The 144,179-nt window shown below is 42.3% G+C and overlaps 13 non-coding genes across 13 annotated transcripts; 6 read left to right on the top strand and 7 right to left on the bottom strand.

The window, feature by feature from the left end:
- Nucleotides 1-36,488: 36,488 nt before the first annotated feature.
- On the top strand, nt 36,489-36,604 carry LOC140310804 (U5 spliceosomal RNA). The gene has a single exon (XR_011916840.1). It is a non-coding gene; the product is annotated as a U5 spliceosomal RNA (small nuclear RNA).
- A 14,191-nt stretch (nt 36,605-50,795) lies between these two features.
- On the top strand, nt 50,796-50,909 carry LOC140310717 (U5 spliceosomal RNA). Its single transcript, XR_011916761.1, has one exon. It is a non-coding gene; the product is annotated as a U5 spliceosomal RNA (small nuclear RNA).
- Nucleotides 50,910-51,217: 308 nt separating this feature from the next.
- On the top strand, nt 51,218-51,401 carry LOC140310848 (U2 spliceosomal RNA). Its single transcript, XR_011916880.1, has one exon. It is a non-coding gene; the product is annotated as a U2 spliceosomal RNA (small nuclear RNA).
- A 1,448-nt stretch (nt 51,402-52,849) lies between these two features.
- LOC140310802 (U5 spliceosomal RNA) lies at nt 52,850-52,965 on the bottom strand. The gene has a single exon (XR_011916839.1). It is a non-coding gene; the product is annotated as a U5 spliceosomal RNA (small nuclear RNA).
- A 19,367-nt stretch (nt 52,966-72,332) lies between these two features.
- LOC140310755 (U5 spliceosomal RNA) lies at nt 72,333-72,446 on the top strand. The gene has a single exon (XR_011916797.1). It is a non-coding gene; the product is annotated as a U5 spliceosomal RNA (small nuclear RNA).
- A 3,050-nt stretch (nt 72,447-75,496) lies between these two features.
- Nucleotides 75,497-75,680, bottom strand: LOC140310398 (U2 spliceosomal RNA). The gene has a single exon (XR_011916473.1). It is a non-coding gene; the product is annotated as a U2 spliceosomal RNA (small nuclear RNA).
- Nucleotides 75,681-75,988: 308 nt separating this feature from the next.
- On the bottom strand, nt 75,989-76,102 carry LOC140310546 (U5 spliceosomal RNA). The gene has a single exon (XR_011916605.1). It is a non-coding gene; the product is annotated as a U5 spliceosomal RNA (small nuclear RNA).
- A 15,182-nt stretch (nt 76,103-91,284) lies between these two features.
- Nucleotides 91,285-91,398, top strand: LOC140310620 (U5 spliceosomal RNA). Its single transcript, XR_011916673.1, has one exon. It is a non-coding gene; the product is annotated as a U5 spliceosomal RNA (small nuclear RNA).
- Nucleotides 91,399-94,659: 3,261 nt separating this feature from the next.
- On the bottom strand, nt 94,660-94,843 carry LOC140310478 (U2 spliceosomal RNA). Its single transcript, XR_011916545.1, has one exon. It is a non-coding gene; the product is annotated as a U2 spliceosomal RNA (small nuclear RNA).
- Nucleotides 94,844-95,151: 308 nt separating this feature from the next.
- On the bottom strand, nt 95,152-95,265 carry LOC140310545 (U5 spliceosomal RNA). Its single transcript, XR_011916604.1, has one exon. It is a non-coding gene; the product is annotated as a U5 spliceosomal RNA (small nuclear RNA).
- Nucleotides 95,266-117,193: 21,928 nt separating this feature from the next.
- On the top strand, nt 117,194-117,307 carry LOC140310527 (U5 spliceosomal RNA). Its single transcript, XR_011916587.1, has one exon. It is a non-coding gene; the product is annotated as a U5 spliceosomal RNA (small nuclear RNA).
- Nucleotides 117,308-120,578: 3,271 nt separating this feature from the next.
- Nucleotides 120,579-120,762, bottom strand: LOC140310397 (U2 spliceosomal RNA). Its single transcript, XR_011916472.1, has one exon. It is a non-coding gene; the product is annotated as a U2 spliceosomal RNA (small nuclear RNA).
- Nucleotides 120,763-121,070: 308 nt separating this feature from the next.
- On the bottom strand, nt 121,071-121,184 carry LOC140310544 (U5 spliceosomal RNA). The gene has a single exon (XR_011916603.1). It is a non-coding gene; the product is annotated as a U5 spliceosomal RNA (small nuclear RNA).
- Between the last annotated feature and the right edge of the window lie 22,995 nt (nt 121,185-144,179).

Raw genomic sequence — 144,179 nt, 5'->3', positions numbered from 1 at the left:
AAGCGGAAGCGGAGGTGTTCGGCTACAAGATATTGTGAACGTCCGACCAAAGTTTGTAAAAAGCAGTTAAGAAAAGGTTCGAATATCTAACCAAACATAATCAAAAGCGGGAGCAGAGCTGTTCGACTGGAAGTAGGTGTGAATGTCAGATTATAATTTGCAAAAAGCTGATGAGAAAGGGTGAGAATGCCCGACTATAAACCATCAAATGCGGTAGCGGAGTTGTTCGGCTGTGAGTAGGTGTGAATCTCCAACCATAATTGCTGAAAAATGTGTTAGAAAAGGTAAAAATGCCGGTCCATACATAATCAAAATTGGGAAAGGTGGTGTTCAGCTGCAAGAAGGTCTAAATGTCCATCAATAATTGCTAGAAAACATGAAAGAAAATTTTCGAAAATCAAACCGCACATGATCATAAGTGGGAGAGGAGGTGTTCAGCTGCAAGAAGGTGTGAATGTCCACCCATAATACCTGAAAAATGGGTAAAAAAAAGGTGCGAATGCCCAACCATACATCATCAAAAGCAGGAGTGCATGTGTTCGGCTACAAGAAGGTGTGAACGTCCAACCAAAGTTTGTAAAAAGCAGTTAAGAAAAGGTTCGAATATCCAACCATACATAATCAAAAGCGGGAGCAGAGCTGTTCGACTGCAAGTAGGTGTGAATGTCAGATCATAATTTGCAAAAAGCTGATGAGAAAGGGTGAGAATGCCCGACTATACACCATCAAATGCGGTAGCGGAGTTGTTCAGCTGTGAGTAGGTGTGAATCTCCAACCATAATTGCTGAAAAATGTGTTAGAAAAGGTAAAAATGCCGGTCCATACATCATCAAAATCGGGAGAGGTGGTGTTCAGCTGCAAGAAGGTCTAAATGTCCAACAATAATTGCTAGAAAACATGAAAGAAAATTTTCGAAAATCAAACCGCACATGATCATAAGTGGGAGAGGAGGTGTTCAGCTGCAAGAAGGTGTGAATGTCCACCCATAATACCTGAAAAATGGGTAAAAAAAAGCTGCGAATGCCCAACCATACATCATCAAAAGCAGGAGTGCATGTGTTCGGCTACAAGAAGGTGTGAACGTCCAACCAAAGTTTGTAAAAAGCAGTTAAGAAAAGGTTCGAATATCCAACCAAACATAATCAAAAGCGGGAGCAGAGCTGTTCGACTGCAAGTAGGTGTGAATGTCAGATCATAATTTGCAAAAAGCTGATGAGAAAGGGTGAGAATGCCCGACTATACACCATCAAATGCGGGAGCGGAGTTGTTCGGCTGTGAGTAGGTGTGAATCTCCGACCAAAATTGCTGAAAAATGTGTTAGAAAAGGTAAGAATGCCGGTCCATACATCATCAAAAGCGAGAGAGGTTGTGTTCGGCTGCAAGTAGGTGTGACTGTTCGACTAAAGTTTGTAAAAAGTGGGTAAGACAAGGTGCGAATGCCTGACAATGTATGATCAAAAGCGGGAGCGGAGGTGTTCAGCTGCAAGAATGTCTACATGTCCATCAATAAATGCTAGAAAACATGAAAGAAACTTTTCGAAAATCAAACCGCACATGATCATAAGTGGGATAGGAGGTGTTCAGCTGCAAGGTGTGAATGTCCACCCATAATTCCTGAAAAATGGGCAAAAAAAAGGTGTGAATGCCCAACCATACATCATCAAAAGCAGGAGTGGAAGTGTTCGGCTACAAGAAGGTGTGAACGTCCAACCAAAATATGTAAAAAGCAGTTAAGAAAAGGTTCGAATATCCAACCAAACATAATCAAAAGCGGGAGCAGAGCTTTTCGACTGCAAGTAGGTGTGAATGTCAGATCATAATTTGCAAAAAGCTGATGAGAAAGGGTGAGAATGCCCGACTATACACCATCAAATGCGGTAGCGGAGTTGTTCGGCTGTGAGTAGGTGTGAATCTCCAACCATAATTGCTGAAAAATGTCTTAGAAAAGGTAAAAATGCCGGTCCATACATAATCAAAATCAGGAGAGGTGGTGTTCAGCTGCAAGAAGGTCTAAATGTCCATCAATAATTGCTAGAAAACATGAAAGAAAATTTTCGAAAATCAAACCACACATGATCATAAGTGGGAGAGGAGGTGTTCAGCTGCAAGAAGGTGTGAATGTCCACCCATAATACCTGAAAAATGGGTAAAAAAAAAGGTGCGAATGCCCAACCATACATCATCAAAAGCAGGAGTGCATGTGTTCGGCTACAAGAAGGTGTGAACGTCCAACCAAAGTTTGTAAAAAGCAGTTAAGAAAAGGTTCGAATATCCAACCATACATAATCAAAAGTGGGAGCAGAGCTGTTCGGCTGCAAGTAGGTGTGAATGTCCAGCCATAATTACTCACAAACGGGTAAGAAAAGGTAGTATTGCCAGACCATATATGATCAAAACAGGGAGCGGAGGTGGTTCAGCTGCAAGAAGGTTTGAATGTCCGACTAAAGTTCAAATATATTAACAAAAGCGGGAGGAGAGGTCTTCGGATGAGAGTGGTTGAAAATTTCCAAACATAATGTATAAAATGCGGTGAAAAAAAGGTGTGATAGAACACTAAAAGGTGGAGCGGAAGTGTTCGGCTGCAAGAAGGTGTGAATGTCCGACTATATTTGGTGAAAAGCAGGTGAAGCAAGGTCTGAATGGCCAACCTTACATCATCAAAAGCGAGATCAGAGGTGTTTGGCTGCAAGAAGGCCATAGTTTGCCAAAAGCGGGTAAGGTGCGAATGTCCGACTAAATATCAACAAAATTTGGGGCGGAGGTCTTCGGATGCAAGTGGGTGTGAATGTCCGACTATATTTGGTGAAAAGCAGGTGAAGCAAGGTCTGAATGCCCAACCTTACATCATCAAAAGCGAGATCAGAGGTGTTTGGCTGCAAGAAGGCCATAGTTTGCCAAAAGCGGGTAAGGTGCGAATGACCGACTAAATATCAACAAAAGTGGAGGCGGAGGTCTTCGGAAGCAAGTGGGTGTGAATATCCCACCATACAAGTATGGTGGAGAGGAAGCTGTGAATGGCCGACCATAGTAAAAGGCGGGTGAGAGAAGGTGCGAATGTCAAACCATACATAATCAAAACAGGGAGCGGAGGTGTTCTGCTGTAAGAAGGTGTGAATGTCCAACCATAGTTGGTAAAAAGCGGGTAAGAAAAGGTTAAAATACCCGACTGTACACAATCAATAGCGGGAGCGGAGTTGTTCGGCTACTAAAAGGTGTGAAATCCGACCATGGTTTGTAAAAAGCGGGTAAGAAAAGGTGCGAATGCCCGACAATGTATGATCAAAAGAGGGAGTGGAGGTTTTCGGCTGCAAGAAGGTCTGAATGTCCAACCATAATTTGTAAAAACCGGGGTAGAAAAGGCTCGAAAGCCCGACTATACACCATCAAAAGTGGGAGCGGAGGTGTTCAGCTGCAAGACGGTCTGAATGTCCATCAATAATTGCTAGAAAACATGAAAGAAAATTTTCGAATATCAAACTGCACATGATCATAAGCGGGAGAGGAGGTGTTCAGCTGCAAGAAGGTGTGAATGTCTACCCATAATTACTGAAAAATGGGTAAGAAAAGGTGCGAATGACTAACCATACATCATCAAAAGAGGGAGCGGAGGTGTTCCGCTGTAAGACGGTGTGAATGTCCGACCATAGATGGTAAAAAGCGGGTAAGAAAAGGTTAAATTACCCGACTGTACACAATCAAAAGAGGGAGCGGAGTTGTTCAGCTAAGAGAAGGTGTGAAAGTCCGACCTTGGTTTGTAAAAAGCGGGTAAGAAAAGGTTCGTATGCCCGAATATACACCATCAAAAGCGGAAGCGGAGGTGTTCGGCTACAAGATATTGTGAACGTCCGACCAAAGTTTGTAAAAAGCAGTTAAGAAAAGGTTCGAATATCTAACCAAACATAATCAAAAGCGGGAGCAGAGCTGTTCGACTGGAAGTAGGTGTGAATGTCAGATTATAATTTGCAAAAAGCTGATGAGAAAGGGTGAGAATGCCCGACTATACACCATCAAATGCGGTAGCGGAGTTGTTCGGCTGTGAGTAGGTGTGAATCTCCAACCATAATTGCTGAAAAATGTGTTAGAAAAGGTAAAAATGCCGGTCCATACATAATCAAAATCGGGAAAGGTGGTGTTCAGCTGCAAGAAGGTCTAAATGTCCATCAATAATTGCGAGAAAACATGAAAGAAAATTTTCGAAAATCAAACCACACATGATCATAAGTGGGAGAGGAGGTGTTCAGCTGCAAGAAGGTGTGAATGTCCACCCATAATACCTGAAAAATGGGTAAAAAAAAGGTGCCAATGCCCAACCATACATCATCAAAAGCAGGAGTGCATGTGTTCGGCTACAAGAAGGTGTGAACGTCCAACCAAAGTTTGTAAAAAGCAGTTAAGAAAAGGTTCGAATATCCAACCATACATAATCAAAAGCGGGAATAGAGCTGTTCGACTGCAAGTAGGTGTGAATGTCAGATCATAATTTGCAAAAAGCTGATGAGAAAGGGTGAGAATGCCCGACTATACACCATCAAATGCGGTAGCGGAGTTGTTCGGCTGTGAGTAGGTGTGAATCTCCAACCATAATTGCTGAAAAATGTGTTAGAAAAGGTAAGAATGCCGGTCCATACATCATCAAAAGCGAGAGAGGTTGTGTTCGGCTGCAAGTAGGTGTGAATGTCCAGCCATAATTACTCACAAACGGGTAAGAAAAGGTAGTATTGCCAGACCATATATGATCAAAACAGGGAGCGGAGGTGGTTCAGCTGCAAGAAGGTTTGAATGTCCCACTAAAGTTCAAATATATTAAAGAAAGCGGGAGGAGAGGTCTTCGGATGAGAGTGGTTGAAAATTTGTGACCATAATGTATAAAATGCGGTGAAAAAAAGGTGTGATAGAACACTAAAAGGTGGAGCGGAAGTGTTCGGCTGCAAGAAGGTGTGAATGTCCGACTATATTTGGTGAAAAGCAGGTGAAGCAAGGTCTGAATGCCCAACCTTACATCATCAAAAGGGAGATCAGAGGTGTTTGGCTGCAAGAAGGCCATAGTTTGCCAAAAGCGGGTAAGGTGCGAATGTCCGACTAAATATCAACAAAATTTGGGGCAGAGGTCTTCGGATGCAAGTAGGTGTGAATATCCCACCATACAAGTATGGTGGAGAGGAAGCTGTGAATAGCCGACCATAGTTTGGAAAAAGCGGGTAAGAAAAGGTTAAAATACCCGACTGTACACAATCAATAGCGGGAGCGGATGTGTTCGGCTACAAGAAGGTGTGAAAGTCCGACCATGGTTTGTAAAAAGCGGGTAAGAAAAGGTGCGAATGTCCGACAATGTATGATCAAAAGAGAGAGCGGAGGTTTTCGGATACAAGAAGGTTTGAATGTCCCACCATAGTTTGTAAAAAGCGGGTAAGAAAAGGTTCGAATGCCCGACTATACACCATCAAAAGCGGGAGCAGAGGTGTTCCGCTGTAAGACGGTGTGAATGTCCGACCATAGTTGGTAAAAAGCGGGTAAGAAAAGTTAAAATACCCGACTGTACACAATCAATAGCGGGAGCGGAGTTGTTCGGCTACAAGAAGGTGTGAAAGTCCGACCATGGTTTGTAAAAACAGGGAAGAAAAGGCTCGAAAGCCCGACTATACACCATCAAAAAGAAGGTTTGAATGTCCATCAATAACTGCTTTAAAACAAAAAAGTAAATTTTCGAATATCAAACCGTACATGATCATAAGCGGGAGAGGAGGTGTTCCGCTGTAAGACGGTGTGAATGTCCGACCATAGTTGGTAAAAAGCGGGTAAGAAAAGGTTAAAATACCCGACTGTACACAATCAATAGCGGGAGCGGAGTTGTTCGGCTACTATAAGGTGTGAAAGTCCGACCCTGGTTTGTAAAAAGCGGGTAAGAAAAGGTTTGAATGCCCGAACATACACCATCAAAAGAGGGAGCGGAGGTGTTCCGCTGTAAGACGGTGTGAATGTCCGATCATAGTTGGTAAAAAGCGGGTAAGAAAAGGTTAAAATACCCGACTGTACACAATCAAAAGAATGAGCGGAGTTGTTCAGCTAAGAGAAGGTGTGAAAGTCCGACCATGGTTTGTAAAAAGCGGGTAAGAAAAGGTTCGTATGCCCGAATATACACTATCAAAACCGGAAGCGTAGGTGTTCGGCTACAAGAAGGTGTGAACGTCCGACCAAAGTTTGTAAAAAAGCAGTTAAGAAAAGGTTCGAATATCTAACCAAACATAATCAAAAGCGGGAGCAGAGCTGTTCGACTGCAAGTAGGTGTGAATGTCAGAGAATAATTTGCAAAAAGCTGATGAGAAAGGGTGAGAAATCCCGACTATACATCATCAAATGCGGTAGCGGAGTTGTTCGGCTGTGAGTAGGTGTGATTCTCCAACCATAATTGCTGAAAAATGTGTTAGAAAAGGTAAGAATGCCGGTCCATACATCATCAAAAGCGGGAGAGGTGGTGTTCGGCTGCAAGTAGGTGTGAATGTCCATTAATAATTGCTTTAAAACATAAAAGAAAATTTTCGAATATCAAACCTTACATGATCATTAGCGGGAGAGGAGGTGTTCAGCTGCAAGAAGATGTGAATATCCACCCATAATTACTGAAAAATGGGTAGGAAAAGATGCGAATGTCCAACCATAAATCATCAAAAGCGGAAGCGGGGGTGTTCGGCTGCAAGAAGGTGTGAACGTCCGACCAAAGTTTGTAAAAAGCAGTTAAGAAAAGGTTTGAATATCCAACCGAACATAATCAAAAGCGGGAGCAGAGCTGTTCGACTGCAAGTAGGTGTGAATGTCCAGCCATAATTACTCACAAACGGGGGAAGAAAAGGTAGTATTTCCAGACCACACATGATCAAAACAGGGAATGGAGGTGGTTCAGCTGCAAGGTGTGAATGTCTGACTAAAGTTTGTAAAAACCGTGTAAGACAAGGGGCGAATGCCCGACAATGTATGATCAAAAGAGGGAGCGGAGGTTTTCGGCTGCGAGGTCTGAATGTCCAACCACAATTTGTAAAAATCGGGGAAGAAAAGGCTCGAAAGCCCGACTATACACCATCAAAAGCGGGAGCAAAGGTGTTCAGGTGCAAGAAGGTCTGAATGTCCGACCAAAAATTACTGAAAAATGGGTAAGAAAAGGTGCGAATGCCAAATCATACATCATCAAAAGCAGGAGCGGATGTTTTCGGCTACAAGAAGGTTTGAATGTCCGACCATGGTTTGTAAAAAGCAGTTAAGAAAATGTTCGAATATCCAACCAAACATAATCAAAAGCGGGAGCAGAGCTGTTCGACTGCAAGTAGGTGTAAATATCAGATCATAATTTGCAAAAAGCTGTTGAGAAAGGGTGACAATGCCCGACTATACACTATCAAATGTGGGAGCGGAGGTGTTCGTCTGTGAGTAGGTGTGAATGTCCGACCATAATTGCAGAAAAATGTGTTAGAAAAGGTAAGAATGCCAGACCATATATGATCAAAACAGGGAGTGGAGGTGGTTCAGCTGCAAGAAGGTTTGAATGTCCGACTAAAGTTTGTAAAAAGCGGGTAAGACAAGGTGTGAATGTCCGACAATTTATGATCAAAAGAGGAGCGGAGGTTTTTGGCTGCAAGAAGGTCTGAATGTCCACCCATAATTACTGAAAAATGGGTAAGAAAAGGTGCGAAAGCCCAACCGCACATGATCATAAGTGGATGAGAAGGTGTTCGACTGCAAGTAGGTGTGAATGTAAGATCATAATTTGTAAAAAGCGGGTAAGAAAAGGTAAGAATGCCCAACCATAAATTATCAAAAGCGGCAGCAGAGTTTCGGCTGGTATTTATCAATGTCTAGATAGATTTCAACAAAAAAACAACGTTGTACTTTGCAGTAAAAGAAAGTGCAAATCAAAAGTTTTAGGAATCCGAGAATAAGGTTATTTTCATGAGTTCTGCACGATTTCGGATTTTATGTATAAAATGAATTCCTTCACGCAAACTAAGTTAACACTGCTTTGTCCTTCATATGTACCCATTTCTACATATATTTCAAGCATAAACTTCCTCATATTACCCTGAATGAGAAAGAGCCACACTTGTGATTAAGCCATACGCCCCTTTTGAGGAGTTCTGCATGGTTTGGGATTTTATCTATAAAATTAATTCCTTCACTCAAACTATGTTAAAACGGCTTTTACCTTCATATTTATCAATGTCTCGATAGATTTAAACAAAAAAACAACGTTGTACTTTGCAATAAAAGAAAGAGCAAATCAAAAGTTTTAGGATTCCGAGAATAAGCTTATTTTCATGAGTTCTGCACGATTTCGGATTTTATGTATAAAATGAATTCATTCACTCAAACCAAGTTAAAACTGCTTTTTCCTTCATATTTATCAATGTCTAGATCGACTTCAACAAAGAACAACATTGTATTTTGCAGTAGAAGAAAGAGCAAAACTGAAGGATCAGGAATCCGAGAATAAGCTTCTTTTCATACGTTCTGCATGATTTGGGATTTAATGTATAAAATGAATTCCTTCACTCAAACTAAGTTAACACTACTTTGTCCTTCATATGTACCCATTTATACATATATTTCAAGCATAAACTTCCTCATACTACCCTGAATGAGAAAGAGCCACACGTGATTAAGCCATACGCCCCTTTTGAGGAGTTCTGCATGATTTGGGATTTTATCTATAAAATCAATTCCTTCACTCAAACTATGTTAAAACGGCTTTTACCTTCATATTTATCAATGTCTCGATAGATTTAAACAAAAAAAACAACGTTGTACTTTGCAGTAAAAGAAAGAGCCAATCAAAAGTTTTAGGAATCTGAGAATAAGCTTATTTTCATGAGTTCTGCACGATTTCGGATTTTATGTATAAAATGAATTCATTCACTCAAACCAAGTTAAAACTGCTTTTTCATTCATATTTATCAATGTCTAGATCGACTTCAACAAAGAACAACATTGTATTTTGCAGTAGAAGAAAGAGCAAAACTGAAGGACCAGGAATCCGAGAATAAGCTTCTTTTCTTATGGGCAAGTGGGAACTGCTTTGTCCTTCATATTTATCAATGTGTAGATGGATTTCAACTTCTTCTACTGCAAAGTCCAATGTTTTTCTTTGTTGAAGTCGATCTAGACATTGATGAATATGGAAGGACAACGCAGTTTTAACTTGGTTTGAGCAAAGCAATTCATTTTATAGCAAAATCCGAAATCGTGCAGAACTCATGAAAGCAGGCTTATACTCGGATTCCTGAAACTTTAGATTTGCTCTTTCTTTTACTGCAAAGTACAACGTTGTTTTTTTGTTTAAATCTTTCTAGACATGGTAAATATGAAGGACAAATCAGTTTTAACATAGTTTGAGTGAAGTAATGCATTTTATAAGCAAAATCCCAAATCATGCAGAACTCACGAAAAGCATTTTCTCGCTTTTCACTGCTTTTTACAAACTTTGGTCGGACGTTCACACCTTCTTGCATCCGAACACCTCCGCTTCCGCTTTTGATGATGTATATTCGGGCATTCGAACCTTTTATTACCCGTTTTTTACAAACCATTGTCGGACTTTCACACCTTCTTGCAGCCGAACACCACCTCTCCCGCTTTTGATGATGTATGGTCCAGTATTCTTACCTTTTCTAACACATTTTTCAGCAATTATGGTCGGACATTCACACCTACTCACAGCTGGACACCTCCGCTCCCGCTTTTGATCATACAATGTCGGGACATCGCTCCTTGTCTTACCAGCTTTTTACAAACTTTAGTCGAACATTCACACCTTCTTGCAGCTGAACACCTCCGCTCCCGCTTTTGATGATGTATAGTCGGGCTTTCGAGCCTTTTCTTACCCGGTTTTTACAAATTATGGTTGGACATTCAGACCTTGCAGCCGAACACCTCCGCTCTCTCTTTTGATCATACATTGTCGGGCATTCGCACCTTGTCTTACCCGCTTTTTACAAACTATAGTCAGACATTCACACCTTGCAGCTGAACCTCCGCTCCCTGTTTTGATCATGTATGGTCTGGCAATACTACCTTTTCTTCCCCCGTTTGTGAGTAATTATGGCTGGACATTCACACATACTTGCAGTCGAACAGCTCTGCTCCCGCTTTTGATTATGTTTGGTTGGATATTCGAACCTTGTCTTAACTGCTTTTTACAAACCATGGTCGGACTTTCACACCTTTTTGTAGCCGAACAACTCCGCTCCCGCTATTGATTTTGTACAGTCGGGTATTTTAACCTTTTCTTACCCGCTTTTTACCAACTATGGTCGGACATTCACACCGTCTTACAGCGGAACACCTCCGCTCCCGCTTTTTATGGTGTATAATCGGGCATTCGAACCTTTTCTTACCCGCTATTTACAAACTATGGTCGGACATTCAAACTTTCGTGTATCCGAAAACCTCCGCTCTCTCTTTTGATCATACATTGTCGGACATTCGCACCTTTTCTTACCCGCTTTTTACAAACCATGGTCGGACTTTCACATCTTCTTGTAGCCGAACACATCCGCTCCCGCTATTGATTGTGTACAGTCGGGTATTTTAACCTTTTCTTACCCGCTTTTTACCAAGTATGGTCGGACATTCACACCTTCGTACAGCGGAACACCTCCGCTCCCTCTTTTGATCATACATTGTCGGACATTCGCACCTTTTCTTACCCGCTTTTTACAAACCATGGTCGGACTGTCACACCTTCTTGTAGCCGAACACATCCGCTCCCGCTATTGATTGTTTACAGTCGGGTATATTAACCTTTTCTTACCCACTTTTTACCAAGTATGGTTGGACATTCACACCTTCGTACAGCGGAACACCTCCGCTCCCTCTTTTGATGGTGTATGTTCGGGCATTCAAACCTTTTCTTACCCGCTTTTTCCAAACTATGGTCGGCTATTCACAGCTTCCTCTCCACCATACTTGCATGGTGGGATATTCACACCCACTTGCATCCGAAGACCTCCGCCCCAAATTTTGTTGATATTCGCACCTTACCCACTTTTGGCAAACTATGGCCTTCTTGCAGCCAAACACCTCTGATCTCGCTTTTGATGATGTAAGGTTGGGCATTCAGACCTTTCTTCACCTGCTTTTCACCAAATATAGTCGGACATTCACACCTTCTTGCAGCCGAACACTTCCGCTCCACCTTTTAGTGTTCTATCACACCTTTTTTTCACCGCATTTTATACATTATGGTTGGAAATTTTCAACCACTCTCATCCGAAGACCTCTCCTCCCGCTTTTGTTAATATATTTGAACTTTAGTCGGACATTCAAACCTTCTTGCAGCTGAACCACCTCCGCTCCCTGTTTTGATCATATATGGTCTGGCAATACTACCTTTTCTTACCCGTTTGTGAGTAATTATGGCTGGACATTCACACCTACTTGCAGCCGAACACAACCTCTCTCGCTTTTGATGATGTATGGACCGGCATTCTTACCTTTTCTAACACATTTTTCAGCAATTATGGTCGGAGATTCACACCTACTCACAGCCGAACAACTCCGCTCCCGCATTTGATGGTGTATAGTCGGGCATTCTCACCCTTTCTCATCAGCTTTTTGCAAATTTATGATCTGACATTCATACCTACTTGCAGTCGAACAGCTCTGCTCCCGCTTTTGATTATGTTTGGTTGGATATTCGAACCTTTTCTTAACTGCTTTTTACAAACTTTGGTCGGACGTTCACACCTTCTTGTAGCCAAAGACTTCCACTCCTGCTTTTGATGATGTATGGTTGGGCATTCACACCTTTTTTTTGCCCATTTTTCAGGAATTATGGGTGGACATTCACACCTTGCAGCTGAACACCTCCTATCCCACTTATGATCATGTGCGGTTTGATTTTCGAAAAGTTTCTTTCATGTTTTCTAGCAATTATTGATGGACATGTAGACCTTCTTGCAGCTGAACACCTCCGCTCCCGCTTTTGATCATACATTGTCAGGCATTCGCACCTTGTCTTACCCACTTTTTACAAACTTTAGTCGAACAGTCACACCTTTTTTAAGCCGAACACCACCTCTCCTGCTTTTGATGATGTATGGTCCAGCATTCTTACCTTTTCTAACACATTCTTCAGCAATTATGGTCGGACATTCACACCTACTCAGAGCCGAACACCTCCGCTCCCGCATTTGATGGTGTATAGTCGGGCATTCTCACCCTTTCTCATCAGCTTTTTACAAATTATGATCTGACATTCACACCTGCTTTTGATAATGTATTGTTAGGCATTCGCACCTTTTTTTTACCCATTTTTCATGAATTATGGGTGGACATTCACACCTTCTTGCAGCCGAACACCTCCTCTCCCGCTTATGATCATGTGCGGTTTGATATTCGAAAATTTACTTTCTTGTTTTAAAGCAATTATTGATGGACATTCAAACCTTCTTTTTGATGGTGTATAGTCGGGCTTTCAAGCCTTTTCTTCCCGGTTTTTACAAACCATGGTCGGACTTTCACACCTTCTTGTAGCCGAACAACTCCGCTCCCGCTATTGATTGTGTACAGTCGGGTATTTTAACCTTTTCTTACCCGCTTTTTACCAACTATGGTCGGACATTCACACCGTCTTACAGCGGAACACCTCTGCTCCCGCTTTTGATGGTGTATAGTCGGGCATTCGAACCTTTTCTTACCCGCTTTTTACAAACTATAGTGGGACATTCAAACCTTCTTGTATCCGAAAACCTCCGCTCTCTCTTTTGATCATACATTGTCGGACATTCGCACCTTTTCTTACCCGCTTTTTACAAACCATGGTCGGACTTTCACATCTTCTTGTATCCGAACACATCCGCTCCCGCTATTGATTGTGTACAGTCGGGTATTTTAACCTTTTCTTACCCGCTTTTTACCAAGTATGGTCGGACATTCACACCTTCGTACAGCGGAACACCTCCGCTCCCTCTTTTGATGGTGTATGTTCGGGCATTCAAACCTTTTCTTACCCGCTTTTTCCAAACTATGGTCGGCTATTCACAGCTTCCTCTCCACCATACTTGTATGGTGGGATATTCACACCCAATTGCATCCGAAAACCTCCGCCCCAAATTTTGTTGATATTTAGTCGGACATTCGCACCTTACCCGCTTTTGGCAAACTATGGTCTTCTTCCACCTTTTAGTGTTCTATCACACCTTTTTTTTCACCGCATTTTATACATTATGGTTGGAAATTTTCAACCACTTTCATCCGAAGACCTCTCCTCCCGCTTTTGTTAATATATTTGAACTTTAGTTTGACATTCAAACCTTCTTGCAGCTGAACCACCTCCGCTCCCTGTTTTGATCATATATGGTCTGGCAATACTACCTTTTCTTACCCGTTTGTGAGTAATTATGGCTGGACATTCACACCTACTTGCAGCCGAACACAACCTCTCTCGCTTTTGATGATGTATGGACCGGCATTTTTACCTTTTCTAACAAATTTTTCAGCAATCATGGTCGGAGATTCACACCTACTCACAGCCGAACAACTCCGCTCCCGCATTTAATGATGTATAGTCGGGCATTCTCACCCTTTCTCATCAGCTTTTTGCAAATTATGATCTGACATTCACACCTACTTGCAGTCGAACAGCTCTGCTCCCGCTTTTGATTATGTTTGGTTGGATATTCGAACCTTTTCTTAACTTCTTTTTACATATTTTTGTTGGACGTTCACACCTTCTTGCATCCGAACACCTCCGCTTCCGCTTTTGATGATGTATATTCGGGCATTCGAACCTTTTATTACCCGCTTTTTACAAACCATTGTCGGACTTTCACACCTTCTTGCAGCTGAACACCTCCTGTCCCGCTTTTGATGATGTATGGTCCAGTATTCTTACCTTTTCTAACACATTTTTCAGCAATTATGGTCGGACATTCACACCTACTCACAGCTGGACACCGCCGCTCCCGCTTTTGATCATACAATGTCGGGACATCGCTCCTTGTCTTAACAGCTTTTTACAAACTTTAGTCGAACATTCACACCTTCTTGCAGCTGAACACCTCCGCTCCCGCTTTTGATGATGTATAGTCGGGCTTTCGAGCCTTTTCTTACCCGGTTTTTACAAATTATGGTTGGACATTCAGACCTTGCAGCCGAACACCTCCGCTCTCTCTTTTGATCATACATTGTCGGGCATTCGCACCTTGTCTTACCCGCTTTTTACAAACTATAGTCAGACATTCACACCTTGCAGCTGAACCTCCGCTCCCTGTTTTGATCATGTATGGTCTGGCAATACTACCTTTTCTTCCCCCGTTTGTGAGTAATTATGGCTGGACATTCACACCTACTTGCAGTGGAACAGCTCTGCTCCCGCTTTTGATTATGTTTGGTTGGATATTCGAACCTTTTCTTAATTGCTTTTTACAAACCATGGTCGGACTTTCAGACCTTGTAGCCGAACAACTCCGCTCCCGCTATTGATTTTGTACAGTCGGGTATTTTAACCTTTTCTTACCCGCTTTTTACCAACTATGGTCGGACATTCACACCGTCTTACAGCGGAACACCTCCGCTCCCGCTTTTTATGGTGTATAGTCGGGCATTCGAACCTTTTCTTACCCGCTATTTACAAACTATGGTAGGACATTCAAACTTTCGTGTATCCGAAAACCTCCGCTCTCTCTTTTGATCATACATTGTCGGACATTCGCACCTTTTCTTACCCGCTTTTTACAAACCATGGTCGGACTGTCACACCTTCTTGTAGCCGAACACATCCGCTCCCGCTATTGATTGTGTACAGTCGGGTATATTAACCTTTTCTTACCCGCTTTTTACCAAGTATGGTTGGACATTCACACCTTCGTACAGCGGAACACCTCCGCTCCCTCTTTTGATGGTGTATGTTCGGGCATTCCAACCTTTTCTTACCCGCTTTTTCCAAACTATGGTCGGCTATTCACAGCTTCCTCTCCACCATACTTGTATGGTGGGATATTCACACCCACTTGCATCCGAAGACCTCCGCCCCAAATTTTGTTGATATTTAGTCGGACATTCGCACCTTACCCGCTTTTGGCAAACTATGGCCTTCTTGCAGCCAAACAACTCTGATCTAGCTTTTGATGATGTAAGGTTGGGCATTCAGACCTTGCTTCACCTGCTTTTCACCAAATATAGTCGGACATTCACACCTTCTTGCAGCCGAACACTTCCGCTCCACCTTTTAGTGTTCTATCACACCTTTTTTTCACCGCATTTTATACATTATGGTTGGAAATTTTCAACCACTCTCATCCGAAGACCTCTCCTGCCACTCTTGTTAATATATTTGAACTTTAGTTTGACATTCAAACCTTCTTGCAGCTGAACCACCTCCGCTCCCTGTTTTGATCATATATGGTCTGGCTACTACCTTTTCTTACCCGTTTGTGAGTAATTATGGCTGGACATTCACACCTACTTGCAGCCGAACACAACCTCTCTCGCCTTTGATGATGTATGGACCGGCATTTTTACCTTTTCTAACACATTTTTCAGCAATTATGGTCGGAGATTCACACCTACTCACAGCCGAACAACTCCGCTCCCGCATTTGATGATGTAGAGTCGGGCATTCTCACCCTTTCTCATCAGCTTTTTGCAAATTATGATCTGACATTCACACCTACTTGCAGTCGAACAGCTCTGCTCCCGCTTTTGATTATGTTTGGTTGGATATTCGAACCTTTTCTTAACTTCTTTTTACATATTTTGGTTGGACGTTCACACCTTCTTGTAGCCGAACACTTCAGCTCCTGCTTTTGATGATGTATGGTTGGGCATTCACACCTTTTTTTTGCCCATTTTTCAGGAATTATGGGTGGACATTCACACCTTGCAGCTGAACACCTCCTATCCCACTTATGCTCATGTGCGGTTTGATTTTCGAAAAGTTTCTTTCATGTTTTCTAGCAATTATTGATGGACATGTAGACCTTCTTGCAGCTGAACACCTCCGCTCCCGCTTTTGATCATACATTGTCAGGCATTCGCACCTTGTCTTACCCACTTTTTACAAACTTTAGTCGAACAGTCACACCTTTTTGCAGCCGAACACCACCTCTCCCGCTTTTGATGATGTATGGTCCAGCATTCTTACCTTTTCTAACACATTCTTCAGCAATTATGGTCGGACATTCACACCTACTCAGAGCCGAACACCTCCGCTCCCGCATTTGATGGTGTATAGTCGGGCATTCTCACCCTATCTCATCAGCTTTTTACAAATTATGATCTGACATTCACACCTGCTTTTGATAATGTATTGGTAGGCATTCGCACCTTTTTTTTTACCCATTTTTCATGAATTATGGGTGGACATTCACACCTTCTTGCAGCCGAACACCTCCTCTCCCGCTTATGATCATGTGCGGTTTGATATTCGAAAATTTACTTTCTTGTTTTAAAGCAATTATTGATGGACATTCAAACCTTCTTTTTGATGGTGTATAGTCGGGCTTTCGAGCCTTTTCTTTCCGGTTTTTACAAACCATGGTCGGACTTTCACACCTTCTTGTAGCCGAACAACTCCGCTCGCGCTATTGATTGTGTACAGTCGGGTATTTTAACCTTTTCTTACCCGCTTTTTACCAACTATGGTCGGACATTCACACCGTCTTACAGCGGAACACCTCTGCTCCCGCTTTTGATGGTGTATAGTCGGGCATTCGAACCTTTTCTTACCCGCTTTTTACAAACTATGGTGGGACATTCAAACCTTCTTGTATCCGAAAACCTCCGCTCTCTCTTTTGATCATACATTGTCGGACATTCGCACCTTTTCTTACCCGCTTTTTACAAACCATGGTCGGACTGTCACATCTTCTTGTAGCCGAACACATCCGCTCCCGCTATTGATTGTGTACAGTCGGGTATTTTAACCTTTTCTTACCCGCTTTTTACCAAGTATGGTCGGACATTCACACCTTCGTACAGCGGAACACCTCCGCTCCCTCTTTTGATAGTGTATGTTCGGGCATTCAAACCTTTTCTTACCCGCTTTTTCCAAACTATGGTCGGCTATTCACAGCTTCCTCTCCACCATACTTGTATGGTGGGATATTCACACCCAATTGCATCCGAAAACCTCCGCCCCAAATTTTGTTGATATTTAGTCGGACATTCGCACCTTACCCGCTTTTGGCAAACTATGGTCTTCTTCCACCTTTTAGTGTTCTATCACACCTTTTTTTTCACCGCATTTTATACATTATGGTTGGAAATTTTCAACCACTTTCATCCGAAGACCTCTCCTCCCGCTTTTGTTAATATATTTGAACTTTAGTTTGACATTCAAACCTTCTTGCAGCTGAACCACCTCCGCTCCCTGTTTTGATCATATATGGTCTGGCAATACTACCTTTTCTTACCCGTTTGTGAGTAATTATGGCTGGACATTCACACCTACTTGCAGCCGAACACAACCTCTCTCGCTTTTGATGATGTATGGACCGGCATTTTTACCTTTTCTAACAAATTTTTCAGCAATTATGGTCGGAGATTCACACCTACTCACAGCCGAACAACTCCGCTCCCGCATTTAATGATGTATAGTCGGGCATTCTCACCCTTTCTCATCAGCTTTTTGCAAATTATGATCTGACATTCACACCTACTTGCAGTCGAACAGCTCTGCTCCCGCTTTTGATTATGTTTGGTTGGATATTCGAACCTTTTCTTAACTTCTTTTTACATATTTTTGTTGGACGTTCACACCTTCTTGCATCCGAACACCTCCGCTTCCGCTTTTGATGATGTATATTCGGGCATTCGAACCTTTTATTACCCGCTTTTTACAAACCATTGTCGGACTTTCACACTTTCTTGCAGCTGAACACCACCTGTCCCGCTTTTGATGATGTATGGTCCAGTATTCTTACCTTTTCTAACACATTTTTCAGCAATTATGGTCGGACATTCACACCTACTCACAGCTGGACACCTCCGCTCCCGCTTTTGATCATACAATGTCGGGATATCGCTCCTTGTCTTAACAGCTTTTTACAAACTTTAGTCGAACATTCACACCTTCTTGCAGCTGAACACCTCCGCTCCCGCTTTTGATGATGTATAGTCGGGCTTTCGAGCCTTTTCTTACCCGGTTTTTACAAATTATGGTTGGACATTCAGACCTTGCAGCCGAACACCTCCGCTCTCTCTTTTGATCATACATTGTCGGGCATTCGCACCTTGTCTTACCCGCTTTTTACAAACTATAGTCAGACATTCACACCTTGCAGCTGAACCTCCGCTCCCTGTTTTGATCATGTATGGTCTGGCAATACTACCTTTTCTTCCCCCGTTTGTGAGTAATTATGGCTGGACATTCACACCTACTTGCAGTGGAACAGCTCTGCTCCCGCTTTTGATTATGTTTGGTTGGATATTCGAACCTTTTCTTAATTGCTTTTTACAAACCATGGTCGGACTTTCAGACCTTGTAGCCGAACAACTCCACTCCCGCTATTGATTTTGTACAGTCGGGTATTTTAACCTTTTCTTACCCGCTTTTTACCAACTATGGTCGGACATTCACACCGTCTTACAGCGGAACACCTCCGCTCCCGCTTTTTATGGTGTATAGTCGGGCATTCGAACCTTTTCTTACCCGCTATTTACAAACTATGGTAGGACATTCAAACTTTCGTGTATCCGAAAACCTCCGCTCTCTCTTTTGATCATACATTGTCGGACATTCGCACCTTTTCTTACCCGCTTTTTACAAACCATGGTCGGACTGTCACACCTTCTTGTAGCCGAACACATCCGCTCCCGCTATTGATTGTGTACAGTCGGGTATATTAACCTTTTCTTACCCGCTTTTTACCAAGTATGGTTGGACATTCACACCTTCGTACAGCGGAACACCTCCGCTCCCTCTTTTGATGGTGTATGTTCGGGCATTCCAACCTTTTCTTACCCGCTTTTTCCAAACTATGGTCGGCTATTCACAGCTTCCTCTCCACCATACTTGTATGGTGGGATATTCACACCCACTTGCATCCGAAGACCTCCGCCCCAAATTTTGTTGATATTTAGTCGGACATTCGCACCTTACCCGCTTTTGGCAAACTATGGCCTTCTTGCAGCCAAACAACTCTGATCTTGCTTTTGATGATGTAAGGTTGGGCATTCAGACCTTGCTTCACCTGCTTTTCACCAAATATAGTCGGACATTCACACCTTCTTGCAGCCGAACACTTCCGCTCCACCTTTTAGTGTTCTATCACACCTTTTTTTTCACCGCATTTTATACATTATGGTTGGAAATTTTCAACCACTCTCATCCGAAGACCTCTCCTCCCACTTTTGTTAATATATTTGAACTTTAGTTTGACATTCAAACCTTCTTGCAGCTGAACCACCTCCGCTCCCTGTTTTGATCATATATGGTCTGGCTACTACCTTTTCTTACCCGTTTGTGAGTAATTATGGCTGGACATTCACACCTACTTGCAGCCGAACACAACCTCTCTCGCCTTTGATGATGTATGGACCGGCATTTTTACCTTTTCTAACACATTTTTCAGCAATTATGGTCGGAGATTCACACCTACTCACAGCCGAACAACTCCGCTCCCGCATTAGAGAAATAAAAGGACACCTTTATTCAAACTCATTTTGACAGGTGACCTCTGACCTCTTATCGATCAATCAAATTAATATGACAGGTGACCTTTGTTTGACATCCGTTTGCTGACATCTGGGGATATGACTTTTGACCTCTTATCGATCGATCAAGCTATTTTGACGTGTGACCTCTGTTTGACATAGATTAGCCATCTGTTGAAGAGATCTAAGGAAGGAAGGGGGAGTTTATGGCTAGGGTTAAGAATTATTACAGCTAAAGTCAGGAGGTTGTGAGAAATATATTAGTTGAATGTTTAAATAAGAGAAAGGGTTAGGGTTAATAGAAAAGGTTAAGTTGTAGAAGCGGTCAGCATTTTAACAGCTTCAAAGACCGGTCCCTGTAAGGTAAAGATGGGAAAATAATTAGATGTGTGGGGTGGGGTCTGTTAACAGACATCTGGTTGTCTCTGGCTGCACCATACTGTGACACTGAACGGAGGATGGGTTGTTTATAGCAAATAGAGGTAGGTTTAAATTACATGAAAAAGGTTTCCCTCTTAGTTTGCATACATGTTGTATATGGTATCATGGGCTAATCTACAGAGAATTCACTAATAGAACAGGTTGCCCATAAAGTTTACATGTAGTTCTCGCTCTGACTGATACTATGAGAGCCAACTGCAGGGGGTCGTAAGAATGCATCATGCTGTGGCACTGAACAGTAAGGACAAATGGGTTCATTAAGAATGCAAAGTACAGTGTGGTAAACAGTATATGTCGTTGTCTTAGTTCGCAAGTAAACAAATGAACATATATGATGTTCACTAGGATGCACCATGCTGTGTGGGAATGAGACAACGTCTTACTTCACAAGTAAACAGAATCAATCTGTTACTAACCGTAGGGTGGATATAAACTAAGTGTGAAGAGCAAATGGGTTGAAATTAGCACTTCAAGAAATTTTTAAAACACTCCCTTATTTCTATGGAGGGGGGTAAGACTATATAAAATGGTTCAGGCATTTACGTCAGGGGCTCAACCGACAGGATAGGAACCATGGACACAGGTACGCAAAAAGTCTCCTTAAAACTTAAAAAAAAAAAAAAACAACAAAAAAAAACCAAAAAAAAAAAAACAACAACAAACAACTTTTTTAGGACGGAAAACAAGAGCTGACATCCATACACAGCCAACCGGCGGTTCTTTGGCACTCTTAGGAGTATTCAACGGTAAGTAAAAAAGATCTGATGATAAACATATGAATGCGTGTATAATTATATTACCACACCATGACAGAGTGTTAATTTCCAGAGTTGGACGCAGAGGATTTGGATGACTTCATATTGACGCAAGCCGATTATGGTAATGTTACTTTAACTTTAATAACCTTTAACAAGTGAAATGTTTCAATGAAATAACAACAGATGTAATTGTTCACAGATTTACTAAACAGTGTGGAGCAAGGCCGAAAAAAGAAGAACCCAGCCGTGTTCGAAGGTGAATTGACTTTAAACGCGCCGGGAGGGGGAAACGGACTTTCCCTGAATAAATCCCGGCTACGACGAAGACTGCTCCCTGTACAACACAACCAGTTTTCAACTGAGTGTCCGAGTGTTAGTACAGAGGACGGACGGCAGGAAACATCTGTTCTACACACACCACCGAGTATACCTTACAGCCCACGAGAAACCCAACGACCCGAGTCGCCTGTGAGCGGCTACCATACCGACACGGCTGCAGGGGCTGAAGGGGCTGTCGGTTTACTAGGCTGCATAACGGCGCAGCTATTAGAGGCGCCAAGCGTTGCTCACGGGGAGGAGGGACCCCTCGCTAAACAGCCTGATCAGCGGGGTAAGTTTTTAAAAAAAACTCATCACTCATTGTTTTTGTTTTCTCACGTGAGCGCGTAAGCGTCATACGTCATCAACACGGATGTGACGCATAGGGAGAGCGTGAAGGGTGAGAGGGGTTAAAAGAGCGCAGCCTTTTTTTTTCCAGTAGAACTCATGTCTGGTGCCTGTAAAACAAGCCAGTTGATATATTATTACTGCTCTGTCCACTTATCCGTGCTGCATTCAACGGGAGCATTACATGGTAACATCTATGCAAATTTCACATAGTGTATACTTAAGCAAGGTTTTTTTTTTTTTAAATTTATTTATTTATCTATTTTACGCTATTAAACTGTGTTTCAATTTGACAGAATCTGATGTTATAGCTCCCGTGAGGTCCGTGGTGTAGAATCGGCGGTGCAATAGAGTGCGCAACAGACTGTCGCTTGTCGAAGGGCTAATGAAAGGTACAGCCTATTATTATTATTATTATTATTATTATTATTATTATTATTATTATTATTTTTTTTTTTATATATAATTTCTTTAATTTTTTTCATTTATTTTAATTTAAATTTTTAATTTTTAATTTAAATTTTTTTTTTTTTTAAACTTTAATTAAAATTTTTAATTCTTAATTTTTTTTTATTTATTTATTTTTTTTATTTATTTATTTTTTTTAAATTCACAATCACTGAACCAGGTATATTCAAAATACTTTTATGGTTATTTCTCCATCAACCACAGAGGCCGATCTGTCAATAGAACGGATAAATCCTCCAAGCCGGCCCGACCCTCGTCTGTGGAGGAAAAGAAACGCTACCATCCGACGTGAAAGATCAAGAGCTCGGGCATTCATGAGAAGTAGCGAGATTCTTATACAGAGAATTAACCGTGACTTGGCCGTGATTTCGAAGTAAAGTAAATGTGTGTATATATATATAAGTAGATATCTTAACCCCTCTTAGCCATTCTCAATTCTGTGTAAAGATGGATAATCAAGCAGGCAGAGCTGTGCCGGCTGTAATATCCGAGGCTGTGGGAAATTTGGAAAACATACCCATACCGGTTCATGTGTGGGATTACTTTACACCACTGGAGTATGCGCTCCTTAATATCGATTATCAATCATCTCCTATGAATATTGAAGAAGATGAAAATGGTCAAATTGATGTGTTACATGAATTAGAATCATCAGTCCTGAATTTAAACGGGCCTCCGCCACCCGGCCCGAGTTTACAAAATGAGTCATCAAAACCAGCTCCTTGTGTCACATCACTAGAGACAGCCTCAGCGATTAGTGCTTCTCAATCTTCAGCATCAGACACAGCCTCATCAAATCTGAATTCTTTACCTTCTCCAGCTGCAGCAGAGCAAACTCTGCAGCATGGTAGGGGGGTGAATCAGGAGAACGTAGCCGTCCCTGAATTAGAATCGTCAGTCCTGAATTTAAACGGGCCTCCGCCACCCGGCCCGAGTTTACAAAATGAGTCATCAAATCCAGCTCCTTGTGTCACATCACTAGAGACAGCCTCAGCGATTAGTGCTTCTCAATCTTCAGCATCAGACACAGCCTCATCAAATCTGAATTCTTTACCTTCTCCAGCTGCAGCAGAACAAACTCTGCAGCATGGTAGGGGGGTGAATCAGGAGAACGTAGCCGTCCCTGAAACGAGTCGGAGAGCTACACCTCAACCGATTGAGCGGGAACGCTACAATTGTCTTGAAATAAGACGTCCCGTCACAATACCGCGTCCGTGCCCTGATAGAATGCCCAACATCGCTGAGTTCACTTCAGCTGTTATGAGCAATCTTATTGAAGTGGCAGAAACAGCGCGATCACACGCCAGATGTAATGATGTCGTCCAGCTAGAATTAGTAGGTGAGAGTATTTCTCAACATATTACCGTTTCTGTCACAAATGAGTCTGATGTAATCCTGAAAGCCTTTCTGGACTTTTTAGACGAGTTAACTCAATCGAACGCAGAGATTGCCTCTGATACTAACATGGAGTTAGTCCTCCAGGTAGTAAGAAACCCTACAGGGGGCGCCAAACGGAAGGCTTCAAAAACCTTAGAATGCGAATTAATCCATAAGAAAAAACGTCACTTGTACATTACAGATAACTGTGACAATCAGCTCTGTTTCGCCATCAGTCTCGCGCACGTCTCCGGTTCTAAATTTACCGATAGTCAGGCTTCGGCCCAGGCGAGAGAGTGGCAGCGTCAGGCAGGGCTGACTGATCAGACGCCTGTGTCTTTCGGTGATGTTGGAAAATTCGAAAAAATCCTAAACAGAAAAATTGTGGTGTTTCACAGAACCAAGGGTGATCGAGCTCTGTGTAAATTTGAGACTGATTTCAGAGATCGATCAAGCCCTCTCTTTCTGTTATTACTCCAAAACCATTACTATGGAATAAAAAACCTCAAAGGATTTTTAGGGTCGAAGTACATTTGCGAGCACTGCTACACCAGTTACAATGAGCCACACTCACACTACTGTCCTGGTTACTGTCCTGTGTGTTGCGACTCGTCATGTACAAATCAAGAGCTCAGTCCTGTATTTTGTGGCGATTGCAACAGAAGCTGTCGTAACTCGTCGTGCTTCAACAGACACAAAGAACCTCGTGAGAGACCCCAAGCCAGAATGCAAGTGAGTCATTGTGATCTGATTAAAAGGTGTCCGACGTGTAAGAGATTTTATCGCGTTGCGATGACTAAGGTAAAAACCCCCCACGTGTGTGAAGGTTTAAAATGTAAAATCTGTGGTGAGAAACTGACCCTCGGTTCTACACCAACTCTCGGTGGATATCAGTGTTACATTCAGCCTACCAGCACCGACAAACGGCTTGACGAAAAACTGATCTTTTATGATTTTGAATCCTTAGTCGGTCAGAACGATGTGCATGTCCCCTTTCTGGTCTGTGCAAAAACGCTGAAAGGTGTGGAGTGGTCTGCCTACGGGTTGGATTGTGTCAAGAAATTCCTCCTCCGTTTCAGGAGACCACGCTACCGTGGATACACGTTTATTGCTCACAACGGACGAGGTTATGATAGTTATCTAATCCTTAACGTCATGGTGCAACTAGGTATGAAGCCCTCTCTCATCACACAGGGGAGTAAAATTCTCTGTTTTACAGACTGTGATTATGGTTTGAGATTCATCGATAGTCTGTCCTTCCTGGCTATGAAACTGAGTATGATGCCGAAAGCGTTAGGTTTCAGTGATCATACCAAAGGTTTCTTTCCCCACAGATTCTCTTCAGAGCAGAATTTGAAATATGTGGGGCCTTTTCCTTCACCGAGTTACTACTCTGTAGAACTCATGAGCCCCAGTGAGCAGGGAGAGTTCTACAGATGGTACGATGGAGTTTGTAAAGGCACCTTTAACTTTCGTGAACAGAGCATGCTTTACTGCAAAAATGATGTAGATATACTGTTCAAGGGGTGTGTCAAATTCCGCGAGCAATTCTTTAACGAGACGCGCGTGGACCCCCTGAAATGCATCACGATCGCGTCGGCCTGTATGAAGGTTTTTACCGCCAACTTTCTGCAGCCTAAAACCCTGGCCATACCTTCACCCGTTGATTACAGTCAGCAGAGTAAGACCTTCTCAAACGCATCCATCCAGTGGCTGGAGTGGTTAGCGTTTAGCAGAGGGATTGAGATTAGCCATGCGTTAAACACAGGGGAAAAAGGAATCGGTCCTTATCACGTAGATGGGTATGCGGAAATTGATGGTGTGAGGGTAGCTTTTGAGTTTTACGGCTGTTTCTTTCACGGCTGCCCCATCTGCTATCAGCCTCAAGACACATGTCCGCTGAGGAAGGAGCCGTTTGAAAAGTTCTATGCAGAGACCCATGAGAGAGAGAGAGAACTTCAGTCAGTGTACGGTCTTCGTCTGCATATCATGTGGGAGCACGAGTGGACTGAGATGAAAAAGTCCCATCCGGAGGTGATTGAATTTCTCAAGAGCTTTAACGCCCCTGAACCTCTCTCTCCAAGACAGGCACTGTACGGTGGTCGGACCTGCGCACTCAGGTTGAGGTACAGTGCGGGGGTAGATGAAACTGTGCACTACGCTGACTTTACATCTCTTTACCCCTATGTAAATTGCAGCTTTCCTTACCCTCTCGGCCATCCCAGAATCATCTGCAGAGATTTTGATGACCCTGACAGCTACTTTGGTTTCATAAGAGCTGTTGTTTATCCTCCGCGTGGGCTGTTTTTCCCAGTTTTACCTTACAAGTCATCTCACGGAAAACTTGTATTCACTCTCTGTCGCACCTGTGCTGAAATGAATAACCAGGCAGGTGCGTGCAGCCACAGCGATGAGGAGAGAGCACTAACAGGTGTGTGGGTGAGTGTGGAGTTTAGCAAGGCGTTAAAGCTTGGTTATCGCCTTGCTAAAATCACTGAGGTGTGGCACTTTGACAGGACCAGTAGCTCAATCTTTGTAGACTACATACACACATTTCTTAAGGGTAAACAAGAGGCTTCAGGATATCCCGCAGACGCAGTTGATGAGGAGAGTAAGCAGAGGTACGTCAGAGATTACAAACTCCATCAAGGTATTCAGTTGGATACCAGCAAAATAGAGGTGAACCCTGCTAAAAGACAGGTGGCTAAACTGTGTCTGAACAGTTTCTGGGGGAAATTTGCGCAGAGAAGCGACCTCCATCAGACCACCATCGTCACAGACCCGAATGAATTTTTTAATTTCATGTTCTCGGGTAAATACAAGATAGCCTACTTCCACTTTCTAAACCCTGACATGTGCATGTTGCAGTGGACTTACAACAAACGGTGCATCGCTCCACCCAACAAGGTAAACAATGTATTCATTGCAGCATTTACCACCGCATATGCACGTTTAAAACTGTACAGCTGTCTGGAAGTAATGCAGGACAAAATTCTCTACATAGACACAGACAGTCTGATCTATGTGGTGAAAAAAGGTGAGACTCCACTGAAACTGGGAAACTATCTGGGGGATTTGACCGACGAGCTGGGAGGTGACACAATTCAGGAATTTGTTGCAGCAGGACCCAAGAGTTACGCCTACCAGACCAGAAATCAGAAAAAAGTATCGATGCGCGTTAAAGGCATCACTAAGACGCATGAATGCAGCGAGAAGGTCAACTTTGACAGCGTCAAAGAGTTAGTGGAGGGATACTTGGCTGACTCCAGAGAAACAGTGATCGAGACCCCTCAGCGTACCATCAGAAGAGATAAAAAGGGGTTTCTGTTAAAAAATGTGACATTCCAGAAAAAGTTCCGGGTGGTGTATGACAAGAGACGCCTTTTTCCTGACGGTACAACTCTGCCTTTCGGTTATTAAGGTATTAAGGTGGTTAAGAGAGGGAAAAAAAAAATAAATAAAAATGCCGCAATTTTCTGATATGAAGGAGATTGATTTTGACCCCAGACTAAAGACTCCTTTTTCATGTCTGATTGTGGGGCCCAGCGGATGTGGAAAATCATTTTTTGTTAAAAGTGTTTTAAAAAAGTGTAACCATGTGATGGATGTTGTACCGGATAATATTGTTTGGATTTATACCTCTTTCCAACCACTGTATGCTGAACTGCAGCGGTTGAATAAAAACATCAAATTTGTGGAAGGATTGCCTCATTCTTTTGAAGATGAAAATCTGTTCCCTCCTGATCGTAAGCACTTGGTTATTCTGGACGATGTCATTTTTCAGGCTTCAGACCATCCTGAAGTGGTAAAAATTTTCACTCAGTACAGACATCACAGAAATATGAGTGTCATGATGTTGACTCAAAATGTATTTCATCAAGGGAAATACAGTCGCACCATCAGCCTGAACAGTAACTACCTGGTGCTGTTTAAGAATCCCAGAGATAGATTGCAGGTGAATATACTAGCCCGTCAAATCTTCCCCTCAGAGAAAGCTATTTTTCTGGAGAGCTTTGAGGACGCCACCAGAGAGCCGCACGGGTATTTAATCGTCGACCTGACCCACTCATGCCCAGAACAATACAGACTGAGAACGGGTTTACTTCCTAGTCAGTGGCCAGTTGTCTATGTTCCGAAAGCATAGTAATTTATCATGTCAGCCCGTATAAAAAGGAATGCTCCGTTACTCCGAGCTCTGTACCACGCCACACCTCAGAAACGTAAGGACATTCTCGGCCATTGTTCACCCGACTTTCTTAAAGCTTTGTGTGAGATTGCTCTGAATATTTTAAAGGGTAACATTAAGCTATCCCCTCCCCAGTATCGGAGTTTGAAAAAGCAAAAGAAAGTTATCAGACTGCTGGCTGATAAGAGAACCGGTTTAAAACGTAAGCAGCTGGCTCTCAAAAGTCAAGGAGGAGGGTTTATTCTCCCCATCCTAACGGCTCTTGCACCCGTAATTGGGGATCTAGTGGCCGGAATCGTTAGAAGATAAGATGTCGCTCAGGACAGCACAAAAGATGTTTCTCATCTCACCTCATCAGTTCAAACACTTGAGTCAGTCAGAGACTTCTATCAGACAGACGGCGGAGGATGATTTGGATAGTAAAATGAGAGCGATACTCGACGAGTCAGGAATGACCTCTTATGAAAAAATTAAGAAATACGACGCCCTGCTGCAAAGATACCTCACCCTAATCAAGCAAGGTCAGATGGAGGAGCCGCGGATGACTGTGACTCTTCAGCGAAACAATCTTAATGATCCAATACCTGAATCAGATTCCCGTGAGACGGATCGTGTTCACGAGCCCGATCAGCTAGAATTGGATGCAACGGCGAGTGAGGTATTAAAAATCCTTCCAAAGCGCGATCGCAGAAATGGTGAATACATCTTGAGGAAATTATCTGAGAGAAATGGCTGGACCACCAGAGGAGAATTTGTTTATCAGGGGCAGGTTGTGAGAGGATCACATTTGGTTGATTTACTTAAAAACCTTCTGCTCCCTTTTAAAAGAAAAGCCCAAACCATGCAACCAGCAGGCTGGACAAGTTTTCTCAATGTTCTGAATGAACTGAACATACCTTTATCCTCTGTGAATAATCCGCAAGCCCGTGAACAATATCGTCGTCTCAAAACAGAGTCGAGCGGAATAGAGAAAATACCATCTGTAAAACCGAAGAAGAAGATAACCCTCTCCCCACATTTTTTAAGATCTGGACATGGTGAGCGAGACGAGGCTGTAGATGAACATAGTCTGCATAAAAAGATAAAACCTCCGCGCTGGGTTACCTTTTCACCATAAATTTCTGTAAGAAATGAATAAAATGATACCGTCATTTGTTCTCAATAAAAAATTTTTATTGATTCCAATTTTCAGAGTCTACAGAGTCATCACTTTCATGCATTCACAATTTATAGCACTCTTTGAACATCTGTAAAGAACAGGCTCCGTGATGAAATGAGGTAGCACTGTGCTTTCTGATGCATCTCTGATATTTTTTCACAAAGTTAGATACCATCACATCATTTTTAAGAACATCGTCACTGTAGGAGGATAATACTTGCTGCAGAGACATTCCGCACGCCCGGTGGCAGAGGTAATAAACGCACTGCTGACCGCACACGGTGGACAAGGTGTTCTGAAGTTGGCGATTATGGTACGTTATCTTCAGGGATCGGTCTTTCAGAAATGACACAATGTCTGAGGGGTAGTGAGAAAAATCTGGCGGTAGCCCGTAAGAGTCGAAAAAGGTGGCTTGACCGTTCTCCTCCAGAGTCAGAGCTAGCCAATGCTCCCCAGGCATGTGAGAAGGATGTGTGTTCACAATGAAGTAAGCCGGCTTTGTAAACGTTTGTGTGAGCAAGGGGAGTTGGTCACTAGCCCACACGCCACAAAATAGGTCACCCAGTAGATGGTGCAACAGGCTCTCCAGTTGGTGGTTATTCATGCTTACTCTTTTAATAATAGTCCACCAGCACCTGTCTTCTTGAGTTGATCTCCAAAATGGAATCGTAACATGCGTAGACAATGAGGGTTGTGGTGTGAGGTAGCGGAACTCTAAACCTCGCCTCCAGTCTTAAATTCCCATTAGAAACAGGTGACAAGGCGTCGCTATCCTCACCAGGATTGAGATTAAAGATAAACAGCGAGTAACCGTTGTTAAATTCTTCACGTGTGATACTCAGAGGGAGATCTTTTAAATGACGACCTGTCGCTGTGAACAAATTGTAAAATTCCCGGACTGAAATGCCTTGGTTGAACTGAGGCTGGAACGCCTTGGCGGGAACTTGTTTACCATCCTGACAAAGAGCTAGATACTCTATATCCATATGTTTAAAGTTGAAGGGTGACAAGTCCCTTCTTCCCGTGAATGCCTCGTGGTGCACCATACCTAAAACAATATATTTAGGCATCGCTCCCAAAAAGAGATTCTCCTGATTGCATATCCTCGAATTTTCAGGGATGGAGTATGTTTTTACATTCACTCGTGACAGTGGGTAGAGAGCGTTTCCTCTCATTAAGGCCGATGTGTGGCCTAAACGAACAGCGGGGGAGACGAAAACTTTTTTGATAAAAAGAGAGGCTCCTAATATCATTAATCGGTAAGTCGAGTCTCTGGTTCCCATGAGATAGAAGGCCTCACTGGCTCTGGTTAGTTTAACTCTCATATCCACAGAGTTCAGCAGGAGCCTTTCGCAGAAAAAGATATCCCCATGGAGGGGGCCCAATAGGTGTACTTCTCTGGAATTAGCTGTACAGAGAGCCCTCTGGTTTAGCCCTCTGTTTGGCCCATTATTGGTTACTATAGAGTCTATGGCGCCGGCTGTGTCTTTACAATAAAGACCAGCGCTGAACTGACTCTTTAACGTGTCTTCAGAAAAGTTTAGCAGAGTCTCGATCATAGCTCTATATGGGTGGGTGGCACTAGACTGTGAAATTAATCTATCACCCAGAGTAACATCGCATTGACTGAATAGTGTATTGAGAGGATAATTGATGAGACCCACAGGTGCGTCGTTCGCCAAGTTTGTGCCGTCTGCATTGGTGATCTTCACGCGTAGATGTAACAAGGTATCGTTGAGATCCAGATACTTTTCACAATCTCCCGGTATAAAAAACTCAATCGGACCATTCTCAGTAATAGCGGATAGAGGCATAATTTCCGTGTAGATCTTATCCTCGATAGAAAGCTGGGTCATAGGGACTGAAAATAAGTCCAGTTCTGCCAGGGTGCACTCAGGGGATTTGTGATGCAAAAGAGCCATGTTTCACTCTCTTTCTCTCTCTATTTATGATTCAGTGGAATATATCCCTGCTCCGTGCAGACTTCCTCCCTTTAGGCTTGATCCTTCCAACTGACTTCTTTCTTTTGAGCGGCCTCACTATTTGTGACCTCCTCACACGTTCACCCGGCGGCCGCTTTCTTGGTCTTCGTGACAGAACCATGATACCCGATCCTTCTTGTCCTCCCGTCTCTGCAGGACCAGAGATCCTTCTCATGGTTTTGCCTATGACATCTGAGGCAATGTTTGTAGCTGCTGTTTTCAGATGAGGCTTAGCTATAGCAAAACCTTTTTTAACAAGGGGGGCTACGAAGCGAAATAATTTTGAAAATATAGAACCTATTCCACGACCATACATTACAGGTGCTCCATAAAAACCAGGCAGGGTACCTCCGACCTGGTTCTGGTAATAGTTTACAAAGCGGTGAGGATCATCCCTCATGTTTATCTGAACCATGTTGCTTTGTTTTGTCGTCCTCCTCCTGACACAGACACAGACACTGAGGTGACCTCTGACTGAACGTTTGTTTGATAGTGACTAATGAGTCTGTGATCAACCCGTTTTCATATATATATATATATTACCTCTTACTCTCTCTGTGATATTAGAGTGAATGACCATCATTTCATTACGCGTTGTGATATCACGGGTCGGAAGTGTAGTCTCACAACGGTTTTCCCATAAGTAAAATTTACCGGAGTGTTTTGATCCGTTTTAATCTCTATGTGGATGTTTTCAATATGCCTCTTTGCTACAGGTAGATAGTTGACCGGGTTAAAAGTATGCGTAATTATATCGCCAAACTTACCCTCTACTCTAGCTGTTCGCAAGAGCGGGGCATAAGCATCGCCGACTATCTGAGGAGCAACCACATCGCTGTAACAGTAAAGCTGGTAGAAACCTGCTTTTAAATCCATCGGGTAAGGGGCACTCCTTTTATCAAACACGATCCATTTGCCAGGCTCCACACCTAGCATGTAGCTCAGTGGTGGATAAAAACGCAGGTGGTACTGGCCACCTGCCTGATACACGAGTCTATTTTCCACCGTGTTCACGACTAAATAAATATCAGAACCTATTTTTCTAAGGTGACCCTCAATCTCGGCTTTGAGCTGATTCAAATCCTTGAAATGTCCCCATCCTATATTGTGGCGGTAGAAATTTTCCAGCCCCGCTTTCCTCCATTCAAAAAAAGCCTGGTCCTTGGGGGCGTTATGCCATGTGTACGGATAAGAAATCTCCGTCAAGGCAACCTGCCACGAACCTTCCAAATCGATATGCTGGGCTAAATCCACGCGGAAACTGGAACTGGTATTATTCTTAAAGACGTTGAGACTAGCGTTGGAGGGCAGGGTGATATAAAACCCCTCATCCTCCACCGTTCGGTTCATGGTGTAATGTAGCGGGCTAGGAGTAGCGATGGCCCCCTTTATACCTCGTGAAGGTCACTGGCTCTGACCCAGCTGTTGAATTTCTCAGGCCAGTTTTTCCAAAGGACAAAAACCTGTTTTACACCCCTGATGTTGCGTCGTTTTAATATCTTCTCCACTTGATACATCTTGTCTTTATTCAGTTTAACTTTTTGAATCTCCTCCGCGTAAAATGAACCTTCAATAGCTTCTCCATCAAAATCTTTGAGTTTGTACACAGGGGGAGATCGTGCAAGCTGCTCGGTCACTGTAAACACTTCGTCTGTAAAACTTTGTTCATATTTCTTGTCAAACACACCTCGCAGTTTAGATATTCTTACAAGATCTCCTTTTTTAAACTTTATCCTTGAGTCCTTGCAGCATCGATCGCGTGCAGAGCCGTACAGGTTCTGAAAAACTTTAAAGGTGTTTTCTAGAGTCACTTCTACAGGCTTCATTTTGATGCTCGTGTGGTAACTGTGGTTGTAACTTTCCACGAGATCCTGCAGGACGTCGACGTATCGACGTGTGTTATTAGCAGTAAAATATCTCCACATCCTGGTTTTTAACGTGCGGTTAAACCTCTCAATCACAGATGCCTTTACCTCGCTCGGAGTAGCAAAATGCACAACTCTGTGGTTCTCTAATAATGCCTTAAATTTTTTGTTAAAAAATTCTTTCCCGGCATCAGTTTGAAGTTTTTTAGGGGTCTCGCTTTCTCTAAAAACAGATTCAAAAGCCTTTACGACCTCTGCGGCTGTTTTTCTCTTCATAGTGCGAACGTAAGCCTTTTTTGAAAACACGTCAATGACGGTTAATAGATAATTATACCCGTCATTGTACTCAGCCAAGGCCTGCATGTCGCAGAGATCTGCTTGGAATTGTTTTAAGGGGCTGGTGACAAAAACTCTGTTTCTCGGAAAATGTATTCTTGCAGGTTTATGTAGAGTATATGCATCTTGCTCTGATAAGAAGTCTTGCACTTTTTCGCACGCGACTTTCTTACCCGTTTCGTCCTGTACAGCTTTACGCAACCTCTCTACTCCCCCAAAACTACCAGGGTGGATAGGATCGTAGAAAACCTTTTTCATTAATCTCGTTTCAGCCATCTCACCTTATACAAACTCTGGCTTGTAATGACAGAAAACACAAAACGCAAGTATATTTCAACCTTTTATTTTTTCTCTAATGTGTAATAATACACACACACACACACACACATACAAATGATCACAAAAAGCAGGAATGCTAGTAATATAGGATTTAAGAAAAGTTAAATGTTATAAAAACATCACACGAATACAATATTAGTCTAAACACATCCGGCTGATGGAAAGAAGGAATGTAACACCCCTCTTTTAACCCTCCCAGAACTTTGTCATGGTTTGAAGCTGCTGCAATTTCTTTACATCATCTCCAATCAACTGCTCGTACATATCGTGTATAGAAGTGTTGATTTGTTTCACCAGAGTTAGTTCGTACAAGTAAGCTTCTGCCACAGCCCTGACTCTGGCATCATCTTCACAAATGTTACGCGCAGTTAGAAGATGTTGAATGGAAGCAACGAATCGTTGATTATAAAGTCTCCGCATCAGAGTGTAGTAATGGTCATGAAAAAAGTCGTCCTCGAGGACATCCTTGCACTGATGTTGGCCTAAACTAGGGTGATCGACACTACACCCGTAGCATGATTCAATCATAAATTTTTTGATGGTCTCGTTCAAGAGGTGTATCACTGCAGTTTTCACAACTTTGATGAAACCTGAGGGGACCCATCCATCAAACTCGTCCTCACCCTCTCCTCCGGCATCCTGAGTGTGTGCAGGGGACCCCTGGCCTGGTGGAAGCTGAGAGTCCTCCATTTCGTTAGATTTAGCTTCCTCCGTTGTTACGGCCACGGTGGATCCTATCGGGTAGAGCGTTAAGCAGCGGTCATCAGGCGCCGAGTTTGAGAACTCGATCTCGAGAGAAGAGGAGGAGTTGGAGGAGAAGAAAGACTCAGACGAAGTCGCTGGTGAAGGAGGGTGATACGGCTCCAGGTAGTATCTGTCGCTGTCTGGTGATCCAAACTGCGGTGATGTGGATGTTGAAGAAGGACTCCCTGTATGTCTTCTGGACGCTAGTTCTCATCCTGTTCCTCGTGTTGATCGGTGTATGACCTGTGCTGGAGTGTGTCCTTATAAACCTGAAGGGGGTGTGGTTATTGAGGTTGAGGAGGAGGGTTCTCAGCGGAGGGAGGTCTACACAGCCAGGGTTTTCTTGACTGCTAGAATCTCACCCCAGTTCTGGCAACTGCGGAACAGCGTGGAAACTCGATCCGCTATATCATTCATCTTCTCCACCCAGGCTGCATGAGGTATTGCTAACAGCGTCCTAAACACACCACAGTCAGAGTTATAGCACTCAAGAACAAAAAGATCCCCGTCTTCATTCTCATTAGATTTCCGGTGGCTTGCACGGAAGAACCAACGGCCTGTAACGCCTGTTTTCGATTGCCACACAGCAGTGAAAACCATCCTTGTTTTGGCCAGCTCAGCATCATCCAGAGGATTCCTCAGTCTCGGACTCTCCAGTCTCGGCCGTTTGGCTGCAGACGTTGCCGGGATTTCTTCGGGTTCTTCTTTCACTGTTAACACCTCCTCAGCCGAGCCCATGCCTCCTTCTCTATGACGCGGTATCGCTAGTTTCAACACTCCCCAGTCGTTGGAAGTTAGCATACCCACAGTGGTCAGAGGTCCCGGCTTCTCACCACCCTCGTCAAGCTGATACAGACAGAGGTCACCTGTTTCATACATGAACACATAGCCCCATCTTCCCCGCAGTCCATAAGGCTCCAGTGACCATTCTTCCCGTAGAGACACGGGCGGCGGTTGCTGCGTTCTGCACAGAAACACCATCCTTTTCTTGGGAGCATTAGGTACCAAGGGCTGATCTTCAATTATCGTTACCGGAGTCTCACAAATGAGAGACCGCAGAGCACACGTCCTCTCCGGGGCCTGCGTAGATTTATCCTCTACACTCACTCTGCTTCTTGTCCTCGGCATCTTGAATCAGCTATATTTCACCCCAAAGTCGTTCTCTACACACTGACTGTCTCAGGGTTTTTATCCTTTACTCGAAACACCTCCCCTGTCCACCCATTGGCCCTCAAACCTGGGGGTCGAACAATACCCCACCCCACACATCTAATTATTTTCCCATCTTTACCTTACAGGGACCGGTCTTTGAAGCTGTTAAAATGCTGACCGCTTCTACAACTTAACCTTTTCTATTAACCCTAACCCTTTCTCTTATTTAAACATAAGTTTGGCAGTATTGCTCTGCCGTCAGCAATCATACACCCATTTTATTTTCGTGAGACGTGCAGGCACCTGTTCATCTACTGTTCTATCACTATGAATTAGTTTATCTATTATCAATAAGGATACTTCTACAACTACTATCAAAGTATGTCCAGACTTCTTATGTTGTCAGTTGCTATATATGAATAAGTGGGTAGCTACTGACAAGCATTAAGCATGTCACACAGCCCAAACATATAACATTTCAGGACACACCACACAGTTAACAACCACAGTGAAGTGTCAAAGCCCAAACATTCAACAGGACACTTACACAACACATTCAAATCAAACAGTCAGACAACATACAAGAACATATACCCCAGCCGGCATTGCTCCCTGCCTATTTTCCTACAGCTCACTATGTGTGCGCACACCTTTATTCACAAACTCTTCAACTTATACTCTTTTACCGAAGCTGCTACAGCTCGATTGGCCGAATACCCTTAGATCCTATTTCGGTGAATTTGACATCTGCCTTACATGTAACAGATTAGCGGTTTAGCAGTTTTAATTTAGTTTGAGTGAAGGAATTCATTTTATAGCAAAATCCGAAATCGTGAAGCACTCATGAAAGTAAGCTTATTCTCGGATTCCTGAAACTTTAGATTTGCTCTTTCTTTTACTGCAAAGTACAACGTTGTTTTTTTTGTTTAAATCTTTCTAGACATGGTAAATATGAACGACAAAGCAGTTTTAACATAGTTTGAGTGAAGGAATTCATTTTATAGATAAAATCCCAAGAGTCTGCAGAGAAAAGAGAGTGAATGCGAAGTAGACTTTAACACGGCTATGGGAGCGAGCCGAGTGTCGGCTAACCGGGAGAATTGCTTGAAAGAAACGCGACACCGAATGAGCGGTCAGAACAAAGCCTCAATACGGGATTCTCGTGGTGTTTTTGTTGCTGCCTTGTCTTTTGCATAGAGTAAAAGACAAGGCAGCCATCGAATAGGGCCCGATTGTTCCTACTTGGTCAGCCGAGGAGCAAGGGGGGGGGGGGGGGGGGGGGGGGGGCAAGCGTCTCAACCAAGCAAAGCTCACCATGGGGAAGGTGGCTATACCAACTAGCCTGATGCCCTGCTCCCGCAGTGACGGATAATCGTACTCTGGTTTCTCTTCATAACATACAAGTCTTTCGCCTTTTACTAAAGACTTCCGTGGAGAGCAGCACTAATGAGTTGTTTCTATTATATTACCGGGAGTTGTGTAAGTGTCCTGTTGAATGTTACATGTTTGGGCTTTGACACGCTTCACTGTGGTTGTTAACTGTGTGGTGTGTCCTGAAATGTTATATGTTTGGGCTGTGTGACATGCTTAATGCTTGTCAGTAGCTACCCACTTATTCATATATAGCAACTGACAACATAAGAAGTCCGGACATACTTTGATAGTAGTTGTAGAAGTATCCTTATTGATAATAGATCACTAATTCATAGTGATAGAACAGTAGATGAACAGGTGCTTGCACATGTCTCACGAAAATAAAATGGGTGTATGATTGCTGACGGCAGAGCAATACTGCCAAACTTATGAGTTCTTGTGGCAAACTTGATTCAGTGTCTTCACGTGTATACGCTGTTTCGCTGACTTGATTGTCACAAGAAACAAAGTGTGTTTGATAAGATCCGACCATTTTATTACGGGAGGATCAGCATGTATGGATTCTGATGTGACTGATAAACCCATTCGTATCTTAAGCATAATCTAATACGTGAGACAACGCCCTGGCACACGATAAAAAAAAAAAAAGAGAGAGAGCGGTTTTGTGCCATAATGTAGAAAAGAGAGAAAAAAGCCTTTCTGATTTGGTGTGTGTGCTCATAGTGCAGAGTGTAGAGAAAAGAAAGCCGTTTTGGTGTCACGGGTGTTGTGACTTACACACACACATTTCTAAATTGAGAAAGGAAATTATTTTAGAGGAAGCACTAGAGTTTAGATCCCACATTTGTTGATAGGCATTCATTTATTTCTTCACTTCTGATGAAGTTTCAACAACAAACTTTGTATTATGAGAAAGAACCAGACTCATTCTTCAGGAATCCGAAAATAAGCTCTATTTTATGAGTTATGCACGAATTCGGATTCTCCTATAAAACGAATTCATTAACTCAAACCAAGTTAAGACTGCTTTGTCCTTCATATTTATTCATGTCTAATCAAGTTTCAACGATAAACAACGTTGTACTTTGTAGAATGAGAAAGAACTTCTTCAGCAATAAGCATCTCTCGACATATGACGAAATACAGATTTTGCTATAAAATTAATTCCTTCTATCAGCCTGACTTAAAACTGTTTGTCCTCCTTATTTATCCACTTCAAATCAAGTTTCAACAATTAAAAAAAATTTGTAGTTTGAGAAAGAACAACTTAATCTTCAGCAATCAGTATAAAAAGAGGTGCAAATGCCAACCATACATACCTAAAAGGTGGAGCGGAAGTATTCAGCTGCAAGTAGGTGTGAATGTTCGACCATAATTTGTAAAAAGCGGATAAGAAAAGGTTCGAATGCCCGACTATATATTAACAAAAGCGGGAGGAGAGGTCTTCGGATGAGAGTGGGTGAGAATTTCCAACCATAATCTATAAAATACGGTGAAAAAAAATATGTGAATGCCTCATAGAACACTAAAAGCGGAAGTGTTCGGCTGCAAGAAGGTGTGAATGTCCGACTATATTTGGTGAAAAGCAGGTGAAGCAAGGTCTGAATGCCCAACCTTACATCATCAAAAGCGAGATCAGAGGTGTTTGGCAGCAAGAAGGCCATAGTTTGCCAAAAGCGGGTAAGGTGCGAATGACCGACTAAATATCAACAAAAGTGGGGGCGGAGGTCTTCGGATGCAAGTGGGTGTGAATATCCCACCATACAAGTATGGTGGAGAGGAAGCTGTGAATGGCCGACCATAGTAAAAGGCGGGTGAGAGAAGGTGCGAATGTCAAACCATACATAATCAAAACAGGGAGCGGAGGTGTTCTGCTGTAAGAAGGTGTGAATGTCCAACCATAGTTGGTAAAAAGCGGGTAAGAAAAGGTTAAAATACCCGACTGTACACAATCAATAGCGGGAGCGGAGTTGTTCGGCTACTAAAAGGTGTGAAAGTCCGACCATGGTTTGTAAAAAGCGGGTAAGAAAAGGTGCGAATGCCCGACAATGTATGATCAAAAGAGGGAGTGGAGGTTTTCGGCTGCAAGAAGGTCTGAATGTCCAACCATAATTTGTAAAAACCGGGGAAGAAAAGGCTCGAAAGCCCGACTATACACCATCAAAAGTGGGAGCGGAGGAGTTCAGCTGCAAGACGGTCTGAATGTCCATCAATAATTGCTAGAAAACATGAAAGAAAATTTTCGAATATCAAACTGCACATGATCATAAGCGGGAGAGGAGGTGTTCAGCTGCTGGAAGGTGTGAATGTCTACCCATAATTACTGAAAAATGGGTAAGAAAAGGTGCGAATGTCTAACCATACATCATCAAAAGAGGGAGCGGAGGTGTTCCGCTGTAAGACGGTGTGAATGTCCGACCATAGATGGTAAAAAGCGGGTAAGAAAAGGTTAAATTACCCGACTGTACACAATCAAAAGAGGGAGCGGAGTTGTTCAGCTAAGAGAAGGTGTGAAAGTCCGATCTTGGTTTGTAAAAAGCGGGTAAGAAAAGGTTCGTATGCCCGAATATACACCATCAAAAGCGGAAGCGGAGGTGTTCGGCTGCAAGATATTGTGAACGTCCGACCAAAGTTTGTAAAAAGCAGTTAAGAAAAGGTTCGAATATCTAACCAAATATAATCAAAAGCGGGAGCAGAGCTGTTCGACTGGAAGTAGGTGTGAATGTCAGATCATAATTTGCAAAAAGCTGATGAGAAAGGGTGAGAATGCCCGACTATACACCATCAAATGCGGTAGCGGAGTTATTCGGCTGTGAGTAGGTGTGAATCTCCAACCATAATTGCTGAAAAATGTGTTAGAAAAGGTAAAAATGCCGGTCCATACATCATCAAAATCGGGAGAGGTGGTGTTCAGCTGCAAGAAGGTCTAAATGTCCATCAATAATTGCTAGAAAACATGAAAGAAAATTTTCGAAAATCAAACCACACATGATCATAAGTGGGAGAGGAGGTTTTCAGCTGCAAGAAGGTGTGAATGTCCACCCATAATACCTGAAAAATGGGTAAAAAAAAGGTGCGAATGCCCAACCATACATCATCAAAAGAAGGAGTGCATGTGTTCGGCTACAAGAAGGTGTGAACGTCCAACCAAAGTTTGTAAAAAGCAGTTAAGAAAAGGTTCGAATATCCAACCATACATAATCAAAAGCGGGAGCAGAGCTGTTCGACTGCAAGTAGATGTGAATGTCAGATCATAATTTGCAAAAAGCTGATGAGAAAGGGTGAGAATGCCCGACTATACACCATCAAATGCGGGAGCGGAGTTGTTCGGCTGTGAGTAGGTGTGAATCTCCGACCATAATTGCTGAAAAATGTGTTAGAAAAGGTAAGAATGCCGGTCCATACATCATCAAATGCGAGAGAGGTTGTGTTCGGCTGCAAGTAGGTGTGAATGTCCAGCCATAATTACTCACAAACGGGTAAGAAAAGGTAGTATTGCCAGACCATATATGATCAAAACAGGGAGCGGAGGTGGTTCAGCTGCAAGAAGGTTTGAATGTCCGACTAAAGTTCAAATATATTAACAAAAGCGGGAGGAGAGGTCTTCGGATGAGAGTGGTTGAAAATTTCCAACCATAATGTATAAAATGCGGTGAAAAAAAGGTGTGATAGAACACTAAAAGGTGGAGCGGAAGTGTTCGGCTGCAAGAAGGTGTGAATGTCCGACTATATTTGGTGAAAAGCAGGTGAAGCAAGGTCTGAATGCCCAACCTTACATCATCAAAAGCGAGATCAGAGGTGTTTGGCTGCAAGAAGGCCATAGTTTGGCAAAAGCGGGTAAGGTGCGAATGTCCGACTAAATATCAACAAAATTTGGGGCGGAGGTCTTCGGATGCAAGTGGGTGTGAATGTCCGACTATATTTGGTGAAAAGCAGGTGAAGCAAGGTCTGAATGCCCAATTTTACATCATCAAAAGCGAGATCAGAGGTGTTTGGCTGCAAGAAGGCCATAGTTTGCCAAAAGCGGGTAAGGTGCGAATGACCGACTAAATATCAACAAAAGTGGGGGCGGAGGTCTTCGGATGCAAGTGGGTGTGAATATCCCACCATACAAGTATGGTGGAGAGGAAGCTGTGAATGGCCGACCATAGTAAAAGGCGGGTGAGAGAAGGTGCGAATGTCAAACCATACATAATCAAAACAGGGAGCGGAGGTGTTCTGCTGTAAGAAGGTGTGAATGTCCAACCATAGTTGGTAAAAAGCGGGTAAGAAAAGGTTAAAATACCCGACTGTACACAATCAATAGCGGGAGCGGAGTTGTTCGGCTACTAAAAGGTGTGAAAGTCCGACCATGGTTTGTAAAAAGCGGGTAAGAAAAGGTGCGAATGCCCGACAATGTATGATCAAAAGAGGGAGTGGAGGTTTTCGGCTGCAAGAAGGTCTGAATGTCCAACCATAATTTGTAAAAACCAGGGAAGAACAGGCTCGAAAGCCCGACTATACACCATCAAAAGTGGGAGCGGAGGTGTTCAGCTGCAAGACGGTCTGAATGTCCATCAATAATTGCTAGAAAACATGAAAGAAAATTTTCGAATATCAAACTGCACATGATCATAAGCGGGAGAGGAGGTGTTCAGCTGCAAGAAGGTGTGAATGTCTACCCATAATTACTGAAAAATGGGTAAGAAAAGGTGCGAATGCCTAACCATACATCATCAAAAGAGGGAGCGGAGGTGTTCCGCTGTAAGACGGTGTGAATGTCCGACCATAGATGGTAAAAAGCGGGTAAGAAAAGGTTAAATTACCCGACTGTACACAATCAAAAGAGGGAGCGGAGTTGTTCAGCTGAGAGAAGGTGTGAAAGTCCGACCTTGGTTTGTAAAAAGCGGGTAAGAAAAGGTTCGTATTTCCGAATATACACTATCAAAAGCGGAAGCGGAGGTGTTCGGCTGCAAGATATTGTGAACGTCCGACCAAAGTTTGTAAAAAGCAGTTAAGAAAAGGTTCGAATATCTAACCAAACATAATCAAAAGCGGGAGCGGAGGTGTTCGACTGGAAGTAGGTGTGAATGTCAGATCATAATTTGCAAAAAGCTGATGAGAAAGGGTGAGAATGCCCGACTATACACCATCAAATGCGGTAGCGGAGTTGTTCGGCTATGAGTAGGTGTGAATCTCCAACCATAATTTCTGAAAAATGTGTTAGAAAAGGTAAAAATGCCGGTCCATACATAATCAAAATCGGGAGAGGTGGTGTTCAGCTGCAAGAAGGTCTAAATGTCCATCAATAATTGCTAGAAAACATGAAAGAAAATTTTCGAAAATCAAACCACACATAATCATAAGTGGGAGAGGAGGTGTTCAGCTGCAAGAAGGTCTGAATGTCCGACCAATAATTACTGAAAAATGGGTAAGAAAAGGTGCGAATGCCAAATCATACATCATCAAAAGCAGGAGCGGATGTGTTCGGCTACAAGAAGGTTTGAATGTCCAACCATAGTAAGTAAAAGGTGGGTAAGAAAAGGCTCGAATGCCCGACTATATACCATCAAAAGCGGAAGCGGAGGTGTTCGGCTGCAAGACGGTGTGAACGTCCGACCAAAGTTTGTAAAAAGCATTAAGAAAATGTTCGAATATCCAACCAAACATAATCAAAAGCGGGAGCAGAGATGTTCGACTGCAAGTAGGTGTGAATATCAGATCATAATTTGCAAAAAGCTGATGAGAAAGGGTGAGAATGCCCGACTATACACTATCAAATGTGGGAGCGGAGGTGTTCGTCTGTGAGTAGGTGTGAATCTCCGACCATAATTGCTGAAAAATGTGTTAGAAAAGGTAAGAATGCCGGACCATATATCATCAAAAGCGGTAGAGGTTGTGTTCGGCTGCAAGAAGGTGTGAATGTCCAGCCATAATTACTCACAAACGGGTAAGAAAAGGTACTATTGCCAGACCATATATGATCAAAACAGGGAGCGGAGGTGTTTCAGCTGCAAGAAGGTTTGAATGTCCGACTAAAGTTTGTAAAAAGCGGGTAAGACAAGGTGTGAATGCCCGACAATGTATGATCAAAAGAGGAGCGGAGGTTTTCGGCTGCAAGAAGGTCTGAATGTCCACCCATAATTACTGAAAAATGGGTAAGAAAAGGTGCGAAAGCCCAACCGCACATGATCATAAGTGGATGAGAAGATGTTCGACTGCAAGTAGGTGTGAATGTAAGATCATAATTTGTAAAAAGCGGGTAAGAAAAGGTAAGAATGCCCAACCATAAATTATCAAAAGCGGCAGCAGAGTTTCGGCTGGTATTTATCAATGTCTAGATAGATTTCAACAAAAAACAACGTTGTACTTTGCAGTAAAAGAAAGTGCAAATCAAAAGTTTTAGGAATCCGAGAATAAGCTTATTTTCATGAGTACTGCACGATTTTGGATTTTATGTATAAAATGAATTTCTTCACGCAAACTAAGTTAACACTGCTTTGTCCTTCATATGTACCCATTTCTACATATATTTCAAGCATAAACTTCCTCATATTACCCTGAATGAGAAAGAGCCACACTTGTGATTAAGCCATACCTCCCTTTTGAGGAGTTCTGCATGATTTGGGATTTTATCTATAAAATTAATTCCTTCACTCAAACTATGTTAAAACGGCTTTTACCTTCATATTTATCAATGTCTTGATAGATTTAAACAAAAAAACAACGTTGTACTTTGCAATAAAAGAAAGAGCAAATCAAAAGTTTTAGGAATCCGAGAATAAGCTTATTTTCATGAGTTCTGCACGATTTCGGATTTTATGTATAAAATGAATTCATTCACTCAAACCAAGTTAAAACTGCTTTTTCCTTCATATTTATCAATGTCTAGATCAACTTCAACAAAGAACAACATTGTATTTTGCAGTAGAAGAAAGAGCAAAACTGAAGGATCAGGAATCCGAGAATAAGCTTCTTTTCATACGTTCTGCATGATTTGGGATTTTATGTATAAAATGAATTCCTTCACTCAAACTAAGTTAACACTGCTTTGTCCTTCATATGTACCCATTTCTACATATATTTCAAGCATAAACTTCCTCATATTACCCTGAATGAGAAAGAGCCACACTTGTGATTAAGCCATACCTCCCTTTTGAGGAGTTCTGCATGATTTGGGATTTTATCTATAAAATCAATTCCTTCACTCAAACTATGTTAAAACGGCTTTTACCTTCATATTTATCAATGTCTCGATAGATTTAAACAAAAAAACAACGTTGTACTTTGCAATAAAAGAAAGAGCAAATCAAAAGTTTTAGGAATCCGAGAATAAGCTTATTTTCATGAGTTCTGCACGATTTCGGATTTTATGTATAAAATGAATTCATTCACTCAAACCAAGTTAAAACTGCTTTTTCCTTCATATTTATCAATGTCTAGATCGACTTCAACAAAGAACAACATTGTATTTTGCAGTAGAAGAAAGAGCAACACTGAAGGATCAGGAATCCGAGAATAAGCTTCTTTTCTTATGGGCAAGTGGGAACTGCTTTGTCCTTCATATTTATCAATGTGTAGATGGATTTCAACTTCTTCTACTTCAAAGTCCAATGTTTTTCTTTGTTGAAGTCGATCTAGACATTGATGAATATGGAAGGACAAAGCAGTTCTAACTTGGTTTGAGCAAAGCAATTCATTTTATAGCAAAATCCGAAATCGTGCAGAACTCATGAAAGCAGGCTTATACTCGGATTCCTGAAACTTTAGATTTGATCTTTCTTTTACTGCAAAGTACAACGTTGTTTTTTTTTTTTAAATATTTCTAGACATGGTAAATATGAAGGACAAATCAGTTTTAACATAGTTTGAGTGAAGTAATGCATTTTATAAGCAAAATCCCAAATCATGCAGAACTCACGAAATGCTTTTTCTCGCTTTTCACTGCTTTTTACAAACTTTGGTCGGACGTTCACACCTTCTTGCATCCGAACACCTCCGCTTCCGCTTTTGATGATGTATATTCGGTCATTCGAACCTTTTTTTACCCGCTTTTTACAAACCATTGTTGGACTTTCACACCTTCTTGCAGCCGAACACCACCTCTCCCGCTTTTGATGATGTATGGTCCAGTATTCTTACCTTTTCTAACACATTTTTCAGCAATTATGGTCGGACATTCACACCTACTCACAGCTGGACACCTCCGCTCCCGCTTTTGATCATACAATGTCGGGACATCGCTCCTTGTCTTACCAGCTTTTTACAAACTATAGTCAGACATTCACACCTTGCAGCTGAACCTCCGCTCCCTGTTTTGATCATGTATGGTCTGGCAATACTACCTTTTCTTCCCCCGTTTGTGAGTAATTATGGCTGGACAGTCACACATACTTGCAGTCGAACAGCTCTGCTCCCGCTTTTGATTATGTTTGGTTGGATATTCGAACCTTTTCTTAACTGCTTTTTACAAACCATGGTCGGACTTTCACACCTTCTTGTAGCCGAACAACTCCGCTCCCGCTATTGATTGTGTACAGTCGGGTATTTTAACCTTTTCTTACCCGCTTTTTACCAACTATGGTCGGACATTCACACCGTCTTACAGCGGAACACCTCCGCTCCCGCTTTTTATGGTGTATAGTCGGGCATTCGAACCTTTTCTTACCCGCTATTTACAAACTATGGTAGGACATTCAAACCTTCGTGTATCCGAAAACCTCCGCTCTCTCTTTTGATCATACATTGTCGGACATTCGCACCTTTTCTTACCCGCTTTTTACAAACCATGGTCGGACTGTCACACCTTCTTGTAGCCGAACACATCCGCTCCCGCTATTGATTGTGTACAGTCGGGTATTTATCCTTTAATTACCCGCTTTTTACCAAGTATGGTCGGACATTCACACCTTCGTACAGCGGAACACCTCCGCTCCCTCTTTTGATGGTGTATGTTCGGGCATTCAAACCTTTTCTTACCCGCTTTTTCCAAACTATGGTCGGCCATTCACAGCTTCCTCACCACCATACTTGTATGGTGGGATATTCACACCCACTTGCATCCGAAAACCTCCGCCCCCACTTTTTTTGATATTTAGTCGGTCATTCGCAGCTTACCCGCTTTTGGCAAACTATGGCCTTCTTGCAGCCAAACACCTCTGATCTCGTTTTTGATGATGTAAGGTTGGGCATTCAGACCTTGCTTCACCTGCTTTTCACCAAATATAGTCGAACAGTCACACCTTCTTGCAGCCGAACACTTCTGCTCCACCTTTTAGTGTTCTATGGGGTATTCACACCTTTTTTTTCACCGCATTTTATTGATTATGGTTGGAAATTCTCACCCACTCATCCGAAGACCTCTCCTCCTGCTTTTGTTAATATATAGTCGGGCATTCAAACCTTTTCTTACCCGCTTTTTACAAATTATGGTTGTACATTCAGACCTTGCAGCCGAAAACCTCCGCTCCCTCATTTGATCATACATTGTCAGGCATTCGCACCTTGTCTTACCCGCTTTTTATAAACTTTAGTCAGACATTCAAACCTTGCAGCTGAACCACCTCCGCTCCCTGTTTTGATAATGTATGGTCTGGCAATACTACCTTTTCTTACCGGTTTGTGAGTAATTATGGCTGGACGTTCACACCTACTTGCAGCCGAACACCACTTTTCCCGCTTTTGATGATGTATGGTCCGGCATTCTAGTCTTTTCTAACACATTTTTCAGCAATTATGGTTTGACATTCACACCTACTCACAGCCGAACACTTCCGCTCCCGCATTTGATGGTGTATAGTCGGGCATTCTCACCCTTTCTCATCAGCTTTTTGCAAATTATGATCTGACATTCACACCTACTTGCAGTCGAACAGCTCTGCTCCCGCTTTTGATTATGTTTGGTTGGATATTCGAAACTTTTCTTCACTGCTTTTTACAAACTTTGGTCGGACGTTCACACCTTCTTGCAGCCGAACACCTCCGCTTCCGCTTTTGATGATGTATATTCGGGCATTCGAACCTTTTCTTACCCATTTTTCAGTAATTATGGGTAGACATTCACACCTTCTTGCAGCTGAACACCTCCTCTCCCGCTTATGATCATGTGCAGTTTGATATTCGAAAATTTTCTTTCATGTTTTCTAGCAATTATTGATGGACATTCAGACCTCCTTGCAGCTGAACACCTCCGCTTCCGCTTTTGATGATGTATAGTCGGGCTTTCGAGCCTTTTCTTCCCCGGTTTTTACAAAATTATGGTTGGACATTCAGACCTTCTTGCAGCCGAAAACCTCCGCTCCCTCTTTTGATCATACATTGTCGGGCATTCGCACCTTCTCTTACCCGCTTTTTACAAACCAGGGTCGGACTTTCACACCTTTTAGTAGCCGAACAACTCCGCTCCCGCTATTGATTGTGTACAGTCGGGTATTTTCACCTTTTCTTACCCGCTTTTTACCAACTATGGTCAGACATTCACACCTTCTTACAGTGGAACACCTCCGCTCCCTCTTTTGATGGTGTATGTTCGGGCTTTCGAACCTTTTCTTACCCGCTTTTTACAAACTATGGTCGGACATTAAAACCTTCTTGTAGCCGAACACATCCACTCCTGCTTTTGATGATGTATGGTTGGGCATTCGTACCTTTTCTTACCCATTTTGCAGTAATTATGGGTGGACATTCACACCTTTTTGCATTTTAACACCTCCTCTCCCGCTTATGATCATGTGCCGTTTGATATTCGAAAATTCTCTTCCATGTTTTCTAGCAATTATTGATGGACATTCAGACCTTCTTGCAGCTGAACACCTCCGCTCCAGCTGTTGATGGTGTATAGTCGGGCTTTCGAGCCTTTTCTTCCCCGATTTTTACAAATTATGGATGGACATTCAGACCTTCTTTCAGCCGAAAACCTCCGCTCCCTCTTTTGATCATACATTGTCGGGCATTCGCACCTTTTCTTACCCGCTTTTTACAATTCATGGTCGGACTTTCACACCTTTTAGTAGCGGAACAACTCTGCTCCCGCTATTGATTGTGTACAATAGGGTATTTTAACCTTTTCTTACCTGCTTTTTGCCAATTATGGTTGGACATTCACACCTTCTTACAGCGGAACACCTCCGCTCCCTCCTTTGATGGTGTATGTTCGGGCATTCGAACCTTTTCTTACCCGCTTTTTACAAACTATGATCAGACATTCAAACCTTCTTGTAGCCGAACACATCCACTCCTGCTTTTGATGATGGTTATTCAAACCTACTTGTTGCCCGCTTTTCATTAATTATGGGTGGACATACACACCTTGTCGCAGCCAAACACCTCCGCTCCCTGTTAGGATCATGTATGGTTGGGCATTCGTACCTTTTCTTACCCATTTTGCAGTAATTATGGGCGGACATTCACACCTTCTTGCATTTGAACACCTCCTCTCCCGCTTATGATCATGTGCGGTTTGATATTCGAAAATTCTCTTCCATGTTTTCTGGCAATTATTGATGGACATTCAGACCTTCTTGCAGTTGAACACATCCGCTCCAGCTGTTGATGGTGTATAGTCGGGCTTTCGAGCCTTTTCTTCCCAGATTTTTACAAAATATGGATGGACATTCAGACCTTGTTTCAGCCGAAAACCTCCGCTCCCTCTTTTGATCATACATTGTCGGGCATTCGCACCTTTTCTTACCCGCTTTTTACAAACCATGGTCGGACTTTCACACCTTTTAGTAGCGGAACAACTCTGCTCCCGCTATTGATTGTGTACAATCGGGTATTTTAACCTTTTCTTACCTGCTTTTTGCCAACTATGGTCGGACATTCACACCTTCTTACAGCGGAACACCTCCGCTCCCTCCTTTGATGGTGTATGTTCGGGCATTCGAACCTTTTCTTACCCGCTTTTTACAAACTATGGTCAGACATTCACACCTTCTTGCAGCCGAACACTTCCGCTCTACCTTTTAGTGTTCTATGGGGTATTCACACCTTTTTTTTCACCGCATTTTATAGATTATGGTTGTAAATTCTCACCCACTCTTATCCGAAGACCTCTCCTCCTGCTTTGGTTAATATATAGTCGGGCATTCGAACCTTTTCTTACCCGCTTTTTACAAATTGTGGTCGAACATTCACACCTACTTGCAGCCGAACACCTCCGCTCCCGCTTTTGATGGTGTATAGTCGGGCTTTCGAGCCTTTTCTTCCCCGGTTTTTACAAATTATGGTTGGACATTCAGACCTTGCAGCCGAAAACCTCCGCTCCCTCTTTTGATCATACATTGTCAGGCATTCGCACCTACTTGCAGCCGAATACTTCCGCTCCACCTTTTAGTGATGTATGGTTGGCATTTGGCACCTTTTCTTACCCTTTCTTACCCTACTGATTGCTTAAGATTAAGTTGTTTTTTCTCAAACTACAACATTTTTTTAATTGTTGAAACTTGATTTGAAGTGGATAAATAAGGAGGACAAACAGTTTTAAGTCAGGCTGATAGAAGGAATTAATTTTATAGCAAAATCTGTATTTCGTCATATGTCGAGAGATGCTTATTGCTGAAGAAGTTCTTTCTCATTCTACAAAGTACAACGTTGTTTATCGTTGAAACTTGATTAGACATGAATAAATATGAAGGACAAAGCAGTCTTAACTTGGTTAGAGTTAAGGAATTCGTTTTATAGGAGAATCCGAATTCGTGCATAACTCGTAAAATAGAGCTTATTTTCGGATTCCTGAAGAATGAGTCTGGTTCTTTCTCATAATACAAAGTTTGTTGTTTATTGTTGAAACTTCATCAGAAGTGAAGAAATAAATGAATGCGTATCAACAAATGTGGGATCTAAACTCTAGTGCTTCCTCTAAAATAATTTCCTTTCTCAATTCAGAAATGTGTGTGTGTAAGTCACAACACCCGTGACACCAAAATGGCTTTCTTTTCTCTCTTTTCTCTACACTCTGCACTGTGAGCACACACACCAAATCAGAAAGGCTTTTTTCTCTCTTTTCTACATTATGGACTGTGGGGACACAAAACCGCTCTCTCTTTTTTTTTTTGATTGTGTGCCAGGGCGTTGTCTCACGTATTAGATTATGCTTACGATACGAATGGGTTTATCAGTCACATCAGAATCCATACATACTGATCCTCCCGTAATAAAATGGTCGGATCTTATCAAACACACTTTGTTTCTTGTGACAATCAAGTCAGCGAAACAGCGTATACACGTCAAGACACTGAATCAAGTTTGCCACAAGAACTCATAAGTTTGGCAGTATTGCTCTGCCGTCAGCAATCATAAACCCATTTTATTTTCGTGAGACATGTGCAGGCACCTGTTCATCTACTGTTCTATCACTATGAATTAGTTTATCTATTATCAATAAGGATACTTCTACAACTACTATCAAAGTATGTCCAGACTTCTTATGTTGTCAGTTGTTATATATATGAATAAGTGGGTAGCTACTGACAAGCATTAAGCATGTCACACAGCCCAAACATATAACATTTCAGGACACACCACACAGTTAACAACCACAGTGAAGTGTCAAAGCCCAAACATGTAACATTCAACAGGACACTTACACAACACATTCAAATCAAACAGTCAGACAACATACAAGAACACATACCCCAGCCGGCATTGCTCCCTGCCTATTTTCCTACAGCTCACTATGTGTGCGCACACCTTTATTCACAAACTCTTCAACTTATACTCTTTTACCAAAGCTGCTACAGCTCGATTGGCCGAATACCCTTAGATCCTATTTCGGTGAATTTGACATCTGCCTTACATGTAACAGATTAGCGGTTTAGCAGTTTTAATTTAGTTCGAGTGAAGGAATTCATTTTATCGCAAAATCCGAAATTGTGAAGAACTCATGAAAGTAAGCTTATTCTCGGATTCCTGAAACTTTAGATTTGCTCTTTCTTTTACTGCAAAGTACAACGTTGTTTTTTTTTTGATTAAATCTTTCTAGACATGGTAAATATGAAGGACAAAGCAGTTTTAACATAGTTTGAGTGAAGGAATTCATTTTATAGATAAAATCCCAAGAGTCTGCTGAGAAAAGAGAGTGAATGCGAAGTAGACTTTAACACGGCTCTGGGAGCGAGCCGAGTGTGGGCTAACCGGGAGAATTGCTTGAAAGAAACGCGACACCGAATGAGCGGTCAGAACAAAGCCTCAATACGGTGTTCCCGTGGTGTTTTTGTTGCTGCCTTGTCGATTGCACAGGGGCAAGCGTTTCAACCAAGCAACGCTCACCATGGGGAAGGTGGCTATGGCAACTAGCCTGATGCCCTGCTCCCGCAGTGACGGATAATCGTACTCTGGTTTCTCTTCATAACATACAAGTCTTTCGCCTTTTACTAAAGACTTTCGTGGAGAGCAGCACTAATGAGTTGTTTCTATTTTTGGCAGGCTTTACCTTTGCGGGTGAAGCCCTTTCTGTCTGTGCAAAATAAATTTTGTTACTGTGCAGAGTTACTTCTCTGAGTAGAGTCGCCTTACTTGTTGCGATTGTGCCGATGTTCGAAGCTGGAGTGCAAAGTTGTTGCTTGAATGGTGCTTGCTGGAGCATGCGGGAGTGCAAAGTTATACCATTTAAAAGGGCTGAAGAGTGCTCAGTGCAGCGGGTGGGCGGAGGTGCAACGTGACACTCTGGCCACCTATGGCCATAAAAAGAACACTGCTACAAGTGCGCATTGTGCCAGCAAGGGCCCTCGGACCTGAAACAGTGGACAGTTATCGCTTCTCGGCCTTTTGGCTAAGATCAAGTGTAGTATCTGTTCTTATCAGTTTAATATGTCCTCTATACGAGGACTACATATTAAATGGATTTTTAAGAATAGGAGTTGAAAAAGAAGCTTGCTCCGTTCACTCCAAGCATCGACCCAGTACTGCAGTGCCGCTGGGAACGGTGCGCTCTTCTCTGCTCTTGTGAAAAAGCAAACAGCGATGCAGGATGGAAGTTTCAGGGAGCCCAAGATGAAACTTTCTTTTAATCTGCTGAGAAAAGAGAGTGAATGCGAAGTAGACTTTAACACAGCTCTGGGAGCGAGCTGAGTGTGGGCTAACCGGGAGAATTGCTTGAAAGAAACGCGACACCGAATGAGTGGTCAGAACAAAGCCTCAATACGGTGTTCCCGTGGTGTTTGTGGCTGCCTTGTCTTTTGCACAGAGTAAAAGACAAGGCAGCCATCGAATAGGGCCCGATTGTTCCTACTTGGTCAGCCGAGGAGCAAGGGGGGGGGAGCAAGCGTCTCAACCAAGCAAATCTCACCAAGTAGGAACAATCGGGCCCTATTCGATGGCTGCAACACCTGAAAGAGATATTGACGCGAGACCCGATCAAAAGCTTTTTCAAAGTCTAAATTTAAGATGACAAGCCGGGTGTTTCTGTCTCTAGCGTAATCAATGATGTCTCGAATCAGTACGAGGCTGTCGGTGAGTTGTCTCTCTGAGATGACACAAGCCTGGTCTGGGTGAATTACCTCCTCTAAAACAGAGGACATCCGTGTCGTTAAAACCTTGCTAAAAAGTTTACAGTCAAAGTTTAAAAGTGTGATGGGCCTCCAATTCTTTAGGTCAGTCTTATCATTTTTATCAGAAGTGAAGAAATAAATGAATGCCTATCAACAAATGTGGGATCTAAACTCTAGTGCTTCCTCTAAAATAATTTCCTTTCTCAATTTAGAAATGTGTGTGTGTAAGTCACAACACCCGTGACACCAAAACGGCTTTCTTTTCTCTACACTCTGCACTATGAGCACACACACCAAATCAGAAAGGCTTTTTTCTCTCTTTTCTACATTATGGACTGTGGGGACACAAAACCGCTCTCTCTTTTTTTTTTTATCGTGTGCCAGGGCGTTGTCTCACGTATTAGATTGTGCTTAAGATACGAATGGGTTTATCAGTCACATCAGAATCCATACATACTGATCATCCCGTAATAAAATGGTCGGATCTTATCAAACACACTTTGTTTCTTGTGACAATCAAGTCAGCGAAACAGCGTATACACGTCAAGACACTGAATCAAGTTTGCCAAAATAACTCATAAGTTTGGCAGTATTGCTCTGCGGTCAGCAATCATACATCCATTTTATTTTCGTGAGACATGTGCAGGCACCTGTTCATCTACTGTTCTATCACTATGAATTAGTTTATCTATTATCAATAAGGATACTTCTACAACTACTCTATCAAAGTATGTCCGGACTTCTTACGTAGTCAGTTGCTATATATGAATAAGTGGGTAGCTACTGACAAGCATTAAGCATGTCACACAGCCCAAACATATAACATTTCAGGACACACCACACAGTTAACAACCACAGTGAAGCGTGTCAAAGCCCAAACATGTAACATTCAACAGGACACTTACACAACTCCCGGTAATATAATAGAAACAACTCATTAGTGCTGCTCTCCACGGAAGTCTTTAGTAAAAGGCGAAAGACTTGTATGTTATGAAGAGAAACCAGAGTACGATTATCCGTCACTGCGGGAGCAGGGCATCAGGCTAGTTGGTATAGCCACCTTCCCCATGGTGAGCTTTGCTTGGTTGAGACGCTTGCCCCCCCCCCTTGCTCCTCGGCTGACCAAGTAGGAACAATCGGGCCCTATTCGATGGCTGCCTTTTCTTTTACTCTATGCAAAAGACAAGGCAGCAACAAAAACACCACGAGAATCCCGTATTGAGGCTTTGTTCTGACCGCTCATTCGGTGTCGCGTTTCTTTCAAGCAATTCTCCCGGTTAGCCGACACTCGGCCCGCTCCCATAGCCGTGTTAAAGTCTACTTCGCATTCACTCTCTTTTCTCTGCAGACTCTTGGGATTTTATCTATAAAATGAATTCCTTCACTCAAACTATGTCAAAACTGCTTTGTCGTTCATATTTACCATGTCTAGAAAGATTTAAACAAAAAAAACAACGTTGTACTTTGCAGTAAAAGAAAGAGCAAATCTAAAGTTTCAGGAATCCGAGAATAAGCTTACTTTCATGAGTGCTTCACGATTTCGGATTTTGCTATAAAATGAATTCCTTCACTCAAACTAAATTAAAACTGCTAAACCGCTAATCTGTTACATGTAAGGCAGATGTCAAATTCACCGAAATAGGATCTAAGGGTATTCGGCCAATCGAGCTGTAGCAGCTTTGGTAAAAGAGTATAAGTTGAAGAGTTTGTGAATAAAGGTGTGCGCACACATAGTGAGCTGTAGGAAAATAGGCAGGGAGCAATGCCGGCTGGGGTATATGTTCTTGTATGTTGTCTGACTGTTTGATTTGAATGTGTTGTGTAAGTGTCCTGTTGAATGTTTGGGCTTTGACACTTCACTGTGGTTGTTAACTGTGTGGTGTGTCCTGAAATGTTATATGTTTGGGCTGTGTGACATGCTTAATGCTTGTCAGTAGCTATCCACTTATTCATATATAGCAACTGACAACATAAGAAGTCTGGACATACTTTGATAGTAGTTGTAGAAGTATCCTTATTGATAATAGATAAACTAATTCATAGTGATAGAACAGTAGATGAACAGGTGCCTGCACGTCTCACGAAAATAAAATGGGTGTATGATTGCTGTCGGCAGAGCAATACTGCCAAACTTATGAGTTCTTGTGGCAAACTTGATTCAGTGTCTTGACGTGTATACGCTGTTTCGCTGACTTGATTGTCACAAGAAACAAAGTGTGTTTGATAAGATCCGACCATTTTATTACGGGAGGATCAGTATGTATGGATTCTGATGTGACTGATAAACCCATTCGTATCTTAAGCATAATCTAATACGTGAGACAACGCCCTGGCACACAATCAAAAAAAAAAAGAGAGAGCGGTTTTGTGTCCCCACTGTCCATAATGTAGAAAAGAGAGAAAAAAGCCTTTCTGATTTGGTGTGTGTGCTCATAGTGCAGAGTGTAGAGAAAAGAGAGAAAAGAAAGCCGTTTTGGTGTCACGGGTGTTGTGACTTACACACACACATTTCTGAATTGAGAAAAGAAATTATTTTAGAGGAAGCAGTAGAGTTTAGATCCCACATTTGTTGATAGGCATTCATTTATTTCTTCGCTTCTGATGAAGTTTCAACAATAAACAACAAACTTTGTATTATGAGAAAGAACCAGACTCATTCTTCAGGAATCCGAAAATAAGCACGAATTCGGATTCTCCTATAAAACGAATTAATTAACTCAAACCAAGTTAAGACTGCTTTGTCCTTCATATTTATTCATGTCTAATCAAGTTTCAACGATAAACAACGTACTTTGTAGAATGTGAAAGAACTTCTTCAGCAATAAGCATCTCTCGACATATGACGAAATACAGATTTTGTTATAAAATTAATTTCTTCTATCAGCGTGACTTAAAACTGTTTGTCCTCCTTATTTATCCACTTCAAATCAAGTTTCAACAATTAAAAAAAAATTGTAGTTTGAGAAAGAACAACTTAATCTTCAGCAATCAGTATAAAAAGAGGGTAACAAAAGGTGCAAATGCCAACTATACATCACTAAAAGGTGGAGCGGAAGTATTCAGCTGCAAGTAGGTGTGAATGTTCGACCATAATTTGTAAAAAGTGGGTAAGAAAAGGTTCGAATGCCCGACTAAATATTAACAAAAGCGGGAGGAGAGGTCTTCGGATGAGAGTGGGTGAGAATTTCCTACCATACAAGTATGGTGGAGAGGAAGCTGTGATTGGCCGACAATAGTAAAAAGCAGGTGAGAAAAGGTGCGAATGTCAAAACATACATGATCAAAACAGGGAGCGGAGGTGTTTGGCTGCGACAAGGTGTGAATGTCCACCCATAATTAATGAAAAACGGGCAACAAGTAGGTTCGAATGCCCAACCATACATCATCAAAAGCAGGAGTGGATGTGTTCGGCTTCAAGAAGGTATGAATGTCCATCAATAATTGCTATAAAACATGAAAGAAAATTTTCGAATATCAAACCGCACATAATCATAAGCGGGAGAGGAGGTGTTCCGCTGCAAGAAGGTGTGAATATCCACCCATAATTACTGAAAAATGGGTAAGAAAAGGTGCGAATGCCCAACCATACATCATCAAAAGCAGGAGTGGATGTGTTCGGCTACAAGAAGGTTTGAATGTCCGACCATAGTTTGTAAAAAGCGGGTAAGAACAGGTTTGTATGCCCGACTGTACACCATCAAATGCGGGAGCGGAGGTGTTCGGCTGTGAGTAGGTGTGAATCTCCAACCATAATTGCTGAAAAATGTGTTAGAAAAGGTAAAAATGCCGGTCCATACATCATCAAAAGCAGGAGAGGTGGTGTTCCGCTGTACGAAGGTGTGAATGGCCGACCACACTTGGTAAAAAGCGGGTAAGAAAAGGTTAAAATACCCGACTGTACACAATCAATAGCGGGAGCGGATGTGTTTGGCTACAAGAAGATGTGACAGTCCGACCATGGTTTGTAAAAAGCGGGAGCAGAGGTGTTCCGCTGTAAGACGGTGTGAATGTCCGACCATAGTTGGTAAAAAGCGGGTAAGAGAAGGTTAAAATACCCGACTGTACACAATCAATAGCGGGAGCGGAGTTGTTCGGCTCCAAGAAGGTGTGAAAGTCTGACCATAATTGCTGAAGAATGTGTTAGAAAAGGTAAGAATGCTGGACCATACATCATCAAAAGCGGGAGAGGTGTTGTTCGGCTGCAAAAAGGTGTGACTGTTCGACTAAAGTTTGTAAAAAGTGGGTAAGACAAGGTGCGAATGCCTGACAATGTATGATCAAAAGCGGGAGCGGAGGTGTTCAGCTGCAAGAAGGTCTACATGTCCATCAATAATTGCTAGAAAACATGAAAGAAACTTTTCGAAAATCAAACCGCACATGAGCATAAGTGGGATAGGAGGTGTTCAGCTGCAAGGTGTGAATGTCCACCCATAATTCCTGAAAAATGGGCAAAAAAAAGGTGTGAATGCCCAACCATACATCATCAAAAGCAGGAGTGGAAGTGTTCGGCTACAAGAAGGTGTGAACGTCCAACCAAAATATGTAAAAAGAAGTTAAGAAAAGGTTAGAATATCCAACCAAACATAATCAAAAGCGGGAGCAGAGCTGTTCGACTGCAAGTAGGTGTGAATGTCAGATCATAATTTGCAAAAAGCTGATGAGAAAGGGTGAGAATGCCCGACTATACATCATCAAATGCGGGAGCGGAGTTGTTCGGCTGTGAGTAGGTGTGAATCTCCGACCATAATTGCTGAAAAATGTGTTAGAAAAGGTAAAAATGCCGGTCCATACATCATCAAAGGCGAGAGAGGTTGTGTTCGGCTGCAAGTAGGTGTGAATGTCCAGCCATAATTACTCACAAACGGGTAAGAAAAGGTAGTAGCCAGACCATATATGATCAAAACAGGGAGCGGAGGTGGTTCAGCTGCAAGAAGGTTTGAATGTCAAACTAAAGTTCAAATATATTAACAAAAGTGGGAGGAGAGGTCTTCGGATGAGAGTGGTTGAAAATTTCCAACCATAATGTATAAAATGCGGTGAGAAAAAAGGTGTGATAGAACACTAAAAGGTGGAGCGGAAGTGTTCGGCTGCAAGAAGGTGTGAATGTCCGACTATATTTGGTGAAAAGCAGGTGAAGCAAGGTCTGAATGCCCAACCCTACATCATCAAAAGCAAGATCAGAGTTGTTTGGCTGCAAGAAGGCCATAGTTTGCCAAAAGCGGGTAAGGTGCGAATGTCCGACTAAATATCAACAAAATTTGGGGCGGAGGTCTTCGGATGCAAGTGGGTGTGAATATCCCACCATACAAGTATGGTGGAGAGGAAGCTGTGAATAGCCGACCATAGTTTGGAAAAAGCGGGTAAGAAAAGGTTGGAATGCCCGAACATACACCATCAAAAGAGGGAGCGGAGGTGTTCCGCTGTACGAAGGTGTGAATGTCCAACCATACTTGGTAAAAAGCGAGTAAGAAAAGGTTAATATACCCGACTGTACACAATCAATAGCGGGAGCGGATGTGTTCGGCTACAAGAAGGTGTGACAGTCCGACCATGGTTTGTAAAAAGCGGGTAAGAAAAGGTGCGAATGTCCGACAATGTATGATCAAAAGAGAGAGCAGAGGTTTTCGGATACACGAAAGTTTGAATGTCCTACCATAGTTTGTAAATAGCGGGTAAGAAAAGGTTCGAATGCCCGACTATACACCATAAAAAGCGGGAGTGGAGGTGTTCCGCTGTAAGACGGTGTGAATGTCCGACCATAGTTGGTAAAAAGCGGGTAAGAAAAGGTTAAAATACCCGACTGAACAAAATCAATAGCGGGAGCGGAGTTGTTCGGCTACAAGAAGGTCTGAAAGTCCGACCATGGTTTGTAAAAAGCAATTAAGAAAAGGTTCGAATATCCAACCAAACATATTCAAAAGCGGGAGCAGAGCTGTTCGACTGCAAGTAGGTGTGAATGTCCAGCCATAATTACTCACAAACGGGGGAAGAAAGGGTAGTATTGCCAGACCATACATGATCAAAACAGGGAGCGGAGGTTCAGCTGCAAGGTGTGAATGTCTGACTATAGTTTGTAAAAAGCGGGTAAGACAAGGTGCGAATGCCCGACAATGTATGATCAAAAGAGAGAGCGGAGGTGTTCGGCTGCAAGGTCTGAATGTCCAACCATCATTTGTAATAACCGGGTAAGAAAAGGCTCGAAAGCCCGACTATACATCATCAAAAGCGGGAGCGAAGGTGTTCAGCTGCAAGAAGGTGTGAATGTTCGACTAAAGTTTGTAAAAAGCTGGTAAGACAAGGAGCGATGTCCCGACATTGTATGATCAAAAGCGGGAGCGGAGGTGTCCAGCTGTGAGTAGGTGTGAATGTCCGACCATAATTGCTGAAAAATGTGTTAGAAAAGGTAAGAATACTGGACCATACATCATCAAAAGCGGGAGAGGTGGTGTTCAGCTGCAAGAAGGTGTGAAAGTCCGACAATGGTTTGTAAAAAGCGGGTAATAAAAGGTTCGAATGCCCGAATATACATCATCAAAAGCGGAAGCGGAGGTGTTCGGATGCAAGAAGGTGTGAACGTCCAACCAAAATATGTAAAAAGAAGTTAAGAAAAGGTTCGAATATCCAACCAAACATAATTAAAAGCGGGAGCAGAGCTCTTCGACTGCAAGTAGGTGTGAATGTCAGATAATAATTTGCAAAAAGCTGATGAGAAAGGGTGAGAATGCCCGACTATACATCATTAAATGCGGGAGCGGAGTTGTTCGGCTGTGAGTAGGTGTGAATCTCCGACCATAATTGCTGAAAAATGTGTTAGAAAAGGTAAAAATGCCGGTCCATACATCATCAAAAGCGAGAGAGGTTGTGTTCGGCTGCAAGTAGGTGTGAATGTCCAGCCATAATTACTCACAAACGGGTAAGAAAAGGTAGTATTGCCAGACCATATATGATCAAAACAGGGAGCGGAGGTGGTTCAGCTGCAAGAAGGTTTGAATGTCAAACTAAAGTTCAAATATATTAACAAAAGCGGGAGGAGAGGTCTTCGGATGAAAGTGGTTGAAAATTTCCAACCATAATGTATAAAATGCGGTGAAAAAAAAGGTGTGATAGAACACTAAAAGGTGGAGCGGAAGTGTTCGGCTGCAAGAAGGTGTGAATGTCCGACTATATTTGGTGAAAAGCAGGTGAAGCAAGGTCTGAATACCCAACCTTACATCATCAAAAGCAAGATCAGAGTTGTTTGGCTGCAAGAAGGCCATAGTTTGCCAAAAGCGGGTAAGGTGCGAATGTCCAACTAAATATCAACAAAATTTGGGGCGGAGGTTTTCGGATGCAAGTGGGTGTGAATATCCCACCATACAAGTATGGTGGAGAGGAAGCTGTGAATAGCCGACCATAGTTTGGAAAAAGCGGGTAAGAAAAGGTTTGAATGCCCGAACATACACCATCAAAAGAGGGAGCGGAGGTGTTCCGCTGTACGAAGGTGTGAATGTCCGACCATACTTGGTAAAAAGCGGGTAAGAAAAGGTTAAAATACCCGACTGTACACAATCAATAGCGGGAGTGGATGTGTTCGGCTACAAGAAGGTGTGACAGTCCGACCATGGTTTGTAAAAAGCGGGTAAGAAAAGGTGCGAATGTCCGACAATGTATGATCAAAAGAGAGAGCGGAGGTTTTCGGATACACGAAGGTTTGAATGTCCTACCATAGTTTGTAAATAGCGGGTAAGAAAAGGTTCGAATGCCCGACTATACACCATAAAAAGCGGGAGCGGAGGTGTTCCGCTGTAAGACGGTGTGAATGTCCGACCATATTTGGTAAAAAGCGGGTAAGAAAAGTTAAAATACCCGACTGTACACAATCAATAGCGGGAGCGGAGTTGTTCGGCTACAAGAAGGTGTGAAAGTCCGACCATGGTTTGTAAAAAGCGGGTAAGAAAAGGTATGAATGCCCGAACATACACCATCAAAAGAGGGAGCGGAGGTGTTCCGCTGTACGAAGGTGTGAATGTCCGACCATACTTGGTAAAAAGCGGGTAAGAAAAGGTTAAAATTCCCGACTGTACACAATCAATAGCGGGAGCGGATGTGTTCGGTTACAAGAAGGTGTGACAGTCCGACCATGGTTTGTAAAAAGCGGGTAAGAAAAGGTGCGAATGTCCGACAATGTATGATCAAAAGAGAGAGCGGAGATTTTGGATACACGAAGGTTTGAATGTCGTACCATAGTTTGTAAATAGCGGGTAAGAAAAGGTTCGAATGCCCGACTATACACCATAAAAAGCGGGAGTGGAGGTGTTCCGCTGTAAGACGGTGTGAATGTCCGACCATAGTTGGTAAAAAGCGGGTAAGAAAAGGTTAAAATACCCGACTGTACACAATCAAAAGCGGGAGCGGAGTTGTTCGGCTACAAGAAGGTGTGAAAGTCCGACCATGGTTTGTAAAAAGCAGTTAAGAAAAGGTTCGAATATCCAAACCAAACATAATCAAAAGCGGTAGCAGAGCAGTTCGACTGCAAGTAGGTGTGAATGTCCAGCCATAATTACTCACAAACGGGGGAAGAAAAGGTAGTATTGCCAGACCATACATGATCAAAACAGGGAGCGGAGGTTCAGCTGCAAGAAGGTTTGAATGTCCGACTAAAGTTTGTAAAAAGCGGGTAAGACAAGGTGCGAATGCCCAACAATGTATGATCAAAAGAGAGAGCGGAGGTGTTCGGCTGCAAGGTCTGAATGTCCAACCATAATTTGTAAAAACCGGGTAAGAAAAGGCTCGAAAGCCCGACTATACATCATCAAAAGCGGGAGCGGAGGTGTTCAGCTGCAAGAAGGTGTGAATGTTCGACTAAAGTTTGTAAAAAGCTGGTAAGACAAGGAGCGATGTCCCGACATTGTATGATCAAAAGTGGGAGCGGAGGTGTCCAGCTGTGAGTAGGTGTGATTGTCCGACCATAATTGCTGAAAAATGTGTTAGAAAAGGTAAGAATACTGGACCATACATCATCAAAAGCGGGAGAGGTGGTGTTCGGCTGCAAGAAGGTGTGAAAGTCCGACAATGGTTTGTAAAAAGCGGGTAATAAAAGATTCGAATAACCGAATATACATCATCAAAAGCGGAAGCGGAGGTGTTCGGATGCAAGAAGGTGTGAACGTCCAACCAAAGTTTGTAAAAAGCAGTGAAAAGCGAGAAAAAGCATTTCGTGAGTTCCGCATGATTTGGGATTTTGCTTATAAAATGCATTACTTCACTCAAACTATGTTAAAACTGATTTGTCCTTCATATTTACCATGTCTAGAAATATTTAAACAAAAAAACAACGTTGTACTTTGCAGTAAAAGAAAGAGCAAATCTAAAGTTTCAGGAATCCGAGTATAAGCTTCTTTTCATGAGTTCTGCACGATTTCGGATTTATGCTATAAAATGAATTCATTCACTCAAACCAAGTTAAAAACTGCTTTTTCCTTCCATATTTCATCAATGTCTAGATCGACTTCAACAAAGAACAACATTGTACTTTGCAGTAGAAGAAGAGCGAAGGATCCAGCGACTCAGGATCAGGAATACGAAGACATACAGTCCCTATTTTAGAAAATAAGCTTATTCTCGGATTCCTGATCCTGATTCCTGATCCTTCGCTCTTTCTTCTACTGCAAAATACAATGTTGTTCTTTGTTGAAGTCGATCTAGACATTGATAAATATGAAGGAAAAAGCAGTTTTAACTTGGTTTGAGTGAATGAATTCATTTTATACATAAAATCCGAAATCGTGCAGAACTCATGAAAATAAGCTTATTCTCGGATTCCTAAAACTTTTGATTGGCTCTTTCTTTTACTGCAAAGTACAACGTTGTTTTTTTGTTTAAATCTTTCGAGACATTGATAAATATGAAGGTAAAAGCCGTTTTAACATAGTTTGAGTGAAGGAATTGATTTTATAGATAAAATCCCAAATCATGCAGAACTCCTCAAAAGGGGCGTATGGCTTAATCACAAGTGTGGTTCTTTCTCATTCAGGGTAGTATGAGGAAGTTTATGCTTGAAATATATGTAGAAATGGGTACATATGAAGGACAAAGCAGTGTTAACTTAGAGTGAAGGAATTCATTTTATACATAAAATCCCAAATCATGCAGAACGTATGAAAAGAAGCTTATTCTCGGATTCCTGATCCTTCAGTTTTGCTCTTTCTTCTACTGCAAAATACAATGTTGTTCTTTGTTGAAGTCGATCTAGACATTGATAAATATGAAGGAAAAAGCAGTTTTAACTTGGTTTGAGTGAATGAATTCATTTTATACATAAAATCCGAAATCGTGCAGAACTCATGAAAATAAGCTTATTCTCGGATTCCTAAAACTTTTGATTTGCTCTTTCTTTTATTGCAAAGTACAACGTTGTTTTTTTGTTTAAATCTATCAAGACATTGATAAATATGAAGGTAAAAGCCGTTTTAACATAGTTTGAGTGAAGGAATTAATTTTATAGATAAAATCCCAAATCATGCAGAACTCCTCAAAAGGGAGGTATGGCTTAATCACAAGTGTGGCTCTTTCTCATTCAGGGTAATATGAGGAAGTTTATGCTTGAAATATATGTAGAAATGGGTACATATGAAGGACAAAGCAGTGTTAACTTAGTTTGCGTGAAGAAATTCATTTTATACATAAAATCCGAAATCGTGCAGAACTCATGAAAATAAGCTTATTCTCGGATTCCTAAAACTTTTGATTTGCACTTTCTTTTACTGCAAAGTACAACGTTGTTTTTTGTTGAAATCTATCTAGACATTGATAAATACCAGCCAAAACTCTGCTGCCGCTTTTGATAATTTATGGTTGGGCATTCTTACCTTTTCTTACCCGCTTTTTACAAATTATGATCTTACATTCACACCTACTTGCAGTCGAACACCTTCTCATCCACTTATGATCATGTGCGGTTGGGCTTTCGCACCTTTTCTTACCCATTTTTCAGTAATTATGGGTGGGCATTCAGACCTTCTTGCAGCCGAAAACCTCCGCTCCTCTTTTGATCATACATTGTTGGGCATTCACACCTTGTCTTACCCGCTTTTTACAAACTTTAGTCGGACATTCAAACCTTCTTGCAGCTGAACCACCTCCGCTCCCTGTTTTGATCATATATGGTCTGGCAATAGTACCTTTTCTTACCCATTTGTGAGTAATTATGGCTGGACATTCACACCTTCTTGCAGCTGAACACCTCCTCTCCTGCTAATGATCATGTAAGGTTTGATATTCGAAAATTTTCTTTCATGTTTTAAAGCAATTATTAATGGACATTCACACCTACTTGCAGCCGAACACCACCTCTCCCGCTTTTGATGATGTATGGACAGGCATTCTTACCTTTTCTAACACATTTTTCAGCAATTATGGTTGGAGAATCACACCTACTCACAGCAGAACAACTCCGCTACCGCATTTGATGGTGTATAGTCGGGATGTCTCACCCTTTCTCATCAGCTTTTTGCAAATTATTCTCTGACATTCACACCTACTTGCAGTCGAACACCTTCTCATCCGCTTTTGATTATGTTTGGTTAGATATTCGAACCTTTTCTTAACTGCTTTTTTACAAACTTTGGTCGGACGTTCACACCTTCTTGCAGCCGAACACCTACGCTTCCGGTTTTGATAGTGTATTTTCGGGCATACGAACCTTTTCTTACCCGCTTTTTACAAACCATGGTCGGACTTTCACACCTTCTCTTAGCTGAACAACTCCGCTCCCTCTTTTGATTGTGTACAGTCGGGTATTTTAACCTTTTCTTACCCGCTTTTTACAAACTATGATCGGACATTCACACCGTCTTACAGCCGAACACCTCCGCTCCCTCTTTTGATGGTGTATGTTCGGGCATTCGAACCTTTTCTTACCCGCTTTTTACAAACCAGGATCGGACTTTCACACCTTTTAGTAGCCGAAAAACTCCGCTCCCGCTATTGATTGTGTACAGTCGGGTATTTTAACCTTTTCTTACCGCTTTTTACCAACTATTGTCGGACATTCACACCGTCTTAGAGCGGAACACCTCCTCTCCCGCATATGATCATGTACGGTTTGATGTTCGAAAATTTACTTTCTTGTTTTAAAGCAATTATTGATGGACATTCAAACCTTCTTTTTGATGGTGTATAGTTGGGCTTTCAAGCCTTTTCTTCCCGGTTTTTACAAACCATGGTCGGACTTTCACACCTTCTTGTAGCCGAACAACTCCGCTCCCGCTATTGATTGTGTACAGTCGGGTATTTTAACCTTTTCTTACCCGCTTTTTACCAACTATGGTCGGACATTCACACCGTCTTACAGCGGAACACCTCCGCTCCCGCTTTTGATGGTGTATAGTCGGGCATTCGAACCTTTTCTTACCCGCTTTTTACAAACTATGGTGGGACATTCAAACCTTCTTATATCCGAAAACCTCCGCTCTCTCTTTTGATCATACATTGTCGGACATTCGCACCTTTTCTTACCCGCTTTTTACAAACCATGGTCGGACTTTCACACCTTCTTGTAGCCGAACACATCCGCTCCCGCTATTGATTGTGTACAGTCGGGTATTTTAACCTTTTCTTACCCGCTTCTTACCAACTATGGTCGGACATTCACACCTTCGTACAGCGGAACACCTCCGCTCCCTCTTTTGATGGTGTATGTTCGGGTATTCAAACCTTTTCTTACCCGCTTTTTCCAAACTATGGTCGGCTATTCACAGCTTCCTCTCCACCATACTTGTATGGTTGGATATTCACACCCACTTGCATCCGAAGACCTCTGCCCCAAATTTTGTTGATATTTAGTATGACATTCGCACCTTACCCGCTTTTGGCAAACTATGGCCTTCTTGCAGCCAAACACCTCTGATCTCGCTTTTGATGATGTAAGGTTGGGCATTCAGACCTTGCTTCACCTGCTTTTCACCAAATATAGTCGGACATTCACACCTTCTTGCAGCCGAACACTTCCGCTCCACCTTTTAGTGTTCTATCACACCTTTTTTTCACCGCATTTTATACATTATGGTCGGAAATTTTCAACCACTCTCATCCGAAGACCTCTCCTCCCGCTTTCTTTAATATATTTTAACTTTAGTCGGACATTCAAACCTTCTTGCAGCTGAACCACCTCCGCTCCCTGTTTTGATCATATATGGTCTGGCAATACTACCTTTTCTTACCCGTTTGTGAGTAATTATGGCTGGACATTCACACCTACTTGCAGCCGAACACAACCTCTCTCACTTTTGATGATGTATGGACCGGCATTTTTACCTTTTCTAACACATTTTTCAGCAATTATGGTCGGAGATTCACACCTAATCACAGCCGAACAACTCCGCTCCCGCCTTTGATGATGTATAGTCGGGCATTCTCACCCTTTCTCATCAGCTTTTTGCAAATTATGATCTGACATTCACACCTACTTGCAGTCGAAAAGCTCTGCTCCTGCTTTTGATTATGTATGGTTGGATATTCGAACCTTTTCTTAACTGCTTTTTACATATTTTGGTTGGACGTTCACACCTTCTTGTAGCCGAACACGTCCACTCCTGCTTTTGATGATGTATGGTTGGGCATTCACACCTTTTTTTTGCCCATTTTTCAGGAATTATGGGTGGACATTCACACCTTGCAGCTGAACACCTCCTATCCCACTTATGATCATGTGTGGTTTGATTTTCGAAAAGTTTCTTTCATGTTTTTTAGCAATTATTGATGGACATGTAGACCTTCTTGCAGCTGAACACCTCCGCTCCCGCTTATGATCATACATTGTCAGGCATTCGCACCTTGTCTTACCCACTTTTTACAAACTTTAGTCGAACAGTCACACCTACTTGCAGCCGAACACAACCTCTCTCGCTCAATGATGATGTATGGACCGGCATTCTTACCTTTTCTAACACATTTTTCAGCAATTATGGTCGGAGATTCACACCTACTCACAGCCGAACAACTCCGCTCCCGCATTTGATGGTGTATAGTCGGGCATTCTCACCCTATCTCATCAGCTTTTTGCAAATTATGATCTGATATTCACACCTACTTGCCGTCGAAAAGCTCTGCTCCCGCTTTTGATTATGTTTGGTTGGATATTCGAACCTTTTCTTAACTGCTTTTTACAAACTTTGGTTGGACGTTCACACCTTCTTGTAGCCGAACACATGCACTCCTGCTTTTGATGATGTATGGTTGGGCATTCGCACCTTTTTTTTACCCATTTTTCAGGTATTATGGGTGGACATTCACACCTTCTTGCAGCTGAACACCTCCTCTCCCACTTATGATCATGTGTGGTTTGATTTTCGAAAATTTTCTTTCATGTTTTCTAGCAATTATTGATGGACATTTAGACCTTCTTGCAGCTGAACACCACCTCTCCCGATTTTGATGATGTATGGACCGGCATTTTTACCTTTTCTAACACATTTTTCAGCAATTATGGTTGGAGATTCAGACCTACTCACAGCCAAATAACTCCGCTACCGCATTTGATGGTGTATAGTCGGGCATTCTCACCCTTTCTCATCAGCTTTTTGCAAATTATGATCTGACATTCACACCTACTTCCAGTCGAACTGCTCTGCTCCCGCTTTTGATTATGTTTGGTTAGATATTTGAACCTTTTCTTAACTGCTTTTTACAAACTTTGGTCGGACGTTCACAATATCTTGCAGCCGAACACCTCCGCTTCCGCTTTTGATGGTGTATATTCGGGCATACGAACCTTTTCTTACCCGCTTTTTACAAACCAAGGTCGGACTTTCACACCTTCTCTTTGCTGAACAACTCCGCTCCCTCTTTTGATTGTGTACAGTCGGGTAATTTAACCTTTTCTTACCCGCTTTTTACCATCTATGGTCGGACATTCACACCGTCTTACAGCGGAACACCTCCGCTCCCTCTTTTGATGATGTATGGTTAGGCATTCGCACCTTTTCTTACCCATTTTTCAGTAATTATGGGTAGACATTCACACCTTCTTGCAGCTGAACACCTCCTCACCCGCTTATGATCATGTGCAGTTTGATATTCAAAAATTTTCTTTCATGTTTTCTAGCAATTATTGATGGACATTCAGACCGTCTTGCAGCTGAACACCTCCGCTCCCACTTTTGATTGTGTATAGTCGGGCTTTCGAGCCTTTTCCTCCCCGGTTTTTACAAATTATGGTTGGACATTCAGACCTTCTTGCAGCCGAAAACCTCCACTCCCTCTTTTGATCATACATTGTCGGGCATTCGCACCTTTTCTTACCCGCTTTTTACAAACCATGGTCGGACTTTCACACCTTTTAGTAGCCGAACTAATCCGCTCCCGCTATTGATTGTGTACAGTCGGGTATTTTAACCTTTTCTTACCCGCTTTTTACCAACTATGGTTGGACATTCACACCTTCTTACAGCAGAACACCTCCGCTCCCTGTTTTGATTATGTAAGGTTTGACATTCGCACCTTCTCTCACTCGCCTTTTACTATGGTCGGCCATTCACAGCTTCCTCTCCACCATACTTGTATGGTGGGATATTCACACCCACCTGCATCCGAAGACCTCCGCCCCCACTTTTGTTGATATTTAGTCGGTCATTCGCACCTTACCCGCTTTTGGCAAACTATGGCCTTCTTGCAGCCAAACACCTCTGATCTCGCTTTTGATTATGTAAGGTTGGGCATTCAGACCTTGCTTCACCTGCTTTTCACCAAATATAGTCGGACATTCACACCCACTTGCATCCGAAGACCTCCGCCCCAAATTTTGTTGATATTTAGTCGGACATTCGCACCTTACCCGCTTTTGGCAAACTATGGCCTTCTTGCAGCCAAACACCTCTGATCTCGCTTTTGATGATGTAAGGTTGGGCATTCAGACCTTGCTTCACCTGCTTTTCACCAAATATAGTCGGACATTCACACCTTCTTGCAGCCGAACACTTCCGCTCCACCTTTTAGTGTTCTATCACACCTTTTTTTCACCGCATTTTATACATTATGGTTGGAAATTTTCAACCACTCTCATCCGAAGACCTCTCCTCCCGCTTTTGTTAATATATTTGAACTTTAGTCGGACATTCAAACCTTCTTGCAGCTGAACCACCTCCGCTCCCTGTTTTGATCATATATGGTCTGGCAATACTACCTTTTCTTACCCGTTTGTGAGTATTTATGGCTGGACATTCACACCTACTTGCAGCCGAACACAACCTCTCTCGCTTTTGATGATGTATGGACCGGCATTCTTACCTTTTCTAACACATTTTTCAGCAATTATGGTCGGAGATTCACACCTACTCACAGCCGAACAACTCCGCTCCCGCATTTGATGGTGTATAGTCGGGCATTCTCACCCTTTCTCATCAGCTTTTTCCAAATTATGATCTGACATTCACCCCTATTTGCAGTCGAACAGCTCTGCTCCCACTTTTGATTATGTATGGTTGGATATTCGAACCTTTTCTTAACTGCTTTTTACAAACTTTGGTTGGACGTTCACACCTTCTTGTAGCCGAACACATGCACTCCTGCTTTTGATGATGTATGGTTGGGCATTCGCACCTTTTTTTTACCCATTTTTCAGGTATTATGGGTGGACATTCACACCTTCTTGCAGCTGAACACCTCCTCTCCCACTTATGATCATGTGTGGTTTGATTTTCGAAAATTTTCTTTCATGTTTCTAGCAATTATTGATGGACATTTAGACCTTCTTGCAGCTGAACACCACCTCTCCCGATTTTGATTATGTATGGACCGGCATTTTTTTCTTTTCTAACACATTTTTCAGCAATTATGGTTGGAGATTCACACCTACTCACAGCCGAACAACTCCGCTACCGTATTTGATGGTGTATAGTCGGGCATTCTCACCCTTTCTCATCAGCTTTTTGCAAATTATGATCTGACATTCACACCTACTTCCAGTCGAACAGCTCTGCTCCCGCTTTTGATTATGTTTGGTTAGATATTCGAACCTTTTCTTAACTGCTTTTTACAAACTTTGGTCGGACGTTCACAATATCTTGCTTGCAGCCGAACACCTCCGCTTCCGCTTTTGATGGTGTATATTCGGGCATACGAACCTTTTCTTACCCGCTTTTTACAAACCAAGGTCGGACTTTCACACCTTCTCTTAGCTGAACAACTCCGCTCCCTCTTTTGATTGTGTACAGTCGGGTAATTTAACCTTTTCTTACCCGCTTTTTACCATCTATGGTCGGACATTCACACCGTCTTACAGCGGAACACCTCCGCTCCCTCTTTTGATGATGTATGGTTAGGCATTCGCACCTTTTCTTACCCATTTTTCAGTAATTATGGGTAGACATTCACACCTTCTTGCAGCTGAACACCTCCTCTCCCGCTTATGATCATGTGCAGTTTGATATTCGAAGATTTTCTTTCATGTTTTCTAGCAATTATTGATGGACATTCCGACCGTCTTGCAGCTGAACACCTCCGCTCCCACTTTTGATGGTGTATAGTCGGGCTTTCGAGCCTTTTCTTCCCCGGTTTTTACAAATTATGGTTGGACATTCAGACCTTCTTGCAGCCGAAAACCTCCACTCCCTCTTTTGATCATACATTGTCGGGCATTCGCACCTTTTCTTACCCGCTTTTTACAAACCATGGTCGGACTTTCACACCTTTTAGTAGCCGAACAACTCCGCTCCCGCTATTGATTGTGTACAGTCGGGTATTTTAACCTTTTCTTACCCGCTTTTTACCAACTATGGTTGGACATTCACACCTTCTTACAGCAGAACACCTCCGCTCCCTGTTTTGATTATGCATGGTTTGACATTCGCACCTTCTCTCACCCGCCTTTTACTATGGTCGGCCATTCACAGCTTCCTCTCCACCATACTTGTATGGTGGGATATTCACACCCACTTCCATCCGAAGACCTCCGCCCCCACTTTTGTTGATATTTAGTCGGTCATTCGCACCTTACCCGCTTTTGGCAAACTATGGCCTTCTTGCAGCCGAACACCTCTGATCTCGCTTTTGATGATGTAAGGTTGGGCATTCAGACCTTGCTTCACCTGCTTTTCACCAAATATAGTCGGACATTCACACCTTCTTGCAGCCAAACGCTTCCGCTTTTAGTGTTCTATGAGGCATTCACATATTTTTTTTCACCGTATTTTATAGATTATGGTTGGAAATTCTCACCCACTCTCATCCGAAGACCTCTCCTCCCGCTTTTGTTAATATATAGTCGGGCATTCGAACCTTTTCTTACCCGCTTTTTACAAATTATGGTCGAACATTCACTCCTACTTGCAGCTGAATACTTCCGCTCCACCTTTTAGGTATGTATGGTTGGCATTTGCACCTCTTTTTATACTGATTGCTGAAGATTAAGTTGTTCTTTCTCAAACTACAAATTTTTTTTAATTGTTGAAACTTGATTTGAAGTGGATAAATAAGGAGGACAAACAGTTTTAAGTCAGGCTGATAGAAGGAATTAATTTTATAGCAAAATCTGTATTTCGTCATATGTCGAGAGATGCTTATTGCTGAAGAAGTTCTTTCTCATTCTACAAAGTACAACGTTGTTTATCGTTGAAACTTGATTAGACATGAATAAATATGAAGGACAAAGCAGTCTTAACTTGGTTTGAGTTAATGAATTCGTTTTATAGGAGAATCCGAATTCGTGCATAACTCATAAAATAGAGCTTATTTTCGGATTCCTGAAGAATGAGTCTGGTTCTTTCTCATAATACAAAGTTTGTTGTTTATTGTTGAAACTTCATCAGAAGTGAAGAAATAAATGAATGCCTATCAACAAATGTGGGATCTAAACTCTAGTGCTTCCTCTAAAATAATTTCCTTTCTCAATTTAGAAATGTGTGTGTGTAAGTCACAACACCCGTGACACCAAAACGGCTTTCTTTTCTCTACACTCTGCACTATGAGCACACACACCAAATCAGAAAGGCTTTTTTCTCTCTTTTCTACATTATGGACTGTGGGGACACAAAACCGCTCTCTCTCTTTTTTTTTTTTTATCGTGTGCCAGGGCGTTGTCTCACGTATTAGATTATGCTTAAGATACGAATGGGTTTATCAGTCACATCAGAATCCATACATACTGATCCTCCCGTAATAAAATGGTCGGATCTTATCAAACACACTTTGTTTCGTGTGACAATCAAGTCAGCGAAACAGCGTATACACGTCAAGACACTGAATCAAGTTTGCCACAAGAACTCATAAGTTTGGCAGTATTGCTCTGCCGTCAGCAATCATACACCCATTTTATTTTCGTGAGACATGTGCAAGCACCTGTTCATCTACTGTTCTATCACTATGAATTAGTGATCTATTATCAATAAGGATACTTCTACAACTACTATCAAAGTATGTCCAGACTTCTTATGTTGTCAGTTGCTATATATGAATAAGTGGGTAGCTACTGACAAGCATTTCACAACCCTAACATATAACATTTCAGGACACACCACACAGTTAACAACCACAGTGAAGCGTGTCAAAGCCCAAACATGTAACATTCAACAGGACACTTACACAACACATTCAAATCAAACAGTCAGACAACATACAAGAACATATACCCCAGCCGGCATTGCTCCCTGCCTATTTTCGTACAGCACACTATGTGTGCGCACACCTTTATTCACAAACTCTTCAACTTATACTCTTTTACCGAAGCTGCTACAGCTCGATTGGCCGAATACCCTTTGATCCTATTTCGGTGAATTTGACATCTGCCTTACATATAACAGATTAGCGGTTTAGCAGTTTTAATTTAGTTTGAGTGAAGGAATTCATTTTATAGCAAAATCCGAAATCGTGAAGAACTCATGAAAGTAAGCTTATTCTCGGATTCCTGAAACTTTAGATTTTCTCTTTCTTTTACTGCAAAGTACAACGTTGTTTTTTTTGTTTAAATCTTTCTAGACATGGTAAATATTAAGGACAAAGCAGTTTTCACATAGTTTGAGTGAAGGAATTCATTTTATAGATAAAATCCCAAGAGTCTGCTGAGAAAAGAGAGTGAATGCGAAGTAGACTTTAACACGGCTATGGGAGCGAGCCGAGTGTGGGCTAACCGGGAGAATTGCTTGAAAGAAACGCGACACCGAATGAGCGATCAGAACAAAGCCTCAATACGGGATTCTCGTGGTGTTTTTGTTGCTGCCTTGTCTTTTGCACAGAGTAAAAGACAAGGCAGCCATCGAATAGGGCCCGATTGTTCCTGGTTGGTCAGCCGAGGAGCAAGGGGGGGGGGGGGGGGGGGGAGCAAGCGTCTCAACCAAGCAAAGCTCACCATGGGGAAGGTGGCTATGCCAACTAGCCTGATGCCCTGCTCCCGCAGTGACGGATAATCGTACTCTGGTTTCTCTTCATGACGTACAAGTCTTTCGCCTTTTACTAAAGATTTCTGTGGAGAGCAGCACTAATGAGTTGTTTCTATTTTTGGCAGGCTTTACCTTTGCGGGTGAAGCCCTTTCTGTCTGTGCAAAAGAAATCTTCTTACTGTGCAGAGTGACTTCTCTGAGTAGAGTCGCCTTACTTGTTGCGACTGTGCCGATGTTCGAAGCTGGAATGCAAAGTTGTTGCTTGAATGGTGCTTGCTGGAGCGTGCGGGAATGCAAAGTTATACCATTTAAAAGGGCTGAAGAGTGCTCAGTGCAGCGGGTGGGCGACACTCTGGCCACCTTGAAAACCGAGGTTACATCCACTACCAGGGGCAGCCCAAGTTCTGCCGCAAGTTTGGTGAGCATGGGCACCTGGTTGAGGCTTGTACCAAGGTGTTATGTGGGAAGAGCAGAGAAATTGGGCAAACTTTTGGAGAGTGTCCAAATGGCAGGAAATGTAATCTCTGTGGAGAATTAAATCACCTCTTCAGAGATTGCCCTAAATCTTTTGCCAACAAATTAAAGACGGTAAAGCCACAGTCAAGCCAACAAAGAGAAGGACCAAAGGTGGCAGTTGGTGAACAAAGTGAAGAGGTTGACCCAATAAATTCAAACTTCCCGCCAAAAGCTTGGATTGGAAGTGAGGAGCAAAAAGGGGAGGGGTCTGTAGAGGCCTCACCACTCAGTGTTGAAGTCTGTGAGAATTCACAGGCAGAGGGTGGAGCTACGCTAAATGAGGAGGAAGAGCAGACAGGTGAGTCTAGTGAAGATACTCACCTCCCTGAAGGTCAACAGCCGAAGAGGACGGCATCTGAGCCTCTGATTCCCCAGTGGTATCAGAGAAGAGGGGAAGGGTTAGGTCCCTTTCAGACAGTTCTTCAGTGGAAGAACCTAGAGTCTTCCCCTCCGACTCACCAAATGAGGTCTCCTTTTTAACTTCAGCTCTGCAATCAACCCCCAGGGACTCAAAGTTAAATGCAACATTGCGTCAGAGGCCAACACCGAGAGTCCAAAAAGGAAATATAGATCACCCTACTCACTTTTCACCTAAAGAAATGAAGGAAGAGCTAGTTTCCCAAGAAATAACCTGTGTGTAATTTGTTTTGATAACTTAGAAAAACGAAAATGACATACCTACTTTCCTTTATGCTTTTAATGGTTCTCACCTTCTCAACACTAAATGTGAGAAGTGTGAAATCAAAGACAAGAGCCCAGAGTATTTTATCCTTCTTAGACTCCATAAAATCAGATGTGTTTTTAATACAAGAATGTGGACTACCTTTTTTAAAAAACCATAGACAATGGGAGGAAATGTGGCCCCATTTATCGATATGGAGTGGCTCAAATCAAAATAAAAATGATGGTGTGGCCATTCTAATTAAAAATCTGCATGTTCTGGTGAAAGGTAGCACAGTGGTGAGAGACGGACGGGCACTTTTAGCACACTTGAATTTTATGGGGCAAAACTTTAACCTCTTAAATATTTATGGTTTCAATGGAAAAAATGAAAGGTATGACCTTTTAGAAGATATACAGCTTTACATGCTAGGGCAAGTACCTTTAGTTGTAGGAGGGGGTTTTAACTGTATCTTGAGCAGGAAAGATAGAAAAAGAGCAGGGGTAGATTTTAAAGTGGATAAGACTTCGATTTTACTTCAGGGCATATGCAGGGATTTTAAGCTTACTGACTGTTTTAAAACCATGCATCCCAGAGAGGAGGGCTTCACCTGGTTTAGTCATGATGGCACCAGAGCCTCTCGCATTGATTATTTCTTTACTAGAGATTGCCCACCCACTGATGTTAGATTAACCCCTGTTTTCTTTTCAGACCACCTTATGCTCTCCTGCACCCTTTCACCCCCTTCTGGTGTGACGGTAGGAAGTGGTCTGTGGAAACTCAACTGTTCCCTGTTGGAGGATGAAATCATAGTCAGTCAGTACAGGGAATGTTATAAAGAGTGGCAGACCCTTCAAGACCTCTACGAAACACATGCACAATGGTGGGAAATGGTGAAGGAAACGACCCAGACTTTTTTTAAACAGCAAGGTAAACGTAAAAAAAGGAAAGAGAATAGATGTATGATGGGACTACATAAACGCTTACAGCGCTACTTTAAACTAAATCAGTGTGGCATAGACTTTAAAGAAGAAATCAAAGATGTCAAAAAGGAAATGTCAGTTTCAGCAGAAATAAAGAGTAAAGGAATTTTTGTAAGAAGCAGGGAGCAGGAAATTGAGGAAGGTGAAAAATAAAGAAAGTTATAAATAAAAAGGAGTGTATTCAAAATCTAAAAAGAGAAGATGGGTTTTTAACAAAATCCACACAAGAGATGATTGAAACTGTACATACCTTTTATAGTAACATGTACAAAGAGAAACCAGTGCACTTGGAAACATCGGCAGAAATCTTAAAATTCGTTGACAAAACCGTAAAAGAGAATGCACACTTGACACAGAATTTTACTGCTTTAGAGTTAAAAAAATGCCTAACAGGTTTTAAGAGAAGTCGAGCTCCGGGTTTAGACGGGCTTCCTGCAGAATTCTATCTGACCTATTGGGACCTTTTATCATCAGACATTTTAGATGTTTTTAAAGATTTTGAAAAACTCGACCGACTGCCTGACAGTTTTAGAGTGGGAATAGTGACTCTACTTTATAAAAAAAATGATAAGACTGACCTAAAGAATTGGAGGCCCATCACACTTTTAAACTTTGACTGTAAACTTTTTAGCAAGGTTTTAGCGACACGGATGTCCTCTGTTTTAGAGGAGGTAATTCACCCAGACCAAACTTGTGCCATCTCAGGGAGACAACTCACCGACAGCCTCGTACTGATTCGAGACATCATTGATTACGCTAGAGACAGAAACACCCGGCTTGTCATCTTAAATTTAGACTTTGAAAAAGCATTTGATCGGGTCTCGCATCAATATCTCTTTCAGGTGTTGCAGCCATCGAAAAGGGCCCGATTGTTCCTACTTGGTGAGCTTTGCTTGGTTGAGACGGCTCCCAGAGCCGTGTTAAAGTCCACTTCGCATTCACTCTCTTTTCTCAGCAGATTAAAAGAAAGTTTCATCTTGGGCTCCCTGAAACTTCCATCCTGCACCGCTGTTTGCTTTTTCACAAGAGCAGAGGAGAGCGCACCGTTCCCAGCGGCACTGCAGTACCGGGTCGAGGCTTGGAGTGAACGGAGCAAGCTTCTTTTTCAACTCCTATTCTTAAAAATCCATTTAATATGTTGTCCTCGTATAGAGGACATATTAAACTGATAAGAACAGATACTACACTTGATCTTAGCCAAAAGGCCGAGAAGCGATAACTGTCCACTGTTTCAGGTCCGAGGGCCCTTGCTGGCACAATGCGCACTTGTAGCAATGTTCTTTTTATGGCCATAGGTGGCCAGAGTGTCACGTTGCACCTCCGCCCACCCGCTGCACTGAGCACTCTTCAGCCCTTTTAAATGGTATAACTTTGCACTCCCGCATGCTCCAGCAAGCACCATTCAAGCAACAACTTTGCACTCCAGCTTCGAACATCGGCACAGTCGCAACAAGTAAGGCGACTCTACTCAGAGAAGTCACTCTGCAAAGTAGCAAGATTTCTTTTGCACAGACAGAAAGGGCTTCACCCGCAAAGGTAAAGCCTGCCAATAATAGAAACAACTCATTAGTGCTGCTCTCCACGGAAGTCTTTAGTAAAAGGCGAAAGACTTGTATGTTATGAAGAGAAACCAGAGTACAATTATCCGTCACTGCGGGAGCAGGGCATCAGGCTAGTTGGTATAGCCACCTTCCCCATGGTGAGCTTTGCTTGGTTGAGACGCTTGCCCCCCCCCCCCCCCCCCCCCCCCCCCCCCCCCCCCCCTTGCTCCTCGGCTGACCAAGTAGGAACAATCGGGCCCTATTCGATGGCTGCCTTGTCTTTTACTCTATGCAAAAGACAAGGCAGCAACAAAAACACCACGAGAATCCCGTATTGAGGCTTTGTTCTGACCGCTCATTCGGTGTCGCGTTTCTTTCAAGCAATTCTCCCGGTTAGCCCACACTCGGCTCGCTCCCATAGCCGTGTTAAAGTCTACTTCACATTCACTCTCTTTTCTCAGCAGACTCTTGGGATTTTATCTATAAAATGAATTCCTTCACTCAAACTATGTGAAAACTGCTTTGTCCTTAATATTTACCATGTCTAGAAAGATTTAAACAAAAAAAACAACGTTGTACTTTGCAGTAAAAGAAAGAGCAAATCTAAAGTTTCAGGAATCCGAGAATAAGCTTACTTTCATGAGTTCTTCACGATTTCGGATTTTGCTATAAAATGAATTCCTTCACTCAAACTAAAAAAACTGCTAAACCGCTAATCTGTTATATGTAAGGCAGATGTCAAATTCACTGAAATAGGATCAAAGGGTATTCGGCCAATCGAGCTGTAGCAGCTTCGGTAAAAGAGTATAAGTTGAAGAGTTTGTGAATAAAGGTGTGCGCACACATAGTGTGCTGTACGAAAATAGGCAGGGAGCAATGCCGGCTGGGGTATATGTTCTTGTATGTTGTCTGCCTGTTTGATTTGAATGTGTTGTGTAAGTGTCCTCTTGAATGTTACATGTTTGGGCTTTGACACGCTTCACTGTGGTTGTTAACTGTGTGGTGTGTCCTGAAATGTTATATGTTTGGGCTGTGTGACATGCTTAATGCTTGTCAGTAGCTACCCACTTATTCATATATAGCAACTGACAACATAAGAAGTCCTTGTAGAAGTATCCTTATTGATAATAGATCACTAATTCATAGTGATAGAACAGTAGATGAACAGGTGCTTGCACATGTCTCACGAAAATAAAATGGGTGTATGATTGCTGACGGCAGAGCAATACTGCCAAACTTATGAGTTCTTGTGGCAAACTTGATTCAGTGTCTTGACGTGTATACGCTGTTTCGCTGACTTGATTGTCACAAGAAACAAAGTGTGTTTGATAAGATCCGACCATTTTATTACAGGAGGATCAGTATGTATGGATTCTGATGTGACTGATAAACCCATTCGTATCTTAAGCATAATCTAATACGTGAGACAACGCCCTGGCACACGATAAAAAAAAAAAAAGAGAGAGAGCGGTTTTGTGTCCCCACAGTCCATAATGTAGAAAAGAGAGAAAAAAGCCTTTCTGATTTGGTGTGTGTGCTCATAGTGCAGAGTGTAGAGAAAAGAAAGCCGTTTTGGTGTCACGGGTGTTGTGACTTACACACACACATTTCTAAATTGAGAAAGGAAATTATTTTAGAGGAAGCACTAGAGTTTAGATCCCACATTTGTTGATAGGCATTCATTTATTTCTTCACTTCTGATGAAGTTTCAACAATAAACAACAAACTTTGTATTATGAGAAAGAACCAGACTCATTCTTCAGGAATCCGAAAATAAGCTCTATTTTATGAGTTATGCACGAATTCGGATTCTCCTATAAAACGAATTCATTAACTCAAACCAAGTTAAGACTGCTTTGTGAGAAAGATGAGAAAGAACTTCTTCAGCAATAAGCATCTCTCGACATATGACGAAATACAGATTTTGCTATAAAATGAATTCCTTCTATCAGCCTGACTTAAAACTGTTTGTCCTCCTTATTTATCCACTTCAAATCAAGTTTCAACAATTAAAAAAAATTTGTAGTTTGAGAAAGAACAACTTAATCTTCAGCAATCAGTATAAAAAGAGGTGCAAATGCCAACCATACATACCTAAAAGGTGGAGCGGAAGTATTCAGCTGCAAGTAGGTGTGAATGTTCGACCATAATTTGTAAAAAGCGGGTAAGAAAAGGTTCGAATGCCCGACTATATATTAACAAAAGCGGGAGGAGAGGTCTTCGGATGAGAGTGGGTGAGAATTTCCAACCATAATCTATAAAATACGGTGAAAAAAAATATGTGAATGCCTCATAGAACACTAAAAGCGGAAGTGTTCGGCTGCAAGAAGGTGTGAATGTCCGACTATATTTGGTGAAAAGCAGGTGAAGCAAGGTCTGAATGCCCAACCTTACATCATCAAAAGCGAGATCAGAGGTGTTTGGCTGCAAGAAGGCCATAGTTTGCCAAAAGCGGGTAAGGTGCGAATGACCGACTAAATATCAACAAAAGTGGGGGCGGAGGTCTTCGGATGCAAGTGGGTGTGAATATCCCACCATACAAGTATGGTGGAGAGGAAGCTGTGAATGGCCGACCATAGTAAAAGGCGGGTGAGAGAAGGTGCGAATGTCAAACCATACATAATCAAAACAGGGAGCGGAGGTGTTCTGCTGTAAGAAGGTGTGAAAGTCCGACCATGGTTTGTAAAAAGCGGGTAAGAAAAGGTGCGAATGCCCGACAATGTATGATCAAAAGAGGGAGTGGAGGTTTTCGGCTGCAAGAAGGTCTGAATGTCCAACCATAATTTGTAAAAACCGGGGAAGAAAAGGCTCGAAAGCCCGACTATACACCATCAAAAGTGGGAGCGGAGGTGTTCAGCTGCAAGACGGTCTGAATGTCCATCAATAATTGCTAGAAAACATGAAAGAAAATTTTCGAATATCAAACTGCACATGATCTTAAGCAGGAGAGGAGGTGTTCAGCTGCAAGAAGGTGTGAATGTCTACCCATAATTACTGAAAAATGGGTAAGAAAAGGTGCGAATGCCTAACCATACATCATCAAAAGAGGGAGCGGAGGTGTTCCGCTGTAAGACGGTGTGAATGTCCGACCATAGATGGTAAAAAGCGGGTAAGAAAAGGTTAAATTACCAGACTGTACACAATCAAAAGAGGGAGCGGAGTTGTTCAGCAAAGAGAAGGTGTGAAAGTCCGACCTTGGTTTGTAAAAAGCGGGTAAGAAAAGGTTCGTATGCCCGAATATACACCATCAAAAGCGGAAGCGGAGGTGTTCGGCTGCAAGATATTGTGAACGTCCGACCAAAGTTTGTAAAAAGCAGTTAAGAAAAGGTTCGAATATCTAACCAAACATAAGAATGAGTCTTTTCCGCTTTAGAATGCCCGACTATAGACCATCAAATGCGGGAGCGGAAGTGTTCGGCTCTGAGTAGGTGTGAATGTCCGACCATAATTGCTGAAGAATGTGTTAGAAAAGGTAAGAATGCTGGACCATACATCATCAAAAGCGGTAGAGGTGGTGTTCGGCTGCAAAAAGGTGTGATTGTTCGACTAAAGTTTGTAAAAAGTGGGTAAGACAAGGTGCGAATGCCTGACAATGTATGATCAAAAGCGGGAGCGGAGGTGTTCAGCTGCAAGAAGGTCTACATGTCCATCAATAATTGCTAGAAAACATGAAAGAAACTTTTCGAAAATCAAACCGCACATGATCATAAGTGGGATAGGAGGTGTTCAGCTGCAAGGTGTGAATGTCCACCCATAATTCCTGAAAAATGGGCAAAAAAAAGGTGTGAATGCCCAACCATACATCATCAAAAGCAGGAGTGGAAGTGTTCGGCTACAAGAAGGTGTGAACGTCCAACCAAAATATGTAAAAAGAAGTTAAGAAAAGGTTCGAATATCCAACCAAACATAATCAAAAGCGGGAGCAGAGCTGTTCGACTGCAAGTAGGTGTGAATGTCAGATCATAATTTGCAAAAAGCTGATGAGAAAGGGTGAGAATGCCCGACTATACATCATCAAATGCGGGAGCGGAGTTGTTCGGCTGTGAGTAGGTGTGAATCTCCGACCATAATTGCTGAAAAATGTGTTAGAAAAGGTAAAAATGCCGGTCCATACATCATCAAAAGCGAGAGAGGTTGTGTTCGGCTGCAAGTAGGTGTGAATGTCCAGCCATAATTACTCACAAACGGGTAAGAAAAGGTAGTATTGCCAGACCATATATGATCAAAACAGGGAGCGGAGGAGGTTCAGCTGCAAGAAGGTTTGAATGTCAAACTAAAGTTCAAATATATTAACAAAAGCGGGAGGAGAGGTCTTCGGATGAAAGTGGTTGAAAATTTCCAACCATAATGTATAAAATGCGGTGAAAAAAAAGGTGTGATAGAACACTAAAAGGTGGAGCGGAAGTGTTCGGCTGCAAGAAGGTGTGAATGTCCGACTATATTTGGTGAAAAGCAGGTGAAGCAAGGTCTGAATGCCCAACCTTACATCATCAAAATTAAGATCAGAGTTGTTTGGCTGCAAGAAGGCCATTGTTTGCAAAATGCGGGTAAGGTGCGAATGTCCGACTAAATATCAACAAAATTTGGGGCGGAGGTTTTCGGATGCAAGTGGGTGTGAATATCCCACCATACAAGTATGGTGGAGAGGAAGCTGTGAATAGCCGACCATAGTTTGGAAAAAGCGGGTAAGAAAAGGTTTGAATGCCCGAACATACACCATCAATAGAGGGAGCGGAGGTGTTCCGCTGTACGAAGGTGTGAATGTCCGACCATACTTGGTAAAAAGCGGGTAAGAAAAGGTTAAAATTCCCGACTGTACACCATCAAAAGCGGAAGCGGAGGTGTTCGGCTGCAAGATATTGTGAACGTCCGACCAAAGTTTGTAAAAAGCAGTTAAGAAAAGGTTCGAATATCTAACCAAACATAATCAAAAGCGGGAGCAGAGCTGTTCGACTGGAAGTAGGTGTGAATGTCAGATCATAATTTGCAAAAAGCTGATGAGAAAGGGTGAGAATGCCCGACTATACACCATCAAATGCGGGAGCGGAGTTGTTCGGCTGTGAGTAGGTGTGAATCTCCAACCATAATTGCTGAAAAATGTGTTAGAAAAGGTAAAAATGCCGGTCCATACATCATCAAAATCGGGAGAGGTGGTGTTCAGCTGCAAGAAGGTCTACATGTCCATCAATAATTGCTAGAAAACATGAAAGAAAATTTTCGAAAATCAAACCACACATGATCATAAGTGGGAGAGGAGGTGTTCAGCTGCAAGAAGGTGTGAATGTCCACCCATAATACCTGAAAAATGGGTAAAAAAAAGGTGCGAATGCCCAACCATACATCATCAAAAGAAGGAGTGCATGTGTTCGGCTACAAGAAGGTGTGAACGTCCAACCAAAGTTTGTAAAAAGCAGTTAAGAAAAGGTTCGAATATCCAACCATACATAATCAAAATCGGGAGCAGAGCTGTTCGACTGCAAGTAGGTGTGAATGTCAGATCATAATTTGCAAAAAGCTGATGAGAAAGGGTGAGAATGCCCGACTATACACCATCAAATGCGGGAGCGGAGTTGTTCGGCTGTGAGTAGGTGTGAATCTCCAACCATAATTGCTGAAAAATGTGTTAGAAAAGGTAAGAATGCCGGTCCATACATCATCAAAAGCGAGAGAGGTTGTGTTCGGCTGCAAGTAGGTGTGAATGTCCAGCCATAATTACTCACAAACGGGTAAGAAAAGGTAGTATTGCCAGACCATATATGATCAAAACAGGGAGCGGAGGTGGTTCAGCTGCAAGAAGGTTTGAATGTCCGACTAAAGTTCAAATATATTAACAAAAGCGGGAGGAGAGGTCTTCGGATGAGAGTGGTTGAAAATTTCCAACCATAATGTATAAAATGCGGTGAAAAAAAGGTGTGATAGAACACTAAAAGGTGGAGCGGAAGTGTTCGGCTGCAAGAAGGTGTGAATGTCCGACTATATTTGGTGAAAAGCAGGTGAAGCAAGGTCTGAATGCCCAACCTTACATCATCAAAAGCGAGATCAGAGGTGTTTGGCTGCAAGAAGGCCATAGTTTGCCAAAAGCGGGTAAGGTGCGAATGTCCGACTAAATATCAACAAAATTTGGGCCGGAGGTCTTCGGATGCAAGTGGGTGTGAATGTCTGACTATATTTGGTGAAAAGCAGGTGAAGCAAGGTCTGAATGCCCAACCTTACATCATCAAAAGCGAGATCAGAGGTGTTTGGCATTAAGAAGGCCATAGTTTGCCAAAAGCGGGTAAGGTGCGAATGACCGACTAAATATCAACAAAAGTGGGGGCGGAGGTCTTCGGATGCAAGTGGGTGTGAATATCCCACCATACAAGTATGGTGGAGAGGAAGCTGTGAATGGCCGACCATAGTAAAAGGCGGGTGAGAGAAGGTGCGAATGTCAAACCATACATAATCAAAACAGGGAGCGGAGGTGTTCTGCTGTAAGAAGGTGTGAATGTCCAACCATAGTTGGTAAAAAGCGGGTAAGAAAAGGTTAAAATACCCGACTGTACACAATCAATAGCGGGAGCGGAGTTGTTCGGCTACTAAAAGGTGTGAAAGTCCGACCATGGTTTGTAAAAAGCGGGTAAGAAAAGGTGCGAATGCCCGACAATGTATGATCAAAAGAGGGAGTGGAGGTTTTCGGCTGCAAGAAGGTCTGAATGTCCAACCATAATTTGTAAAAACCGGGGAAGAAAAGGCTCGAAAGCCCGACTATACACCATCAAAAGTGGGAGCGGAGGTGTTCAGCTGCAAGACGGTCTGAATGTCCATCAATAATTGCTAGAAAACATGAAAGAAAATTTTCGAATATCAAACTGCACATGATCATAAGCGGGAGAGGAGGTGTTCAGCTGCAAGAAGGTGTGAATGTCTACCCATAATTACTGAAAAATGGGTAAGAAAAGGTGCGAATGCCTAAACATACATCATCAAAAGAGGGAGCGGATGTGTTCCGCTGTAAGACGGTGTGAATGTCCGACCATAGATGGTAAAAAGCGGGTAAGAAAAGGTTAAATTACCCGACTGTACACAATCAAAAGAGGGAGCGGAGTTGTTCAGCTAAGAGAAGGTGTGAAAGTCCGACCTTGGTTTGTAAAAAGCGGGTAAGAAAAGGTTCGTATGCCCGAATATACACCATCAAAAGCGGAAGCGGAGGTGTTCGGCTGCAAGATATTGTGAACGTCCGACCAAAGTTTGTAAAAAGCAGTTAAGAAAAGGTTAGAATATCTAACCAAACATAATCAAAAGCGGGAGCAGAGCGGTTCGACTGGAAGTAGGTGTGAATGTCAGATCATAATTTGCAAAAAGCTGATGAGAAAGGGTGAGAATGCCCGACTATACACCATCAAATGCGGGAGCGGAGTTGTTCGGCTGTGAGTAGGTGTGAATCTCCAACCATAATTGCTGAAAAATGTGTTAGAAAAGGTAAAAATGCCGGTCCATACATCATCAAAATCGGGAGAGGTGGTGTTCAGCTGCAAGAAGGTCTACATGTCCATCAATAATTGCTAGAAAACATGAAAGAAAATTTTCGAAAATCAAACCACACATGATCATAAGTGGGAGAGGAGGTGTTCAGCTGCAAGAAGGTGTGAATGTCCACCCATAATACCTGAAAAATGGGTAAAAAAAAAGGTGCGAATTCCCAACCATACATCATCAAAAGCAGGAGTGCATGTGTTCGGCTACAAGAAGGTGTGAACGTCCAACCAAAGTTTGTAAAAAGCAGTTAAGAAAAGGTTCGAATATCCAACCATACATAATCAAAAGCGGGAGCAGAGCTGTTCGACTGCAAGTAGTTGTGAATGTCAGATCATAATTTGCAAAAAGCTGATGAGAAAGGGTGAGAATTGCCCGACTATACACCATCAAATGCGGGAGCGGAGTTGTTCGGCTGTGAGTAGGTGTGAATCTCCGACCATAATTGCTGAAAAATGTGTTAGAAAAGGTAAGAATGCCGATCCATACATCATCAAAAGCGAGAGAGGTTGTGTTCGGCTGCAAGTAGGTGTGAATGTCCAGCCATAATTACTCACAAACGGGTAAGAAAAGGTAGTATTGCCAGACCATATATGATCAAAACAGGGAGCGGAGGTGGTTCAGCTGCAAGAAGGTTTGAATGTCAAACTAAAGTTCAAATATATTAACAAAAGCGGGAGGAGAGGTCTTCGGATGAAAGTGGTTGAAAATTTCCAACCATAATGTATAAAATGCGGTGAAAAAAAAGGTGTGATAGAACACTAAAAGGTGGAGCGGAAGTGTTCGGCTGCAAGAAGGTGTGAATGTCCGACTATATTTGGTGAAAAGCAAGTGAAGCAAGGTCTGAATGCCCAACCTTACATCATCAAAAGCAAGATCAGAGTTGTTTGGCTGCAAGAAGGCCATAGTTTGCCAAAAGCGGGTAAGGTGCGAATGTCCGACTAAATATCAACAAAATTTGGGGCGGAGGTTTTCGGATGCAAGTGGGTGTGAATATCACACCATACAAGTATGGTGGAGAGGAAGCTGTGAATAGCCGACCATAGTTTGGAAAAAGCGGGTAAGAAAAGGTTTGAATGCCCGAACATACACCATCAAAAGAGGGAGCGGAGGTGTTCCGCTGTACGAAGGTGTGAATGTCCGACCATACTTGGTAAAAAGCGGGTAAGAAAAGGTTAAAATACCCGACTGTACACAATCAATAGCGGGAGCGGATGTGTTCGGCTACAAGAAGGTGTGACAGTCCGACCATGGTTTGTAAAAAGCGGGTAAGAAAAGGTGCGAATGTCCGACAATGTATGATCAAAAGAGAGAGCGGAGGTTTTCGGATACACGAAGGTTTGAATATCCTACCATAGTTTGTAAATAGCGGGTAAGAAAAGGTTCGAATGCCCGACTATACACCATAAAAAGCGGGAGCGGAGGTGTTCCGCTGTAAGACGGTGTGAATGTCCAACCATAGTTGGTAAAAAGCGGGTAAGAAAAGTTAAAATACCCGACTGTACACAATCAATAGCGGGAGCGGAGTTGTTCGGCTACAAGAAGGTGTGAAAGTCCGACCATGGTTTGTAAAAAGCGGGTAAGAAAAGGTTTGAATGCCCGAACATACACCATCAAAAGAGGGAGCGGAGGTGTTCCGCTGTAAGACGGTGTGAATGTCCGACCACACTTGGTAAAAAGCGGGTAAGAAAAGGTTAAAATTCCCGACTGTACACAATCAATAGCGGGAGCGGATGTGTTCGGTTACAAGAAGGTGTGAAAGTCTGACTATAGTTTGTAAAAAGCGGGTAAGACAAGGTGCGAATGCCCAACAATGTATGATCAAAAGAGAGAGCGGAGGTGTTCGGCTGCAAGGTCTGAATGTCCAACCATAATTTGTAAAAACCGGGTAAGAAAAGGCTCGAAAGCCCGACTATCCATCATCAAAAGCGGGAGCGGAGGTGTTCAGCTGCAAGAAGGTGTGAATGTTCGACTAAAGTTTGTAAAAAGCTGGTAAGACAAGGAGCGATGTCCCGACATTGTATGATCAAAAGCGGGAGCGGAGGTGTCCAGCTGTGAGTAGGTGTGATTGTCCGACCATAATTGCTGAAAAATGTGTTAGAAAAGGTAAGAATACTGGACCATACATCATCAAAAGCGGGAGAGGTGGTGTTCGGCTGCAAGAAGGTGTGAAAGTCCGACAATGGTTTGTAAAAAGCGGGTAATAAAAGGTTCGAATGCCCGAATATACATCATCAAAAGCGGAAGCGGAGGTGTTCGGATGCAAGAAGGTGTGAACGTCCAACCAAAGTTTGTAAAAAGCAGTGAAAAGCGAGAAAAAGCATTTCGTGAGTTCCGCATGATTTGGGATTTTGCTTATAAAATGCATTACTTCACTCAAACTATGTTAAAACTGATTTGTCCTTCATATTTACCATGTCTAGACATATTTAAACAAAAAAACAACGTTGTACTTTGCAGTAAAAGAAAGAGCAAATCTTAAGTTTCAGGAATCCGAGTATAAGCCTGCTTTCATGAGTTCTGCACGATTTCGGATTTTGCTATAAAATGAATTGCTTTGCTCAAACCAAGTTAAAACTGCTTTGTCCTTCCATATTCATCAATGTCTAGATCGACTTCAACAAAGAAAAACATTGGACTTTGCAGTAGAAGAAGTTGAAATCCATCTACACATTGATAAATATGAAGGACAAAGCAGTTCCCACTTGCCCATAAGAAAATAAGCTTATTCTCGGATTCCTGATCCTTCAGTGTTGCTCTTTCTTCTACTGCAAAATACAATGTTGTTCTTTGTTGAAGTCGATCTAGACATTGATAAATATGAAGGAAAAAGCAGTTTTAACTTGGTTTGAGTGAATTAATTCATTTTATACATAAAATCCGAAATCGTGCAGAACTCATGAAAATAAGCTTATTCTCGGATTCCTAAAACTTTTGATTTGCTCTTTCTTTTATTGCAAAGTACAACGTTGTTTTTTTGTTTAAATCTATCGAGACATTGATAAATATGAAGGTAAAAGCCGTTTTAACATAGTTTGAGTGAAGGAATTAATTTTATAGATATATTTTTTATTTTCTAACACATTTTTCAGCAATTATGGTCGGAGATTCACACCTACTCACAGCCGAACAACTCCGCTCCCGCATTTGATGGTGTATAGTTGGGCATTCTCACCCTTTCTCATCAGCTTTTTGCAAATTATGATCTGACATTCACACCTACTTGCAGTCGAAAAGCTCTGCTCCCGCTTTTGATTATGTATGGTTGGATATTCGAACCTTTTCTTAACTGCTTTTTACATATTTTGGTTGGACGTTCACACCTTCTTGTAGCCGAACACTTCCATTCCTGCTTTTGATGATGTATGGTTGGGCATTCACACCTTTTTTTTGCCCATTTTTCAGGAATTATGGGTGGACATTCACACCTTGCAGCTGAACACCTCCTATCCCACTTATGATCATGTGTGGTTTGATTTTCGAAAAGTTTCTTTCATGTTTTCTAGCAATTATTGATGGACATGTAGACCTTCTTGCAGCTGAACACCTCCGCTCCCGCTTATGATCATACATTGTCAGGCATTCGCACCTTGTCTTACCCACTTTTTACAAACTTTAGTCGAACAGTCACACCTACTTGCAGCCGAACACAACCTCTCTCGCTCAATGATGATGTATGGACCGGCATTTTTACCTTTTCTAACACATTTTTCAGCAATTATGGTCGGAGATTCACACCTACTCACAGCCGAACAACTCCGCTCCCGCATTTGATGGTGTATAGTCGGGCATTCTCACCCTATCTCATCAGCTTTTTGCAAATTATGATCTGACATTCACACCTACTTGCCGTCGAAAAGCTCTGCTCCCGCTTTTGATTATGTTTGGTTGGATATTCGAACCTTTTCTTAACTGCTTTTTACAAACTTTGGTTGGACGTTCACACCTTCTTGTAGCCGAACACATGCACTCCTGCTTTTGATGATGTATGGTTGGGCATTCGCACCTTTTTTTTACCCATTTTTCAGGTATTATGGGTGGACATTCACACCTTCTTGCAGCTGAACACCTCCTCTCCCACTTATGATCATGTGTGGTTTGATTTTCGAAAATTTTCTTTCATGTTTTCTAGCAATTATTGATGGACATTTAGACCTTCTTGCAGCTGAACACCACCTCTCCCGATTTTGATTATGTATGGACAGGCATTCTTACCTTTTCTAACACATTTTTCAGCAATTATGGTTGGAGAATCACACCTACTCACGGCCGAACAACTCCGCTACCGCATTTGATGGTGTATAGTCGGGATTTCTCACCCTTTCTCATCAGCTTTTTGCAAATTATTCTCTGACATTCACACCTACTTGCAGTCGAACACCTTCTCATCCGCTTTTGATTATGTTTGGTTAGATATTCGAACCTTTTCTTAACTGCTTTTTTACAAACTTTGGTCGGACGTTCACACCTTCTTGCAGCCGAACACCTACGCTTCCGGTTTTGATAGTGTATATTCGGGCATACGAACCTTTTCTTACCCGCTTTTTACAAACCATGGTCGGACTTTCACACCTTCTCTTAGCTGAACAACTCCGCTCCCTCTTTTGATTGTGTACAGTCGGGTATTTTAACCTTTTCTTACCCGCTTTTTACCAACTATGATCGGACATTCACACCGTCTTACAGCCGAACACCTCCGCTCCCTCTTTTGATGGTGTATGTTCGGGCATTCGAACCTTTTCTTACCCGCTTTTTACAAACCAGGATCGGACTTTCACACCTTTTAGTAGCCGAAAACCTCCGCTCCCGCTATTGATTGTGTAGAGTCGGGTATTTTAACCTTTTCTTACCCGCTTTTTACCAACTATTGTCGGACATTCACACCGTCTTAGAGCGGAACACCTCCTCTCCCGCTTATGATCATGTACGGTTTGATGTTCGAAAATTTACTTTCTTGTTTTAAAGCAATTATTGATGGACATTCAAACCTTCTTTTTGATGGTGTATAGTCGGGCTTTCGAGCCTTTTCTTCCCGGTTTTTACAAACCATGGTCGGACTTTCACACCTTCTTGTAGCCGAACAACTCCGCTCCCGCTATTGATTGTGTACAGTCGGGTATTTTAACCTTTTCTTACCCGCTTTTTACCAACTATGGTTGGACATTCACACCTTCTTACAGCAGAACACCTCCGCTCCCTGTTTTGATTATGTATGGTTTGACATTCGCACCTTCTCTCACCCGCCTTTTACTATGGTCGGCCATTCACAGCTTCCTCTCCACCATACTTGTATGGTGGGATATTCACACCCACTTCCATCCGAAGACCTCCGCCCCCACTTTTGTTGATATTTAGTCGGTCATTCGCACCTTACCCGCTTTTGGCAAACTATGGCCTTCTTGCAGCCGAACACCTCTGATCTCGCTTTTGATGATGTAAGGTTGGGCATTCAGACCTTGCTTCACCTGCTTTTCACCAAATATAGTCGGACATTCACACCTTCTTGCAGCCAAACGCTTCCGCTTTTAGTGTTCTATGAGGCATTCACATATTTTTTTTCACTGTATTTTATAGATTATGGTTGGAAATTCTCACCCACTCTCATCCGAAGACCTCTCCTCCCGCTTTTGTTTATATATAGTCGGGCATTCGAACCTTTTCTTACCCGCTTTTTACAAATTATGGTCGAACATTCACTCCTACTTGCAGCTGAATACTTCCGCTCCACCTTTTAGGTATGTATGGTTGGCATTTGCACCTCTTTTTATACTGATTGCTGAAGATTAAGTTGTTCTTTCTCAAACTACAAATTTTTTTTAATTGTTGAAACTTGATTTGAAGTGGATAAATAAGGAGGACAAACAGTTTTAAGTCAGGCTGATAGAAGGAATTAATTTTATAGCAAAATCTGTATTTCGTCATATGTCGAGAGATGCTTATTGCTGAAGAAGTTCTTTCTCATTCTACAAAGTACAACGTTGTTTATCGTTGAAACTTGATTAGACATGAATAAATATGAAGGACAAAGCAGTCTTAACTTGGTTTGAGTTAATGAATTCGTTTCATAGGAGAATCCGAATTCGTGCATAACTCATAAAATAGAGCTTATTTTCGGATTCCTGAAGAATGAGTCTGGTTCTTTCTCATAATACAAAGTTTGTTGTTTATTGTTGAAACTTCATCAGAAGTGAAGAAATAAATGAATGCCTATCAACAAATGTGGGATCTAAACTCTAGTGCTTCCTCTAAAATAATTTCCTTTCTCAATTTAGAAATGTGTGTGTGTAAGTCACAACACCCGTGACACCAAAACGGCTTTCTTTTCTCTACACTCTGCACTATGAGCACACACACCAAATCAGAAAGGCTTTTTTCTCTCTTTTCTACATTATGGACTGTGGGGACACAAAACCGCTCTCTCTCTTTTTTTTTTTTATCGTGTGCCAGGGCGTTGTCTCACGTATTAGATTATGCTTAAGATACGAATGGGTTTATCAGTCACATCAGAATCCATACATACTGATCCTCCCGTAATAAAATGGTCAGATCTTATCAAACACACTTTGTTTCTTGTGACAATCAAGTCAGCGAAACAGCGTATACACGTCAAGACACTGAATCAAGTTTTGATAAGTTTGGCAGTATTGCTCTGCCGTCAGCAATCATACACCCATTTTATTTTCGTGAGACATGTGCAAGCACCTGTTCATCTACTGTTCTATCACTATGAATTAGTGATCTATTATCAATAAGGATACTTCTACAACTACTATCAAAGTATGTCCAGACTTCTTATGTTGTCAGTTGCTATATATGAATAAGTGGGTAGCTACTGACAAGCATTAAGCATGTCACACAGCCCAAACATATAACATTTCAGGACACACCACACAGTTAACAACCACAGTGAAGCGTGTCAAAGCCCAAACATGTAACATTCAACAGGACACTTACACAACACATTCAAATCAAACAGGCAGACAACATACAAGAACATATACCCCAGCCGGCATTGCTCCCTGCCTATTTTCGTACAGCACACTATGTGTGCGCACACCTTTATTCACAAACTCTTCAACTTATACTCTTTTACCGAAGCTGCTACAGCTCGATTGGCCGAATACCCTTTGATCCTATTTCGGTGAATTTGACATCTGCCTTACATATAACAGATTAGCGGTTTAGCAGTTTTAATTTAGTTTGAGTGAAGGAATTCATTTTATAGCAAAATCCGAAATCGTGAAGAACTCATGAAAGTAAGCTTATTCTCGGATTCCTGAAACTTTAGATTTGCTCTTTCTTTTACTGCAAAGTACAACGTTGTTTTTTTTGTTTAAATCTTTCTAGACATGGTAAATATTAAGGACAAAGCAGTTTTCACATAGTTTGAGTGAAGGAATTCATTTTATAGATAAAATCCCAAGAGTCTGCTGAGAAAAGAGAGTGAATGCGAAGTAGACTTTAACACGGCTATGGGAGCGAGCCGAGTGTGGGCTAACCGGGAGAATTGCTTGAAAGAAACGCGACACCGAATGAGCGATCAGAACAAAGCCTCAATACGGGATTCTCGTGGTGTTTTTGTTGCTGCCTTGTCTTTTGCACAGAGTAAAAGACAAGGCAGCCATCGAATAGGGCCCGATTGTTCCTAGTTGGTCAGCCGAGGAGCAAGGGGGGGGGAGAGCAAGCGTCTCAACCAAGCAAAGCTCACCATGGGGAAGGTGGCTATGCCAACTAGCCTGATGCCCTGCTCCCGCAGTGACGGATAATCGTACTCTGGTTTCTCTTCATAACGTACAAGTCTTTCGCCTTTTACTAAAGATTTCTGTGGAGAGCAGCACTAATGAGTTGTTTCTATTTTTGGCAGGCTTTACCTTTGCGGGTGAAGCCCTTTCTGTCTGTGCAAAAGAAATCTTCTTACTGTGCAGAGTGACTTCTCTGAGTAGAGTCGCCTTACTTGTTGCGACTGTGCCGATGTTCGAAGCTGGAGTGCAAAGTTGTTGCTTGAATGGTGCTTGCTGGAGCGTGCGGGAGTGCAAAGTTATACCATTTAAAAGGGCTGAAGAGTGCTCAGTGCAGCGGGTGGGCGACACTCTGGCCACCTTGAAAACCGAGGTTACATCCACTACCAGGGGCAGCCCAAGTTCTGCCGCAAGTGTGGTGAGCATGGGCACCTGGTTGAGGCTTGTACCAAGGTGTTATGTGGGAAGAGCAGAGAAATTGGGCAAACTTTTGGAGAGTGTCCAAATGGCAGGAAATGTAATCTCTGTGGAGAATTAAATCACCTCTTCAGAGATTGCCCTAAATCTTTTGCCAACAAATTAAAGACGGTAAAGCCACAGTCAAGCCAACAAAGAGAAGGACCAAAGGTGGCAGTTGGTGAACAAAGTGAAGAGGTTGACCCAATAAATTCAAACTTCCCGCCAAAAGCTTGGATTGGAAGTGAGGAGCAAAAAGGGGAGGGGTCTGTAGAGGCCTCACCACTCAGTGTTGAAGTCTGTGAGAATTCACAGGCAGAGGGTGGAGCTACGCTAAATGAGGAGGAAGAGCAGACAGGTGAGTCTAGTGAAGATACTCACCTCCCCGAAGGTCAACAGCCAAAGAGGACGGCATCTGAGCCTCTGATTCCCCAGTTGTATCAGAGAAGAGGGGAAGGGTTAGGTCCCTTTCAGACAGTTCTTCAGTGGAAGAACCTAGAGTCTTCCCCTCCGACTCACCAAATGAGGTCTCCTTTTTAACTTCAGCTCTGCAATCAACCCCCAGGGACTCAAAGTTAAATGCAACATTGCGTCAGAGGCCAACACCGAGAGTCCGAAAAGGAAATATAGATCACCCTACTCACTTTTCACCTAAAGAAATGAAGGAAGAGCCAGTTTCCCAAGAAATAACCTGTGTGTAATTTGTTTTGATAACTTAGAAAAACGAAAATGACATACCTACTTTCCTTTATGCTTTTAATGGTTCTCACCTTCTCAACACTAAATGTGAGAAGTGTGAAATCAAAGACAAGAGCCCAGAGTATTTTATCCTTCTTAGACTCCATAAAATCAGATGTGTTTTTAATACAAGAATGTGGACTACCTTTTTTAAAAAACCATAGACAATGGGAGGAAATGTGGCCCCATTTATCGATATGGAGTGGCTCAAATCAAAATAAAAATGATGGTGTGGCCATTCTAATTAAAAATCCGCATGTTATGGTGAAAGGTAGCACAGTGGTGAGAGACGGACGGGCACTTTTAGCACACTTGAATTTTATGGGGCAAGACTTTAACCTCTTAAATATTTATGGTTTCAATGGAAAAAATGAAAGGTATGACCTTTTAGAAGATATACAGCTTTACATGCTAGGGCAAGTACCTTTAGTTGTAGGAGGGGATTTTAACTGTATCTTGAGCAGGAAAGATAGAAAAAGAGCAGGGGTAGATTTTAAAGTGGATAAGACTTCGATTTTACTTCAGGGCATATGCAGGGATTTTAAGCTTACTGACTGTTTTAAAACCATGCATCCCAGAGAGGAGGGCTTCACCTGGTTTAGTCATGATGGCACCAGAGCCTCTCGCATTGATTATTTCTTTACTAGAGATTGCCCACCCACTGATGTTAGATTAACCCCTGTTTTCTTTTCAGACCACCTTATGCTCTCCTGCACCCTTTCACCCCCTTCTGGTGTGACGGTAGGAAGTGGTCTGTGGAAACTCAACTGTTCCCTGTTGGAGGATGAAATCATAGTCAGTCAGTACAGGGAATGTTATAAAGAGTGGCAGACCCTTCAAGACCTCTACGAAACACATGCACAATGGTGGGAAATGGTGAAGGAAACGACCCAGACTTTTTTTAAACAGCAAGGTAAACGTAAAAAAAGGAAAGAGAATAGATGTATGATGGGACTACATAAACGCTTACAGCGCTACTTTAAACTAAATCAGTGTGGCATAGACTTTAAAGAAGAAATCAAAGATGTCAAAAAGGAAATGTCAGTTTCAGCAGAAATAAAGAGTAAAGGAATTTTTGTAAGAAGCAGGGAGCAGGAAATTGAGGAAGGTGAAAAATAAAGAAAGTTATAAATAAAAAGGAGTGTATTCAAAATCTAAAAAGAGAAGATGGGTTTTTAACAAAATCCACACAAGAGATGATTGAAACTGTACATACCTTTTATAGTAACATGTACAAAGAGAAACCAGTGCACTTGGAAACATCGGCAGAAATCTTAAAATTCGTTGACAAAACCGTAAAAGAGAATGCACACTTGACACAGAATTTTACTGCTTTAGAGTTAAAAAAATGCCTAACAGGTTTTAAGAGAAGTCGAGCTCCGGGTTTAGACGGGCTTCCTGCAGAATTCTATCTGACCTATTGGGACCTTTTATCATCAGACATTTTAGATGTTTTTAAAGATTTTGAAAAACTCGACCGACTGCCTGACAGTTTTAGAGTGGGAATAGTGACTCTACTTTATAAAAATAATGATAAGACTGACCTAAAGAATTGGAGGCCCATCACACTTTTAAACTTTGACTGTAAACTTTTTAGCAAGGTTTTAGCGACACGGATGTCCTCTGTTTTAGAGGAGGTAATTCACCCAGACCAAACTTGTGCCATCTCAGGGAGACAACTCACCGACAGCCTCGTACTGATTCGAGACATCATTGATTACGCTAGAGACAGAAACACCCGGCTTGTCATCTTAAATTTAGACTTTGAAAAAGCATTTGATCGGGTCTCGCATCAATATCTCTTTCAGGTGTTGCAGCCATCGAAAAGGGCCCGATTGTTCCTACTTGGTGAGCTTTGCTTGGTTGAGACGCTTGCCCCCCCCCCCCCCCCCCCCCCCCCCCCTGCTCCTCGGCTGACCAAGTAGAAACAATCTATTCGATGGCTGCCTTGTCTTTTACTCTGTGCAAAAGACAAGGCAGCCACAAACACCACGGGAACACCGTATTGAGGCTTTGTTCTGACCACTCATTCGGTGTCGCGTTTCTTTCAAGCAATTCTCCCGGTTAGCCCGCACTCGGCTCGCTCCCAGAGCCGTGTTAAAGTCTACTTCGCATTCACTCTCTTTTCTCAGCAGATTAAAAGAAAGTTTCATCTTGGGCTCCCTGAAACTTCCATCCTGCACCGCTGTTTGCTTTTTCACAAGAGCAGAGGAGAGCGCACCGTTCCCAGCGGCACTGCAGTACCGGGTCGAGGCTTGGAGTGAACGGAGCAAGCTTCTTTTTCAACTCCTATTCTTAAAAATCCATTTAATATGTTGTCCTCGTATAGAGGACATATTAAACTGATAAGAACAGATACTACACTTGACCTTAGCCAAAAGGCCGAGAAGCGATAACTGTCCACTGTTTCAGGTCCGAGGGCCCTTGCTGGCACAATGCGCACTTGTAGCAATGTTCTTTTTATGGCCATAGGTGGCCAGAGTGTCACGTTGCACCTCCGCCCACCCGCTGCACTGAGCACTCTTCAGCCCTTTTAAATGGTATAACTTTGCACTCCCGCATGCTCCAGCAAGCACCATTCAAGCAACAACTTTGCACTCCAGCTTCGAACATCGGCACAGTCGCAACAAGTAAGGCGACTCTACTCAGAGAAGTCACTCTGCAAAGTAGCAAGATTTCTTTTGCACAGACAGAAAGGGCTTCACCCGCAAAGGTAAAGCCTGCCAATAATAGAAACAACTCATTAGTGCTGCTCTCCACGGAAGTCTTTAGTAAAAGGCGAAAGACTTGTATGTTATGAAGAGAAACCAGAGTACGATTATCCGTCACTGCGGGAGCAGGGCATCAGGCTAGTTGGTATAGCCACCTTCCCCATGGTGAGCTTTGCTTGGTTGAGACGCTTGCCCCCCCCCCTTGGTGTCTTTTACTCTATGCAAAAGACAAGGCAGCAACAAAAACACCACGAGAATCCCGTATTGAGGCTTTGTTCTGACCGCTCATTCGGTGTCGCGTTTCTTTCAAGCAATTCTCCCGGTTAGCCCACACTCGGCTCGCTCCCATAGCCGTGTTAAAGTCTACTTCGCATTCACTCTCTTTTCTCAGCAGACTCTTGGGATTTTATCTATAAAATGAATTCCTTCACTCAAACTATGTGAAAACTGCTTTGTCCTTAATATTTACCATGTCTAGAAAGATTTAAACAAAAAAAACAACGTTGTACTTTGCAGTAAAAGAAAGAGCAAATCTAAAGTTTCAGGAATCCGAGAATAAGCTTACTTTCATGAGTTCTTCACGATTTCGGATTTTGCTATAAAATGAATTCCTTCACTCAAACTAAATTAAAACTGCTAAACCGCTAATCTGTTATATGTAAGGCAGATGTCAAATTCACCGAAATAGGATCAAAGGGTATTCGGCCAATCGAGTTGTAGCAGCTTCGGTAAAAGAGTATAAGTTGAAGAGTTTGTGAATAAAGGTGTGCGCACACATAGTGTGCTGTACGAAAATAGGCAGGGAGCAATGCCGGCTGGGGTATATGTTCTTGTATGTTGTCTGCCTGTTTGATTTGAATGTGTTGTGTAAGTGTCCTGTTGAATGTTACATGTTTGGGCTTTGACACGCTTCACTGTGGTTGTTAACTGTGTGGTGTGTCCTGAAATGTTATATGTTTGGGCTGTGTGACATGCTTAATGCTTGTCAGTAGCTACCCACTTATTCATATATAGCAACTGACAACATAAGAAGTCTGGACATACTTTGATAGTAGTTGTAGAAGTATCCTTATTGATAATAGATCACTAATTCATAGTGATAGAACAGTAGATGAACAGGTGCTTGCACATGTCTCACGAAAATAAAATGGGTGTATGATTGCTGACGGCAGAGCAATACTGCCAAACTTATGAGTTCTTGTGGCAAACTTGATTCAGTGTCTTGACGTGTATACGCTGTTTTGCTGACTTGATTGTCACAAGAAACAAAGTGTGTTTGATAAGATCCGACCATTTTATTACGGGAGGATCAGTATGTATGGATTCTGATGTGACTGATAAACCCATTCGTATCTTAAGCATAATCTAATACGTGAGACAACGCCCTGGCACACGATAAAAAAAAAAAAGAGAGAGAGCGGTTTTGTGTCCCCACAGTCCATAATGTAGAAAAGAGAGAAAAAAGCCTTTCTGATTTGGTGTGTGTGCTCATAGTGCAGAGTGTAGAGAAAAGAAAGCCGTTTTGGTGTCACGGGTGTTGTGACTTACACACACACATTTCTAAATTGAGAAAGGAAATTATTTTAGAGGAAGCACTAGAGTTTAGATCCCACATTTATTGATAGGCATTCATTTATTTCTTCACTTCTGATGAAGTTTCAACAATAAACAACAAACTTTGTATTATGAGAAAGAACCAGACTCATTCTTCAGGAATCCGAAAATAAGCTCTATTTTATGAGTTATGCACGAATTCGGATTCTCCTATAAAACGAATTCATTAACTCAAACCAAGTTAAGACTGCTTTGTCCTTCATATTTATTCATGTCTAATCAAGTTTCAACGATAAACAACGTTGTACTTTGTAGAATGAGAAAGAACTTCTTCAGCAATAAGCATCTCTCGACATATGACGAAATACAGATTTTGCTATAAAATTAATTCCTTCTATCAGCCTGACTTAAAACTGTTTGTCCTCCTTATTTATCCACTTCAAATCAAGTTTCAACAATTAAAAAAAATTTGTAGTTTGAGAAAGAACAACTTAATCTTCAGCAATCAGTATAAAAAGAGGTGCAAATGCCAACCATACATACCTAAAAGGTGGAGCGGAAGTATTCAGCTGCAAGTAGGAGTGAATGTTCGACCATAATTTGTAAAAAGCGGGTAAGAAAAGGTTCGAATGCCCGACTATATATTAACAAAAGCGGGAGGAGAGGTCTTCGGATGAGAGTGGGTGAGAATTTCCAACCATAATCTATAAAATACGGTGAAAAAAAATATGTGAATGCCTCATAGAACACTAAAAGCGGAAGCGTTTGGCTGCAAGAAGGTGTGAATGTCCGACTATATTTGGTGAAAAGCAGGTGAAGCAAGGTCTGAATGCCCAACCTTACATCATCAAAAGCGAGATCAGAGGTGTTCTGCTGCAAGAAGGCCATAGTTTGCCAAAAGCGGGTAAGGTGCGAATGACCGACTAAATATCAACAAAAGTGGGGGCGGAGGTCTTCGGATGGAAGTGGGTGTGAATATCCCACCATACAAGTATGGTGGAGAGGAAGCTGTGAATGGCCGACCATAGTAAAAGGCGGGTGAGAGAAGGTGCGAATGTCAAACCATACATAATCAAAACAGGGAGCGGAGGTGTTCTGCTGTAAGAAGGTGTGAATGTCCAACCATAGTTGGTAAAAAGCGGGTAAGAAAAGGTTAAAATACCCGACTGTACACAATCAATAGCGGGAGCGGAGTTGTTCGGCTACTAAAAGGTGTGAAAGTCCGACCATGGTTTGTAAAAAGCGGGTAAGAAAAGGTGCGAATGCCCGACAATGTATGATCAAAAGAGGGAGTGGAGGTTTTCGGCTGCAAGAAGGTCTGAATGTCCAACCATAATTTGTAAAAACCGGGGAAGAAAAGGCTCGAAAGCCCGACTATACACCATCAAAAGTGGGAGCGGAGGTGTTCAGCTGCAAGACGGTCTGAATGTCCATCAATAATTGCTAGAAAACATGAAAGAAAATTTTCGAATATCAAACTGCACGAATGCCTAACCATACATCATCAAAAGAGGGAGCGGAGGTGTTCCGCTGTAAGAAGGTGTGAATGTCTGACCATAGATGGTAAAAAGCAGGTTAAATTACCCGACTGTACACAATCAAAAGAGGGAGCGGAGTTGTTCAGCTAAGAGAAGGTGTGAAAGTCCGACCTTGGTTTGTAAAAAGCGGGTAAGAAAAGGTTCGTATGCCCGAATATACACCATCAAGAGCGGAAGCGGAGGTGTTCGGCTGCAAGATATTGTGAACGTCCGACCAAAGTTTGTAAAAAGCAGTTAAGAAAAGGTTCGAATATCTAACCAAACATAATCAAAAGCGGGAGCAGAGCTGTTCGACTGGAAGTAGGTGTGAATGTCAGATCATAATTTGCAAAAAGCTGATGAGAAAGGGTGAGAATGCCCAACTATACACCATCAAATGCGGTAGCGGAGTTGTTCGGCTGTGAGTAGGTGTGAATCTCCAACCATAATTGCTGAAAAATGTGTTAGAAAAGGTAAAAATGCCGGTCCATACATAATCAAAATCGGGAGAGGTGGTGTTCAGCTGCAAGAAGGTCTAAATGTCCATCAATAATTGCTAGAAAACATGAAAGAAAATTTTCGAAAATCAAACCACACATGATCATAAGTGGGAGAGGAGGTGTTCAGCTGCAAGAAGGTGTGAATGTCCACCCATAATACCTGAAAAATGGGTAAAAAAAAGGTGCGAATGCCCAACCATACATCATCAAAAGCAGGAGTGCATGTGTTCGGCTACAAGAAGGTGTGAACGTCCAACCAAAGTTTGTAAAAAGCAGTTAAGAAAAGGTTCGAATATCCAACCATACATAATCAAAAGCGGGAGCAGAGCTGTTCGACTGCAAGTAGGTGTGGATGTCAGATCATAATTTGCAAAAAGCTGATGAGAAAGGGTGAGAATGCCCGACTATACACCATCAAATGCGGTAGCGGAGTTGTTCGGCTGTGAGTAGGTGTGAATCTCCAACCATAATTGCTGAAAAATGTGTTAGAAAAGGTAAAAATGCCGGTCCATACATAATCAAAATCGGGAGAGGTGGTGTTCAGCTGCAAGGTCTAAATGTCCATCAATAATTGCTAGAAAACATGAAAGAAAATTTTCGAAAATCAAACCACACATGATCATAAGTGGGAGAGGAGGTGTTCAGCTGCAAGAAGGTGTGAATGTCCACCCATAATACCTGGAAAATGGGTAAAAAAAAGGTGCCAATGCCCAACCATACATCATCAAAAGCAGGAGTGCATGTGTTCGGCTACAAGAAGGTGTGAACGTCCAACCAAAGTTTGAAAAAAGCAGTTAAGAAAAGGTAAGAATGCCGGTCCATACATCATCAAAAGCGAGAGAGGTTGTGTTCGGCTGCAAGTAGGTGTGAATGTCCAGCCATAATTACTCACAAACGGGTAAGAAAAGGTAGTATTGCCAGACCATATATGATCAAAACAGGGAGCAGAGGTGGTTCAGCTGCAAGAAGGTTTGAATGTCCGACTAAAGTTCAAATATATTAACAAAAGCGGGAGGAGAGGTCTTCGGATGAGAGTGGTTGAGAGAGCTGTGAATGGCCGACCATAGTAAAAGGCGAGTGAGAGAAGGTGCGAATGTCAAACCTTACATAATCAAAACAGGGAGCGGAGGTGTTCTGCTGTAAGAAGGTGTGAATGTCCAACCATAGTTGGTAAAAAGCGGATAAGAAAAGGTTAAAATACCCGACTGTACACAATCAATAGCGGGAGCGGATTAGTTCGGCTACTAAAAGGTGTGAAAGTCCGACCATGGTTTGTAAAAAGCGGGTAAGAAAAGGTGCGAATGTCCGACAATGTATGATCAAAAGAGGGAGTGGAGGTTTTCGGCTGCAAGAAGGTCTGAATGTCCAACCATAATTTGTAAAAACCGGGGAGGAAAAGGCTCGAAAGCCCGACTATACACCATCAAAAGTGGGAGCGGAGGTGTTCAGCTGCAAGACGGTCTGAATGTCCATCAATAATTGCTAGAAAACATGAAAGAAAATTTTCGAATATCAAACTGCACATGATCATAAGCGGGAGAGGAGGTGTTCAGCTGCAAGAAGGTGTGAATGTCTACCCATAATTACTGAAAAATGGGTAAGAAAAGGTGCGAATGCCTAACCATACATCATCAAAAGAGGGAGCGGAGGTGTTCCGCTGTAAGACGGTGTGAATGTCCGACCATAGATGGTAAAAAGTGGGTAAGAAAAGGTTAAATTACCCGACTGTACACAATCAAAAGAGGGAGCGGAGTTGTTCAGCTAAGAGAAGGTGTGAAAGTCCGACCTTGGTTTGTAAAAAGCGGGTAAGAAAAGGTGCGAATGTCCGACAATGTATGATCAAAAGAGAGAGCGGAGGTTTTCGGATATAAGAAGGTTTGAATGTCCCACCATAGTTTGTAAAAAGCAGTTAAGAAAAGGTTCGAATATCCAACCATACATAATCAAAAGCGGGAGCAGAGCTGTTCGACTGGAAGTAGGTGTGAATGTCAGATCATAATTTGCAAAAAGCTGATGAGAAAGGGTGAGAATGCCCGACTATACACCATCAAATGCGGTAGCGGAGTTATTTGGCTGTGAGTAGGTGTGAATCTCCAACCATAATTGCTGAAAAATGTGTTAGAAAAGGTAAAAATGCCGGTCCATACATCATCAAAATCGGGAGAGGTGGTGTTCAGCTGCAAGAAGGTCTAAATGTCCATCAATAATTGCTAGAAAACATGAAAGAAAATTTTCGAAAATCAAACCACACATGATCATAAGTGGGAGAGGAGGTGTTCAGCTGCAAGAAGGTGTGAATGTCCACCCATAATACCTGAAAAATGGGTAAAAAAAAGGTGTGAATGCCCAACCATACATCATCAAAAGCAGGAGTGCATGTGTTCGGCTACAAGAAGGTGTGAACGTCCAACCAAAGTTTGAAAAAAGCAGTTAAGAAAAGGTTCGAATATCCAACCAAACATAATCAAAAGCTGGAGCAGAGCTTTTCGACTGCAAGTAGGTGTGAATGTCAGATCATAATTTGCAAAAAGCTGATGAGAAAGGGTGAGAATGCCCAACTATACACCATCAAATGCGGGAGCGGAGTTGTTCGGCTGTGAGTAGGTGTGAATCTCCGACCATAATTGCTGAAAAATGTGTTAGAAAAGGTAAGAATGCCAGTCCATACATCATCATTGAGCGAGAGAGGTTGTGTTCGGCTGCAAGTAGGTGTGACTGTTCGACTAAAGTTTGTAAAAAGTGGGTAAGACAAGGTGCGAATGCCTGACAATGTATGATCAAAAGCGGGAGCGGAGGTGTTCAGCTGCAAGAAGGTCTACATGTCCATCAATAATTGCTAGAAAACATGAAAGAAACTTTTCGAAAATCAAACCACACATGATCATAAGTGGGATAGGAGGTGTTCAGCTGCAAGGTGTGAATGTCCACCCATAATTCCTGAAAAATGGGCAAAAAAAAGGTGTGAATGCCCAACCATACATCATCAAAAGCAGGAGTGGAAGTGTTCGGCTACAAGAAGGTGTGAACGTCCAACCAAAATATGTAAAAAGCAGTTAAGAAAAGGTTCGAATATCCAACCATACATAATCAAAAGCGGGAGCAGAGCTTTTCGACTGCAAGTAGGTGTGAATGTCAGATCATAATTTGCAAAAAGCTGATGAGAAAGGGTGAGAATGCCCGACTATACATCATCAAATGCGGGAGCGGAGTTGTTCGGCTGTGAGTAGGTGTGAATCTCCGACCATAATTGCTGAAAAATGTGTTAGAAAAGGTAAAAATGCCGGTCCATACATCATCAAAAGTGAGAGAGGTTGTGTTCGGCTGCAAGTAGGTGTGAATGTCCAGCCATAATTACTCACAAACGGGTAAGAAAAGGTAGTATTGCCAGACCATATATGATCAAAACAGGGAGCGGAGGTGGTTCAGCTGCAAGAAGGTTTGAATGTCCGACTAAAGTTCAAATATATTAACGAAAGCGGGAGGAGAGGTCTTCGGATGAGAGTGGTTGAAAATTTCCAACCATAATGTATAAAATGCGGTGAAAAAAAGGTGTGATAGAACACTAAAAGGTGGAGCGGAAGTGTTCGGCTGCAAGAAGGTGTGAATGTCCGACTATATTTGGTGAAAAGCAGGTGAAGCAAGGTCTGAATGCCCAACCTTACATCATCAAAAGCGAGATCAGAGGTGTTTGGCTGCAAGAAGGCCATAGTTTGCCAAAAGCGGGTAAGGTGCGAATGTCATACTAAATATCAACAAAATTTGGGGCAGAGGTCTTCGGATGCAAGTGGGTGTGAATATCCAACCATACAAGTATGGTGGAGAGGAAGCTGTGAATAGCCGACCATAGTTTGGAAAAAGCGGGTAAGAAAAGGTTTGAATACCCGAACATACACCATCAAAAGAGGGAGCGGAGGTGTTCCGCTGTACGAAGGTGTGAATGTCCGACCATAGTTGGTAAGAAGCGGGTAAGAAAAGGTTAAAATACCCGACTGTACACAATCAATAGCGGGAGCGGATGTGTTCGGCTACAAGAAGGTGTGAAAGTCCGACCATGGTTTGTAAAAAGCGGGTAAGAAAAGGTGCGAATGTCCGACAATGTATGATCAAAAGAGAGAGCGGAGGTTTTCGGATATAAGAAGGTTTGAATGTCCCACCATAGTTTGTAAAAAGCGGGTAAGAAAAGGTTCGAATGCCCGACTATACACCATCAAAAGCGGGAGCAGAGGTGTTCCGCTGTAAGACGGTGTGAATGTCCGACCATAGTTGGTAAAAAGCGGGTAAGAAAAGGTTAAAATACCCGACTGTACACAATCAATAGCGGGAGCGGAGTTGTTCGGCTACAAGAAGGTGTGAAAGTCCGACCATGGTTTGTAAAAACCGGGAAGAAAAGGCTCGAAAGCCCGACTATACACCATCAAAAAGAAGGTTTGAATGTCCATCAATAATTGCTTTAAAACAAGAAAGTAAATTTTCGAACATCAAACCGTACATGATCATAAGCGGGAGAGGAGGTGTTCCGCTCTAAGACGGTGTGAATGTCCGACAATAGTTGGTAAAAAGCGGGTAAGAAAAGGTTAAAATACCCGACTGTACACAATCAATAGCGGGAGCGGAGTTTTTCGGCTACTAAAAGGTGTGAAAGTCCGATCCTGGTTTGTAAAAAGCGGGTAAGAAAAGGTTCGAATGCCCGAACATACACCATCAAAAGAGGGAGCGGAGGTGTTCGGCTGTAAGACGGTGTGAATGTCCGATCATAGTTGGTAAAAAGCGGGTAAGAAAAGGTTAAAATACCCGACTGTACACAATCAAAAGAGGGAGCGGAGTTGTTCAGCTAAGAGAAGGTGTGAAAGTCCGACCATGGTTTGTAAAAAGCGGGTAAGAAAAGGTTCGTATGCCCGAATATACACTATCAAAACCGGAAGCGTAGGTGTTCGGCTGCAAGAAGGTGTGAACGTCCGACCAAAGTTTGTAAAAAAGCAGTTAAGAAAAGGTGCGAATATCTAACCAAACATAATCAAAAGCGGATGATAAGGTGTTCGACTGCAAGTAGGTGTGAATGTCAGATCATAATTTGCAAAAAGCTGATGAGAAAGGGTGAGAAATCCCGACTATACACCATCAAATGCGGTAGCGGAGTTGTTCGGCTGTGAGTAGGTGTGATTCTCCAACCATAATTGCTGAAAAATGTGTTAGAAAAGGTAAGAATGCCTGTCCATACATCATCAAAAGCGGGAGAGGTGGTGTTCGGCTGCAAGTAGGTGTGAATGTCCATTAATAATTGCTTTAAAACATGAAATAAAATTTTCGAATATCAAACCATACATGATCATTAGCAGGAGAGGAGGTGTTCAGCTGCAAGAAGGTGTGAATTTCCAGCCATAATTACTCACAAACGGGTAAGAAAAGGTACTATTGCCAGACCATATATGATCAAAACAGGGAGCGGAGGTGGTTCAGCTGCAAGAAGGTTTGAATGTCCGACTAAAGTTTGTAAAAAGCGGGTAAGACAAGGTGTGAATGCCCGACAATGTATGATCAAAAGAGGAGCGGAGGTTTTCGGCTGCAAGAAGGTCTGAATGTCCACCCATAATTACTGAAAAATGGGTAAGAAAAGGTGCGAAAGCCCAACCGCACATGATCATAAGTGGATGAGAAGGTGTTCGACTGCAAGTAGGTGTGAATGTAAGATCATAATTTGTAAAAAGCGGGTAAGAAAAGGTAAGAATGCCCAACCATAAATTATCAAAAGCGGCAGCAGAGTTTTGGCTGGTATTTATCAATGTCTAGATAGATTTCAACAAAAAACAACGTTGTACTTTGCAGTAAAAGAAAGTGCAAATCAAAAGTTTTAGGAATCCGAGAATAAGCTTATTTTCATGAGTTCTGCACGATTTCGGATTTTATGTATAAAATGAATTTCTTCACGCAAACTAAGTTAACACTGCTTTGTCCTTCATATGTACCCATTTCTACATATATTTCAAGCATAAACTTCCTCATATTACCCTGAATGAGAAAGAGCCACACTTGTGATTAAGCCATACCTCCCTTTTGAGGAGTTCTGCATGATTTGGGATTTTATCTATAAAATGAATTCCTTCACTCAAACTATGTTAAAACGGCTTTTACCTTCATATTTATCAATGTCTCGATAGATTTAAACAAAAAAACAACGTTGTACTTTGCAATAAAAGACAGAGCAAATCAAAAGTTTTAGGAATCCGAGAATAAGCTTATTTTCATGAGTTCTGCACGATTTCGGATTTTATGTATAAAATTAATTCATTCACTCAAACCAAGTTAAAACTGCTTTTTCCTTCATATTTATCAATGTCTAGATCGACTTCAACAAAGAACAACATTGTATTTTGCAGTAGAAGAAAGAGCAAAACTGAAGGATCAGGAATCCGAGAATAAGCTTCTTTTCATACGTTCTGCATGATTTGGGATTTTATGTATAAAATGAATTCCTTCACTCAAACTAAGTTAACACTGCTTTGTCCTTCATATGTACCCATTTCTACATATATTTCAAGCATAAACTTCCTCATACTACCCCGAATGAGAAAGAACCACACTTGTGATTAAGCCATACGCCCCTTTTGAGGAGTTCTGCATGATTTGGGATTTTATCTATAAAATCAATTCCTTCACTCAAACTATGTTAAAACGGCTTTTACCTTCATATTTATCAATGTCTCGATAGATTTAAACAAAAAACAACGTTGTACTTTGCAGTAAAAGAAAGAGCCAATCAAAAGTTTTAGGAATCCGAGAATAAGCTTATTTTCATGAGTTCTGCACGATTTCGGATTTTATGTATAAAATGAATTCATTCACTCAAACCAAGTTAAAACTGCTTTTTCCTTCATATTTATCAATGTCTAGATCGACTTCAACAAAGAACAACATTGTATTTTGCAGTAGAAGAAAGAGCAACACTGAAGGATCAGGAATCCGAGAATAAGCTTATTTTCTTATGGGCAAGTGGGAACTGCTTTGTCCTTCATATTTATCAATGTGTAGATGGATTTCAACTTCTTCTACTGCAAAGTCCAATGTTTTTCTTTGTTGAAGTCGATCTAGACATTGATGAATATGGAAGGACAAAGCAGTTTTAACTTGGTTTGAGCAAAGCAATTCATTTTATAGCAAAATCCGAAATCGTGCAGAACTCATGAAAGCAGGCTTATACTCGGATTCCTGAAACTTAAGATTTGCTCTTTCTTTTACTGCAAAGTACAACGTTGTTTTTTTGTTTAAATATGTCTAGACATGGTAAATATGAAGGACAAATCAGTTTTAACATAGTTTGAGTGAAGTAATGCATTTTATAAGCAAAATCCCAAATCATGCGGAACTCACGAAATGCTTTTTCTCGCTTTTCACTGCTTTTTACAAACTTTGGTTGGACGTTCACACCTTCTTGCATCCGAACACCTCCGCTCCCTGTTTTGATCATATATGGTCTGGCAATACTACCTTTTCTTACCCGTTTGTGAGTAATTATGGCTGGACATTCACACCTACTTGCAGCCGAACACAACCTCTCTCGCTTTTGATGATGTATGGACCGGCATTTTTACCTTTTCTAACACATTTTTCAGCAATTATGGTCGGAGATTCACACCTACTCACAGCCGAACAACTCCGCTCCCGCATTTAATGATGTATAGTCGGGCATTCTCACCCTTTCTCATCAGCTTTTTGCAAATTATGATCTGACATTCACACCTACTTGCAGTCGAACAGCTCTGCTCCCGCTTTTGATTATGTTTGGTTGGATATTCGAACCTTTTCTTAACTTCTTTTTACATATTTTTGTTGGACGTTCACACCTTCTTGCATCCGAACACCTCAGCTTCCGCTTTTGATGATGTATATTCGGGCATTCGAACCTTTTATTACCCGCTTTTTACAAACCATTGTCGGACTTTCACACCTTCTTGCAGCTGAACACCTCCTGTCCCGCTTTTGATGATGTATGGTCCAGTATTCTTACCTTTTCTAACACATTTTTCAGCAATTATGGTCGGACATTCACACCTACTCACAGCTGGACACCTCCGCTCCCGCTTTTGATCATACAATGTCGGGACATCGCTCCTTGTCTTAACAGCTTTTTACAAACTTTAGTCGAACATTCACACCTTCTTGCAGCTGAACACCTCCGCTCCCGCTTTTGATGATGTATAGTCGGGCTTTCGAGCCTTTTCTTACCCGGTTTTTACAAATTATGGTTGGACATTCAGACCTTGCAGCCGAACACCTCCGCTCTCTCTTTTGATCATACATTGTCGGGCATTCGCACCTTGTCTTACCCGCTTTTTACAAACTATAGTCAGACATTCACACCTTGCAGCTGAACCTCCGCTCCCTGTTTTGATCATGTATGGTCTGGCAATACTACCTTTTCTTCCCCCGTTTGTGAGTAATTATGGCTGGACATTCACACCTACTTGCAGTGGAACAGCTCTGCTCCCGCTTTTGATTATGTTTGGTTGGATATTCGAACCTTTTCTTAATTGCTTTTTACAAACCATGGTCGGACTTTCAGACCATGTAGCCGAACAACTCCGCTCCCGCTATTGATTTTGTACAGTCGGGTATTTTAACCTTTTCTTACCCGCTTTTTACCAACTATGGTCGGACATTCACACCGTCTTACAGCGGAACACCTCCGCTCCCGCTTTTTATGGTGTATAGTCGGGCATTCGAACCTTTTCTTACCCGCTATTTACAAACTATGGTAGGACATTCAAACTTTCGTGTATCCGAAAACCTCCGCTCTCTCTTTTGATCATACATTGTCGGACATTCGCACCTTTTCTTACCCGCTTTTTACAAACCATGGTCGGACTGTCACACCTTCTTGTAGCCGAACACATCCGCTCCCGCTATTGATTGTGTACAGTCGGGTATATTAACCTTTTCTTACCCGCTTTTTACCAAGTATGGTTGGACATTCACACCTTCGTACAGCGGAACACCTCCGCTCCCTCTTTTGATGGTGTATGTTCGGGCATTCCAACCTTTTCTTACCCGCTTTTTCCAAACTATGGTCGGCTATTCACAGCTTCCTCTCCACCATACTTGTATGGTGGGATATTCACACCCACTTGCATCCGAAGACCTCCGCCCCAAATTTTGTTGATATTTAGTCGGACATTCGCACCTTACCCGCTTTTGGCAAACTATGGCCTTCTTGCAGCCAAACAACTCTGATCTTGCTTTTGATGATGTAAGGTTGGGCATTCAGACCTTGCTTCACCTGCTTTTCACCAAATATAGTCGGACATTCACACCTTCTTGCAGCCGAACACTTCCGCTCCACCTTTTAGTGTTCTATCACACCTTTTTTTCACCGCATTTTATACATTATGGTTGGAAATTTTCAACCACTCTCATCCGAAGACCTCTCCTGCCACTCTTGTTAATATATTTGAACTTTAGTTTGACATTCAAACCTTCTTGCAGCCGAACCACCTCCGCTCCCTGTTTTGATCATATATGGTCTGGCTACTACCTTTTCTTACCCGTTTGTGAGTAATTATGGCTGGACATTCACACCTACTTGCAGCCGAACACAACCTCTCTCGCCTTTGATGATGTATGGACCGGCATTTTTACCTTTTCTAACACATTTTTCAGCAATTATGGTCGGAGATTCACACCTACTCACAGCCGAACAACTCCGCTCCCGCATTTGATGATATATAGTCGGGCATTCTCACCCTTTCTCATCAGCTTTTTGCAAATTATGATCTGACATTCACACCTACTTGCAGTCGAACAGCTCTGCTCCCGCTTTTGATTATGTTTGGTTGGATATTCGAACCTTTTCTTAACTTCTTTTTACATATTTTGGTTGGACGTTCACACCTTCTTGTAGCCGAACACTTCAGCTCCTGCTTTTGATGATGTATGGTTGGGCATTCACACCTTTTTTTTGCCCATTTTTCAGGAATTATGGGTGGACATTCACACCTTGCAGGTGAACACCTCCTATCCCACTTATGCTCATGTGCGGTTTGATTTTCGAAAAGTTTCTTTCATATTTTCTAGCAATTATTGATGGACATGTAGACCTTCTTGCAGCTGAACACCTCCGCTCCCGCTTTTGATCATACATTGTCAGGCATTCGCACCTTGTCTTACCCACTTTTTACAAACTTTAGTCGAACAGTCACACCTTTTTGCAGCCGAACACCACCTCTCCCGCTTTTGATGATGTATGGTCCAGCATTCTTACCTTTTCTAACACATTCTTCAGCAATTATGGTCGGACATTCACACCTACTCAGAGCCGAACACCTCCGCTCCCGCATTTGATGGTGTATAGTCGGGCATTCTCACCCTATCTCATCAGCTTTTTACAAATTATGATCTGACATTCACACCTGCTTTTGATAATGTATTGGTAGGCATTCGCACCTTTTTTTTTACCCATTTTTCATGAATTATGGGTGGACATTCACACCTTCTTGCAGCCGAACACCTCCTCTCCCGCTTATGATCATGTGCGGTTTGATATTCGAAAATTTACTTTCTTGTTTTAAAGCAATTATTGATGGACATTCAAACCTTCTTTTTGATGGTGTATAGTCGGGCTTTCGAGCCTTTTCTTTCCGGTTTTTACAAACCATGGTCGGACTTTCACACCTTCTTGTAGCCGAACAACTCCGCTCCCGCTATTGATTGTGTACAGTCAGGTATTTTAACCTTTTCTTACCCGCTTTTTACCAACTATGGTCGGACATTCACACCGTCTTACAGCGGAACACCTCTGCTCCCGCTTTTGATGGTGTATAGTCGGGCATTCGAACCTTTTCTTACCCGCTTTTTACAAACTATGGTGGGACATTCAAACCTTCTTGTATCCGAAAACCTCCGCTCTCTCTTTTGATCATACATTGTCGGACATTCGCACCTTTTCTTACCCGCTTTTTACAAACCATGGTCGGACTGTCACATCTTCTTGTAGCCGAACACATCCGCTCCCGCTATTGATTGTGTACAGTCGGGTATTTTAACCTTTTCTTACCCGCTTTTTACCAAGTATGGTCGGACATTCACACCTTCGTACAGCGGAACACCTCCGCTCCCTCTTTTGATGGTGTATGTTCGGGCATTCAAACCTTTTCTTACCCGCTTTTTCCAAACTATGGTCGGCTATTCACAGCTTCCTCTCCACCATACTTGTATGGTGGGATATTCACACCCAATTGCATCCGAAAACCTCCGCCCCAAATTTTGTTGATATTTAGTCGGACATTCGCACCTTACCCGCTTTTGGCAAACTATGGTCTTCTTCCACCTTTTAGTGTTCTATCACACCTTTTTTTTCACCGCATTTTATACATTATGGTTGGAAATTTTCAACCACTTTCATCCGAAGACCTCTCCTCCCGCTTTTGTTAATATATTTGAACTTTAGTTTGACATTCAAACCTTCTTGCAGCTGAACCACCTCCGCTCCCTGTTTTGATCATATATGGTCTGGCAATACTACCTTTTCTTACCCGTTTGTGAGTAATTATGGCTGGACATTCACACCTACTTGCAGCCGAACACAACCTCTCTCGCTTTTGATGATGTATGGACCGGCATTTTTACCTTTTCTAACAAATTTTTCAGCAATTATGGTCGGAGATTCACACCTACTCACAGCCGAACAACTCCGCTCCCGCATTTAATGATGTATAGTCGGGCATTCTCACCCTTTCTCATCAGCTTTTTGCAAATTATGATCTGACATTCACACCTACTTGCAGTCGAACAGCTCTGCTCCCGCTTTTGATTATGTTTGGTTGGATATTCGAACCTTTTCTTAACTTCTTTTTACATATTTTTGTTGGACGTTCACACCTTCTTGCATCCGAACACCTCCGCTTCCGCTTTTGATGATGTATATTCGGGCATTCGAACCTTTTATTACCCGCTTTTTACAAACCATTGTCGGACTTTCACACCTTCTTGCAGCTGAACACCACCTGTCCCGCTTTTGATGATGTATGGTCCAGTATTCTTACCTTTTCTAACACATTTTTCAGCAATTATGGTCGGACATTCACACCTACTCACAGCTGGACACCTCCGCTCCCGCTTTTGATCATACAATGTCGGGACATCGCTCCTTGTCTTAACAGCTTTTTACAAACTTTAGTCGAACATTCACACCTTCTTGCAGCTGAACACCTCCGCTCCCGCTTTTGATGATGTATAGTCGGGCTTTCGAGCCTTTTCTTACCCGGTTTTTACAAATTATGGTTGGACATTCAAACCTTGCAGCCGAACACCTCCGCTCTCTCTTTTGATCATACATTGTCAGGCATTCGCACCTTGTCTTACCCGCTTTTTACAAACTATAGTCAGACATTCACACCTTGCAGCTGAACCTCCGCTCGCTGTTTTGATCATGTATGGTCTGGCAATACTACCTTTTCTTCCCCCGTTTGTGAGTAATTATGGCTGGACATTCACACCTACTTGCAGTGGAACAGCTCTGCTCCCGCTTTTGATTATGTTTGGTTGGATATTCGAACCTTTTCTTAATTGCTTTTTACAAACCATGGTCGGACTTTCAGACCTTGTAGCCGAACAACTCCACTCCCGCTATTGATTTTGTACAGTCGGGTATTTTAACCTTTTCTTACCCGCTTTTTACCAACTATGGTCGGACATTCACACTGTCTTACAGCGGAACACCTCCGCTCCCGCTTTTTATGGTGTATAGTCGGGCATTCGAACCTTTTCTTACCCGCTATTTACAAACTATGGTAGGACATTCAAACTTTCGTGTATCCGAAAACCTCCGCTCTCTCTTTTGATCATACATTGTCGGACATTCGCACCTTTTCTTACCCGCTTTTTACAAACCATGGTCGGACTGTCACACCATCTTGTAGTCCTCTCTTTTGATTGTGTACAGTCGGGTAATTTAACCTTTTCTTACCCGCTTTTTACCATCTATGGTCGGACATTCACACCGTCTTACAGCGGAACACCTCCGCTCCCTCTTTTGATGATGTATGGTTAGGCATTCGCACCTTTTCTTACCCATTTTTCAGTAATTATGGGTAGACATTCACACCTTCTTGCAGCTGAACACCTCCTCTCCCGCTTATGATCATGTGCAGTTTGATATTCAAAAATTTTCTTTCATGTTTTCTAGCAATTATTGATGGACATTCAGACCGTCTTGCAGCTGAACACCTCCGCTCCCACTTTTGATGGTGTATAGTCGGGCTTTCGAGCCTTTTCCTCCCCGGTTTTTACAAATTATGGTTGGACATTCAGACCTTCTTGCAGCCGAAAACCTCCACTCCCTCTTTTGATCATACATTGTCGGGCATTCGCACCTTTTCTTACCCGCTTTTTACAAACCATGGTCGGACTTTCACACCTTTTAGTAGCCGAACTAATCCGCTCCCGCTATTGATTGTGTACAGTCGGGTATTTTAACCTTTTCTTACCCGCTTTTTACCAACTATGGTTGGACATTCACACCTTCTTACAGCAGAACACCTCCGCTCCCTGTTTTGATTATGTAAGGTTTGACATTCGCACCTTCTCTCACTCGCCTTTTACTATGGTCGGCCATTCACAGCTTCCTCTCCACCATACTTGTATGGTGGGATATTCACACCCACCTGCATCCGAAGACCTCCGCCCCCACTTTTGTTGATATTTAGTCGGTCATTCGCACCTTACCCGCTTTTGGCAAACTATGGCCTTCTTGCAGCCAAACACCTCTGATCTCGCTTTTGATTATGTAAGGTTGGGCATTCAGACCTTGCTTCACCTACTTTTCACCAAATATAGTCGGACATTCACACCCACTTGCATCCGAAGACCTCCGCCCCAAATTTTGTTGATATTTAGTCGGACATTCGCACCTTACCCGCTTTTGGCAAACTATGGCCTTCTTGCAGCCAAACACCTCTGATCTCGCTTTTGATGATGTAAGGTTGGGCATTCAGACCTTGCTTCACCTGCTTTTCACCAAATATAGTCGGACATTCACACCTTCTTGCAGCCGAACACTTCCGCTCCACCTTTTAGTGTTCTATCACACCTTTTTTTCACCGCATTTTATACATTATGGTTGGAAATTTTCAACCACTCTCATCCGAAGACCTCTCCTCCCGCTTTTGTTAATATATTTGAACTTTAGTCGGACATTCAAACCTTCTTGCAGCTGAACCACCTCCGCTCCCTGTTTTGATCATATATGGTCTGGCAATACTACCTTTTCTTACCCGTTTGTGAGTAATTATGGCTGGACATTCACACCTACTTGCAGCCGAACACAACCTCTCTCGCTTTTGATGATGTATGGACCGGCATTCTTACCTTTTCTAACACATTTTTCAGCAATTATGGTCGGAGATTCACACCTACTCACAGCCGAACAACTCCGCTCCCGCATTTGATGGTGTATAGTCGGGCATTCTCACCCTTTCTCATCAGCTTTTTCCAAATTATGATCTGACATTCACCCCTATTTGCAGTCGAACAGCTCTGCTCCCGCTTTTGATTATGTATGGTTGGATATTCGAACCTTTTCTTAACTGCTTTTTACATATTTTGGTTGGACGTTCACACCTTCTTGTAGCCGAACACTTCCATTCCTGCTTTTGATGATGTATGGTTGGACATTCACACCTTTTTTTTGCCCATTTTTCAGGAATTATGGGTGGACATTCACACCTTGCAGCTGAACACCTCCTCTCCCACTTATGATCATGTGTGGTTTGATTTTCGAAAATTTTCTTTCATGTTTTCTAGCAATTATTGATGGACATTTAGACCTTCTTGCAGCTGAACACCACCTCTCCCGATTTTGATGATGTATGGACCGGCATTTTTACCTTTTCTAACACATTTTTCAGCAATTATGGTTGGAGATTCACACCTACTCACAGCCGAACAACTCCGCTACCGCATTTGATGGTGTATAGTCGGGCATTCTCACCCTTTCTCATCAGCTTTTTGCAAATTATGATCTGACATTCACACCTACTTCCAGTCGAACAGCTCTGCTCCCGCTTTTGATTATGTTTGGTTAGATATTCGAACCTTTTCTTAACTGCTTTTTACAAACTTTGGTCGGACGTTCACAATATCTTGCAGCCGAACACCTCCGCTTCCGCTCTTGATGGTGTATATTCGGGCATACGAACCTTTTCTTACCCGCTTTTTACAAACCAAGGTCGGACTTTCACACCTTCTCTTAGCTGAACAACTCCGCTCCCTCTTTTGATTGTGTACAGTCGGGTAATTTAACCTTTTCTTACCCGCTTTTTACCATCTATGGTCGGACATTCACACCGTCTTACAGCGGAACACCTCCGCTCCCTCTTTTGATGATGTATGGTTAGGCATTCGCACCTTTTCTTACCCATTTTTCAGTAATTATGGGTAGACATTCACACCTTCTTGCAGCTGAACACCTCCTCTCCCGCTTATGATCATGTGCAGTTTGATATTCGAAGATTTTCTTTCATGTTTTCTAGCAATTATTGATGGACATTCAGACCGTCTTGCAGCTGAACACCTCCGCTCCCACTTTTGATGGTGTATAGTCGGGCTTTCGAGCCTTTTCTTCCCCGGTTTTTACAAATTATGGTTGGACATTCAGACCTTCTTGAAGCCGAAAACCTCCACTCCCTCTTTTGATCATACATTGTCGGGCATTCGCACCTTTTCTTACCCGCTTTTTACAAACCATGGTCGGACTTTCACACCTTTTAGTAGCCGAACAACTCCGCTCCCGCTATTGATTGTGTACAGTCGGGTATTTTAACCTTTTCTTACCCGCTTTTTACCAACTATGGTTGGACATTCACACCTTCTTACAGCAGAACACCTCCGCTCCCTGTTTTGATTATGTATGGTTTGACATTCGCACCTTCTCTCACCCGCCTTTTACTATGGTCGGCCATTCACAGCTTCCTCTCCACCATACTTGTATGGTGGGATATTCACACCCACTTCCATCCGAAGACCTCCGCCCCCACTTTTGTTGATATTTAGTCGGTCATTCGCACCTTACCCGCTTTTGGCAAACTATGGCCTTCTTGCAGCCGAACACCTCTGATCTCGCTTTTGATGATGTAAGGTTGGGCATTCAGACCTTGCTTCACCTGCTTTTCACCAAATATAGTCGGACATTCACACCTTCTTGCAGCCAAACGCTTCCGCTTTTAGTGTTCTATGAGGCATTCACATATTTTTTTTCACCGTATTTTATAGATTATGGTTGGAAATTCTCACCCACTCTCATCCGAAGACCTCTCCTCCCGCTTTTGTTAATATATAGTCGGGCATTCGAACCTTTTCTTACCCGCTTTTTACAAATTATGGTCGAACATTCACTCCTACTTGCAGCTGAATACTTCCGCTCCACCTTTTAGGTATGTATGGTTGGCATTTGCACCTCTTTTTATACTGATTGCTGAAGATTAAGTTGTTCTTTCTCAAACTACAAATTTTTTTTAATTGTTGAAACTTGATTTGAAGTGGATAAATAAGGAGGACAAACAGTTTTAAGTCAGGCTGATAGAAGGAATTAATTTTATAGCAAAATCTGTATTTCGTCATATGTCGAGAGATGCTTATTGCTGAAGAAGTTCTTTCTCATTCTACAAAGTACAACGTTGTTTATCGTTGAAACTTGATTAGACATGAATAAATATGAAGGACAAAGCAGTCTTAACTTGGTTTGAGTTAATGAATTCGTTTCATAGGAGAATCCGAATTCGTGCATAACTCATAAAATAGAGCTTATTTTCGGATTCCTGAAGAATGAGTCTGGTTCTTTCTCATAATACAAAGTTTGTTGTTTATTGTTGAAACTTCATCAGAAGTGAAGAAATAAATGAATGCCTATCAACAAATGTGGGATCTAAACTCTAGTGCTTCCTCTAAAATAATTTCCTTTCTCAATTTAGAAATGTGTGTGTGTAAGTCACAACACCCGTGACACCAAAACGGCTTTCTTTTCTCTACACTCTGCACTATGAGCACACACACCAAATCAGAAAGGCTTTTTTCTCTCTTTTCTACATTATGGACTGTGGGGACACAAAACCGCTCTCTCTCTTTTTTTTTTTTATCGTGTGCCAGGGCGTTGTCTCACGTATTAGATTATGCTTAAGATACGAATGGGTTTATCAGTCACATCAGAATCCATACATACTGATCCTCCCGTAATAAAATGGTCGGATCTTATCAAACACACTTTGTTTCTTGTGACAATCAAGTCAGCGAAACAGCGTATACACGTCAAGACACTGAATCAAGTTTGCCACAAGAACTCATAAGTTTGGCAGTATTGCTCTGCCGTCAGCAATCATACACCCATTTTATTTTCGTGAGACATGTGCAAGCACCTGTTCATCTACTGTTCTATCACTATGAATTAGTGATCTATTATCAATAAGGATACTTCTACAACTACTATCAAAGTATGTCCAGACTTCTTATGTTGTCAGTTGCTATATATGAATAAGTGGGTAGCTACTGACAAGCATTAAGCATGTCACACAGCCCAAACATATAACATTTCAGGACACACCACACAGTTAACAACCACAGTGAAGCGTGTCAAAGCCCAAACATGTAACATTCAACAGGACACTTACACAACACATTCAAATCAAACAGTCAGACAACATACAAGAACATATACCCCAGCCGGCATTGCTCCCTGCCTATTTTCGTACAGCACACTATGTGTGCGCACACCTTTATTCACAAACTCTTCAACTTATACTCTTTTACCGAAGCTGCTACAGCTCGATTGGCCGAATACCCTTTAATCCTATTTCGGTGAATTTGACATCTGCCTTACATATAACAGATTAGCGGTTTAGCAGTTTTAATTTAGTTTGAGTGAAGGAATTCATTTTATAGCAAAATCCGAAATCGTGAAGAACTCATGAAAGTAAGCTTATTCTCGGATTCCTGAAACTTTAGATTTGCTCTTTCTTTTACTGCAAAGTACAACGTTGTTTTTTTTGTTTAAATCTTTCTAGACATGGTAAATATTAAGGACAAAGCAGTTTTCACATAGTTTGAGTGAAGGAATTCATTTTATAGATAAAATCCCAAGAGTCTGCTGAGAAAAGAGAGTGAATGCGAAGTAGACTTTAACACGGCTATGGGAGCGAGCCGAGTGTGGGCTAACCGGGAGAATTGCTTGAAAGAAACGCGACACCGAATGAGCGATCAGAACAAAGCCTCAATACGGGATTCTCGTGGTGTTTTTGTTGCTGCCTTGTCTTTTGCACAGAGTAAAAGACAAGGCAGCCATCGAATAGGGCCCGATTGTTCCTAGTTGGTCAGCCGAGGAGCAAGGGGGGGGGGGAGCAAGCGTCTCAACCAAGCAAAGCTCACCATGGGGAAGGTGGCTATGCCAACTAGCCTGATGCCCTGCTCCCGCAGTGACGGATAATCGTACTCTGGTTTCTCTTCATAACGTACAAGTCTTTCGCCTTTTACTAAAGATTTCTGTGGAGAGCAGCACTAATGAGTTGTTTCTATTTTTGGCAGGCTTTACCTTTGTGGGTGAAGCCCTTTCTGTCTGTGCAAAAGAAATCTTCTTACTGTGCAGAGTGACTTCTCTGAGTAGAGTCGCCTTACTTGTTGCGACTGTGCCGATGTTCGAAGCTGGAGTGCAAAGTTGTTGCTTGAATGGTGCTTGCTGGAGCGTGCGGGAGTGCAAAGTTATACCATTTAAAAGGGCTGAAGTGCTCAGTGCTCAGTGCAGCGGGTGGGCGACACTCTGGCCACCTTGAAAACCGAGGTTACATCCACTAGCAGGGGCAGCCCAAGTTCTGCCGCAAGTGTGGTGAGCATGGGCACCTGGTTGAGGCTTGTACCAAGGTGTTATGTGGGAAGAGCAGAGAAATTGGGCAAACTTTTGGAGAGTGTCCAAATGGCAGGAAATGTAATCTCTGTGGAGAATTAAATCACCTCTTCAGAGATTGCCCTAAATCTTTTGCCAACAAATTAAAGACGGTAAAGCCACAGTCAAGCCAACAAAGAGAAGGACCAAAGGTGGCAGTTGGTGAACAAAGTGAAGAGGTTGACCCAATAAATTCAAACTTCCCGCCAAAAGCTTGGATTGGAAGTGAGGAGCAAAAAGGGGAGGGGTCTGTAGAGGCCTCACCACTCAGTGTTGAAGTCTGTGAGAATTCACAGGCAGAGGGTGGAGCTACGCTAAATGAGGAGGAAGAGCAGACAGGTGAGTCTAGTGAAGATACTCACCTCCCCGAAGGTCAACAGCCAAAGAGGACGGCATCTGAGCCTCTGATTCCCCAGTTGTATCAGAGAAGAGGGGAAGGGTTAGGTCCCTTTCAGACAGTTCTTCAGTGGAAGAACCTAGAGTCTTCCCCTCCGACTCACCAAATGAGGTCTCCTTTTTAACTTCAGCTCTGCAATCAACCCCCAGGGACTCAAAGTTAAATGCAACATTGCGTCAGAGGCCAACACAGAGAGTCCGAAAAGGAAATATAGATCACCCTACTCACTTTTCACCTAAAGAAATGAAGGAAGAGCTAGTTTCCCAAGAAATAACCTGTGTGTAATTTGTTTTGATAACTTAGAAAAACGAAAATGACATACCTACTTTCCTTTATGCTTTTAATGGTTCTCACCTTCTCAACACTAAATGTGAGAAGTGTGAAATCAAAGACAAGAGCCCAGAGTATTTTATCCTTCTTAGACTCCATAAAATCAGATGTGTTTTTAATACAAGAATGTGGACTACCTTTTTTAAAAAACCAAAGACAATGGGAGGAAATGTGGCCCCATTTATCGATATGGAGTGGCTCAAATCAAAATAAAAATGATGGTGTGGCCATTCTAATTAAAAATCCGCATGTTATGGTGAAAGGTAGCACAGTGGTGAGAGACGGACGGGCACTTTTAGCACACTTGAATTTTATGGGGCAAGACTTTAACCTCTTAAATATTTATGGTTTCAATGGAAAAAATGAAAGGTATGACCTTTTAGAAGATATACAGCTTTACATGCTAGGGCAAGTACCTTTAGTTGTAGGAGGGGATTTTAACTGTATCTTGAGCAGGAAAGATAGAAAAAAGAGCAGGGGTAGATTTTAAAGTGGATAAGACTTCGATTTTACTTCAGGGCATATGCAGGGATTTTAAGCTTACTGACTGTTTTAAAACCATGCATCCCAGAGAGGAGGGCTTCACCTGGTTTAGTCATGATGGCACCAGAGCCTCTCGCATTGATTATTTCTTTACTAGAGATTGCCCACCCACTGATGTTAGATTAACCCCTGTTTTCTTTTCAGACCACCTTATGCTCTCCTGCACCCTTTCACCCCCTTCTGGTGTGACGGTAGGAAGTGGTCTGTGGAAACTCAACTGTTCCCTGTTGGAAGATGAAATCATAGTCAGTCAGTACAGGGAATGTTATAAAGAGTGGCAGACCCTTCAAGACCTCTACGAAACACATGCACAATGGTGGGAAATGGTGAAGGAAACGACCCAGACTTTTTTTAAACAGCAAGGTAAACGTAAAAAAAGGAAAGAGAATAGATGTATGATGGGACTACATAAACGCTTACAGCGCTACTTTAAACTAAATCAGTGTGGCATAGACTTTAAAGAAGAAATCAAAGATGTCAAAAAGGAAATGTCAGTTTCAGCAGAAATAAAGAGTAAAGGAATTTTTGTAAGAAGCAGGGAGCAGGAAATTGAGGAAGGTGAAAAATAAAGAAAGTTATAAATAAAAAGGAGTGTATTCAAAATCTAAAAAGAGAAGATGGGTTTTTAACAAAATCCACACAAGAGATGATTGAAACTGTACATACCTTTTATAGTAACATGTACAAAGAGAAACCAGTGCACTTGGAAACATCGGCAGAAATCTTAAAATTCGTTGACAAAACCGTAAAAGAGAATGCACACTTGACACAGAATTTTACTGCTTTAGAGTTAAAAAAATGCCTAACAGGTTTTAAGAGAAGTCGAGCTCCGGGTTTAGACGGGCTTCCTGCAGAATTCTATCTGACCTATTGGGACCTTTTATCATCAGACATTTTAGATGTTTTTAAAGATTTTGAAAAACTCGACCGACTGCCTGACAGTTTTAGAGTGGGAATAGTGACTCTACTTTATAAAAAAAATTATAAGACTGACCTAAAGAATTGGAGGCCCATCACACTTTTAAACTTTGACTGTAAACTTTTTAGCAAGGTTTTAGCGACACGGATGTCCTCTGTTTTAGAGGAGGTAATTCACCCAGACCAAACTTGTGCCATCTCAGGGAGACAACTCACCGACAGCCTCGTACTGATTCGAGACATCATTGATTACACTAGAGACAGAAACACCCGGCTTGTCATCTTAAATTTAGACTTTGAAAAAGCATTTGATCGGGTCTCGCATCAATATCTCTTTCAGGTGTTGCAGCCATCGAAAAGGGCCCGATTGTTCCTACTGGGTGAGCTTTGCTTGGTTGAGACGCTTGCCCCCCCCCCCCCCCCCCCCCCCCCCCCCCCCTGCTCCTCGGCTGACCAAGTAGAAACAATCTATTCGATGGCTGCCTTGTCTTTTACTCTGTGCAAAAGACAAGGCAGCCACAAACACCACGGGAACACCGTATTGAGGCTTTGTTCTGACCACTCATTCGGTGTTGCGTTTCTTTCAAGCAATTCTCCCGGTTAGCCCGCACTCGGCTCGCTCCCAGAGCCGTGTTAAAGTCCACTTCGCATTCACTCTCTTTTCTCAGCAGATTAAAAGAAAGTTTCATCTTGGGCTCCCTGAAACTTCCATCCTGCACCGCTGTTTGCTTTTTCACAAGAGCAGAGGAGAGCGCACCGTTCCCAGCGGCACTGCAGTACCGGGTCGAGGCTTGGAGTGAACGGAGCAAGCTTCTTTTTCAACTCCTATTCTTAAAAATCCATTTAATATGTTGTCCTCGTATAGAGGACATATTAAACTGATAAGAACAGATACTACACTTGATCTTAGCCAAAAGGCCGAGAAGCGATAACTGTCCACTGTTTCAGGTCCGAGGGCCCTTGCTGGCACAATGCGCACTTGTAGCAGTGTTCTTTTTATGGCCATAGGTGGCCAGAGTGTCACGTTGCACCTCCGCCCACCCGCTGCACTGAGCACTCTTCAGCCCTTTTAAATGGTATAACTTTGCACTCCCGCATGCTCCAGCAAGCACCATTCAAGCAACAACTTTGAACTCCAGCTTCGAACATCGGCACAGTCGCAACAAGTAAGGCGACTCTACTCAGAGAAGTCACTCTGCAAAGTAGCAAGATTTCTTTTGCACAGACAGAAAGGGCTTCACCCGCAAAGGTAAAGCCTGCCAATAATAGAAACAACTCATTAGTGCTGCTCTCCACGGAAGTCTTTAGTAAAAGGCGAAAGACTTGTATGTTATGAAGAGAAACCAGAGTACGATTATCCGTCACTGCGGGAGCAGGGCATCAGGCTAGTTGGTATAGCCACCTTCCCCATGGTGAGCTTTGCTTGGTTGAGACGCTTGCCGGTTAGCCCACACTCGGCTCACTCCCATAGCCGTGTTAAAGTCTACTTCGCATTCACTCTCTTTTCTCAGCAGACTCTTGGGATTTTATCTATAAAATGAATTCCTTCACTCAAACTATGTGAAAACTGCTTTGTCCTTAATATTTACCATGTCTAGAAAGATTTAAACAAAAAAAACAACGTTGTACTTTGCAGTAAAAGAAAGAGCAAATCTAAAGTTTCAGGAATCCGAGAATAAGCTTACTTTCATGAGTTCTTCACGATTTCGGATTTTGCTATAAAATGAATTCCTTCACTCAAACTAAATTAAAACTGCTAAACCGCTAATCTGTTATATGTAAGGCAGATGTCAAATTCACCGAAATAGGATCAAAGGGTATTCGGCCAATCGAGTTGTAGCAGCTTCGGTAAAAGAGTATAAGTTGAAGAGTTTGTGAATAAAGGTGTGCGCACACATAGTGTGCTGTACGAAAATAGGCAGGGAGCAATGCCGGCTGGGGTATATGTTCTTGTATGTTGTCTGCCTGTTTGATTTGAATGTGTTGTGTAAGTGTCCTGTTGAATGTTACATGTTTGGGCTTTGACACGCTTCACTGTGGTTGTTAACTGTGTGGTGTGTCCTGAAATGTTATATGTTTGGGCTGTGTGACATGCTTAATGCTTGTCAGTAGCTACCCACTTATTCATATATAGCAACTGACAACATAAGAAGTCTGGACATACTTTGATAGTAGTTGTAGAAGTATCCTTATTGATAATAGATCACTAATTCATAGTGATAGAACAGTAGATGAACAGGTGCTTGCACATGTCTCACGAAAATAAAATGGGTGTATGATTGCTGACGGCAGAGCAATACTGCCAAACTTATGAGTTCTTGTGGCAAACTTGATTCAGTGTCTTGACGTGTATACGCTGTTTCGCTGACTTGATTGTCACAAGAAACAAAGTGTGTTTGATAAGATCCGACCATTTTATTACGGGAGGATCAGTATGTATGGATTCTGATGTGACTGATAAACCCATTCGTATCTTAAGCATAATCTAATACGTGAGACAACGCCCTGGCACACGATAAAAAAAAAAAAGAGAGAGAGCGGTTTTGTGTCCCCACAGTCCATAATGTAGAAAAGAGAGAAAAAAGCCTTTCTGATTTGGTGTGTGTGCTCATAGTGCAGAGTGTAGAGAAAAGAAAGCCGTTTTGGTGTCACGGGTGTTGTGACTTACACACACACATTTCTAAATTGAGAAAGGAAATTATTTTAGAGGAAGCACTAGAGTTTAGATCCCACATTTATTGATAGGCATTCATTTATTTCTTCACTTCTGATGAAGTTTCAACAATAAACAACAAACTTTGTATTATGAGAAAGAACCAGACTCATTCTTCAGGAATCCGAAAATAAGCTCTATTTTATGAGTTATGCACGAATTCGGATTCTCCTATAAAACGAATTCATTAACTCAAACCAAGTTAAGACTGCTTTGTCCTTCATATTTATTCATGTCTAATCAAGTTTCAACGATAAACAACGTTGTACTTTGTAGAATGAGAAAGAACTTCTTCAGCAATAAGCATCTCTCGACATATGACGAAATACAGATTTTGCTATAAAATTAATTCCTTCTATCAGCCTGACTTAAAACTGTTTGTCCTCCTTATTTATCCACTTCAAATCAAGTTTCAACAATTAAAAAAAATTTGTAGTTTGAGAAAGAACAACTTAATCTTCAGCAATCAGTATAAAAAGAGGTGCAAATGCCAACCATACATACCTAAAAGGTGGAGCGGAAGTATTCAGCTGCAAGTAGGAGTGAATGTTCGACCATAATTTGTAAAAAGCGGGTAAGAAAAGGTTCGAATGCCCGACTATATATTAACAAAAGCGGGAGGAGAGGTCTTCGGATGAGAGTGGGTGAGAATTTCCAACCATAATCTATAAAATACGGTGAAAAAAAATATGTGAATGCCTCATAGAACACTAAAAGCGGAAGCGTTTGGCTGCAAGAAGGTGTGAATGTCCGACTATATTTGGTGAAAAGCAGGTGAAGCAAGGTCTGAATGCCCAACCTTACATCATCAAAAGCGAGATCAGAGGTGTTCGGCTGCAAGAAGGCCATAGTTTGCCAAAAGCGGGTAAGGTGCGAATGACCGACTAAATATCAACAAAAGTGGGGGCGGAGGTCTTCGGATGGAAGTGGGTGTGAATATCCCACCATACAAGTATGGTGGAGAGGAAGCTGTGAATGGCCGACCATAGTAAAAGGCGGGTGAGAGAAGGTGCGAATGTCAAACCATACATAATCAAAACAGGGAGCGGAGGTGTTCTGCTGTAAGAAGGTGTGAATGTCCAACCATAGTTGGTAAAAAGCGGGTAAGAAAAGGTTAAAATACCCGACTGTACACAATCAATAGCGGGAGCGGAGTTGTTCGGCTACTAAAAGGTGTGAAAGTCCGACCATGGTTTGTAAAAAGCGGGTAAGAAAAGGTGCGAATGCCCGACAATGTATGATCAAAAGAGGGAGTGGAGGTTTTCGGCTGCAAGAAGGTCTGAATGTCCAACCATAATTTGTAAAAACCGGGGAAGAAAAGGCTCGAAAGCCCGACTATACACCATCAAAAGTGGGAGCGGAGGTGTTCAGCTGCAAGACGGTCTGAATGTCCATCAATAATTGCTAGAAAACATGAAAGAAAATTTTCGAATATCAAACTGCACGAATGCCTAACCATACATCATCAAAAGAGGGAGCGGAGGTGTTCCGCTGTAAGACGGTGTGAATGTCCGACCATAGATGGTAAAAAGCGGGTAATAAAAGGTTACACAATCTGTACTGTACTGTACACAATCAAAAGAGGGAGCGGAGTTGTTCAGCTAAGAGAAGGTGTGAAAGTCCGACCTTGGTTTGTAAAAAGCGGGTAAGAAAAGGTTCGTATGCCCGAATATACACCATCAAGAGCGGAAGCGGAGGTGTTCGGCTGCAAGATATTGTGAACGTCCGACCAAAGTTTGTAAAAAGCAGTTAAGAAAAGGTTCGAATATCTAACCAAACATAATCAAAAGCGGGAGCAGAGCTGTTCGACTGGAAGTAGGTGTGAATGTCAGATCATAATTTGCAAAAAGCTGATGAGAAAGGGTGAGAATGCCCGACTATACACCATCAAATGCGGTAGCGGAGTTGTTCGGCTGTGAGTAGGTGTGAATCTCCAACCATAATTGCTGAAAAATGTGTTAGAAAAGGTAAAAATGCCAGTCCATACATCATCAAAATCGGGAGAGGTGGTGTTCAGCTGCAAGAAGGTCTAAATGTCCATCAATAATTGCTAGAAAACATGAAAGAAAATTTTCGAAAATCAAACCACACATGATCATAAGTGGGAGAGGAGGTGTTCAGCTGCAAGAAGGTGTGAATGTCCACCCATAATACCTGAAAAATGGGTAAAAAAAAGGTGCGAATGCCCAACCATACATCATCAAAAGCAGGAGTGCATGTGTTCGGCTACAAGAAGGTGTGAACGTCCAACCAAAGTTTGTAAAAAGCAGTTAAGAAAAGGTTCGAATATCCAACCATACATAATCAAAAGCGGGAGCAGAGCTGTTCGACTGCAAGTAGGTGTGGATGTCAGATCATAATTTGCAAAAAGCTGATGAGAAAGGGTGAGAATGCCCGACTATACACCATCAAATGCGGTAGCGGAGTTGTTCGGCTGTGAGTAGGTGTGAATCTCCAACCATAATTGCTGAAAAATGTGTTAGAAAAGGTAAAAATGCCGGTCCATACATAATCAAAATCGGGAGAGGTGGTGTTCAGCTGCAAGAAGGTCTAAATGTCCATCAATAATTGCTAGAAAACATGAAAGAAAATTTTCGAAAATCAAACCACACATGATCATAAGTGGGAGAGGAGGTGTTCAGCTGCAAGAAGGTGTGAATGTCCACCTATAATACCTGGAAAATGGGTAAAAAAAAGGTGCCAATGCCCAACCATACATCATCAAAAGCAGGAGTGCATGTGTTCGGCTACAAGAAGGTGTGAACGTCCAACCAAAGTTTGTAAAAAGCAGATAAGAAAAGGTTCGAATATCCAACCATACATAATCAAAAGCGGGAGCAGAGCTGTTCGACTGCAAATAGGGGTGAATGTCAGATCATAATTTGGAAAAAGCTGATGAGAAAGGGTGAGAATGCCCGACTATACACCATCAAATGCGGGAGCGGAGTTGTTCGGCTGTGAGTAGGTGTGAATCTCCGACCATAATTGCTGAAAAATGTGTTAGAAAAGGTAAGAATGCCGGTCCATACATCATCAAAAGCGAGAGAGGTTGTGTTCGGCTGCAAGTAGGTGTGAATGTCCAGCCATAATTACTCACAAACGGGTAAGAAAAGGTAGTATTGCCAGACCATATATGATCAAAACAGGGAGCAGAGGTGGTTCAGCTGCAAGAAGGTTTGAATGTCCGACTAAAGTTCAAATATATTAACAAAAGCGGGGGGAGAGGTCTTCGGATGAGAGTGGTTGAAAATTTCCAACCATAATGTATAAAATGCGGTGAAAAAAAGGTGTGATAGAACACTAAAAGGTGGAGCGGAAGTGTTCGGCTGCAAGAAGGTGTGAATGTCCGACTATATTTGGTGAAAAGCAGGTGAAGCAAGGTCTGAATGCCCAACCTTACATCATCAAAAGCGAGATCAGAGGTGTTTGGCTGCAAGAAGGCCATAGTTTGCCAAAAGCGGGTAAGGTGCGAATGACCGACTAAATATCAACAAAAGTGGGGGCGGAGGTCTTCGGATGCAGGTGGGTGTGAATATCCCACCATACAAGTATGGTGGAGAGGAAGCTGTGAATGGCCGACCATAGTAAAAGGCGAGTGAGAGAAGGTGCGAATGTCAAACCTTACATAATCAAAACAGGGAGCGGAGGTGTTCTGCTGTAAGAAGGTGTGAATGTCCAACCATAGTTGGTAAAAAGCGGGTAAGAAAAGGTTAAAATACCCGACTGTACACAATCAATAGCGGGAGCGGATTAGTTCGGCTACTAAAAGGTGTGAAAGTCCGACCATGGTTTGTAAAAAGCGGGTAAGAAAAGGTGCGAATGTCCGACAATGTATGATCAAAAGAGGGAGTGGAGGTTTTCGGCTGCAAGAAGGTCTGAATGTCCAACCATAATTTGTAAAAACCGGGGAGGAAAAGGCTCGAAAGCCCGACTATACACCATCAAAAGTGGGAGCGGAGGTGTTCAGCTGCAAGACGGTCTGAATGTCCATCAATAATTGCTAGAAAACATGAAAGAAAATTTTCGAATATCAAACTGCACATGATCATAAGCGGGAGAGGAGGTGTTCAGCTGCAAGAAGGTGTGAATGTCTACCCATAATTACTGAAAAATGGGTAAGAAAAGGTGCGAATGCCGAACCATACATCATCAAAAGAGGGAGCGGAGGTGTTCCGCTGTAAGACGGTGTGAATGTCCGACCATAGATGGTAAAAAGTGGGTAAGAAAAGGTTAAATTACCCGACTGTACACAATCAAAAGAGGGAGCGGAGTTGTTCAGCTAAGAGAAGGTGTGAAAGTCCGACCTTGGTTTGTAAAAAGCGGGTAAGAAAAGGTTCGTATGCCCGAATATACACCATCAAAAGCGGAAGCGGAGGTGTTCGGCTGCAAGATATTGTGAACGTCCGACCAAAGTTTGTAAAAAGCAGTTAAGAAAAGGTTCAAATATCTAACCAAACATAATCAAAAGCGGGAGCAGAGCAGTTCGACTGGAAGTAGGTGTGAATGTCAGATCATAATTTGCAAAAAGCTGATGAGAAAGGGTGAGAATGCCCGACTATACACCATCAAATGCGGTAGCGGAGTTATTTGGCTGTGAGTAGGTGTGAATCTCCAACCATAATTGCTGAAAAATGTGTTAGAAAAGGTAAAAATGCCGGTCCATACATCATCAAAATCGGGAGAGGTGGTGTTCAGCTGCAAGAAGGTCTAAATGTCCATCAATAATTGCTAGAAAACATGAAAGAAAATTTTCGAAAATCAAACCACACATGATCATAAGTGGGAGAGGAGGTGTTCAGCTGCAAGAAGGTGTGAATGTCCACCCATAATACCTGAAAAATGGGTAAAAAAAAGGTGCGAATGCCCAACCATACATCATCAAAAGCAGGAGTGCATGTGTTCGGCTACAAGAAGGTGTGAACGTCCAACCAAAGTTTGAAAAAAGCAGTTAAGAAAAGGTTCGAATATCCAACCAAACATAATCAAAAGCTGGAGCAGAGCTTTTCGACTGCAAGTAGGTGTGAATGTCAGATCATAATTTTGCAAAAAGCTGATGAGAAAGGGTGAGAATGCCCGACTATACACCATCAAATGCGGGAGCGGAGTTGTTCGGCTGTGAGTAGGTGTGAATCTCCGACCATAATTGCTGAAAAATGTGTTAGAAAAGGTAAGAATGCCGGTCCATACATTATCATTGAGCGAGAGAGGTTGTGTTCGGCTGCAAGTAGGTGTGACTGTTCGACTAAAGTTTGTAAAAAGTGGGTAAGACAAGGTGCGAATGCCTGACAATGTATGATCAAAAGCGGGAGCGGAGGTGTTCAGCTGCAAGAAGGTCTACATGTCCATCAATAATTGCTAGAAAACATGAAAGAAACTTTTCGAAAATCAAACCACACATTATCATAAGTGGGATAGGAGGTGTTCAGCTGCAAGGTGTGAATGTCCACCCATAATTCCTGAAAAATGGGCAAAAAAAAGGTGTGAATGCCCAACCATACATCATCAAAAGCAGGAGTGGAAGTTTTCGGCTACAAGAAGGTGTGAACGTCCAACCAAAATATGTAAAAAGCAGTTAAGAAAAGGTTCGAATATCCAACCATACATAATCAAAAGCGGGAGCAGAGCTTTTCGACTGCAAGTAGGTGTGAATGTCAGATCATAATTTGCAAAAAGCTGATGAGAAAGGGTGAGAATGCCCGACTATACATCATCAAATGCGGGAGCGAAGTTGTTCGGCTGTGAGTAGGTGTGAATCTCCGACCATAATTGCTGAAAAATGTGTTAGAAAAGGTAAAAATGCCGGTCCATACATCATCAAAAGTGAGAGAGGTTGTGTTCGGCTGCAAGTAGGTGTGAATGTCCAGCCATAATTACTCACAAACGGGTAAGAAAAGGTAGTATTGCCAGACCATATATGATCAAAACAGGGAGCGGAGGTGGTTCAGCTGCAAGAAGGTTTGAATGTCCGACTAAAGTTCAAATATATTAACGAAAGCGGGAGGAGAGGTCTTCGGATGAGAGTGGTTGAAAATTTCCGACCATAATGTATAAAATGCGGTGAAAAAAAGGTGTGATAGAACACTAAAAGGTGGAGCGGAAGTGTTCGGCTGCAAGAAGGTGTGAATGTCCGACTATATTTGGTGAAAAGCAGGTGAAGCAAGGTCTGAATGCCCAACCTTAGATCATCAAAAGCGAGATCAGAGGTGTTTGGCTGCAAGAAGGCCATAGTTTGCCAAAAGCGGGTAAGGTGCGAATGTCATACTAAATATCAACAAAATTTGGGGCAGAGGTCTTCGGATGCAAGTGGGTGTGAATATCCAACCATACAAGTATGGTGGAGAGGAAGCTGTGAATAGCCGACCATAGTTTGGAAAAAGCGGGTAAGAAAAGGTTTGAATACCCGAACATACACCATCAAAAGAGGGAGCGGAGGTGTTCCGCTGTACGAAGGTGTGAATGTCCGACCATAGTTGGTAAGAAGCGGGTAAGAAAAGGTTAAAATACCCGACTGTACACAATCAATAGCGGGAGCGGATATGTTCGGCTACAAGAAGGTGTGAAAGTCCGACCATGGTTTGTAAAAAGCGGGTAAGAAAAGGTGCGAATGTCCGACAATGTATGATCAAAAGAGAGAGCGGAGGTTTTTGGATATAAGAAGGTTTGAATGTCCCACCATAGTTTGTAAAAAGCGGGTAAGAAAAGGTTCGAATGCCCGACTATACACCATCAAAAGCGGGAGCAGAGGTGTTCCGCTGTAAGACGGTGTGAATGTCCGACCATAGTTGGTAAAAAGCGGGTAAGAAAAGGTTAAAATACCCGACTGTACACAATCAATAGCGGGAGCGGAGTTGTTCGGCTACAAGAAGGTGTGAAAGTCCGACCATGGTTTGTAAAAACCGGGAAGAAAAGGCTCGAAAGCCCGACTATACACCATCAAAAAGAAGGTTTGAATGTCCATCAATAATTGCTTTAAAACAAGAAAGTAAATTTTCGAACATCAAACCGTACATGATCATAAGCGGGAGAGTAGGTGTTCCGCTCTAAGACGGTGTGAATGTCCGACAATAGTTGGTAAAAAGCGGGTAAGAAAAGGTTAAAATACCCGACTGTACACAATCAATAGCGGGAGCGGAGTTTTTCGGCTACTAAAAGGTGTGAAAGTCCGATCCTGGTTTGTAAAAAGCGGGTAAGAAAAGGTTCGAATGCCCGAACATACACCATCAAAAGAGGGAGCGGAGGTGTTCGGCTGTAAGACGGTGTAAATGTCCGATCATAGTTGATAAAAAGCGGGTAAGAAAAGGTTAAAATACCCGACTGTACACAATCAAAAGAGGGAGCGGAGTTGTTCGGCTAAGAGAAGGTGTGAAAGTCCGACCATGGTTTGTAAAAAGCGGGTAAGAAAAGGTTCGTATGCCCGAATATACACTATCAAAACCGGAAGCGTAGGTGTTCGGCTGCAAGAAGGTGTGAACGTCCGACCAAAGTTTGTAAAAAAGCAGTTAAGAAAAGGTGCGAATATCTAACCAAACATAATCAAAAGCGGATGATAAGGTGTTCGACTGCAAGTAGGTGTGAATGTCAGATCATAATTTGCAAAAAGCTGATGAGAAAGGGTGAGAAATCCCGACTATACACCATCAAATGCGGTAGCGGAGTTGTTCGGCTGTGAGTAGGTGTGATTCTCCAACCATAATTGCTGAAAAATGTGTTAGAAAAGGTAAGAATGCCTGTCCATACATCATCAAAAGCGGGAGAGGTGGTGTTCGGCTGCAAGTAGGTGTGAATGTCCATTAATAATTGCTTTAAAACATGAAATAAAATTTTCGAATATCAAACCATACATGATCATTAGCAGGAGAGGAGGTGTTCAGCTGCAAGAAGGTGTGAATTTCCAGCCATAATTACTCACAAACGGGTAAGAAAAGGTACTATTGCCAGACCATATATGATCAAAACAGGGAGCGGAGGTGGTTCAGCTGCAAGAAGGTTTGAATGTCCGACTAAAGTTTGTAAAAAGCGGGTAAGACAAGGTGTGAATGCCCGACAATGTATGATCAAAAGAGGAGCGGAGGTTTTCGGCTGCAAGAAGGTTATTATTACTGAAAAATGGGTAAGAAAAGGTGCGAAAGCCCAACCGCACATGATCATAAGTGGATGAGAAGGTGTTCGACTGCAAGTAGGTGTGAATGTCAGATCATAATTTGCAAAAAGCTGATGAGAAAGGGTGAGAAATCCCGACTATACACCATCAAATGCGGTAGCGGAGTTGTTCGGCTGTGAGTAGGTGTGATTCTCCAACCATAATTGCTGAAAAATGTGTTAGAAAAGGTAAGAATGCCTGTCCATACATCATCAAAAGCGGGAGAGGTGGTGTTCGGCTGCAAGTAGGTGTGAATGTCCATTAATAATTGCTTTAAAACATGAAATAAAATTTTCGAACATCAAACCATACATGATCATTAGCAGGAGAGGAGGTGTTCAGCTGCAAGAAGGTGTGAATTTCCAGCCATAATTACTCACAAACGGGTAAGAAAAGGTACTATTGCCAGACCATATATGATCAAAACAGGGAGCGGAGGTGGTTCAGCTGCAAGAAGGTTTGAATGTCCGACTAAAGTTTGTAAAAAGCGGGTAAGACAAGGTGTGAATGCCCGACAATGTATGATCAAAAGAGGAGCGGAGGTTTTCGGCTGCAAGAAGGTTATTATTACTGAAAAATGGGTAAGAAAAGGTGCGAAAGCCCAACCGCACATGATCATAAGTGGATGAGAAGGTGTTCGACTGCAAGTAGGTGTGAATGTAAGATCATAATTTGTAAAAAGCGGGTAAGAAAAGGTAAGAATGCCCAACCATAAATTATCAAAAGCGGCAGCAGAGTTTTGGCTGGTATTTATCAATGTCTAGATAGATTTCAACAAAAAACAACGTTGTACTTTGCAGTAAAAGAAAGTGCAAATCAAAAGTTTTAGGAATCCGAGAATAAGCTTATTTTCATGAGTTCTGCACGATTTCGGATTTTATGTATAAAATGAATTTCTTCACGCAAACTAAGTTAACACTGCTTTGTCCTTCATATGTACCCATTTCTACATATATTTCAAGCATAAACTTCCTCATATTACCCTGAATGAGAAAGAGCCACACTTGTGATTAAGCCATACCTCCCTTTTGAGGAGTTCTGCATGATTTGGGATTTTATCTATAAAATGAATTCCTTCACTCAAACTATGTTAAAACGGCTTTTACCTTCATATTTATCAATGTCTCGATAGATTTAAACAAAAAAACAACGTTGTACTTTGCAATAAAAGAAAGAGCACATCAAAAGTTTTAGGAATCCGAGAATAAGCTTATTTTCATGAGTTCTGCACGATTTCGGATTTTATGTATAAAATGAATTCATTCACTCAAACCAAGTTAAAACTGCTTTTTCCTTCATATTTATCAATGTCTAGATCGACTTCAACAAAGAACAACATTGTATTTTGCAGTAGAAGAAAGAGCAAAACTGAAGGATCAGGAATCCGAGAATAAGCTTCTTTTCATACGTTCTGCATGATTTGGGATTTTATGTATAAAATGAATTCCTTCACTCAAACTAAGTTAACACTGCTTTGTCCTTCATATGTACCCATTTCTACATATATTTCAAGCATAAACTTCCTCATACTACCCCGAATGAGAAAGAACCACACTTGTGATTAAGCCATACGCCCCTTTTGAGGAGTTCTGCATGATTTGGGATTTTATCTATAAAATCAATTCCTTCACTCAAACTATGTTAAAACGGCTTTTACCTTCATATTTATCAATGTCTCGATAGATTTAAACAAAAAACAACGTTGTACTTTGCAGTAAAAGAAAGAGCCAATCAAAAGTTTTAGGAATCCGAGAATAAGCTTATTTTCATGAGTTCTGCACGATTTCGGATTTTATGTATAAAATGAATTCATTCACTCAAACCAAGTTAAAACTGCTTTTTCCTTCATATTTATCAATGTCTAGATCGACTTCAACAAAGAACAACATTGTATTTTGCAGTAGAAGAAAGAGCAACACTGAAGGATCAGGAATCCGAGAATAAGCTTATTTTCTTATGGGCAAGTGGGAACTGCTTTGTCCTTCATATTTATCAATGTGTAGATGGATTTCAACGTCTTCTACTGCAAAGTCCAATGTTTTTCTTTGTTGAAGTCGATCTAGACATTGATGAATATGGAAGGACAAAGCAGTTTTAACTTGGTTTGAGCAAAGCAATTCATTTTATAGCAAAATCCGAAATCGTGCAGAACTCATGAAAGCAGGCTTATACTCGGATTCCTGAAACTTAAGATTTGCTCTTTCTTTTACTGCAAAGTACAACGTTGTTTTTTTGTTTAAATATGTCTAGACATGGTAAATATGAAGGACAAATCAGTTTTAACATAGTTTGAGTGAAGTAATGCATTTTATAAGCAAAATCCCAAATCATGGGGAACTCACGAAATGCTTTTTCTCGCTTTTCACTGCTTTTTACAAACTTTGGTTGGACGTTCACACCTTCTTGCATCCGAACACCTCCGCTTCCGCTTTTGATGATGTATATTCGGGCATTCGAACCTTTTATTACCCGCTTTTTACAAACCATTGTCGGACTTTCACACCTTCTTGCAGCCGAACACCACCTCTCCCGCTTTTGATGATGTATGGTCCAGTATTCTTACCTTTTCTAACACATTTTTCAGCAATTATGGTCGGACAATCACACCTACTCACAGCTGGACACCTCCGCTCCCGCTTTTGATCATACAATGTCGGGACATCGCTCCTTGTCTTACCAGCTTTTTACAAACTTTAGTCGAACATTCACACCTTCTTGCAGCTGAACACCTCCGCTCCCGCTTTTGATGATGTATAGTCGGGCTTTCGAGCGTTTTCTTACCCGCTTTTTACAAATTATGGTTGGACATTCAGACCTTGCAGCCGAACACCTCCGCTCCCTGTTTTGATCATGTATGGTCTGGTTATACTACCTTTTCTTCCCCCGTTTGTGAGTAATTATGGCTGGACATTCACACCTACTTGCAGTCGAACTGCTCTGCTACCGCTTTTGATTATGTTTGGTTTGGATATTCAAACCTTTTCTTAACTGCTTTTTACAAACCATGGTCGGACTTTCACACCTTCTTGTAGCCGAACAACTCCGCTCCCGCTATTGATTGTGTACAGTCGGGTATTTTAACCTTTTCTTACCCGCTTTTTACCAACTATGGTCGGACATTCACACCGTCTTACAGCGGAACACCTCCACTCCCGCTTTTTATGGTGTATAGTCGGGCATTCGAACCTTTTCTTACCCGCTATTTACAAACTATGGTACGACATTCAAACCTTCGTGTATCCGAAAACTCCGCTCTCTCTTTTGATCATACATTGTCGGACATTCGCACCTTTTCTTACCCGCTTTTTACAAACCATGGTCGGACTGTCACACCTTCTTGTAGCCGAACACATCCGCTCCCGCTATTGATTGTGTACAGTCGGGTATTTTAACCTTTTCTTACCCGCTTTTTACCAAGTATGGTCGGACATTCACACCTTCGTACAGCGGAACACCTCCGCTCCCTCTTTTGATGGTGTATGTTCGGGCATTCAAACCTTTTCTTACCCGCTTTTTACAAACCATGGTCGGACTTTCACACCTTCTTGCAGCCGAACAACTCCGCTCCCGCTATTGATTGTGTACAGTCGGGTATTTTAACTTTTCTTACCCGCTTTTTACCAACTATGGTCGGACATTCACACCGTCTTACAGCGGAACACCTCCGCTCCCGCTTTTTATGGTGTATAGTCGGGCATTCGAACCTTTTCTTACCCGCTATTTACAAACTATGGTAGGACATTCAAACCTTCGTGTATCCGAAAACCTCCGCTCTCTCTTTTGATCATACATTGTCGGACATTCGCACCTTTTCTTACCCGCTTTTTACAAACCATGGTCGGACTGTCACACCTTCTTGTAGCCGAACACATCCGCTCCCGCTATTGATTGTGTACAGTCGGGTATTTTAACCTTTTCTTACCCGCTTTTTACCAAGTATGGTCGGACATTCACACCTTCGTACAGCGGAACACCTCCGCTCCCTCTTTTGATGGTGTATGTTCGGGCATTCAAACCTTTTCTTACCCACTTTTTCCAAACTATGGTCGGCTATTCACAGCTTCCTCTCCACCATACTTGTATGGTGGGATATTCACACCCACTTGCATCCGAAAACCTCCGCCCCAAATTTTGTTGATATTTAGTCGGACATTCGCACCTTACCCGCTTTTGGCAAACTATGGTCTTCTTCCACCTTTTAGTGTTCTATCACACCTTTTTTTTCACCGCATTTTATACATTATGGTTGGAAATTTTCAACCACTTTCATCCGAAGACCTCTCCTCCCGCTTTTGTTAATATATTTGAACTTTAGTTTGACATTAAAACCTTCTTGCAGCTGAACCACCTCCGCTCCCTGTTTTGATCATATATGGTCTGGCAATACTACCTTTTCTTACCCGTTTGTGAGTAATTATGGCTGGACATTCACACCTACTTGCAGCCGAACACAACCTCTCTCGCTTTTGATGATGTATGGACCGGCATTTTTACCTTTTCTAACACATTTTTCAGCAATTATGGTCGGAGATTCACACCTACTCACAGCCGAACAACTCCGCTCCCGCATTTAATGATGTATAGTCGGGCATTCTCACCCTTTCTCATCAGCTTTTTGCAAATTATGATCTGACATTCACACCTACTTGCAGTCGAACAGCTCTGCTCCCGCTTTTGATTATGTTTGGTTGGATATTCGAACCTTTTCTTAACTTCTTTTTACATATTTTTGTTGGACGTTCACACCTTCTTGCATCCGAACACCTCCGCTTCCGCTTTTGATGATGTATATTCGGGCATTCGAACCTTTTATTACCCGCTTTTTACAAACCATTGTCGGACTTTCACACCTTCTTGCAGCTGAACACCTCCTGTCCCGCTTTTGATGATGTATGGTCCAGTATTCTTACCTTTTCTAACACATTTTTCAGCAATTATGGTCGGACATTCACACCTACTCACAGCTGGACACCGCCGCTCCCGCTTTTGATCATACAATGTCGGGACATCGCTCCTTGTCTTAACAGCTTTTTACAAACTTTAGTCGAACATTCACACCTTCTTGCAGCTGAACACCTCCGCTCCCGCTTTTGATGATGTATAGTCGGGCTTTCGAGCCTTTTCTTACCCGGTTTTTACAAATTATGGTTGGACATTCAGACCTTGCAGCCGAACACCTCCGCTCTCTCTTTTGATCATACATTGTCGGGCATTCGCACCTTGTCTTACCCGCTTTTTACAAACTATAGTCAGACATTCACACCTTGCAGCTGAACCTCCGCTCCCTGTTTTGATCATGTATGGTCTGGCAATACTACCTTTTCGTCCCCCGTTTGTGAGTAATTATGGCTGGACATTCACACCTACTTGCAGTGGAACAGCTCTGCTCCCGCTTTTGATTATGTTTGGTTGGATATTCGAACCTTTTCTTAATTGCTTTTTACAAACCATGGTCGGACTTTCAGACCTTGTAGCCGAACAACTCCGCTCCCGCTATTGATTTTGTACAGTCGGGTATTTTAACCTTTTCTTACCCGCTTTTTACCAACTATGGTCGGACATTCACACCGTCTTACAGCGGAACACCTCCGCTCCCGCTTTTTATGGTGTATAGTCGGGCATTCGAACCTTTTCTTACCCGCTATTTACAAACTATGGTAGGACATTCAAACCTTCGTGTATCCGAAAACCTCCGCTCTCTCTTTTGATCATACATTGTCGGACATTCGCACCTTTTCTTACCCGCTTTTTACAAACCATGGTCGGACTGTCACACCTTCTTGTAGCCGAACACATCCGCTCCCGCTATTGATTGTGTACAGTCGGGTATTTTAACCTTTTCTTACCCGCTTTTTACCAAGTATGGTCGGACATTCACACCTTCGTACAGCGGAACACCTCCGCTCCCTCTTTTGATGGTGTATGTTCGGGCATTCAAACCTTTTCTTACCCACTTTTTCCAAACTATGGTCGGCTATTCACAGCTTCCTCTCCACCATACTTGTATGGTGGGATATTCACACCCACTTGCATCCGAAAACCTCCGCCCCAAATTTTGTTGATATTTAGTCGGACATTCGCACCTTACCCGCTTTTGGCAAACTATGGTCTTCTTCCACCTTTTAGTGTTCTATCACACCTTTTTTTTCACCGCATTTTATACATTATGGTTGGAAATTTTCAACCACTTTCATCCGAAGACCTCTCCTCCCGCTTTTGTTAATATATTTGAACTTTAGTTTGACATTAAAACCTTCTTGCAGCTGAACCACCTCCGCTCCCTGTTTTGATCATATATGGTCTGGCAATACTACCTTTTCTTACCCGTTTGTGAGTAATTATGGCTGGACATTCACACCTACTTGCAGCCGAACACAACCTCTCTCGCTTTTGATGATGTATGGACCGGCATTTTTACCTTTTCTAACACATTTTTCAGCAATTATGGTCGGAGATTCACACCTACTCACAGCCGAACAACTCCGCTCCCGCATTTAATGATGTATAGTCGGGCATTCTCACCCTTTCTCATCAGCTTTTTGCAAATTATGATCTGACATTCACACCTACTTGCAGTCGAACAGCTCTGCTCCCGCTTTTGATTATGTTTGGTTGAATATTCGAACCTTTTCTTAACTTCTTTTTACATATTTTTGTTGGACGTTCACACCTTCTTGCATCCGAACACCTCCGCTTCCGCTTTTGATGATGTATATTCGGGCATTCGAACCTTTTATTACCCACTTTTTACAAACCATTGTCGGACTTTCACACCTTCTTGCAGCTGAACACCTCCTGTCCCGCTTTTGATGATGTATGGTCCAGTATTCTTACCTTTTCTAACACATTTTTCAGCAATTAAAGTCGGACATTCACACCTACTCACAGCTGGACACCGCCGCTCCCGCTTTTGATCATACAATGTCGGGACATCGCTCCTTGTCTTAACAGCTTTTTACAAACTTTAGTCGAACATTCACACCTTCTTGCAGCTGAACACCTCCGCTCCCGCTTTTGATGATGTATAGTCGGGCTTTCGAGCCTTTTCTTACCCGGTTTTTACAAATTATGGTTGGACATTCAGACCTTGCAGCCGAACACCTCCGCTCTCTCTTTTGATCATACATTGTCGGGCATTCGCACCTTGTCTTACCCGCTTTTTACAAACTATAGTCAGACATTCACACCTTGCAGCTGAACCTCCGCTCCCTGTTTTGATCATGTATGGTCTGGCAATACTACCTTTTCTTCCCCCGTTTGTGAGTAATTATGGCTGGACATTCACACCTACTTGCAGTGGAACAGCTCTGCTCCCGCTTTTGATTATGTTTGGTTGGATATTCGAACCTTTTCTTAATTGCTTTTTACAAACCATGGTCGGACTTTCAGACCTTGTAGCCGAACAACTCCGCTCCCGCTATTGATTTTGTACAGTCGGGTATTTTAACCTTTTCTTACCCGCTTTTTACCAACTATGGTCGGACATTCACACCGTCTTACAGCGGAACACCTCCGCTCCCGCTTTTTATGGTGTATAGTCGGGCATTCGAACCTTTTCTTACCCGCTATTTACAAACTATGGTAGGACATTCAAACTTTCGTGTATCCGAAAACCTCCGCTCTCTCTTTTGATCATACATTGTCGGACATTCGCACCTTTTCTTACCCGCTTTTTACAAACCATGGTCGGACTGTCACACCTTCTTGTAGCCGAACACATCCGCTCCCGCTATTGATTGTGTACAGTCGGGTATATTAACCTTTTCTTACCCGCTTTTTACCAAGTATGGTTGGACATTCACACCTTCGTACAGCGGAACACCTCCGCTCCCTCTTTTGATGGTGTATGTTCGGGCATTCCAACCTTTTCTTACCCGCTTTTTCCAAACTATGGTCGGCTATTCACAGCTTCCTCTCCACCATACTTGTATGGTGGGATATTCACACCCACTTGCATCCGAAGACCTCCGCCCCAAATTTTGTTGATATTTAGTCGGACATTCGCACCTTACCCGCTTTTGGCAAACTATGGCCTTCTTGCAGCCAAACAACTCTGATCTTGCTTTTGATGATGTAAGGTTGGGCATTCAGACCTTGCTTCACCTGCTTTTCACCAAATATAGTCGGACATTCACACCTTCTTGCAGCCGAACACTTCCGCTCCACCTTTTAGTGTTCTATCACACCTTTTTTTCACCGCATTTTATACATTATGGTTGGAAATTTTCAACCACTCTCATCCGAAGACCTCTCCTGCCACTCTTGTTAATATATTTGAACTTTAGTTTGACATTCAAACCTTCTTGCAGCTGAACCACCTCCGCTCCCTGTTTTGATCATATATGGTCTGGCTACTACCTTTTCTTACCCGTTTGTGAGTAATTATGGCTGGACATTCACACCTACTTGCAGCCGAACACAACCTCTCTCGCCTTTGATGATGTATGGACCGGCATTTTTACCTTTTCTAACACATTTTTCAGCAATTATGGTCGGAGATTCACACCTACTCACAGCCGAACAACTCCGCTCCAGCATTTGATGATGTATAGTCGGGCATTCTCACCCTTTCTCATCAGCTTTTTGCAAATTATGATCTGACATTCACACCTACTTGCAGTCGAACAGCTCTGCTCCCGCTTTTGATTATGTTTGGTTGGATATTCGAACCTTTTCTTAACTTCTTTTTACATATTTTGGTTGGACGTTCACACCTTCTTGTAGCCGAACACTTCAGCTCCTGCTTTTGATGATGTATGGTTGGGCATTCACACCTTTTTTTTGCCCATTTTTCAGGAATTATGGGTGGACATTCACACCTTGCAGCTGAACACCTCCTATCCCACTTATGCTCATGTGCGGTTTGATTTTCGAAAAGTTTCTTTCATGTTTTCTAGCAATTATTGATGGACATGTAGACCTTCTTGCAGCTGAACACCTCCGCTCCCGCTTTTGATCATACATTGTCAGGCATTCGCACCTTGTCTTACCCACTTTTTACAAACTTTAGTCGAACAGTCACACCTTTTTGCAGCCGAACACCACCTCTCCCGCTTTTGATGATGTATGGTCCAGCATTCTTACCTTTTCTAACACATTCTTCAGCAATTATGGTCGGACATTCACACCTACTCAGAGCCGAACACCTCCGCTCCCGCATTTGATGGTGTATAGTCGGGCATTCTCACCCTATCTCATCAGCTTTTTACAAATTATGATCTGACATTCACACCTGCTTTTGATAATGTATTGGTAGGCATTCGCACCTTTTTTTTTACCCATTTTTCATGAATTATGGGTGGACATTCACACCTTCTTGCAGCCGAACACCTCCTCTCCCGCTTATGATCATGTGCGGTTTGATATTCGAAAATTTACTTTCTTGTTTTAAAGCAATTATTGATGGACATTCAAACCTTCTTTTTGATGGTGTATAGTCGGGCTTTCGAGCCTTTTCTTTCCGGTTTTTACAAACCATGGTCGGACTTTCACACCTTCTTGTAGCCGAACAACTCCGCTCCCGCTATTGATTGTGTACAGTCGGGTATTTTAACCTTTTCTTACCCGCTTTTTACCAACTATGGTCGGACATTCACACCGTCTTACAGCGGAACACCTCTGCTCCCGCTTTTGATGGTGTATAGTCGGGCATTCGAACCTTTTCTTACCCGCTTTTTACAAACTATGGTGGGACATTCAAACCTTCTTGTAGCCGAACACATCCGCTCCCGCTATTGATTGTGTACAGTCGGGTATATTAACCTTTTCTTACCCGCTTTTTACCAAGTATGGTTGGACATTCACACCTTCGTACAGCGGAACACCTCCGCTCCCTCTTTTGATGGTGTATGTTCGGGCATTCCAACCTTTTCTTACCCGCTTTTTCCAAACTATGGTCGGCTATTCACAGCTTCCTCTCCACCATACTTGTATGGTGGGATATTCACACCCACTTGCATCCGAAGACCTCCGCCCCAAATTTTGTTGATATTTAGTCGGACATTCGCACCTTACCCGCTTTTGGCAAACTATGGCCTTCTTGCAGCCAAACAACTCTGATCTTGCTTTTGATGATGTAAGGTTGGGCATTCAGACCTTGCTTCACCTGCTTTTCACCAAATATAGTCGGACATTCACACCTTCTTGCAGCCGAACACTTCCGCTCCACCTTTTAGTGTTCTATCACACCTTTTTTTCACCGCATTTTATACATTATGGTTGGAAATTTTCAACCACTCTCATCCGAAGACCTCTCCTGCCACTCTTGTTAATATATTTGAACTTTAGTTTGACATTCAAACCTTCTTGCAGCTGAACCACCTCCGCTCCCTGTTTTGATCATATATGGTCTGGCTACTACCTTTTCTTACCCGTTTGTGAGTAATTATGGCTGGACATTCACACCTACTTGCAGCCGAACACAACCTCTCTCGCCTTTGATGATGTATGGACCGGCATTTTTACCTTTTCTAACACATTTTTCAGCAATTATGGTCGGAGATTCACACCTACTCACAGCCGAACAACTCCGCTCCAGCATTTGATGATGTATAGTCGGGCATTCTCACCCTTTCTCATCAGCTTTTTGCAAATTATGATCTGACATTCACACCTACTTGCAGTCGAACAGCTCTGCTCCCGCTTTTGATTATGTTTGGTTGGATATTCGAACCTTTTCTTAACTTCTTTTTACATATTTTGGTTGGACGTTCACACCTTCTTGTAGCCGAAAACTTCAGCTCCTGCTTTTGATGATGTATGGTTGGGCATTCACACCTTTTTTTTGCCCATTTTTCAGGAATTATGGGTGGACATTCACACCTTGCAGCTGAACACCTCCTATCCCACTTATGCTCATGTGCGGTTTGATTTTCGAAAAGTTTCTTTCATGTTTTCTAGCAATTATTGATGGACATGTAGACCTTCTTGCAGCTGAACACCTCCGCTCCTGCTTTTGATCATACATTGTCAGGCATTCGCACCTTGTCTTACCCACTTTTTACAAACTTTAGTCGAACAGTCACACCTTATTGCAGCCGAACACCACCTCTCCCGCTTTTGATGATGTATGGTCCAGCATTCTTACCTTTTCTAACACATTCTTCAGCAATTATGGTCGGACATTCACACCTACTCAGAGCCGAACACCTCCGCTCCCGCATTTGATGGTGTATAGTCGGGCATTCTCACCCTATCTCATCAGCTTTTTACAAATTATGATCTGACATTCACACCTGCTTTTGATAATGTATTGGTAGGCATTCGCACCTTTTTTTTTACCCATTTTTCATGAATTATGGGTGGACATTCACACCTTCTTGCAGCCGAACACCTCCTCTCCCGCTTATGATCATGTGCGGTTTGATATTCGAAAATTTACTTTCTTGTTTTAAAGCAATTATTGATGGACATTCAAACCTTCTTTTTGATGGTGTATAGTCGGGCTTTCGAGCCTTTTCTTTCCGGTTTTTACAAACCATGGTCGGACTTTCACACCTTCTTGTAGCCGAACAACTCCGCTCCCGCTATTGATTGTGTACAGTCGGGTATTTTAACCTTTTCTTACCCGCTTTTTACCAACTATGGTCGGACATTCACACCGTCTTACAGCGGAACACCTCTGCTCCCGCTTTTGATGGTGTATAGTCGGGCATTCGAACCTTTTCTTACCCGCTTTTTACAAACTATGGTGGGACATTCAAACCTTCTTGTAGCCGAACACATCCGCTCCCGCTATTGATTGTGTACAGTCGGGTATATTAACCTTTTCTTACCCGCTTTTTACCAAGTATGGTTGGACATTCACACCTTCGTACAGCGGAACACCTCCGCTCCCTCTTTTGATGGTGTATGTTCGGGCATTCCAACCTTTTCTTACCCGCTTTTTCCAAACTATGGTCGGCTATTCACAGCTTCCTCTCCACCATACTTGTATGGTGGGATATTCACACCCACTTGCATCCGAAGACCTCCGCCCCAAATTTTGTTGATATTTAGTCGGACATTCGCACCTTACCCGCTTTTGGCAAACTATGGCCTTCTTGCAGCCAAACAACTCTGATCTTGCTTTTGATGATGTAAGGTTGGGCATTCAGACCTTGCTTCACCTGCTTTTCACCAAATATAGTCGGACATTCACACCTTCTTGCAGCCGAACACTTCCGCTCCACCTTTTAGTGTTCTATCACACCTTTTTTTCACCGCATTTTATACATTATGGTTGGAAATTTTCAACCACTCTCATCCGAAGACCTCTCCTGCCACTCTTGTTAATATATTTGAACTTTAGTTTGACATTCAAACCTTCTTGCAGCTGAACCACCTCCGCTCCCTGTTTTGATCATATATGGTCTGGCTACTACCTTTTCTTACCCGTTTGTGAGTAATTATGGCTGGACATTCACACCTACTTGCAGCCGAACACAACCTCTCTCGCCTTTGATGATGTATGGACCGGCATTTTTACCTTTTCTAACACATTTTTCAGCAATTATGGTCGGAGATTCACACCTACTCACAGCCGAACAACTCCGCTCCCGCATTTGATGATGTATAGTCGGGCATTCTCACCCTTTCTCATCAGCTTTTTGCAAATTATGATCTGACATTCACACCTACTTGCAGTCGAACAGCTCTGCTCCCGCTTTTGATTATGTTTGGTTGGATATTCGAACCTTTTCTTAACTTCTTTTTACATATTTTGGTTGGACGTTCACACCTTCTTGTAGCCGAACACTTCAGCTCCTGCTTTTGATGATGTATGGTTGGGCATTCACACCTTTTTTTTGCCCATTTTTCAGGAATTATGGGTGGACATTCACACCTTGCAGCTGAACACCTCCTATCCCACTTATGCTCATGTGCGGTTTGATTTTCGAAAAGTTTCTTTCATGTTTTCTAGCAATTATTGATGGACATGTAGACCTTCTTGCAGCTGAACACCTCCGCTCCCGCTTTTGATCATACATTGTCAGGCATTCGCACCTTGTCTTACCCACTTTTTACAAACTTTAGTCGAACAGTCACACCTTTTTGCAGCCGAACACCACCTCTCCCGCTTTTGATGATGTATGGTCCAGCATTCTTACCTTTTCTAACACATTCTTCAGCAATTATGGTCGGACATTCACACCTACTCAGAGCCGAACACCTCCGCTCCCGCATTTGATGGTGTATAGTCGGGCATTCTCACCCTATCTCATCAGCTTTTGACAAATTATGATCTGACATTCACACCTGCTTTTGATAATGTATTGGTAGGCATTGGCACCTTTTTTTTTACCCATTTTTCATGAATTATGGGTGGACATTCACACCTTCTTGCAGCCGAACACCTCCTCTCCCGCTTATGATCATGTGCGGTTTGATATTCGAAAATTTACTTTCTTGTTTTAAAGCAATTATTGATGGACATTCAAACCTTCTTTTTGATGGTGTATAGTCGGGCTTTCGAGCCTTTTCTTTCCGGTTTTTACAAACCATGGTCGGACTTTC

Source organism: Leuresthes tenuis, unplaced genomic scaffold, assembly GCF_036924035.1.
Source record: "Leuresthes tenuis unplaced genomic scaffold, fLeuTen1.0.hap1 SCAF_6, whole genome shotgun sequence".
NCBI classification, from domain to species: Eukaryota; Metazoa; Chordata; class Actinopteri; order Atheriniformes; family Atherinopsidae; genus Leuresthes; species Leuresthes tenuis.
This window is presented reverse-complemented; position numbering and strand designations above follow the sequence as displayed.